The sequence below is a fragment of the Lygodium microphyllum genome, chromosome 16 (assembly GCF_053477565.2).
Source record: "Lygodium microphyllum isolate KBCC chromosome 16, Lygodium_microphyllum_v1.1.10, whole genome shotgun sequence".
NCBI classification, from domain to species: Eukaryota; Viridiplantae; Streptophyta; class Polypodiopsida; order Schizaeales; family Lygodiaceae; genus Lygodium; species Lygodium microphyllum.
In genome coordinates, this window is record NC_141150.1 from 136,528,717 (window position 1) to 136,672,895 (window position 144,179).

General features: G+C 40.6%; 1 protein-coding gene across 2 annotated transcripts; it reads left to right on the plus strand.

Moving 5' to 3' along the window:
- Positions 1-37,654: 37,654 nt before the first annotated feature.
- On the plus strand, positions 37,655-114,708 carry LOC148023478 (lysM domain receptor-like kinase 3). Of its 2 annotated transcripts, XM_087695421.1 has the most exons (10): positions 37,655-38,439; positions 38,638-39,036; positions 40,934-41,076; positions 103,209-103,298; positions 103,372-103,477; positions 103,702-103,853; positions 113,096-113,199; positions 113,486-113,597; positions 113,693-113,818; positions 113,924-114,708. In XM_087695421.1, the coding sequence occupies exons 1-10, from the start codon at positions 37,722-37,724 to the stop codon at positions 114,095-114,097; spliced, it is 2,124 nt and encodes a 707-aa protein (XP_087551547.1). In that variant the 5' UTR covers positions 37,655-37,721; the 3' UTR covers positions 114,098-114,708. The 2 variants fall into 2 exon arrangements, with proteins under 2 accessions (XP_087551547.1, XP_087551548.1); XM_087695422.1 differs by lacking the exon at positions 38,638-39,036.
- The last annotated feature ends 29,471 nt before the right edge of the window (positions 114,709-144,179 follow it).

A 144,179-nucleotide genomic window follows, 5' to 3' on the forward strand; every position in this document is an offset into this window, starting at 1 on the left:
AAGGGCCAAAGTAATATTATTGATAAGCTATGATATAGTAGTATAATAATATATTATTTTTCTTGCACAAAAGGGTACTATATGAATGTATTATTCATAGATTGTAGAGAAAAGGGTATATTTTATTTAAGGAAAATTCACATATAAGGGTATTTTTAAGTAGACCTTGAATGCACGTGATATAGAGGTTTACATATAGTGAACCCCCCAAGGTGTGAGCCCTACTTTTTAAAAAGGAGAGAAACCAAGGGAAAAGTAATATGCATAAGTTGTAATCTCAAGAAGTATTTATATATGTGAACCCTACTTTTAAAGAAGGCCCATAAGTCTACTATTTGGCATATGTGGGCTATCTAAGTCTATTTTTTAGAGACCTTGGATTACTTTTAAGACATAGATTGAAGAGTGTGTGTGACCAATGTTTTTCTTTTTGGAAATTTTTCACTTTTTAGGCTAAAAATATGGGTCCCCGGACAAATCAAGTGAACAATAGGGTCAATAATTAGGTCCCATAATCATAATGATCGCTTAATATTGAAAATTTTGGCATAAAATTTGATATTTGATTACTTAAAATGGCTATTTTTGTAGAGTTAAAATATGGACATCCACAAACATCCATACAAAAAACATGTAATCAGGTACCTCTCAAGTTGAGGAATTTATCACCAAACAACGATCAATTCTTGAAGAGAGGTCTTTGAAAAAAAATAATTGTGTGTGGTCTAAATATCCTTTCAGATGAAAACCTTGGAGGGATCCCATGTTTATTGAGCTAATATTTAAAATTCCACATAATAATAAATTCTATTTTGAAAAATTTTAAATCCAAAATATTATTTTGCTAGATTCTATATGGAGTCTAGAAGCAATGCGAGAACAATGTATATGTATGTGTGTAATGTTCCCATGCATAACTTCAATAGTAAGCATAAAATTTTTGGCATATAAATTATTTTCTTGAGGATTCCTTGAAGAAAAATTGACAAGAAAAACTCTAAATTACACTAGAGCAATCACATGTTTGAAGAGAGTGGACAATGGAAACGAAGAGATATGAATAAAGAGACAATATGGAGATAGAGATAGTTATAGAGATGCCATGACATGAGAAGAGAGAGGAAGATCACATGTTTGAAGAGAGTGGACAATGGAAACAAAGAGATATTAATAAAGAGACAATATGGAGATAGAGGTAGTTATAGAGATGCCATGACATGAGAAGAGAGAGGGAGATCATAACAACAAGCCCCTTCCTACAATGAAATTGATAATCCATTTATCTCCTAAACACCCTTAACTCCTTATGTTCTCCCTTAACAAAACCTTTGGCCATGTTATGTTCTCCCCTAGGTTGTAAGCTTGAGATGTATAAAAGCAATATGTGTCTCTAAAAGCTTATTATTCTTCACCAAATGATGGTTTGCTTGTTGCTCATTAGTGTGTGAGTGGTGTTCGTCTTGATAATGATGGACCACTAAGGTAGACGCATTAAAAACAAACTTAAATAAGGCCACCGAATATACATTTGGACGAATGATTTTTTTTTTTTCAAACATTGTTCTCTTTTCCTGGTTTTTATAGAAGGTCATACATAGAGATGTAATGGGGATAAATTCTTAGGTTTTAATATCCATGTGTGTAGATGCTATTGAAAATCCTGATTTTCCTGAAGAGAAATTCTCTTAAAACCTTTAACTACCTTACACTTGCTTGATTTAGGGTTTAGGATTGTATATGTTTTTATCACTTGCCTTGAAGAACTCTGAGATTCAATATTCTAAGCCACCAAAGATATTATTTTGATAGATTCTATATGGAGTATAGAAACAATGTGAGAACAAGATATATATGTGTGTATGTAATGTTTTCATGCCCAATGCCAATAACAAGCATAGACTTTTTGGCATAGATGTTAGAGAAAATCCAAAGATTCCTTAAATAAAATTTGTAATGTGCCCTAATCACGCTTTTAGCGGTCCATCAAGAGACGAGTCTAAGTGATGCCGCTCGGCACTCCCATGGAATGTCACAGAGTTTGTCGCCTAGGGTTTCTCGATTTCGCCTCGCAATGGAACGTCCACGGTTGAGCCCACTAGGATCAACTTGAAATTTGGGTTCCTAGTAGATAAGGTCTCCTAAGAGCATTCTAGCGTCGAGTTTTGGACATCCTACTTTATGTAGAGATACCCAAGCCAAAGTTGACCCATATCGCACTTGGTTCAAAGAGAATGGGAAATGCGAGGGATATGTTGCTCAACCTCTCTACCCGTAGGGCATAGTCCCATTTCGGTCCCCTAAAACGGCATGAATCAGGGTCCTAACCTAACAATTCCTAAAGGTCAAACATCGGTAAAACCTTGTGAGAAGCCTCCCAATTTTTCAGGATCACCCTGCCATAGGACAGACCCATCAGGGATTCCACCCACATGCTTCCCTTGATAGCTTTAGTTTTCTAATTAGGTCCTACCACATTTATGTGCGGCATTTAAAATTAGCTTCATTAATTAAGCCTTTTAGGGAACAAGTTTCATTCACGTAATTTATAGCACAGACACAAAAACAAAGCAAGCAGTCCTTTTGACAAACAAGTTCAAACAAGTTCCTTAGCTTATCTTCAAGTTAATCTTCATCTCCTACCCATACATGAGAATTATATATCCCCTTCTATCCAATAGAATTACCCCTTCTGCCTTGCAGAAGTAACTAGTCCAAATCATATGGTACCACAAATACTATCCTTTATCTAAAATATTTTTATTTAATTAAAAAATTATTTTAAAAAATCGAGAGTCATAATTCGACATTTTTCTTGGATTGACAAGGACCGTAGCCACCCTTCATCGAAGTTACAATGTGAACAAGAGTTATGAGCCATATTAATAACTAATGTTAATGTGTATAGTATGGATGGTCCAAAAGTATTAGATTTTTGGGCAAAACTAGCATATTTTAGATATTTTGGATATTACTTATTGTAAATATCCTAAAAAGATATGGGAATTTCTAGAATTGGATGTCATGGAAACAAAACATGTGATTTTTCAGTTAGTTTTGGAGATTTAATACAAAAAAAGAGGGATTTGTGAAATCGCATTAGGGCCAAAAACGCTTCAAAAATGGCACTTGTAAGAAAGTGATTAAGTTGCTAATTAGTTGAGGTTTAGGAAGAATAAAACCTCTAAATTTGGTTGTCCAGATGTGATTAATGAGAGAATATTTGGTTCATTGAAGAGGTCAGCCATTAATTGCCCTCATCTTTTAATCCAAGTCAGGGTCACCTTTTCGGCCGTTTTTGTCTTGGAACTCAAGAGATTTTGTATTTTCGAGATTTTCGTACGAACTTCGCATTTGTCTGCTCCCGCGTTTTCTTTCTACACACTATTCTCTTTTGCCATTCTTTTTGTTGCACTTGCTTCCTATCACTGTGAGATTCTTGCTCGGTTCATTTGCTAGAATGTCTAGCAATACTACTTCAAATAACACAGGCGCAAGCACACGTAAATACAAGCTAACTATTCAGCTAGATCCGATTTACACATCTTGGAGAAGTATACATCATCGAGTATTGATAGATGAGATTGAAGCGAACAGGTTGCAAACACAAGGAATGAAGCATATAGATTTGTGGGTGGACGGAAATATTTATCCCAGGGATCCTTCTATAGGTAAACCACCTTCTTTTTTCAATGTCCATGACTATATAAGATATGCTGAAGAAGGTTATAATGGGATGCTTGGCTACTGTATGAGGTTATACTCTGCATCTTACACATATATAGCTCAAATGCACGAAATGAAAAAAGCACTAGAAACTACACAAACAAATATTTTAGAGTTGACAAGTCAGATTGATATTTTGAAAAATGTTAACAAGTCATTGCAGGATAAGCTAACACACTTGAGAGAAACTCCAGTAGGATTTAGAGAGAGGAAGAGACCATTAAAAAATATAACCAACTTGTGTGAGAGAGCAAAGAAAAGGAGGCTAAATCTTACAAAGAAATATGTCTCTAACATATTAGGCATCAATATCCGAGAGAATGAGGAAAGAATCAAACTTTTGAAGGAAACCATGAATAAGAAAGATATTTTGAGGATTCTTAAGTCACCCGAAAATGCGGATTTGAGAGGTCCAACTCTCAAAGAGTTAGTGAAGGACTTAAAAGGCACGGTGAAAGCAAATGAAATTGTAGAGACATGTGATACTGTGGGTATAAGTCGAAAAGATTATTGTGCTATCTCTGGATTATGGTTTAAAAATCTTAAACGCAATAGGGTAACTATATTTGGATTGCCCCGAGCCCTTGCAGTTTCGACTGCAAGAATTGCCATGAATCGCAAGATTCCACATGTTTTTGGAGATTACATTCACATCGAAAGGTCTATGTCCTATGAAAAACAAAAAAAAGGCAATTTTTTATTACAATGCATTTAACAATATATGGGTTGATATAAAAAAGGTGCAAATTGCAATGGTTCACATGTATAAAATCACAGTAGAAGAAAGCTATGGTGTTCTAAAGTTTGCCTTGAAGTTGGATGAAGCACAGATTCAAAAGGGACAGAAGATGGAAAGAATTAGCATTTACCTCATGAACATGGCATTGGACCATAGCAATGGTGAGGGCCAAGCTCCATTGTATAAGATCCAATCCAAGATGGAGATTTGGTGGATTGGTGCAGCCCAGGTACCAATTGAAAATCATCAAACGTTGAAATGGTTGTTCAACCATACAGGTATTCCAAATATCATTAAGTCTCAAAGTGAAGGAAAAATGTTGGTAGTTGATGGGGTTGGTAATTTTAATGTGGAATGGCATATGAGTGCTGATTTAAAAACGATCAAATGTATGCTTGGAATATGTAATGGTGTAAATGCAAAATATCCTTGCATTTATTGCATGGAAAGTATTGGATCCAAAGATTGGAGTAGTTTGCGACCAGTAAGAAGAGCCCCAAATAGAGACTCTATAGATTTGAGTAAATTTAAAAACATAGAAGACATCTGGGATCCCATTCTTTCAATCTCTCTTAAGAATGTTCATATTTGTACTTTGCATGCAGAGATTAGAATAATCGATAAGCTTCTCAGGTTGCATCTTGACTACACATATTCCATTAAGCCATTATCTTTATCAGATGAGTATATTAATAAATGCGAGGCATTACTATCGAAAATGGGATTTCATGGGGGCCAAGTTCACTTGAGAAAGGATCCAATACTTTCAGGAAAAACAAGAGATATCTTGGCCGATGTCTCTATGGGAGGCTCAAAAGCTAGACGATTCTTAGGAAACCATTCAGGAAAGCAGGTGAATGCGGCTTGGGAGTGTTGGAGAGAGCTATGTGAGATCACAACAAATGTTGCAAGCATGCCGAGGCTTGTGTTTCTTAGAATGGAGGTCTGGATACACCTTGATGTTTTTCTGAAACTCCTCAGGCAACATAAGACAACATATACATATGCGGAAGAGTTCAAAAGATCAATCACAAAGCTTGTTCAGGCGATAAAAGAGGCATGGGGAGAAAAAGATATCACTTTTTATCTGGTAAAGTAACAATTATTTAATATGGGCTTATTTTGACAGGTTTTTCAATTGGTATAAAATTAGTGTTACTTTGTATTGCAGCATATTCTTCATATTCATGGACCTTACTTTGTGGAGGAGCATGGCCCCTTAGCAACTTATAGTAACCAAGGCATGGAAAAATCCCACTATCAAGCATGCACAAGTTATTTTCGAAGCACAAGGCATGGGGGAGGAGTTACAAAAAGCAATGCTTTGGAAGAGCTATTCAATTGGTTTTTTCGACGACAACTTCAAAGAATGCAGATAAAAGACGGCAATGACACATGAGCAATTGCACTTTTATATATAAGAAAGAATATATACAAAGCTAGTTTTCCAAAACTCTCACATTCTCTTTCTCCTCAGGAATCTTTCCTCTATAACATAGAATTTTTTTTCTCTTGTAGCCAGCTATAGATTTTACATCAGTTCGGTTTGCAGCCAAGGCGTAGGATGTGAACGCCAAAAAGTATCCTGCTCTAGAAGCAGAGTAACCTGGACCGTAGCCAAAAATCCTAATTGCTGTAGTCTTTTCCAAAAACATTACTTTGTGGGCATTATATTGTAATCCTGAGAAACCTAGAAGCCTTGTAAGAGCTTTAATACAAAGTATGGGCCATGCTACATCCTCTGAGAAACTACTATGAAGTACTAAAAAGGAATTAGGGTCAATCCTAGCTAAGTAGTGGCCGAGTGCAATGTCTTTCAATGTACTACCACTAGCTCTCGATCCTTTGCCACGCCCCAAGAAGTTATCTGTATCAGCAATCTCCAACTGCAAATAAAACCCATACTGAATGAGCGTGAAATGCAAACCTACCAATGTGTAAAAGCAAATTCAAAATTATCTTACCACTTGATTTTCATCGTACTCCAATTTAACTGGATTCCATAAATTTATTGATGGTGATGTCTCATTGGTGTTAATCAATTCTTTAACATATTCAGACTCCTCTCTTCCAAAATTGGAAATCCCAAGTTGGCTTTGAATGCGATCGAAGTCCTCATCAGTAATACTCAACTCTTTCTCAGCTTCTTTGGCCTTTTCAAAACAAAGAGAGAGGGCCTCACCAGCATCAATAAACTTATCGTCTAGAGTTTCTTTATCAAGTTTGAGTATCTCTTCCTTTGATTCATTCTCTGTGTCAATTATCCCATTTGCAGCATTAGAAGCCTCTGCAATAATTGCTAGATAATAATCTTCCCTGAGATTGAAAAGTTTTTGAATATCTGACAGTAAAATGTACTCCTTGTCCTTGAAAGGTATAGATGGTAGAGAAGGAACAGTATGGTGAGAACTCTCATCAGTTGGAGGGTTTGTATCTCCTTGGCTCTCCTAAATGATAGTCTCAGCTTTGAAGTGAGCAACATCCGAATTCTCAGCAATAGAAGCCTCAAAATCTGCATCTACAACCTCCTCTGTTTCCTTTTCATTTGCCAGATCATCTAACATGCAAAAGCTGGCAAACTTTCCTCCTTCCAACTGTTGCTCATCAGCTTTCACAAGATATTTGACAAGGGTGAAAATAATAAAAGCAGCAGATTTTCTCATCATCTTGCAATTTTTGGAATGAGTGGAGCACAATTTGTCTCTTGCATAAAACCTGTCCAGAGAGTGGGCATCACACTTCTTAGTAAACACTGACTTTTCATTTCCTGTTGACCCAATGGGAACATGGACATATTCATTTGTGCCAACTTCAATAGAAGGACCTGCAAGATTTTCAAACTCCAAAAAGTCCTCCAAAATATATTTTTTACAAGATTTCAAAACACTGTCAAGGTCCCAATCAGGATTAAAGACATTCTTCACAACTCCATAGAAAGAGAGATCCATTCCATTCTGAAGGATAAAATCAAGAAGCCTCTCTGATGGAGTGATATCAATAAGCTCTGATACTCCTTGACCTCTCATTACCGACTTTTGCTTCCTTAGAGATGTGCTTGGCATTCTCACACTGGTGGGGCAGAGCATGGAGAAGAAACAGAATGCACAGGCTCATCACATGTTGATGCCCTTGAGCCTTTTGAAAGCCTTCTTCTTTTACCAGTTCCTGGCAAAACCTTGGAGCCTAGAAATTCTGTGGGTTCAGACATGTTTCCAACTTGTGCTGATACGACGCGATAAGACTGAAACGCTTGACACAGATGTACCTCCTCACGCCGTATCGGTGATTCCAACAAGCAACTTTACCAAAGGGCCGCAACCGTAAGGACGCGAGAAGAGAGAGCCAGAATCAGTGATCACGCGACCTCGGGCACTATGGGCTTAGGAGGCACGCCGAAGGAAGACTCTGCAAAACACCCAAAACGACGCGAACAGACGAAAGCGCGAAAGACAAACACTCGCTCTCGCACCGTATCAGGAGAAGAGATAGAGGTCCACAAAGAAACCAAAAAAGCCGTACGGATTAGGGACACCCCCTTATGTAGGCGCACAATAATGCCACCTGGCACTATCCGTTGGGCTTCGACATGTGGCAGTAGTCATTGGCCAACACATGGCTGTCAAACACGTGGCAAACACGTGGACCGGTCGTTAGTCGACACGTAGCATATGCACGATATGCACGGACACGTGGCACAATCAGTGTCAGACACGTGTCTAACATGTGTCATGATTGACGAGGGTATATAAGGGGTTATTTTGCCTACGTGTACACTTTACATTTCTCGAGCTCTTCTGCCTTGCTTGCCGATACGGTGCGATCCAAGTCTTGCGTCTGTTGCGTTTCTATTCTCTCGCATCGTATCGGTCATCGTCCTTACTTCAGAATGAGTCTGTCTCTTTGATGATTCCTTCGGTCGGTGGTCTTCAGTCGGTGTGCCGATACGGAGCGAGGACGTCCTTCCGTAGTTTTCGTAACCTCCCTCTCGCGCCATATCGGCCTTTCTGTCCTCTCCAATACGGAGCGAGGGCGTGTTTCCATAGTCTTCGTGTTCTTCATATTGCGCCATATCGGCATTTCTCCTCTCGTCTCCGATACGACGCGATTGTCCTCTCCAATACGGAGCGAGGGCGTGCTTCCATAGTCTTCATATTCCTCATATCGCGCCATATCGGCATTTCTCTTCTTTTCCTCTCCAATACGGAGCGAAGGCGCGCTTCCATACTCTTCATATTCTTCATATCGCACCATATTGGCATTTCCCTTCCTGTCCCCTCCAATACGGAGCGAGGGCGCGCTTCCATACTCTTCGTATTCTTCATATCGCGCCATATCGGCATTTCTCTTCTGGTCCCTTCTTGCACCGTATAAGGCCTTCTGATTCTTCTGATTCATATATCAAATTTGCTATATCACTTTTTGTCCTTCTGGTTCTTCTATTTGCTTCTCTGTATGGCAAGGACAAAGCAAACTGCAAGAAGAGTGTATCTGGATAGGAAGGACAGTGGGGGTAGAAGAAAGTTACAATTTGATGAATCTGAGGAGGAGCCCTCTTCAAATATTGCTTAAGCTGGGCCATCACATGCCCCAGAGCATTTTGCCAAAGAAATCCCCCCTACACCAGGTGTTGGCCTAACATCTTCCATGGATTTAAAGAATTTAAGTGCAATGAATGTTTCTTCTCCTGAAGTTGAAGAAGCAAAGGGTGAGACTTGCCCTGTGAAGGATTCATCCCCTCCAATTGCACCTAAGCCTATATCTGCTGAAGCCACTTAACCTCCCAAGCCACAAAAGAGAAAGAGGAAGTCCCAGTTCTTCTATATGCAGAGGTGTTTCAGTGAGATTAGGAAAGCCCAGAGAGCTACACAACATGTCATTCCAAAGGCTGCTTTTATAAGAGTCGCTAAAGAGATCTCTGATAGATTGTCTCAAGTGGCAACTGTCTCTGGTCTAAATAAGAAGTGGCAACTCTTAGCCATTCTTGCTCTACAAGAGGCCGCAGAGGATTTTGTTATTGATTTCATGAACGATGCTTACATTGCTGCTGCCCATGCTCATAGAATTACCCTTATGAATAAGGATTTCAACATCATCAGCAGAATCAGGTATAGGTTCGATAAAGTGCTGAGGCCCTTGCCTTCCAACGATCAAAAAGCCCTTGAAATCCTTAACATTCCCCCGAAATTGTCCAGGAAAGGGAAAAAGCTAAAGGTTGAGGATGTAACTCACCTTTACTCTACAAGGGGTGCCACCCAGCAGGAGTCTTTCTTGAGTGAAAAAAATCAGGAGGTGTTGGAAACTGAAGACGAAGTTTACAAGAGGAAAGCTACATCACTTGCTCCCGTCAACAACGAGAGGATGGGCAAAGTGTATGGGCAGATACTTGCGAATGTTTCTGCGGAACCTGAGGAGGAATGCCTTAGTATATCTCCCGAGGACAAGCCCATGTTGGAGAAAAGGGATGTCCAACTATCTGACTCTGTTTTTTTTTGTTGCATAAGGTAAGGCTTATATTTTTTGTTTTTTTTTGCGTAAGGTAAGGCTTATAGGTTGAAGTATATTTTAGATGTAATTTGTATTGAATATCTTTTGCTATTGACTGCAGGGCATTGGTCTCCTCTCTCACTCTCGATATCCATAGAACCATATATATTGTTAATCCACTTCTCTCTGTGGAACTTTTTGCAAGATCTAGGTCTAATATTTCACCATTTTTTCGTACCTTCGATAGTGTGACAAATTACCACATCTTTTTCCCTTATGTAGAAAGGTATTTTTCCCTTATGTAGAGGAAAATTTATATTCATTTGCTTTCACCCTTCTACTCACCTCTATTTTGAATTTGCAGAGGGCATTGGAGTCTCATCTATATTACTTGTCTTACTAGAGAAATTATATTTATGAACTCTCTCAACGGTGTTCATGGCCAAGCACGAATGTATGTTGAAAGAAAATTACTTACTTTTATTTTATTTACAAAAAATATTTTGAACTTACAAAGCTTCCTTTTGCAGTGCTGGTAGACTTGTTTCTACATTTTTGGATACTACATATGAGGATCTTGTTGATCCTCAAAGGCCTTATACGTTTCTTCTACAAGAAGTTCCATTGCAAAGCGATGCACATTCTTATGGATGGAGAGTTATATCAAATATTTGCAGAACAGTGGATTCAAAGTTGCTACAAATAGAAGGAGTGAATGTAAGTTAATTTCATTTGATGTTTGTGTAACCCTTATCATGATTTCTTTTCACTAACATATAACATTTATTCTTACAGTGTAGAGACTATCCTGATTCATATGTTTGGTGGATAAGGGAGAGATGCATTGAGCTGATTCTGGACAAGGCAATCACACCATATGATCCTGACTCCCCTCTTCCTCCCAAAAATTCAATGGCCAAGGGCACAAGCAAGGGAAAGGGCAAGGGAAAGGGTAAGGGCAATGGCAATGGCAAGGGCAAGGGGAAGGGCAAGGGCAAGGGCAAGGGCAAGGGCAAGGGCAAGGGCAAGGGCAAGGGCAAAGGCAATGGGACCATTGCTGCAGAGTCAAAAAAAAAGGAATGCCAATGCTTTCTCCTCTGAAATTTGATCCATCCCCTCTTAAACCCCAAGAAAAGAGACTACCTATAAAGGTGAAATTCTTTCAACAATCAAAGAAAGGCCCTGTGAGAAAAAACATCTTTGAAGAAATCGATAAAGAAGCCACAAAGCCAACAAAGGAGAAGGCAGCAGATAAAGAATCAAAAGAGCAAACATAAGTATACACGAGCCTTATTATTTTGGCTTTGGACATTTATATAACATTTTTATACCTCATGGTGTAATGAAAATTTTCACTTATAAATCGAATGTAATGTACATTTTATTTATATACATTCGAAAGGCAACTTGCTTCATGATAGCTTATGAGTTCCCACTAAAAAATATCTCATGAGGTCAGTCTATTAAGATAAATTCCTGCAAAGTTTTCATTCTCAAGGCTCAAAACTCACAATTGTGAGAGACAAACAACTTGTACAAGAGAAAGAGCACTCGGCTCTTTTACCAATTGTTACGCCATTCACTTTGAACTTATATCTAGGGGATGTATTGTCTAGCAATTCCAAGGTATCCCTCACATCTTTCAGACTCCAATTGGAAGTAACATTCACCTTCTTTACTTCTTCATGTGGCAAAACGTGCACCGCAAGTTTATATGGTGTGCAATCTGTATCGGAATCCAAGGGAACCCAAATACCCAATCTTAGTTTGTATCTCCTGTAATCAAAGCCCAAAGCAAGAGTTTGGTGAGGGATACTGTAAGCCAAAGCCAAGGATTGAGGGCATGCACTGCACCTCAAGATATCACCCTTATGGTCGCACTCTCTAGATTTCCAAAGCGTCCCTATAGTGTTGTCCAAATCCTCTTCCGAAAAGTTTCTACTTAGCCAGGATACCTTCGTTCTTTGTAAATTTGTTGTTTTGAAGCAAGCCACGAAGATATGGAGGGGTACAAACCATGATAAACGTATTCTTCTTGAGATCCTTCCAGCTGTCATGGACTTTTTAATATCCTGAGATATTTTGAATTTGAAACTCTGCACCGTTACCTTGTCAGGAATCTCCCAGTTTAGAAATGAAAGACTTGGCAATGGCAAATCTTCGATATTCCCATACCTATCCGCTTTAGAGGGAACCACATACTGTGCATAATATATAAAAACCTTGCATTCACTAAAAAAAGACACAGTTTGATCAGTATAAATAATGTCTGCCAATACCTTATGAATGGCATGGAAAGTCCCACTTAGGCTTTCCACAGGTTGCCATTCAATACTTGTTGACGGAAAGATATCTACAATGACGAACCGTTTGTTAGAACTTGCATAAATGGAAAAGAATTATATACGTTATTCAACTAATAACTTACAATGTGTTTGTTGGGGAACACGTTCGTTTGGAGGCAAATGCATATCCTTGGCCATGTAAACGTGTTGCACCTTGACAAACCAGCCTTCGGGCATAATTTTGAAGGCAATGATACGCCCCTTCCAGTGATGTTTTATATCATCTCGTTTTCTTCTTTTCACTTTATGAGAGCCCTTGCAAGATGGCAGCATGGTAACCCAATCGCTTACAGTAAAGGTTTTGGGCTCCCAATTTCCATCTGCTCCCTGGCTATAGACTGTGCAAGAGTGTATTAAACGAGAAGGGCGCCTAGAGGAAGCCATGAAAAGAATGAAAGCGCAGAGAAAGAAGATCAAAGAGGGGTGAATGAACTAAAAAGTAGCGCCAAGAACACAAATATGTATTGGGCGCCAAAAAAAATATTGAAATATCTCCCGACTTTCAAAAAACTCATTATTAATTTCATCACATCTCTGTCACGTATTTTGTCAGATTTGTAAGTAAATAACGTCTTTGGGACTCCAAAACATGTCAGACTTTAGGGGTTTTGGCTAAAAAAGAAGAGAGAATCACGAAATGGACTCCACTATCTCTAAAAAAGAGGAGACAAGAATACCATATTCTTGCACACATGGCGAACTCTCTTTGGCCCTTTCCTTAATCCCGTGATTAACAAAATTGCATTTTTTGAAGCGTTTTTGGCCCTAATGGTGCATGTCACGATCGCAGTTTGCAAGCAGTAAACACACTTCAAACAAGGAGAGAAAGAAGGATTGATCCAAAAGATTTCTAAACAAGTGTTTTGTGTTTTACCCCCCTTTTGGAGCCAATGGAACCATCAGATTTATGATCTGAGTATCGGATCACTAATTTTTCCAAGATCCCCTCCACAAAGAGCTCTTTTTCTCAGCCACAAGCCCTCTTATCTAATTCACTATAAATATGAGGCATGGGGAGGCACAAGGGAGCACAAGAAGACCCCGAGAGGCTACGAGAGAGAGCGAGGTAGAGGGATACCCCTCCAAGATATTACGAGAAGGAGCTTGAGAGAAAGAGAAAGAAAGAGAGAGAGGGAGAGAGAGGAGTTACCCTAAGAGGCTGCAAAAGGGAGAGAGGTAGCTCAATTCCCCCTATCTCACGATCTTTGACTGAGACATATTCTCTTACACTCTTCCATCTCAAAATCCATTCCTTCCGCGAAGGCATCACTATCAATCCAACCACGGTACCAGTCGTAAGTAATGTATTTTCAAAATGATAGATGCTTGCTTTGATTCTCGTATGAGATACATTAGGCCCCATACTATGATGCATGAGAATAAGTCACTGAAAATGATAAATTTCATCTCACATATTCAAAAGATGGAGTTTGCAAAGTGCATGTATCAAGGGAAGTTAATTGCACCTAGTTGCATAAGGCTTATTCGTTGATAGAGCAATTACAAGGAAGAATCGGTTAAGGGTTATGCATGGCATAATTGTAAAAAGAACGACATTAAAAAATGTGCATACAAGTATTAAGTAAATTTTGCATAGAGTCACTCTTTGATATCGTGTCTATTCTTGTATTGTTTGGGAAAAATATACAATTGGTTTTTGTTGGTTGATCAAACAACTCCATAAATGCTTGTATATTCAACTGATTATTGGATTGTGGTTTGGATGATTACTCCAAGTGCTTGTGATTGATGGTAAATTCATGGCGCGGGTCTATGATGACCAATTTCCATGGGAAATAAATGAATGTTTTCTTGGAAGATGATATTAGGATAATTGCCTTAATTGTGCTTGATTCTTAATTGGATTAATTAAGGAAGGATATTTTGCACGGGTGGATCATCTCCAAGGTCACACTGTGTTTCAACCAGAGGGCGCATTGCTCGATTCATAGGCCGAAGATTGAGTGGTAAAAAAGGCCATCCATGAAAATTGTGTCTCACTCCTAGATCGCTTGGGGCCAGTGGAGCTCTGGACATCCCTTGCCCAAGTCCGAGACAGAGCTGGAGACTGTCGTAAGCCCAACATCTGGGGCATTGGAAGATCCTATTCTAGATAAAGAATAGAATTTGTGGTGCCATGTGATTTGGACTAGTTACTTCTGCAAGGGCAAAGAGGTACTTCTGTTGGACAGAAGGGGATATATAAATCTCCTGTATGGGCAGGACACAAAGATTAACTTGAAGATAAGTTAAGGAATTTATTTGAACTTGTTTGTCACAAGGTTTTACCAACATTTGACCTTTAGGAATTGTTAGGTTAGGACTCCGATTCATGCCGTTTTAGGGGACCGGAATGGGACTATGCCCTATGGGTAGAGAGGTCAAGTAGTGCATCCCTCTCTTTTTCCATTCTCTTTGAACCAAGTGCGGTATGGGTCAGCTTTGACTTGGGTATCTTTGCGTAAAGTAGGATGTCCAAAACCCGACGCTATAATGCTATTAGGAGACCTTGTCTACTAGGAACCCAAATTTCAGGTCCATTCTAGTGGGCGGCCATGGACGTTTCATTGCGAGGCGTACTCGGGAAACCCTAGGCGACAAACCACGTGACATTCCATGGGAGTGCCAGGCGGCGTCACTTAGACTCGTCTCTCGATGGACCGCTAAAAATGGCCTAGATAGTCGATAGGTAGGCACGTTATAAATTTTGATTTAAAAAACTTTAAATTATGTTAGAGGAGGCCCATATTTGAAGAGAGTGGAAAATCCAAACAAAGATCACTTAATAAAGAGACAATATGGACAAACAATTTTTTGAATTATGTCAGAGGAGTCCCATGTTTGAAGAGAGTGGGCAATCAAAACAAAGAGCACTCAATAAAGTGACAATATGGAGATATATATAGTTATAGAGATGCTAAGACATGAGAAGAGAGAGGGAGATTATAACACCAAGCCGCTTCCTAAAATGAAATCAATAGTCTCTTTATCTCTTAAGTCCCCCTTGACTCCTTATGTTCTCTCTTGGAAAATTTTTTGGCCATGTTATGTTCTTCCCAAGTTGTAACCTCGAGACTTATAAAAGCAAAATATTTCCTTCACCAAATGATGGTCTTCCTATTTCTCATTAGTGCGTGTGGGGTGTCTAACTTGATGATGATGGAAGTTTAAGGTAGATGCAATAAAAATAAACCTAAACAAGGCAAATGAATATAAGTGTGGATGAATAAAATATTTTTTTTTCAGATTTTTTTCTATTTTTCTTACATTTTCATAGAAGGTTATATCGTTCTCTTTTCTACAGAAACAAAAAAGATACAAAGTAGAACTCATGATCATATAAAATGAAATGGAGTTTATGACATTATTGCCATGCATGAAATTTAAAAAGTCTCAAACCAAATTTTGTATCAATAAATAATATATCATGATTATCAATAGCTTATTGCACAACTAATCTATCAACGAGAATTGTCATTCTAATCGCCACTGGCTTATCATATTGTCCAAAAAAAAAAAGCGTTCCCATAGCATCATCTTCATACTTAGCATCAATAGCTTCTGTCTTTACATCCATGAGTACTTCTGTAATAATGGCATCTTCTTTGATACCATATTTACCATAATCCCTTTACTGAAGAAATATCATAACATACTTCTATTTTTCATTTTATCCTTTAATTCTTTCTCAAAGTTTTCTTTGAAAACATAGCATTCACTTTCAAGTTCATTGACTTTCTTATCAAGCAACTCCTTCTCTTGCAAAACATTTTCTTGATCATGAGACACAAAAGGACCCTCAAGCACCTCATAGGGTCTTGTAATGATAGCAAACATTCTCTCTATAATAAACTACCATGGTGAATGTGCCTCTTGGACCAATGGCATTCCTCATATCAATATACTCTGATTGCATAGCCATGGTTATATCCACATCTACCTCAAGACTTTGTAAAATTTGGTACTCCATTTGTAGTAATGGTTGAAGCCTCCCTAAAAGCATTTGATGATCCACCTTCAATGCTACATAAGAGTCCATGAAGCCTTAATCTTAGCCATGCATTTTTCTTTTAACTCCTTAGTCTATTTTTGAAAAGACTTGCAGACATTTTATCCTTAGAAATAGCTTGTTTAAGGTCTTGAATCTAGTGCTCATATCCATCCTCTAAAGCATGATAATGCTTAGCTTTCATGTCAAGTTCCACGGTTAATGAATTGAATTTATCCTTCTCAACTTGCAAATGCCCTTGTAGTTCTTATACCACAACCAACTTTACTACTACTTCTTTATGAATATCTTGCATATATATTGTCAAGGTTTTCATCATGGAAATATCTTGAGGCAAGCTGGCAATTGTAGCATACCATACATGAAGATACATTGTCATTTTTAGCATCCATAACATCATTTTTAATACTATCCAAAGAGGACTATCATCCAGTTTGTTGCTTACCACTTGCATCCAACTTAATCTTTTCAATGTTCACTTTCTTTTTTATAGAAATGTCATCCTCATCTGCAGTTTCCACTTCAATTTTATGTACTTGCAAAGAAGCCACATCTTTATCAAAAATATGAGGACCTCATTTGCAAGTTGCCTAGCATATTCCTCATAATAACCCAACTCTAGCAAAACCTTGTAAATACCCATATTCTCTTCATCACCTCCAAACAAAACATTGCCATGGATTACAAATTTGAAATGTTGTTCATCCCTTATGATACATGGATGGATATAACAATTTCCATATCCTTGTAATTAACTTGCAATAGATATTCCATAGTGAGCCTGGGATGCAAAACCCAAACATAGTCATAGAGTGTACTCAATAGACAACCTGACCTAGATTTTTGAAATAATTTCCAAGCATTTTTCACTCAAATTTCTATTATCAATCCATCCCACAATAGGCCCACCAATCAAGTATATCTACATTTTTTGCAAACCATATGATTCTATCTGTATCTCTAGAAATGCTATCAATCTTGATTAATAGCATAAACCTTTCCATAAATCATCTAAGATGCATCTTTCTACTTGTGTCCAATTGTCTTAACATTCTGGGTCAGAAAGGATCTCAAAAATATGCAAACTCCATATTCGGGATTTTGGGAATTTCCCATCAATATGGGAAAACCAAATCAAAATGGATTTCATGAATTTTGGGAATTTCATTAATTTGGAACTTGGTGCAATTAAACATATTACTGCTTATGGTTGTTTCCAAGAGATTGAAAAAAACTCAAAAAGGTGGTGTTAATAAACACCTTAGTTTTAATATCCTTGAAATATTCAAGGAAAATCTTCAGTTGTCGATGGATTCATGTAGAATTTCTTTAGCCTTCAATACAACCTTTGGGGGAATTTTGATTTTTTTGGGAGATTTTGTACCTTTCTTCATCCAAGAGAAGACAATGCTATCTATTGTTTCCCATCGTTCAGGATCTTTTTTGTTGCACATCCAATATTTATCCCAACAATTAAAATACACCTCTGCATCTGTAGCATTTTGATGACTACAAACTGGTGCCCAATATTGTATACGTACCTTGTTGAAGCTTTTGGAATGTCTATTTGTATCGACCTCAGTTTGTGCAACACCAAGCCATATTGGATATATTGGATCTGAAGGTCTAACAAGCACAAAGTCATCTTTCTTAACATCAAGCATTGGTTCAAATGCATGTTTGGGTCGTTTGCTCAGAGGACGACAATAGTGATCATTCAACTCTTCCAATCCAATGAAGTCATCTGCATTATCTACATCTATATTGGTTACATCACTTTGTGTTCTTGGCCAAAAATCTATGAAAAATAAATCTTCTTGGACATTTGAAGTTTGAAGAGCGTAGATCATATGTTTCCAATAATCAATCACTGGTGTTATAAACTTTGTGAACTCTGCTTCAGGTCCTTGTACATTTGACCATCTTTCCCAATACTTCAAATAATCTTTAACTCCACTTACTACTTCTTGATGATCCTTAACGTACTCAAACATAAGTATTTACGTAATTGTTGCATTGCTTCTCTATCAGCAAACTGACAACACTTTTCTTGGCAACAATCAATCATGGAAACCTGTGAAATGGAGTCCATAGAAGTCCTCAAGTTTGAACCTTTAGGGGCAATAATTCGAGGCTTTCTATTGACCATACAATATGATCTCTTTTGAACAAAAATTGATTTTTTTGCAGAAACATAATCTTCATTGGTATCTTCCATGTTTTTGGCACAAGCATTTGTAGAGACAAATTGCATGTATGATTGTTGTTGTAGCAATGATGTTCCATCATCAAAGGTGACTTGTTTAATAGCCCATCTTTCCAAAGTGACACAGTGGAGGTTGTCATCTATGTATGTTCATGTGGTTTGATCAAGGGCTTTACCTACCACCACACCAACATCCTCTTCTCCTAGCAATTCAAAGTTTATCACATCATATGGAAAAGCCAATAATATAACCCCTATCCCAACACACACAGTGTTGCCTTCTGTCCATAGCATCACTCTACGTTCTCTCCAACTTTCACGAATGCTACGCACATCAATATCCTCAGAAGGTAGGACATGGTCTGATTCGTAATCATCTCCTCTGTCATGAATTGTTATTGAGTTTGAAACAACCACCACATCTTTCTTTCCCCATTTTGCAAAACCACCTACAGCTTCATGAACCTTCATTGCATCAATTGTTGGGAATGGCAAATATGCTGCTACATTTAAACATTTATCAATAGCCACTGAAATATATCCATCTTCAAGTGTTTCTCCATGGCATGTCTCATTTGGATGTATTGCATGCACTCTACCAAATGCAACAATCTCATGATCAACTAGCAAATTCACAGTTTCTCCAAAATAAAATTCGTTATTCATGATACATGTACAAGTGAGAAAATGGAGATTTTATCATTTGTATGTTGTCACCTCTCAGAAAGAAGAAAATAGTGATGAAATTGCTAAATACAATGAAGTATCAAATTTCATTGAAACAAAAAAGTACTTAAACATTAGATAGAATGAGTCCAACTTCCATAATAGAAAGTATTAATGGAAACATCGTACAGAAAGAAGGGGATAGATTTGACCATATGGCCAAAAACAAACTTTCTCATGAACTGTGCCACCCTAAGGTAAATAAGAAAAGTTTCTTCTATTATTTTTAGTTCCCTTTATTTTACTTCATTTTAGTAGCTATTCTTTGAGTAAGCAAAAACTTCATTGTGTGTTCTCATTGGGAAAAGATATAGCAGATGTTCAAAACTTGTACTATATCTATTCAACATGAGAACAATGATTAAAATTATTTATAATGTGTATAGGAAAAGATTTAGCCACGTGGTCAAAAATCTATTGTATGTATTCCATACCATAGCAAATATAAAAATTATTTGTGATCCCCATAGGGGAAAATATAGTCAAATGATTGAAACCTTTGTTGTATGTATTTCACATGACAAAAAGGATAAAAGCTCATTGTGGTCTCCATAGAAAAATATTTAGCCAAATGGTCAAAACTCAAGCCAAATACATATAACAATGATAAAAGTTCATTGTGATCTTTATGGAAAAGGATTTAGCCAGATGGTCAAAACCTCTATTGCAACTATTTTACACAAGACTTAGGATTAAAATTCTTTGTGATATCCACAAGAAAAGATTTAGCCATATGGTCAAAACATGTATTTAACCTAGATGATAGCAAGAATAATAATTTTTTGTGATGTCCATAAAACAAGATTTAGCCAAATGTTCAAAGCCTTTATTGTATGTCAACAAGAATAAATAATTTCTGTGATCTCCATTGAAAAATATTTGATCAAATGATCAAAACCTTTATTTCATGTATTCCACATGACAACAAGGATAAATATATTTTTGAGAAACTTTGACCTTGTGCTTAAATGTTGAAACCACAATGACCTCTAAAGAATAGGAGATTTCATTCACTATGACACAAAGTTATAAATATTGAGAAAATTTTAGCATCAATTAGAAGTTGTTTGAGAAGGAAAGATAATTTTTATCATGGTTAAATATTTATAAATCTTATACTACCTACTTGTTGATAATAGTAAAATGTATCATATTACATTTTATTTTTAAGTTATACTATTTTAGTCTAAATCATGTTATATTAGTATATCGTACTATGTACATATTATGGAATATATTATCAAAATATAATTTATATATATATATATTAAATTAATTTATTAATAATTAATAAATATAATTTAAATATATTAAATCATATTTTGTAAGATTATGTATATTAAATGTATCTAATATGTAATGTGTAATATCATTGAGGATTTTGAACCCACCTTAGTGATAGTTCGAGAGTAGAATCTCTAGTAGGATAGGATAGAGAGTATGTAGGAAAAATCTCTAGCTGTGGAAATAGGGGCAATATCACAATGGTGGGTTCTTAAGGAGGGGCGAGGGGGAAAGAGCTGGTCTAGGAGAAATGCCCCTAGTAAGAGTTTGAGGGCAATGTCTTCCTCAGTGGAGGTTTGGGAGCAATGCCCCTAGTTGGGGTTTCAAGATAGCACTCGTAGGGATTTGGGGGCAAAGCTCCCAATGGGGGATTTAAGAGGTAGGGCCCTTGGTGGGGGTATGCGGGCAACACCCCTAGTAGGGGGTTGGGGGTAGTGTCCTTGATGGGGGTTTGGGGGCAACGTCCCTAGCGGGGGTCCAAAGATAGTGCCCCTGGTGTGGGGGTTTGGGAGCAATGTCCCTGATGGGGGTTTGGGGGCAACGCCCCTAACGGGGGTCTGAGGGTAGTGCCCCTGGTGTGGGGGTTTGGGGGCAATGTCCCCAACGGGGGGTCCAGGGGGCAGCGCCCCCTTGTGGGGGTCTGGGGGAAACGCCCCCAACGGGGGGTCGGGGGGGCAGCGCCCCCCTGTGGGGGTCTGGGGGCAACGCCCCCATTGGGAGTTCGGGGGCAGCACCCCCGGTGGGGGGTCCGAGGGGCAGCGCCCCCCTGTGGGGGTCTGGGGGCAACGCCCCTAGTGGGGGTTCGGGGGCAGCGCCCCCGGTGGGGGTTTGGGGGCAATGCCCCCAACGGCGGGGTCCGGGGGCTGCCGGTAGACCCCAGCGGCCTATGGTATAGCCATGTTATGGTTATTCGAATAGCGTGATACATTAAATGATTCATTTCATGAGTCGGTCTTTACAACTAATCATGACGTTTTTCAAAATGAGTTTCTCTTCCCCTCCCTCTCTCTTCCACGTAACTCTCTAAGCTGAGCATTTTCTCTGTTGCGTTTTTACAGTTGCAGGTTTCGCATCTCTGATCCTCTGTGTTTTTATCTCTGCTCCTGTCGCCCCTCTCTTACTACAGGTGTTGTAGCCCGAATCTTTGGCGGTTCTATCCCCCTCCTCTTCTTTGACTACTCTCCATTGTTTCATTTTCTCAAACTGAAACAGATTGTGCAGTGCAATTTCTGGTTTGAATCAGGGTCTTTCTTTGACTACTCTCCACTGTTTCGTTTTCTCAAACTGAAACAGATTGTGCAGTTCAATTTTTGGTTTGAATCAGGATATTTCTTTGACTACTCTTTACTGTTTCATTTTCTCAAACTGAAACAGATTGTGCAATGCAATTTCTGGTTTGAATCAGGGTATTATGACCAAAACTACGTGCATCTTCAAATAAAAAATCTTGCTCCAAGGCTTCAGCAATTCAACAAGCTAGTGAATGATCACTAGTCCACACCGTGCCTGCTCCTACTTCACGGGTGATTTCTGTTACGTTGGCACACATTACTGACCTACTAATTACAACAGGTTTTCAACTTTTCCCTACTTCATTTTTTATTTTGAGTTAAACTACATTGATTATGACCATTTCAATCCATACAATTACTACAAATCACACTACTACTCTTTTATATGATTAGTATTGAATAATATTAAGATCAAACACCAAAAGCATTTTCTAAATAAGAATCATGTATGAAAACTAAATGCAATATGTATTTCTGTATATGTATTTCTATAGCAATGAGATTAGGCACTCACTCTTGAGAATTCAATGTCTTCTTCTTCTTCTCGATTGCTTGATTGATCTCCTGGAGTGCTTGTATTTTTTGTTGTCCAACCACTACCTTGCAAGTGATAGCTTCACTCTACGTCAATATTGAAAACATGACTTCTTGCACTGTTGAAAATACTCTTTTTGTTGTGAATATAAAGTATATGATTTGTGTAATGTTGAAAAAAGTCTCTTAGATGTGATTATGGAATAAATGGTTTGTGCAATGCTTTTATCAATGATGAGTGCTTTCAAAATACTAGCCTTTCTTTCTATTCTGTGATGCTATATACCTCAAGATTTTGCCTCAAGGCTAAACCTAGCCTTATATTTGTTGTATCATTCTGTAATATTAGAGCATTTTATCCAGTTCTTATACATTGTATTATACTTTACTATATAGAACTTTCCATTATACTGTCTTTTCATAGTAAAAGCATTACCATCAAATTTTATGGTTACACTTTTTATAATATTGCAATAAGCATATGGCTATACAATACTTACAAATACTCAATATGATTTTGCCATAGGATGTAATTTGATTTTCTAACAACACATATCATGATCTTTCATCAATTTATAGATTAGACCATATGCTGTTATTTTATTTAATACAATCTGAGATTTGGCCATGAGGTCAAATCTTTTCTTATAATATAAGAAGTAATTTATGTTATTTTTTCCAATATACTATGAGATTTTGCCATGTGGCCAAATCTTATCCTTAAGCTATCTCTTGGCCAAAATAAGGACTCCTATAGTATCACAATATCTTGCAACCAATCAAGCACTTTGTTCATTTTACTACAAGAATGACATTTTGCCATTTGGTCAAATGCTTTCTTATATTATCAACCCTTGCTTACTTCCAAAAGGAAAGGCTAGTTTCTACTTAGAATTCCTTACTTTCTATAATTTGGCCATGTGGTAAAATCTTGTCTTGCAACAAACGAACCACTTTTTTGGAATTTGATCCCAAAAAATTAAGACTAAATCTATGGTGGGTTCAATCACACAAATTTTGGGTATGCTAGATTTGGTTGTATGGAAAAATGTTCTAAGAAAAACATCTTCTATATTATCTTCAAAAAAGGAAGACCATGTTCTACTTGGAACTCCTTGATTACCTACTATATTTATAGGAAGTCTCGCCATGTGGTCAAAACTTGTTGTGCAACAAACAAACCACTTTGTTTCCATTAATCATTTCTTTCATTTCAATTTTTCATTACTTCCTATAAATATCATATCATTTTGCCACAAATTAGCCACTTTTTCCATTCTACTACAAAATAAAAATTGGCCATATAGTCAAATCTTTCATTTTGTTATCAATGCTAGCATCCAAGAATCCCCCATTCTTGTTTTATTCAGCCATATGATCAAATCTAATCTCATAAATCTTGCAAACCATGAGACTACTTTTTCATTCCATTATAAAACAATATTTGGCTATATAGCCAAATCCAATTTCACAGCATGTTACAACAAATGAATCACTTTCTTCATATGGTTATGAAACTAGATTTGGCCATATGGTTAAAACTAGTTTATAGAAATCATCTTGTCTTGTAGGTTTTGCCATGAGGTCAAATCTCCACCTTTCAAGTGTTTTTCACTTTATCTTATATTGATATCTATGGGATTTGCTACATAGCTATATTTGTTTATATGTGAATCTCATATCAAAATAAATTGCATCCTCCCTTTAACTAGCCTTTAAGAACCCTATGGTAAAAAACCATGGAAAAGTTTCTAATCTGATAGATAAGTCTTATGACTAAATAGGGAGTAATTAAAATGTTAACTTTGGGCCAAATGGAATTGTGAGATTGCTACATAACCACATTGATATATAGGTGGATCTCATATTGGACTAAATCTCATTCTTATATTAAATAGGATTTGACCACATAGCCAAAAATCTTAGCAAAGTTCCTAGAGTATGATCCTTGCATAGGAAACTTACATGGAGAAGAAATCCAATATTAACTTAGGGACAAAATCATCCATGACATTTTCTACATAACCACAATGATTTTTCACTATATCTCATACCACACTCACACTCAACATTTCATTATCACTTGAGCATTTGGTTAAGCCCATGGTCAAGTCTCACTATTAATAGAATTTGATCTTCTCACCGAAGTCCATGGCAAAGTTTTTGCTATATGATTCTTGCAAGAGAAACATAATTAATGCTAACTTAGGGCCAGGATAATCCATGAGATTTGATACATAAGCACACATATTTATGGTTGGATCTCATACCACACTTAATCTCAAATTTCAATATTTCATTTTATGGAAGAGTCCCTTTAGAGTACATTTGTCTTGTATTTCGTAAAATCTTGTGTTGTTGTGTTTTCAATTTTCAACTTAGAAATCTTATACATTTATTTGGGTTTTGTGAATTTTGAATATTTTTAAATCCGCTTTTGTTTAACAACTTTTTCTCTTTGTAGAACTATTCAATGGCAAAGAAAGATAGCACATCCAAAAAGGAGACCCAAACCATTGATGGAGTTAGTGGTGGTTTTGTGTATCCATGGTATGTGGATGTTTATGATAGTCAAGGAAAAAGAGCTGACAATGTTCTCTTATTCACTTTGAAGAGTGATATTGCATTTTTTCAACAAGATGGTGTCATAGAGAAGATAACAAATGGATGTGCTAGGAAAGAGGGAATACCATGTAATCTTGTTAAGATCAAGGGGAAAAAGGTAGTATACAAACTTGATCCTTTGTCATTTCACTTTGCCAGTATTAAAGAGGATGAAGAATACTCTTCGAAAACAATGGGATGGACCTTATTTGAGGAGGTAAAGGACACATAAGACATTATATTAGCATTCCAAGCTGTTCAAAATAGTGAGCTACTTTCCCTATCAAGAAAATGTGATCGCCCCAACAAAAGAATGAAGCTCCAAGATAAACAAATAGACTTGAGATCTTCACCTTCTCCTCAAGAAGAAAATAATTCATGGAATCCCACAAGCTCAAAGTCAAAATCACCTCAACAAAGTTCCTTGTCACAAGCTCTTGTTGTTAGTATGGCTGCTAACACTACTAAGAATCATGCCACTTTACCTTCCATGTTAGAAGTTACACCTGCAAAGCCAATAATTTCTCTTGAGGTCAAGGGAGTAGAAAGAACATTCAATTTTCTTGAAATAGTTAAGAAGAAGGGAAAGAAGGAAGAATCAGGATTTCACATGTTTGAAAAATTCTTTCCATTTGGGCCAACAACACAATTTCCTATTCTCGTTGATAGGTGTTATGAGGCACCTCCTTTGTATGCTTATAGGTCACTATATTGGGATTATGTAGAGAAGCTAACCACGTCTTTCATAAAGACTCCCATGAACCCAGCAACAGCAGCATATCTTATGCCTTTTGTACAAGACAACAATCAGAAGAGACCCATGCATCGTGATGAGGTGGATGCTAATAAGTTGGACACTTATAGTTATTGGATTATATCAGGGCTTCACTCAATTCATGCAGCAAAGATATATATTCAGAGTAATACTACACGTTGTCTAGCAACCAAGCATTTATACACCACAAGAAATGCTAGAATATTAGTTGATTGTCCTGCGGAAATGTGCATTGAGCTTTCACGAATGACAAATATGGAATCACATAATGTTATGAAGAATGCACCTTATGTTGAGCAACTTCAACAATTAAGAGATCAGTGGCTAGCATTTGGTTCTCCACCAAAACCCCAACAAGGGCTTTCTAAGACAAGCTCTCAAAGACTGCCATGGCAGGTAATCGTATATAAGCTTACCTTTTTTTTTTGTGAAGATTAGTGTGATGCTCTTTCTTTTGTTCTATGCTCACTATTTTGATCTTTTTTTTGCAGAGATTTGTGGCATACATTGGAGAAAATTGTGAATCTAGAGATCGCCATATGATTGTTAGCTCCCAAGAAATATTTGATAGTTGGATCAAAATCATGAAGAGATACTCTAGAGGTGAACTTATATCCCAAGAGGAGAGTTCGAGAAAAAAGGGAAGGCAACCTTCTCCTGCTGCATTTTGTTGCCTTATGGGTTTAAAGGATGGAGACATCCTTACACTACAAGAGGAGATCAATGAAGGTCATATCCTTTTTCTTAGAAACAAATGGGATAAGGAAGATATGATTGACATGGAAACAAGGGCTAAGCAAATCAAGCAAGATAGGGTCCTGAAGGAGGAATTAGTCACTCTTTTCAAAGCTTCAGTTCCGAGAAAGTAGCGTTGTGATGAAGACTTGGGAAGATCTTGTTGATGATTATGATATCAATGATGAAGTCTACACAAAGATTTTAGGCATTTGCAATGATTGGGTATCAAAGAAGCTCACACGTGGAGCTGATGCAGGGTCCCTACCAAATGGAGCAAAAGATATTGTGAACTTCCTAATTGGAAAAAAGCAAAATCTTCTTCAATCCTCCACTACTTCCCCTTGGCGTGTATATGTTGTCGGATGCAATCTAGAAACCTTTGATCTTATACATAATGTTTACAGAGATCCAATTACCATTGGGGTTGTTGTTCTAGATGCAGCACATGGGGTTGAGGGAATGAAATGGGACTCTATAAAGTTTGGAAAGGTTGTATCCACTCTACTACAAATGACATGTGAACCTAAACAATTCATGTTGTTATCATTTCTTGATCGAAAGCAAATGGCAACTTTGGAAAATGCTCTTGAAAGCATTTCTTGCAAGTATCGCATGCTAGTTGGTAGTGTTGACTTTCTACCAATGGATAGAACGTTTGCTTTTGGATCTATAGATTCTTTTGTGGTTTTGACATTAGTGACCATGGAGAAAAGCTTCATCAATTTTGAGCGATATATAAACAATGTCAACAAGCCTTCCATTTTGGACTTTGAAGGCTTGGACAAGGAGTGCAATGATGAAGATCTTGAAGAAGAACAAAGGATTGCAAAGGCTGTTTTGAGAAAGAAAATGAAAGTTATGGAAACTACAATCAAAGCATTCAATGATGCTCATGAGGTTGTATTTGATGTATATGCAAGTGGACTTGCATCTAAGGTGGCATTGATAAATCATATGAAGACTATTGCAGTGGTTTGCAACACTCAAGAGCAAAGAGAGATTGAAGCACAATTGTGGAGGGTCTATGAGAGTGCCAAACAAAATTCAAACTCCCAAGAGGTTCCTCCTACTGAAGTTCAAGTTCTTGAAGTACCACCTGAGGGCATAGAAGAATCAAGCCAAGATATAGCAAGTCTAATTATGAAAGAGAAATTAAGGGCTACTTCAGGTGTTTAAACTCTGTTCCTTCTCCTTTCATCAAGGAAGATACATTGATGTAATTTTGATTTTTTTCTTAAGAAGTTACTTCCATTAGCATTTGCAATATTTTCTTTCTTTGATGATATTAATTAAAGAAACTATGTCTTTGGTTTTTTCATTTTTTCTAAAAGGTACCAAGCATGTTTGGTTAAAAAAAATTATTTAAGTAAATATTTTACCAAATCGATATTAAAGAGCTCATTAAAATTTATCATCCTTTGTAAGGATAACTATTTAATTGTAATCTAGTGTGTAAGAATACTTATCATAATGAAAAGTTTGAGCTAGCTATGCAAAATTTACTTAAGTCTATTTTAGATCTTATTTCAATTAAACTCTTATATGTGTTGTGTTATGATCTTGTCATGTTAGTTTTGGTTAGTTTGTCCACATGGTCAAATCTCTTATCTCTTATAGCCTCTTTTACTACATCACTAGTGTATGTCTATGCATGTACCTTAGGATAAGAAAGCCAACAATATATTGCACACCCCAAAAAAGATTCATTGCACCTCCCAAAGGAGTTTTACCTCAGTTATAAATATTGCAACAAAGATTTCTCTCCAATGTATCTTTTGAGATGTGTATATGGAATATTAAGGTAAAATCCTTGTTACAATTCGTGAGTTTAAATATCTATGGGATATAACTAGTTCAATTTAAAAATTGAGTATGTTAAATATTATAATGATAATATAATTTGTGCAACTAATTACAAGAATCTATTGTTAGTATCTCAAGTATACTTATAACTAACGATAAAAAGTAGATATGGAAAAATGACTTTATTAGAATAGATTTTACTTCAAAAAATTTGTCATATATATTTTTTTCACCTCATGATATTACTTTTGATTAAATTTGACCACATGGTCAACTGTCTCTTTTCTTAAGACATCATTTTTTCAGTAGTACCTATTTATGTATTTATCAATGTGAAGTTAAATTGCTTTAGTGTTCTATGCCAGTTTATAGCTAAAAATTTAGGTAGAATGATGAGGAAGTAAATGAATTTGATGTGCTTCTTTTTCTTCTTTGTAACTTCAACTAAGACATCTATGGTTGGATATCTAGCAGATTCAACAACAGTAGAGCACGATGATGTGATTGATGTTTCCTTGATAAGAAATGCAACACAATTATGTGTAATAATTGATCTCAATGGTCTTCTTTTACAGCGATGCTTTGCTAAGTCTAAAAGGTTTCAAAGCTTTCAAATGGGAAAGCAATGGCTTGTTCTTCGACTAGGATGTATGGAGTTTCTTGAAGCCTTATTTGCAAGATTCCAAGTGGAAGTTTGCTCAACAGCTTTACATAAGAATGTCATGGCAGTTATTAAGTGCTTGGAGATCCATGCAAAAAGGAAGTATCATTTCTTCATGATTTGGGGCCAAGAACAATGTCATAGACATCGACTCAAAATCATATATAAGCCAGATAAGATGGGAGTAGATGCAATGTTCAAGCTTCTGAAGTATGTATGGGATCAATATGGAGATGTTTGTCAGCATACCAAGACTATTCTCATAGATGATAGTCCTTACAAAGGATGTCCAAATCCTGTTGAGAATTGCATTTATCCAAAAACATTTGATATTGATCGTGAAGACTCTATCTTGATCAAAGAACTTCTACCATACTTGACTCGCTTAAGCAAATACCATGATGCCCGTGAAGTCATCAAGTTTGATCGATATGGACAGGATCCAATTCAATATGGACATGAATTGTATGCTCAATTCAAGGTTGTCATTGATGAATGGACTAGAGCAGAGAATGATGGTATTTCATCTTCATCATCAGCACCGCACGAGACCATGATTGATAAAGATGGTATATATGTTCAATCTTCAATTACATCTTGCTTCAAGAGACCATCTATTATACAAACATCCGCAACAAATTCTTCACGTCATCCGTCTCTTACATTGAACAGCTCACAATTATCCATGTTGAAGCAAACTCCTTTAGTCTCTACTTTGAAAGATATGGAAGCAATGTAACTTGCTCATGAGTTAGGATATCACAAACATTTCATAAATGGTAGTGCAGCTAAACGTTTTATACAAAATCTACAAAATTTGTATTTTTCCAATATACATTATATAACAAGAAGGCGCTGACTCTATATGGATTAATTTTGACTTTCATAATAGATATATCCCTTACATTAAAGGATTTTGTATGGCTATGAAATATATGCTTGTTTGAAATTTAAAGTGTTTTATGTAATTACCTTGGTGTTTCTAAACACCACCAATATCAATGAGAGAATCTACTTGATGTTTCTTATTGTTTCAATAACATTAGTTAATTGTATTGAAATTTCTTATAAAGTGGTTTAAATCCTATTTTGTACTTTATGATAGTCTACTATACAAACATACTCAACAAATGCCTCGCATCGTCTATCACTTACATTGAACAACTCACAATTATCCATGTTGAAGTAAACTCCTTTAGTCTCTACTTTGAAAGATATGGAAGCAATGCAACTTGCTCATGAGTTAGGATGTTACAAGCATTTCATAAATGGTAGTGTAGCTAAATGTTTTATACAAAATCTACAAAATTTGTATTTTTCCAATATACATGATTAACAAGAAGGCGCTGACTCTATATGGACTAATTTTGACTTTCATAATAAATATATCCCTTACATTAAAGTATTTTGTATGGCTATGAAATATATGCTTGTTAGAAATTTAAAGTGTTTTATGTACTTACCTTTGTGTTTCTAAACACCACCAATATCGAATCTACTTGATGTTTTTTATTCTTTCAATAACATTAGTTAATTGTGTTGAAATTTTTTATAAAGTGGTTTAAATCCTATTTTGTACTTTATAACCATCTACTATACAAGCATACTCAACAAATGCCTTACATTGTCTATCACTTACATTGAACAACTCACAATTATCCATGTTGAAGCAGACTCCTTTAGTCTCTACTTTGAAAGATATGGAAGCAATGCAACTTGCTCATGAGTTAGGATATCACAAACATTTCATAAATGGTAGTGCAGCTATCTACAAAAGTTGTATTTTTTCAATATACATGATGCAACAAGACAGTGACTCTATATGGACTAATTTTGACTTCCATAGTAAATATATCCCTTACATTAAGGGCTTTTGCATGGCTATAAAATATATGCTTGTTAAAAATTTAAAGTGTTTTGTGTAGCTACCTTGGTGTTTTTAAACGCCACCAATATCAATGAGGAGAATCTACTTAATGTTTTTTATTCTTTCAATAACATTAGTTAATTGTGTTGAAATTTCTTATAAAGTGGTTTAAGTCCAATTTTGTACTTTATGTCTTAGCTAACAAATAAGTATTGATTGATTATAAAATTTATGTCTATTTCTTTGGAAACACAAACCATTGGTCAAAGGTTAAATCTTTAGTCTTAGAAAAATCATAAACTTCTAGCTTGGTATATAAATCTTTATTTTATGATATGAAAATTCATTTAGCTAGTCAAAGTGTAAAACTCGTTAATTTTGGCCAAAGTCAATATCCATCTTGTCCATATATTGTTAAGATAGATAGAAATTTTGAATAAAAGATATTTATATATCATGCATATACATACAAAAAATGTAAATGGGGTGAGCAATTATTTGACATACTTGTGTCTATTGGTTTACACAAAAAAAGAACCATCACATCATAGGTTATCCAAACTTATTATGATATGGTATTAGATCAAGTTATTAAACCACACCTAGTTAGTGGTGACTCTTTTAATGTCCTAGTTCATGAAACTTATACATGTCACTTTAAATGATGCTATATCTAAAAGAAAAAACTCGTATTATAATATCTTCAAATCCATAACATTATAAATTTTGGCCATGATAATATATTTTCATACAATGTTTAAGGCTCTTGTATTCTAAATTCTCTCTCCACTCCATCAAACCTTTGTATTCTTACATTAAACTTGGAAATTTCCTAGGTATACACTAATTAAGCCTCCTTGATGTTTCCACCACCATACAACATCATATTTTGTTAGTATGCTAGAAAAGATAGAGGTGAAATCCGAATCTCGTAACAGCCACATAGCTTACATTCATCATTTAAGCTCTCAAGATGTGTGATCTCATATTTGTAACATACAAAGTGCCCTTTAAAGATAAACAAAACATAGTGCTCTCTTTCATTCACAAAAGTAAGACATTCATTCAAAGTGGGACTTGGGAAATTCCCAAAATCTCTAATATGGTGTTTGCATGCATTTGAGCTTTAGTGCAATTCCATGAAGCCTGGGTTTTCATTCAACGATGATAAAAAAGCATAATCCATAATCTCAATAGTGCAATCAACCAGCAACCTATAATATTACCATCACATTGACACATGATATCCAATTGCACCGAATCATGAATATTTGTAGCCCATTGATCCTACTACAACATTACATATTTCAACAATCCTATTTTATAAACCACAATCAAATCTTCTTCAAATATTTTCTTCTTCACATGCCTATTAGCCCATGCGTGTCTATGGAATTGAGCCACTCTTGAAATTTAAGCTGCAAGAACTCTATCTTCCTCAAATTCAATAACTATGCTAAATGGTATTGCACGAAGTTCCAACTTATAATCCATAGCATTTCGCAAGATAGGCACCACAAATTCCATAGAAACAACAGCTTCAAGGCCATTCATATGTGAAAGGTGTTAGTATTGTAGATACCTTGAATGATGTCTTGAATGACCAAAGTGCAGTCCAACTTAGTAACCTAGTCCTTCCTATTCTCCTCCACAATCTTTTTCAAAATACAAAGTAAAATCTTATTAGAAATCTCCACTTGACCATTTTCTTATGGGTGATATAGAGTCAACTTCTTATACAAGATCATATACTTAGAGGTTAATTTAGGAAAACTTTTTTTAGAGGTTAATCAAGAGGTTAATTTCTACCACACTAACTAGTTCAATAGGACATCTAAACCTAATCATAATGTTCAAATTCATAAACTTTGCCATGCTACCTACTATATTATCTTGCAAAACTTGAGCTTCCATCCACTTGATGTAGTAAGTAGTGCAAACCAAGGTACACTTGTTACCAATCCTTTGAGAATAGGTTTAATGGGTCTAGAAAAATCAATACCCCACTTTCAAAATGGCTCCAATGGAAAAATTGGATGATCTTGCATCCTATATCTATCTATGGGTTGACCCTTCTTTAAGCATTGAAAACATTCCCTTGCATATTGATGGGCTTTTTTTAGGACTGTTGACTACCATAATCCATCTTGTAAGATCTTTCTTTCTATTATTTCTCTTGAAAAATGGTTTCCTAATAAACGAGCTTGTGCCTCATGAAGTATAACTGGCTACTCACACTTAGGGACACATCTCCTTAAGATATTACTAGCTCGAGTCTTTGTATAAAATGTTGAGTATGACTTGATAAGATCTGACTTTCAAAGCCGATTTCCTCCTTTGATTAATAGATACATATGCATTCATTAGTCCTTCCGCTAAAAAATGAAGCAATTGATCATAGCACGAGTTAGGATAACAACTTTGTATCACACAAGTGATGAGGTATACCAACTTTAAGATCATCATTCTCAAGTATACGCAAATAATCCACCACTACATGCTCTTTTCTTGGAGTATGAATAATCTTGGAATCAAATTCTTGCAATAATAACATCCATCTAGCCAATCTTCTAATGATTTGAGGCTTGTTAATCAGGTACAATAAAGCTTGATGATCAACATAAAAGATAACCTAATTTCCCAATAGATAATATTGCTTGAATTTCTAAAGGGAATAAACCATCTTTAATGCAACCCTTTTAGTAAATTTAAATAATTTTTATCTACTAAACTCGATATTATGCTTGTATAATAGTGTAATGTCCCCACCATTACTTAGTTTATTTAATAAACAATGTGCATATACGTTCCAAAATTTGATTTACGTTGAAAACAAAATTGTAAAGATTGCACATTTTTAAAACTAGCTCTAACTATGAAGATAATTGATAAGGTATTATATGCCAGTTCATGGAAGGAAGGATTGGGAAAACCTCCCAAGACAAGCTTATTAAAACTATGTTTGTAGTATAGAACAACAAAAAGAACTAGCCTAGTGGATAGTCACTTGGCACTTAAGTGCACTTGGGTGACGATACTGCTAGGATGGGTGACCTCCCGAGAAGCTTTTCCTACAAGCTGTGGGAGCTTCTCGTGTGTAGCCAACGCCACCAACGAAGCCTTTCTAGCCCATTGCCAAGTATGCCAAGGCCAAGATGCCAAGGTCTATGCCTTGGTCGCTGCCTTGGAGTGATGCCCACCTAACAACGTGACACGCGGTGCTCGTCGTATATTCGTATATTCTTTATCTCCATGCTACGTTCCAAAAACGGAGCCCCTATTTGACATCATCGATTATGTCATAAAAAATGCTAAAAGCAAGTGTTCTCTCTTTACTCCCCTTCCTCCCCCGGTGATTACTATATAAAGAGGGATAGAGCATCACGTAAAAACAACAACCCATGCAAAAGTCTCTCCATTATTGGTGTGACAAAGCTTTGCTACAATCAACCTCTCTCTCTCTCTCTCTCTCTCTCTCTCTCTCTCTCTCTCTCTCTCTCCACACCTACGCAAAAGTGCTGCTCAAATCCATCAAGCTTCTTCCATGGTTCCCAAGAGACGTTGGGATGCTGAGCGAGGTTGCACTCTGAGAGCTCCCCAACGTGAGTAAATAGCCGATGTTGAAGCGCAAGCAGAAGTTACCCCCAAATCCATTTAACCCAAAGGACCGGTTATTCCACAACAAACTGAGGTTGTGGTCATACCCTGTAATCACGATGGATGTTCGAATGAAGATAATCATGTTTAATACATAAGAAATGGATTACTTTTAAGCTATTAACCCTACAACTACCTAAATTTTCTATTTTATGCTCAAATGAGGGATACGTTAGTAATGTTAGAAAAGCCCATAGGATAAGTCTGTTACATAGATTATGATTAGTTAGAACGTACTTAAACTTCTAAAAACACGTTAGTATTATCGATTGCTTTTTAGGAAAGGTCGGTTTTGGCTCCCCTTTCACATTCAAGTTGACTTCCTAAACTTCATCTTTCACAAATCTTGTAAATGATTTCTCATGGTATGCTCATATCTTTACTCAACTTGAATAATTGCTTTTTTTCCTTCCTCATTCTGAACATCTAAACTATCTAGAGGTTGAAATTCTTTAGTGCCCTGAAGTTGAAGTTCCTTTTTCTATCCAGGATCATGTAGCTTATACCTAATATCTTAAAATATTTTATTAAGCTTAGTCACTGAACTTCAAGCTACTCTTGCCCCCCTCAAAATGCTATTCATGATATGCTACAAACTACTCAAAAGCTCCCCTCCAAGCAATTTGCTATTTAGGAATTGCATTTCCAACATTGCTAAGCTGCTCTTGATATGCCTAAATAATGCTATCTACATCTATTTCAAATACTAGTATTATAGAATTGCCTGAAGAAATATTTCCTTCTCCTCATTCCCTACTTCATCCATCCAATTTATGGTTTGTGCCATAAATGACCTGGACTTATTCTTCATAGTGACTTTGTTTATTGTCGATAATTTGATCTCCTTTAAGCCTCGGGGAATCCAAACATAGTCTCCATTTCAAACATACCTTAACTTAGCCAAATTGAACCATGGCCTACCTAGAAGCATAATATGGTAAGATTCCCCAAGTTCAATCATTTTAACACCACAAAACTAGCTTTGAACTTCAAGGCTACAACTTTGAATTATTAGTTTTTCAAAATGCTTAATCGCTACATTTTCTTTGATCAACCATCTTGATCTAAAATGGAGTCCATATTAACTCACTTTGTTTATTGGCTAGATATGTTTCTTTAGGGAGAATATTCACCCCTAATCCTCCATCCAAAAGATCATCATATCTCTTTCCTCCATATTTCTCTTGGGGATAGTAGAGACTTGATGGTCCACCACTTCCTTTGGAGTGGCTACTACTACCTGACACTCAAGGAGCTTAATGAACATGCAAAGTTTTTTCCTCAAAAATATCTTTTTTTTGCCTAATTTTTAAGAGAAGCTTCTCTTTGGATCCTAGAATCAAGCCCAATATTTGATTCAACTTGTCAATTGCAAAGAACACCTTGCCAAAACTTGAAAGAACTCATTAGAGCATCCTTCCTCCAAGTTTCCTACACTCATATCTTCAAGTTGATAACCTTTTGGATTAGGAGTCAATTTTTTTTGCCATTCCTAATCATCCAAGTCTTCAGGTAGTGACTTTTTTGCCTTCTTTTGCAACCTATTCACTTGCTTAGTAGCCATTTTCTTGGCTCCCTTTTGCTTTTCCCAATCAACATTCTCTTGAACTTGACTTCTAGTTACTACTAATACTAGGGGTTCCTCGTGACATTCTTCAACTTTAATAAATTAGAGCAATTAGATTGCACATGCATAGTAGCGACATTCATGCTACTTGACAATTTACTCTCTCTTGATACTCTTCTTCTTGATGACTATTTTCTCCTAAAGTAGTACATCTTTAGGATGCTTTATGTGCTCATTTTGATCAGGTAAGTCAATCAAGAATGTTGCAACTTGGGCAAGAGGAGGTGCTCCTGCAAGTCTTCCATTATTGTGGTTCCTTGCTATTGCATTCCTGCCATGCTCATAAATGGCAACTTGCATGTATAGGTGCAAGGCGATGAGGAGGAAAAGGATATTGGTACATCCAACAATACTAAATCTGAGGAGGACTTTGTATAGTGCATGATATATTATAGTTTCAACCTTATCTATTTGTATAGAGGATACACCTTAGTTTTTCATTATCATTGTTTGCAATTCAAGTCGAATAATTATAGCTTTGAAATGTATATGTACATCCGTAAGTACTCATAAATAATATTGATCATTATTTGGCCAATCTCATTATTGTATCATATTGGAGATGTATGTTGTGTTGCTTAATGTATTCTTGAATACGACATCACATGCATTATTCTATTTTAAGTGTTGATTTGATTCCTCATGGTGTACTTCTTGTTTAGAAAACTATTGGACTCATTGATTGCTTGATTGCAACTCCATTTTGAGCTACAGTTCTACAACCAGCAACTCTTGTTTTGTAAATCACGAGAAAATAGCATGTATATATTTGTAGCAGTCAATGATTCAAATTCTAGACCGAGTGCACTTATAGAGTTGTAATTTGAAGGGTGCATGAGCGTGCAAATAGATGTGCCTGTAAGTTTTCCTTGTACTCAAAAAATGCATCTATTGCTTCACCTAAAGCCACTTTTTGTTGTAGCATTTATGAATTACATTCATAAAGCTATCATTTTCTTCATTGTGATTGTGCCAAGTGATCAAATCGTTCATATTTCTTTGTTTGCACAAACCTTAAGCAAGAAATGTTAGCATCACAAGTGTGCAATTCAAGCAAGTTCAAATAAGCTTATACTCCACATCAATTTCACCTTGTGATTTTATCACTTATCTTAATCACATTGGTTAGCTCATGTCAAGATCCCTACCAAACTTTGGTCCATCACCTTATAAGTTTCATAATCCATTACTATTTGAATAGTCATACGTCCTCCCTTGTAGGAAAACTTCATTACAGCCTTGACCTCACAACAGCGTTGACCACACCGAACGATCATCTACGAGCATGGCTCGGATCTAATCTTCAGAATCGATTGGGCATGATCGGCAAGCACGTAAAAATTTGCAGCCGTAGCTGCACGTGCAAAATCGAAAGTCTAATGGTCGTGGGGGGTCTTTCCCATTGTTGTTACGCACATTATTGTGAAGAGCAAGCGACGCATAATATGCGATTCACGAAACGGACAAAAATGGAGCGGGAGAGCTGATTGCCGGCATTTTTCGTCCTATACGCTTGGGTGAAATGGCCTATGGAATCGACCGGCCGAGAGCCTCCAGCTGCGCTTTCGGCTTGGGCACGTCGTCTGCTCGCTGCGAGACAGAGAGAGAGAGAGAGAGAGCAGTGTAGTGATCGCGCAAAAAGACGTCATGATTGTGCAGGGTCGAATTTTCTTCCTGCTAAGCGCTGCAGCTGCACTACTCCTGGCAACTGCTCACGGAGCAGATATCAGATTAAGCGGTCATGTCGAGCGGCCGCGGGTGCTGGAGTTGAACCCCCCGCTGCGTTGCAGCAGCCCGGGCTCCTCTTGCTCCGCCTATCTCTACTACCCGTTCGAGTATCTGAATCGGACGGCGGAGGAAGCGGAACAGATCTTCGGCTACAGCAGCGGCGACTTCACCGTGCAGAGGTACACGTCGTTTGAAGATGCGCTGGATCAGGCGGGCCAATCGCCTCACCCGGCCAGGACCTTGAAAGCTTTTTACGTCGGTGTGAACTGCTCCTGCGCCAATTCGACGTCCTCCAATGCCCTGGTCTACTCAGCTCACTCTTTTTACCGCCGCACGAGTAATACCCTCCTCAGCGACTACGGCGGGCTTGCGTGGGCGGCCACGCCCCAGCTGCCGGGCGGCGGACAATACGTATCCCTCCTTTGTGGCTGCCGCTTCACACCCGTCCCGCCTCCCGCTCCTCCTCCTTACAAGTACCTCCTCACCTACCGCGTTGGACCCGCCGACCTCCTCCACACCCTCGCCATCCGGTTTGGCAGCTCCCTGGACGCCATCCTCGCCGCTAATCCCAGCATCACCGACGTCTATAACATCTCCACAGGCACCATCGTTTACATCCCCATCAACGCCACTATCGGTAAACTCCCAGCAGCCTCAATAATGTATTAACCGGCCGGTAATTATCGTCGTCTGGCAAAGTAACTCGATTCGGCAAAATGAGTAATAATATCGCACGTCCGTGACCTTGATTAATATTGCAACTGCATATCATCAACCTCCCAGGAAATTAGTGCTAATTTATGTTGCTGGTTCTTGTCTTAATAATTGGTTGCAGCTGATGCAATCATAAAGAGAAACCTTCCGCCACCCGTAAACGACAACGATGAGGTGGGCAATGCTGGCGGCCCAAAGAGGCACATCATGTCGGCCGGCACAATCGCCATTATAGTCTCCTCTGTGATTTTGTTCTTCGCCATTGTCGGCTTAGCTTCGTTTTGCACTTTGCAAATGACCAACAGGAAGGGATCCACATTCACAACGACATCAAAGCAAGGAGGTCGAAATTTACGAGGCGCATTCAAAGCATCATCGCCTTGCCTTGGCAGGACGGAGCAGACGAAGCTATTCCTATCGCCACCTTCCCTCCTGGCCATCGCCTCCTCACCCTCAAGTGCTTTCCAGTCCAATTACAAAGATGGGGTGGCAGGTGCCAACCGGCGTAACCTTGCTAGAGGTATCCCGGTAAAACCACAAACTGCTTTCACAAGATCTTTTACCATTGAGGATTAGCAAATTCTCTATAATGCGAAGTTGCATTGATAATAATAAGATAGTTACATCATCCGCCATCAGTCGGGAACCCGGCGTAGCTAACGTTAGCTAGCCAACTTTCCTAAAATCCCCAAGTAAGCCGCTTTGTAATGCTTGCACAAGCATTTGAAAGCCATACAAGATTGCTTGTCCAAAGAAGACCAAAATAAAGATTTGCCAAAACACTTATCATTTATGTGTCGCCAGATAGCTCCTATTGCAATAGCCCTGATCACATTCTAGAAGTGCATTGAGCCTTCGTTGACGCAACTACCCTCTCCAAAAGGGATAGTTTTGGCCAAAATGCTGCCATGAAAATCAGCTGCCTCCACCCCCTCCTTGAGCTCATTCCAAAGATTGCACCTCAGGGCAATCCCACAGCAAGTGCTTCATTGTTTCACCATGCCTCTTACACATGCCACAAATATTGGGGAAATTCCTTAACTTATTAATCCTCTTCCTTATAGGGAATCTATTCATAATAGTTTTCCAAAGCACTAGTTTTCCTCACTCTCATTTTCCATGTTCTTAGTTTAGTGCATGTAAACCTTGAAGATAAGTCGCATTAAGCAAAGTCCTTTGCCTTGTGGTAGTCAATCAAGAGCTTGCCGCTTTGCATTTGGAGGCAACCTAGTGGCTAAATTGGCATGATGTTGTAACAAGGAGGCCATGAGTCCTTTTGGGTTAATACCTCACACACTCACATGCTCTCTTCTTCATTTAGGTCTCAATGATGCTTGATCACATCCATGGTGAGCCAACAAAGGCAGTCGCTGTCCCATGAATCATTCCATCCCCTAATGCCTTTGACTTATAGCTTCCTCGAGAGCTTGGGCTTCTCTTTGATTGAGGCAAATGCACTCTCATAAGCTCTCTCAATAAGCTCGATTACTAGGTTGACACTTGAGTCACCCTTGCTATCCTCTTTGCCACAACATTGAGCACCTTTTATTCTATCCATTCAAACCATGACTAGTTTCTGGCCTGATATTGCACCTAAGCTTGTCATTACGTTATACTTCAACAATATTGGGAAATTCGCGTCAACATGTTTCCAAGCCTAACTTTCATCGATGTAAAGAGTCATAGCATGGAATCTATTAGTCTCCCATAAACAATCAAAGAGATTAGCATCATCTACATCAACCAATCTATGCCATGGGCCTATCCTAATTAGTGTAGTACTATTTCGTAGATACATTAGAATGATGCTAAATCATTGCAAATTGTTGTGCTAATGTACTCTCTAGAGCAACTCTCATCACATAACATTGGTTCCACAATTTTTTCACACAATTAGCATTCCACCTAAAACTCAAGAAGGAGAATCAATTTATAATGCCATAATTAGCTCAACCAAGGCCAATATTCCTCCTACACTCTATTCCCTAAAGTGCTTCATCTTATTCAAGTAGCATGCCATTCCTCCTTTCCTCATAGCAAAATCCCCTAAAATTCTAGATGTTGCAATATTCTTCATGACAATTAAGAGTGAGCTACTCATTAGTAGACCTAAGTGATCCAATGTGGCATAATTTGGTAGTCCCTTATAATTTCCTAGCCAATTTTTAAGGGAAATTTTACACTTTTCTAAAATTTTCCGTCTCCTTAGGAATTAGAACTACTTGCCAAATTTTCAATAACTTATTTGCTTTACTCATAAATCATTAATGCAAAAATAGCCTTAAAATTTACCATTACGATGGTATCCTCACCAATTTTCATTGTTAATGATTTGACATTAAACCTTTGAATAAAACTTGCTAAATAATAGTGTTACTGGGTATTCTTGTTAATTTATTGATGACCATTCTTTGCAGATATGATGTCTGATGTTCTCTACTTTGAGAGGCCTATCACTTTTACAATGGAAGAGGTTGTTGTTGCTACAAGTAATTTCACATCTAGGGTTCTTGGCCAAGGGACTTATGGGATCCTTTTTCATGGAGTATTACGAGACCGTGTAAGTTTTTCATCTCCTTTGAAATATCAATCAACTAGGACATCATAATGTAAAAAGAGTGCACCTTTGTTTTAAAGAGCTACCATTTTCCAAAAGTACTCAAGCACAAGGAACAAAAGCTTGAGTGAGTAAATCTCGATTCATAGTAAATTGTTATGCTTTAAGAAAAAAGTTGAATAATTTTTCAATTTCTTTCAATATGTGACACTTTTAATTTGACTTACTAGTCCTTATTTCGTTAAAAAAATAAAGATTTGTTGCCTTTCAAGCTTTAAAAGCCTCGATCACACATTTGTCAGTTGATTATAAGATGACCCACACTATTAGTAATGAACACCAAGAGCATTCATGGTGCAATAGCATGATTGACAACAAAGCAAGATGCAGAGGTAGTGCACCTCCTTTCTTCTTCTTTGCCCTAGTAACTTCACAACAAAAGAAAGATACCATTTTGAAGGGGAAGGTGAGGAGTCCAATGTGTTTGCTTCAAATCAAGAGATCAACAAAGTCTTCACAAATGTCTCTCAAGCATTATGGCATTTGACGTAAATATACACAATATTATATTAAAAGAGTTTACAAGGATGTCCAAGTTTAAATCCTTAAGTGTCTCTTCATCTTGGAACTTCATTGCCTTTTAACTACTTTTTATTTATTTATTTAACTTTTAGCAGGCCTAAGACTTCTAAACAGGACTTAACAAAATGATTTGATGGATCAAAGTAGAGCTAAGGTTTCCCCCTATAGACTAAGTTGTTCCTCCCTTCCCACAGTATTTTCAATATAGAAGTCATATTATCTATTAGAGATCAAATATCACAAGTGACATTCTTACCCTTTTGTCCAAGAATGGCTATCTTCCAAGAAACAAGTTGTGGAGCTAGCAACCAACTCTGAACTTTAAGCCAGCAGACCTTCCTAACACATGGATTGACCCCAAAAAGGTGAAACAGATTGTCATCAAAACTTTTACACATCGAACATATACTATTCACTTGCTTCATTTGCAATCACATCCTTGGTAGGAATTTTTCCTAGGATCACCCTCCTCCATAGCATCATATTGAGCCTCATAAAGGGAGTTGTGTTCCAAGAAAATAAGACTAAGGATCTTAGTTTCTAAGCCAAAAGTGTGTGATGATACTTGACGCAAAAGGCATGTGCCTTGGTGATCCAATCTTTTGTGTGCATTTCAGACAAAGATCTCATGTTAGCTACCTTAATCTCACCAATTGAGAATTGATTCCAGGTGAAGTTGATTATATGGTTGGGAGAAGATGGTCAATCTTCTTTATCCCTAGAGAAAAAATTAGTTAGCTAGTCGAGTTCCTTATCTATGAGTAAAAAACTTGCCCTAGACCTCATTAATGGGGAGCTAATCCAAACTCTTTTGATCCTACAAATCTAACCAAACCACAATCCCTTTATTAAAAATAGATATAATGCTTTCTTGGGTCCATGCCAAAAGAAATAAGGATCATCAAACACTACCTCTAGAGTAAACCAAACTAAGAGATTAAGCGAGCAGTCTCCTCTTGCAAGGGGGGTCCCATTCAATGTTCAATAGAAGCCAACATCAAGTAGTCACAATGAGTTAAGAGTCTTTGATTTTGACTCTCTTGTCATTGAAAAGGAGTCAATGAAACCACCCCAGTCCCAACCACTTTTTTTTTCTTTATGAGAGCTTGTGAAATCCAATTATGCATGAGAATAGCCCATGGTTACATGGAAGAAGCTAGCTTTTGCAGTCACTTAATACTAAATTTAGCTACCCTATCATATAGAGCACAAATTCCCAATCCACCAAGACATTTCCTAGATTGCACTTGAGCCCAAGACACAAAGTGACAAGAGTGTTTTTCTTGTTGATGCCATTAAAAATTGCCAAAAAAATTTCAATATGATCCCAATAAGATTTAGCAAAGGGGGAAACCATAGAGACAAACATCAAATATGACTATGGAACATTCTTAAGAGCCTTTAGGGAGGGGCAAACTTTTTTATGGTTCTTCTTTCTACTTGCATGTCTAAATTCCATAGCAATGGGTCTGAGATGACTATAAACAAGAGTGGAGCCAATGGAAAACCTTGGCGTACTAATCTACACAGCTCAAAGGAACCCTTTAGGTACCCATCAATACAAATTTGAGATGTGTCATTGCCAAATAAAGCGTAAACCATTTGACAAAATGCATTTTCAAAACCCATCTTTTTCAAAGTAGACAAGGTGAAATCCCACCTAACTCTATAAGCTTTGTCTGAATCTAGGTTGATCGTGAGAAAGACTTTATCTAAGGCCAAGGCATAATCCATATAGAAATTAGGTTCAAAATTGCTTCATGAATGTTTCTTTTAAGAAAATTTTGAAATTACTTGTTGTGAATCCCTTTTGCCAAGATGTGTTTGAGTCTAACTACTAGGGCTTTTTCCAAAATCTTGTAAGCCACATTTAATAGAGTGATGGGCCTCCAATCCTTGCATGTCTTCCTATCCAATTCAATGGTGAACATAGATCATCTTTGCATTCCTTTGAGAAGCATTGAAAGAATTCAATTGCCATCCCATCACTTCTCGGGGATTTCTCTCTCTTGATCTAAAACACCACATCATGGAGATCCTTTACACTTAAGTGTATGTCCAAACTAAGGACTTTATTAGTACATACTATGTTAGGAACCAGATCTAGGAACTTTGTTGCTGTATGAAGATAATTAACATCAGTTGTGGGTCTATTTGCAACAATGCTAAATAGATAGGAGGAAACTACTCGGGCTATCCCCCTTATTGTCATAGACTATAGTGCCATCTTGATCCGTAAGTTGGACAATCAAGTCTTTCACTCTTTTTTGTTTTACCGCCCTAAAGAAGCATGGAGAGGGGCAATCAACAACCCTAAAACAATGATTTTATTTTGCACAAGAAGGCCCTCAATTCTCTCCTCCTCAAGAGCTTGTAGGGACACTTCAGTTTCACCAAGTAGTGACCTAGCTATCTCATCATCAGGGCACTCACACTGTAGCAAAAGGTTATCCCTAGTAGCAATCTTAGAGTTGCGGGATCAACTTCCTTAGGGATGTTATTCCAAGCCTTAGCCACTTTTGCCACAAATTGAGGATTTTTCAAAAAGGAGACATTTAGCTTAAGGGGTGGGGGACCCAACTTCTTAGTAGAATCAGAAAGTATTCCAACATAAGTCCAAATAGGGAAATGATAAAAAAGGTTGACATCAACACAGATTCCAACTATAGATGTAGGATGAAGCCACCATGTGTCTCGTTGGCTAAGTAAAACCTATCGAGCCTTGCTACTATCCATGAAGCATTACTGTGTTTGTTTCTCCGAGTAAAATTTCAAGCCTCCCTTTCATGAGCCAGTTTAGCCACATCTATAAGGCCATCAATTATATAGAAATGATCCCAAGCATCAACTTACTCCACTCCTTGCGTTTTTGAATTAAGAGAGCAACTATGAAAGAGAATACCATATTCCAATCACCCATAAACATGGAGGCAATATCTGCATCCAATTGAGACAATTGTTTCCACTTGTGCTCTCATATCTGAGACATTAGGAGCATACACTAATGCGATAAAGATTTTAATATTGTTGGGGGTAAAGGCGCCTTCGCCTAGCCGCCCATGTATTACTACAATGACAGTACCCACCACTGCACACTACATGTGGTGGGCGCCCTTCACTGTCACTTTATCCTTTATTCTTTTAGTGACAATTTGAATAAAGGAAGGCATGACCACACATTGTGATTGTTGGAGTTCCCATTTTGTGTCTCTCTCTTTCTTGCTCTTTCTCTCCTACCATAGCTCTTCCAAGCAAGCTTCAATCCTTCTCACCTTTCAACTAGTATCAGAGCATGGTTGCTCAAGAATTTTGACTTGGTTCGTGACTCCTTCAACTTCCTTTTGAATACCTACACCATTGGCTTCCACTCCCAACAGCCATAGCCAACCTTCTCGAGCTCCTGTCGCCCCCTGGCTTCCTAAGCACCTTCCCGGCCCCTTTAGCCACCCTCAAGGCATTTTCTTAGAGGTATTTGGCCATTTTTTGTCAAGATTTATTGAAGCTATAGGCTTACACACGAAGAGGACTGCCATAGCTTCCACCCTTGAAGCTTGTTCTCTTCATACCTTGTTGTATGGATTTGTGGATCACCTTAGGCTTGTTATGTGGCTTATTTGGCACCACCTTGAACCAGCACAAAACATGAGCAGCAACCCAAAGCAGATCAGCGTGACTTGCAAATGTTGTAGCCAGAAGATGGATAGCAGCTCCTACATCAAATGTTGGTCATGGCATGCTTCATAATCATTGTGGCACCCTTGGCAATGATGCTTGATATGCTTTGAAGCCTCTCAAGCCTTGAATATTGATCTGAGGTCCTATAGTATTGATTTGAAATAGTTTACAACAACTTACAAACATTAAATGTCAATGCTACACTAGAGTTGATGCCTATGGTTGTTTGGAGCTTCCTAGTTAAGCAATTTGATGCCTATTGATGACCGATTGTTGGGGGATGCAAGGCATATGTTTTATCATGATCTTGGACTAATTTTTTGGCTGAAAAATCACAATTTTCAATAGTAAATCATTGCTATACAGCAATGGGCTTGAAGCCTATTACTTCATGTTTGCCTATACCTCTTGGAAATGGGACATGTCTCGGGAATCGACATAGAGCTTGGATTTGCTCTCGAATCATTGGTTGAGCTTGAGCTCACTTCGCATAGCATTTGGATCTCCATATTTGATGTACTTATGGCATGTACTTTTCTTATGTATGACCGGTCTTGACATGCTTGGCCTATGCCACTACTACATGCTCGTTACATTGTCTAGAGTTGGATGCTACTGAGCCTTGCTTTGGCTTGGCATTTAATTGGAGCTTACTTTGGCTATTTCTTGGCTTGCCAGAGTTACGCTTTGGATGTACTTGATGTTTATGTCTATGGATGCTATGTACGGATGCTACACGACCTATGTGCTCACGATGTCTTATTGATGCTTGATCTTGGATCTTCTATCACTAGTGCTATCATATGCCCTTGTTGAGCTTCTGTGCTTGATATTTACAGCTTTTGTGCCAATGGGATCTTCTTTGGATGCTTGACAGACATTGAGCAAGCGGTTTATGCTACTTGAGCATTCAGATACTTGAGACTGGGACTCTCACTTGGATGTTGCACAGTTGATATGCCATGGTCTGCATACATGTACTTGGGCTGATTTGGGCTTTGCACTCCCTGAGCACACACATATTTGTGTCAGGTCTTGCCAGTGTTGCCTACACTTTGCCCTATTACACAGGGGGTGTGCTGGCTTACTAATGGATTCATTTGACATGCTTGGTTGTTTGCTCGATGTCTGCATGACTGTCACATGTTGATTTATGCCTGCTTGATGTTGGTTATGCTTTGACAGCCAGTGGTTGACTTGGTGTATTCATTTTGCCTACAATTTTCTCTCATTGTACCTAGCTATAATTTATTACAAGGAGTTATGCTTGGACTGTGATGTATTTTTCATGTTGAATCATCTTGATTTTATGTACTTTTCATGGTTCTTGGTGGGAAGCATCATTAGCTATCAGTTCGTAGTCATTTCGCCTTGGTTTTTTGTGGTATTTTGGTTGTTTATAGCAGAAAACAACAAGCATTTTTTAACCGTCTTGGATTGTAGTATGGCATCTTCTTCCATTGGTAATGCTATCTTCAACATCACTAAGCTTGATTATACAAATTATGCCTATTGGAAGAGCCAATTTTGGTAGGTATTGGTGCAGAAATCACAGATAAAGACACTAAGGTTGAGTGGAGAGCAGCCTGAAACTATGATTAATGACGAATGGATGGAGATTGATGAGTTATGCAAGTCCACCCTCATCTTGTCTCTCATTGAACAGGTACATTACAATGTGGTTGAGGAAGCACATAGTGCTTGGTAGCTTTGGGATAAGATCAAGAACCTTTATGACAAGAAAAGTCTAGCAAGTCATATGATGTATTGGCTGAAGCAACTTATGGACCTGCACATGAAGGAGAATGTGACGATGTCTGCTAGTTCCATGCTCTCAAGAACTTGACTTCACAAGGCATTACTTTCAATGATGAGGTTACTCCATTGTTTGCTTGGGACTTTGAGTGAGTCATGGGATGTATTATGCACTACCTTATGTGCTTCTGCTACTACTTTGAACTTGCTTGATGTAGAGAGTGCTCTTCTACAGGAAGAGATCAATTGTAAGAACTTGGATGCCTCTCGTGTGTCACATGCTTTGACTGTTAGAGGCAGCGATGGTAATGGAAAAAATGACCATGGGAATGGCCGTGGCAGAGACTCGCAAAAGTCTAGGTGTAAATCGTGTGGCAAGTCACATAGTAAGTCTTGTGGGAGAAATGCTAATGTGACATGACACCATTGCAGCAAGAAGGGACATATACGCCCACAATGTCATGAGTTGCACAATGAGAAGCGCAAAGAGAAGGGGAAAGACAAAGTACAGTAAAAGTCCTCTGATCGTAGCATTGTGCTTACAAAATCTAGCTTGAAAATCGAGGAGATAAATGTCATGCAGATTGAAGACTCTGATGGGAGTATATACTTGCAACTAGTTCTTGTGATGCTACATAGTTGACCGAGGTTCACTCTATGTATGCGCAATGCTGGCTTTTGGATTCTAGTGCATCATTTCATGTTACACCATGCCATTAGTGGTTCCACTCCTACCTCACTGTCTCTGGTTCTATCCGTTTGGGTGATGACAGGTCACTTACTATTGTTGGCATTGGGAATGTATGGCTACAGTTCTCTACTTACAATGCTTTTCTGTTATAGGATGTACATCATGTACTTGCACTTAATACACGGTCATGTCTGTAGGAGGGCAGCTTAATGATGTTGGGTTTCATGTTTCATTTGGGGATTGTGCTTGGAAAATTACATGTGGCAAACTTGTGCTTATTAGAGGTGCCAAGGCTAGCAGTCTCTATCCTCTTGTAGTTGATGGGTCCTCTATTGACCATGTTTTGTCAGTGGGTTCCATCCCACATGTATCTCTTTGGCATGCCCATTTGGGCCATATGTCCTTGAAGGGAATGAAAATGCTTTCTGGTTTGCAGTACTTATCACCCCTTGACTATGCATGTTTTGATTCATGTGAGCATTGTCTTTATGGTAGATAGACTAGGAATATGCATAAGAAGTCTAGTAGGACACACATGAGTGAGCCCTTGGCATTGGTACATTAGGATGTCTGTGGGCCCATGCCATGTGAGTCTATGAGTAGCGCAAAGTATTTTGTCACATTCATGGACGATTTTTCACGAAAAGTCTAGGCTTATGCCATTAATCCTAAATACGATGTCTTGGATGTATTTTAGAGATGGCTTGCATTGGTTGAGAACCAGACTGGGCATAGGCTGAAATGCCTTAGGACTAACAATGGCAGAGAATATGTGTCACATGCCTTTGAGCAACTATGTGACGAGAGCGGTATTAAGTGTCAGTTAACCGCCCCCTATATCCCACCCTAGAATGGTTTGGCTGAGCGGATGAATAGAACCATCTAGGAGCTTGTACGCAGTATGCTTAGCCATACATGCCTACCATAGAGCTTTTGGGCTAAGGCAGTCAGTATAGTTGTGCATATGATAAATAGATCACTTTCCAGCAGTTTGGATTTCTAGGTTGCAGAGGAGGTATGGACTGGGAAACCTCCATCTTATGCGCATCTACGTGTCTTTGGATGTGAGGCATTCTACTATGTGCCCAAGGACAAGCATAATAAGCTAGATCCTAAGAGTGTCAAATGCATTTTCCTTGGCTATGGAGATGCAGGAGATATGGGTTACTGCCTCTAGGATTCGGACACGTGAAAAGTCATTCGCAACCATGATGTAGTCTTCCATGAAGACAAGATGCATAGACAGCTTGGAGCCCCAAGAGGAATACCAAGGAAAAGGGAATTCTCTTGCAAGAAAATCTATCTTTTAACATCAACAAGCTTGTTTATCATGTTTCATATGATCACAATGAAGAAAAGAACACCAGGCACAACAAATCTTCATGCAGCATTATGTAGATCTCCCACGGATTTGATAGAATCAACCATATTCTTCAATATCTTCACAAAATCCATCTATAGAACAAAGAAAGCAAAGGAATACACCATCTTTGAATGGAAATATATCACATAGTATTCATCTTCAATATCTTCATAGTCTTCTCTCTCAATCTCTCATATACAATCACTCTGTTTGAGTAGAATTAGCTATCTCTGACTCTCTCTCTCTCTCTCTCTCTCCATCAATAATACATCATGTCCTCACTACAATCTCTCAAAATCACTCTCAATAATCCTTCTTAGGTCGTGGATACCCCTCCCAAGAGGTATGTCTGATATGAAGAGTCACCAGAGCCACTACAGTGTCTTTTCATAGCTCACTATTGTCACTTCACTCTAGTCTTCACTTGAGTCTTCAGCAGCTACTTCTTCCACTTCTTTCAGCTCTTTTGCACTTGTATTCACCTCTTTCCAATGCTAGAAAAATTTCCCAAGCTACACTCTCATCCACCAGAACACATACAGAAGCATACAGAACAGTCACAGAACAGTACCAGAACAGCTACAGTACAGAATAGAACAGAACAGAATAGAAATAGAGGCTCTACAGAAGATCTACAGAAGGTTACAGAAGGTCATCAAAACCTCATAACTCATTCTCAAATCATTCCAAACTCTCACAAACTATTCAATAAGCTTTCACAAGATCTCAATCTTCATCAATCAATACTCCATCCCTCCTTACAGAAGACAATTAGAACAAAACATACTAAAACAGAGCAAAACAGAAGGTATACAGAACCTATCAGAACATCACAGAACCACCAATAATCATCATGAACTTCCAAAACACAATCAATATCATCCAAAACACTCTCAAACCACTTCCAAACTAATCAACCATTCAGCTCTCAAAAACAACAAAAATCAGCCAAAAAACAAGTCATTTCAACACGCAACATATCCCCACACTTAATAAGGAAGCGTCCTCGCGACCCAGGAAAAAGGGAATACAAGTGCATTAACAAGCTCAACTTTGATCTTCAATATCTTTTCACAATGAATCCATCCACCACGACCCCAACTTATAACCTGTTTATGATATAAAAATACAAAGAAAGGAAAACCCTTTATTCATTAACACCACTTAGCAAACTTTTTTTTAAAAAAATCACAACAAATTTGTAAAGGATATAAGAGTTTTCTTCGTCTTCATCAGCATCAGCTTCAATTCTCCATCCACGACCCCATCACCACAAATCTCCAAAATGTAACTTGTACACGAAATCCAATCCAATAGGAAACCACCATGCTCGTTTTACATAAATGAACTCACAACACAAACACTAATACACAACACAACCATCTGAATGACTCCTTCAAAAAGAGATTTTCATTAAAAAGCTTCCACCATACATTGGAAAGGTATCAATGAAGATGATCCCTCTTAAAAGATTGATGTTGTCGGAAACGATCCATAGATAAGGATTCATCTACAAAGTTTTTGGGAGGATTTTGAAAAAACTGGAGACAGCACATCCTTTCCAACAGGACCAGGTATCTGCTAGGCAAACAGAGGGCATGAAAATACAATATATCCAGCTGCTGGGAATCAATGCTTACATTGACATTCATGCACAACTTTGGAATAGGCTTGGAATCATTATGAGAGTGCCTATGCATATACGCCAGGTACCAAGCAAAGTGAGCAGTTAATCTCACTGAGGGATCTGCAGACTGTGAATACTGCTGGGCAAAATGAACATAGTTCTGATAAGCTTGACTGGAAGCTGTCCATTCTCCTGGAATTACTGGCCAATTGATCTGCGGTCCTGTAAGGCAATCATCCGAACTCCATCCCCTTCTTATGGAAATCTGATTATCAAACCCGTCACAGTCACTAACCAACTGAGGTGGTTGAGATATAGAAGTGTTAGGAGAAGGTAATGGAATAAGAAAGAGTGGATGAAGGGAAGGATAGGAAAAATCATAAAAGGAAGAAAAGGTTAAAGAAGGAGTGGCAGAAATTTGGAGGGAATCACTAAGGAACGGTGTTAACTGATAAATAGGAAATGTAGAGGGTACATTAATGGAGGGAGAAGGGCAGGGCGGAGAAGGGGAAAATACCCTATCCTCAATAAAGGAATAGTATGTAAAAATGGGAATTTGAGGGAAAGATGAAGGTTGGAAAAGAAGGGGTAAAATAATTGTGGAATTAGATTGACAAAGGGAAAGATATATAGCATAGCGGTGAGCCATTTGTTGGTAATAGAGGAGGGTAGGAACAGAAGGTCGTAAGAGAGATCGTCGATGATAGGCATCAAAGAAGGTAGAATCAAACGAATTATATTTTGAAAGATAGGCTAAGAGATCCATCCTCAGTTGATTAGTACTCTGGGTAGAGGTAGGAGCTGTGTTTTGTCTTTGATTTAGGACCACCGAATCAATCATAGGATGCCACGAATTATCATGACAATCAGCTACTTTGGAGGAATAACTCTGGAGCATGTCAGCTATGCGCAACTCCAAATGATTGACATACAAAACAGCCTGTAAGACCACATCCCCCACATACCATGCCATATCCACCTTATCTGGAATTAACAAGTCTCCTCGTAGATACATGTACGACATCAACATGGTATCTGGTGTGACAGAATCTTCAAAGACCATTCTGACTACCTCTGTCAACAACTCAGCAGACCAAGCCCCACTCCAGCCATCCTCTGGAAAAGGTAAATCCATCGTGGAAAGCTTCATGTAGAAGACCAACTTCTGTAAGTGGTAGTGGACAAAGAAAGAATGGTCGGGTAGAACATATTCCTGAAACTGCTCAAAGGTAGACCATAACAAGTCCATTCTGGACTACAATCTTTCCACTTTATCTTGGAATAGAGAGCACAAAGTAGCCTGTCTCTGAAGAGCAGCCAAGTCCTGCTGTGAAAGAGAAGGAATCAATGGAACATTAGGGCTTGGAGGAACAGAGCGGGACTTTGCAAGTTGATCGTGCAACTGCTAGATTTGGGAGGCTTGGTGGGCCACTGTGTCATTAGCAATCTGTAAAGCTGAAAGTTTGTCATCTAAGATAGCTTGAAACTCCTTCGCTTCTCTGGACATCCTCTCCTTCTCTTCTGAAAGGCTAGTAACATGTGATTGAGCCTCTAGTAACTGGATCTTCAAAGAAGAAATCTCATCGCTTTGGGTGGCAACCAGTTGGGTTTGTTGTTCCATTTGCTTAAATAAATCTGCTAGGGTATCCTTAGCAGAAGCTAACTCAGATGTTGCCTTATGCAACTGGTCCTTAGACTGCATGAGCTCTTCATAAAAGGACGCGTACAACTATTGAACACAGGCTGTCACGGACAATTCAATGGAGCTTTGAATATCCTTACAGAGAAAAGGAATTGCGTCTCCTGAGACTAGATTGTTCAGGGAGGGAACTGATATGTCCAATGATCCTTCTCGATGTGCTCTGAACAGGTTATTGCAAGTGAGATACCCAGGGAGTTCACTGCCAGAGGTAGCAGGGATAGGTACTAAAGGAAGTATTGAAGGAGCTTTATCCGCTACCCTCTTCAAGCGTTTGCGCTGTATGACCAGGGGAGGCGGAGAATCATCATCCTCTATGTCAATGGGTTCTGACTCATCTGAAGGTGGAGGAGGAGGTACTGGATCTGATGGAGGAGGTGGAGGCACAGCACAGTCTTCTGTAAACCTGAATATGTCAAGAAGGCAAACAAATATGATCCATATGTGACATTGGTAACATTACCCCGGGTGACTTTAACAAAATGCTGATCCATTTTAGTGAGGAGGTAAGTGCTCCAATCAGTAGCAACTCCTTTCAACACCATCCTGGAAGTTGTGAAAAGCTCTTTGGACAAGTATTGGGATGGTGTTTTGACAGGCATAAACCTATCCTGAAGAAACTGACAGATCGTCTTCCATACGGGATCAGTGATCATAGAAAAGGAAACTCCTGAAGAGTTTATCACCTTCTTAACATCGAGGATTTCCCTTGTCTGCTTTTGCAATAGCTTCAGAATCTCTTCATTAGAGAAAAGCTGACGAGTGGTCACAAAAGGTTCACCTTTGGAGGGTAGAGACAGAGCCTTCCCTAAGCCTCGAGATGTCAAAGTCATAGAAAGTCCTTGGACTAGTCCTGTCTTCTTGTTGTAAGAGGCCAGAAACTCATCACATAACGACGGATCCTCTGGAAGCAGGGGAAAAGGAGTAGCCACAAAAGCAGCAAGGCCCGCCTTCGTGAGAGGCTCAAAAGTAAGTAGGGAAGAGTAATCCCTACTAACTAGTGGGACGTACTGGATAGGGGGAGGAGCATGAGAAGGCGTCATTCAGATGGTTACACACACACCACAAACACAGACAATCAAGGAGAATGCCTGCAAAGCAACAGATAAAAAAAACCAAGGATAAGAGAATAACCAAACAAGAAAACGTGGCTCGACCAACTAACCCCAAGCAAACCACATCCTAGAAAAAATTTGACATGACCTGGAGACAAATGCGACCAAAAGCTTCATGCGATGCATCAGACAAACACCCAGAACCCCGTATCAGGCAATAAAAGAAAAAACTGCATACCGTACCCGTAACCGTAACAAAGACAGTAAACCAAAACAATACCATATCTGATACATATCAATACTACATCGGTGATAAACCAAGACTGGACCAAGAAAATAACTCTAATGACTGCGCATACCCATCCCACGAAACGGTTCATTAAAAAGGGGAATTAAGTGCAGTAAGGGGGAATTAATTTAATGAAGGGTTGATTTTAATAAATTATTAAGAATGGGTGAATTGTTATTAGGTGATAAAACTTAGCAAGAAAATGGCGGTTCCTAATTATAAATTAAAATACCAATTATTAGGTTAAAACGGTGCTTTTATTCGATTCCCGACTTCGATACCCGACTGGGTCTCTAAATGCAAATTCATTGATTACAAATTAAGGTGATATGGAGCGCTTTTTTGCTAGCGCGTGCTCTTGTGATGGCTAGTTCATTTTAATTAAAATTTTAAAGTGCCTCTGTAGCGCACGTAGCGCATGCTAAGTGAATGGCTGGTTGATTTTAATTAAAAAGTATGTGTGTGTTGAGCGCGAATGTGCGTGGAAACTGTGGGTGAATTAAAGAGTTCATTTTAACAATTAATTTGTGATTAAGAGGGAAATGAAAATAAATAAAACACATAAAATAAATACCTGGAAGGGGTGTGTATATAATGCAGAAATGCGCTCGGAAGAGTCCCCCAAAAGAAGTGAATCCAGTAAAGGAAAAGTAAAGACCACTGACGAAACAACAAAGACAACACCTTTGTGGATGTGTTGATTTGTTTTTTGGTTGGTTTATTAATGTTTGTAATTTGTGATTATTTATGGTTGGTTATTTTGTTTGGGTGGTTATTATGGGTTGTGAAGGTGTTTTATTGGTTTTTATTTGTGTAGGTTTGGTTGTGTGTTTTTGTTTTTGTTTGTTTTTTTTTTAAATAAGAATAAAAAGAATAATAGGGAAATTAATATAAACAACATAGGAATATGGAGGAAATAGCCACAATGGGATCTAGGCAAATAAAATAGAGAGTGTTAAGGGAAATTTCCGTTTGTTGGTTTGTTAGTGTGTTGTTCTTTTTTTTTAAAAAATTAACAATAGGGGTACCATGTATGATAATTTTTTAAAATGAAAAATAAATGAAAAATGGTCAAGGGGGGTGAGGAGAATTTTTTAGAAAAATTTTACTATTTTTAAATGAATTTTCTACATTTATTGGCAATTTGGGGGATAAATTAGGAAATATTTAATTTTCAGAAATTTTAGGGTTGGAAATTTCCAGGAGACAAACTCCCAAAAATTGGCAAAAAACAAAGGGAATTTTTAGAAATTTTTCTGAATTATTTTGATGGGAAAATTAATTTAGAAATTAATTAAATCATATAAATCATGTTAATCAGATAAATCAGTTAGAAGTAAGTCAGTTAAGTCTGGTTAGTCTGGGTAAGTCATGGTAGTCTGCCCAAGTCAAGTCAAGTTAGGTTAGTCAGGGTTGATTAGGTTAGTGTGAGTTAGTCTGGTAAGCTAGGTCAATTAAGGTAGTCTAGGGTCAGTTAGTCAATTTAGTTAGTTAGGCAAGTCCTAACTAACCAGGGGGAGACTAACTAACCTAGGGTTAGTTAGTGGGGGTGGAACTAACCGGAGTTAGGTTAGTCAGACTAACTACATGTAGGTTAGTGAAAATCTAACCCTAGTTAGGTTAGTGTGATCCTAACCCTAGTTAGGTTAGGTTAACTCTAATGGGGTTAGGGTAACTAAAGGGGGTTTAGTTAGGTTAGTTTTTAACTTGAGTGAAGTTAGAGGTTAACTGAAGTTAACTTAGTTGTTAACCTAACCTAGGTTAGTTTTAACTTAACTTAGGTTAGTGGCTAACGTAACTTAGGTTAGGGTTAACTTAACTTAGATTAGTGTGAGTTTAACCGAGGTTAGTGGCTAACCTGGGTGTGGTTAGAGGAGGAGGAGGTGGAGGTGGTGGGGGAGGTGGAGGTGGAGGAGGAGGAGGGAGAGGTGGTGGGGGAGGTGGAGGTGGAGGAGGAGGAGGAAGAGGTGGTGGGGGAAGTGGAGGTGGAGGAGGAGGAGGGAGAGGTGGGGGGGGAAGTGGAGAAGGGGGCGGCGCCGGCAAGAAGGAGGCGGCGGCGGACGTTGCGGGCCGGAGGCGGCGGCGTCGATCTGGCCTGCAGGCGACTGGCAGGCTGGCGGCAGCGTGGCAGGCGTCGACGATGGCTGACGATGCCGGGCAGGGGTTGACGAGGCAGCGGCAGGGGCTGACGGGGCAGCCGACGACGGCCAAACCTGGCGGCGAGAGGCGGCCTGACGAGGCAGCGACAGGGACCTCCGGCGGCGGACGTGGCGGCGGGCTTCGGGCAACGTCCGTGTCGGCGACGGGAATCCGCAGAGGGCGGCGGCAGCAGTCCCAGAGGGCGGCGACGGGGGAGGAATGAGGAAGGGGGGAGGAGGAAGGAAGGAGGAGAGAAGGGGAGGGTGGGAGGAGACGGGAGGGGGGCAAAGAAGGAGAAGAAGAAGGGGAAGGAGGAGTAGGAGGAGGGGACACAGGAAGAAGGGGTAGGGGAACAGAGGAGGTGGTTGGGGGGAAGGGGTGGGCAGGGTCAAGGGGGTAGGGGATGGGCAGTGTCAAGGGGGTAGGGGGTGCCCTAGGGAAGGGTAAGGGTGGGAAGGGATGGGCGCATACCCCCGTCCCGCGCACGTGCGCAGGGCGGGGTTAAAAAAAAAATTGTTGTGACAGGATTGAAATGGCACCGGGATGACGGTACGGGTCATGCGGACACGACCGGGATGCGTGGAGATGCGTAAAATCGAAAAAGGGCGCGTTCACGCGCAAAACGGGCGTGCGAATACACGTAAAAATAAAGAAAAATTAATAACTCCCAATCCGGATATCAAAACGAAATAGCGTAAAAACAAAAAGTGGGCAGGACGGCAGGCGGAAGAGAAGAAAAATATACGACGGAGATTCCGGGAGGGGTAAAGGGCGGTCACGTGCAAAAAACACAAAAAATGAACCAAAAAACGCAATTAAAAATTAATATCGAAAAATCCATGCATCGGAATGAGGTGCACAAAAAAGGAAAACTGTGCAGAAAGATGTGCCCGACAATCCTATCTCATCAAAACATAATTCCGACGGAGATAAGACGCGTTCACATGGAAAAAACCCAAAAAACAAACCCGAAAATGGGATCGAAAATTAATATCGGACGAACCGTTCACCGGAATGACATGCAGTAAGAAGGAAAAATGTCTGCAGGAAGGAGCGACACAAGGTTATCACGTTAAAGTGCAGTTCCGCTGGAAGTAGGAAGGGTTCACATGTGAAAAACACCAAAAATACTCCCGAAAACATAATTAAAAATTAATAAGTAAAAATCCGAAAGTCGAAAGAGGGTGGAGAAAAAAGGAAAAAGGTGAGAGAAGGCACAAGGGACAGGGCTGTCAAATCAAATTGAAATTCCGATGCAAACAGGGTAGGTTCACATGGAAAAATGTCAAAAATACGCACGAAAAAGGTGGAAAAAAAACCGGAAAATTAATATTGGACAAACCGTGCATTGAAATGACACAGAGTAAAAAGGAAAAATGTCAGGGGACAAGTGATTGGTAGGGCTATGATGGCATATCACGGTTCCGAAGCAAGAAAAGCGCGTTCACATGGAAAACCGGCTAATTTGTGCAAAATGCTTCAAAAATTAATAACTCAAAAACCGTGCACCGGAACAGGGGTAGGTAAAAAGGAAAAATGGGCCGTTCAAAGGAAGGAACAGGGCTGTAAGGTTGGATTTGGACTTCGGTGAACGTAGGGTGCATTCACATGGCAGGACCACAAAAGCAGGGAATGAAGGAAAACTGCAAGGGAACAGTCCCAAGGGTGGGTGGAACATAACCGGGTGGGTGGGAAGGGACCCCATCAGGGTAACAGCAAGGCAAGGCATTCATGCATGAGCAGGTTAAGGCATATGCAGAAGGGTATGCAATGTAGACGCGCAGGGACACGTCCCCACACTTAAGACCTTAACGGATAGGGTTAACCGAGCAACAGGGACCTAGGACCATGCCACAGACCATCCACGAACGTTTCCACACTTAAAACATGACTGTCACGAAGAAACAGAAGGTGTAGGGTTAGAAAAACTTAGCCCATTTTGTCAAGAAGCAAGGGTGAGTGTCGATGGCACGTCCAGTGTGGTTGTCGGCACTGGAGGGACCAAGGCATCTTCTCGGCACCCGTTCGTCATGGAAGGGACCACACGGCAGCACCCAGGGAGGTAGCTGATGGAAGGAAGCGCAGGAAATCCGTCGACGATGAGGGATACTACACTCAACTCGCAGTCACTCAATTGGAATGAAAGAACAGTCACTCGCCCCATGACTAATATCACTCGAGGAATAATGATGGAAACCCATATCTCATGCCCGATTGAGGAATCAACAGGGGAATGGTGCAGAAGGAGTATGCTAGGGTGCACAATTGATGGTGCATCAATGCGTCCCACCCGTCTGGCATAAGTGCAAGAAGGAAGGCAAGGGAGCCTTACAGTGCAGTGTACAGAACAGGGTGGCGTGTCTTGTGATGACGACAAAGACCCATTCCGTGGGTGTACAAGGAAAGTGGAACATACCTGACTCCAAGTGTCGTAACATCCCTCAATCTCACCTCTCGGTAATTGATTGAAGAAACTCCAGTCACACTCATCCCACCCCCTATGTCTCACGCTCTGTTGAGAGATACAAGAGGGCAGCCTTTCCTGAAACCCGTTGATGTAATCCTCACGGTCACTTGTGCAAAGGTTGTATGCCTTGTGCGCATTTGATGGTGCAACTGTGCATCCCGCCCTGTGCTGGCATACGGTGCGAGAAGGAAGGCCAGGGAGCCTTATGGTGCAGTGCACAGAACAATTTGTGCTTTGTGCATTGAGAGGCCCATCCCGTGGGTGCAACAATTCATTCACACTTCTCACCTCTCATTTGATTTGAAGGAAAAAGACTGGTCACTCGCCCCACCCTCTGTCTCACTCTTTGTTGATAGTTACAGGGGGGCAACCATACTCACTTCCCCATCCGATTAGGATGAAAGCTCACATCACTCGATTGTTTGTCGATGAAGATCACATCATCAGTTGTTGAAGAGGCTTACCCGGGGAGGTAGCCATCAAATCGAACGTTGTGTTGAATAGGACATGTCATCTGCTAGAGGACAGGTAGTCACTTTGCAGAGGGACCCAGGACACAGCGTACCAAGGGAGGCAGCGTCGGAATTGGATCCGAGGGATATCAATCAATGAATCCACTTTCTGGACTGCTGGGTGTTACCACCTTTTCCACAGCCAGCTTCTCGCCCAAGGGTGTTGACCACCTTTTCTTGGAACGAGGCCTGCTATGACAGGGAATTACTTCCTTTTCTCTCATAACAGATTTGTTTTTTTTTTCTTTTCTTTTCCCTATTCCCGAGGGTGTTTCCACCTTTTCTTGAAGAATAGGTTGGCATGACAGGGACCTAAGTCCTTTTCTCCCATGACCGATATATATATTTTTCTTCTCTTTCTTTTTCTTTTTTTTTTTCGAATTGAGCAAGGGAATGGTAGAACTACCATTTGTCAGAACCAACCTTGCCACTGATGCTGGTGGAAAATCAAGGATAAGAGATCAAGGCTGGAAGGGGGGTTTGAGGGAACAGAGGGTTGCGTCCACTTCATCAGGAGTGATTGAAGAACGACTATCAGAAGTACCATCATAAGAAGTACAGTGCCGCGCCAATGAGGGAAAAGATCAAGTGACCGTAATTGTCAAGATCCCCAAGGAGGGAAGTACTTCTTCAGGCGATATCCATTAATCAGAAAGGGATCATCAGAGGCATCAACGGTCTGCACTTGGACAAAACCATTAGGGTTGACAGCAAGTACCTTATAGGGGCCCATCCACCGCTGTTGGAGCTTGCCAGGAAACTTGCCAAATCGTGAATCATAGGCTAGGACCAAATCACCTTCTTTGAACTCCTTGTGCTTGATGAAGCTATCATGGTAAGCCTTACGTCGAGCTTGTGTGGCTTCCATGCACTGTAGAGCCATCCTACGAATTTCGTCCAAACATTCCAAGTGTAGGAGACGACGTTGCAGTGAATCATCATCCCCCAAACGCTCTTTGATAGCCACTCTCAAAGAGGGTAGTTCCAATTCAACAGGAAAAACAGCTTCTGTTCCATACACCAGCTGGAAGGGTGTCTGTCCTGTTGCTGCTTTATGGGAGGTTCTGTATGCCCAGAGGGCCTCTGTAAGTCGATCATCCCAATCACGACGATGTGCGGCAATTATTCTTGTCAGAATCGAGCAGAGGATCCGATTTGTGACTTCGACTTGGCCGTTGGCTCTGGGGTAATAAGGAGTGGACTTGCGATGGCGGATCTTATACAACTCTGTCAATTCTTCCATGACTTTGTTAAGGAAATGAGTGCCTCTATCACTTACCAGCTCTAAGGGACTGCCAAAACGGGTGATGATATTCTCGTACATGAACAGGGCCACGCTGTTACCATCGTCCCGCTTTAGGGCTTTAGCTTCACACCACTTTGTAACATAATCCGTACATACGAGGATGTATCGGTTCTGTTTCCTTTTGGTAGGAGGATCGATCGGACCTACGAAATCGATGCCCCACTTCTCAAATGGCTTTAAAGGAAGGATAGGTTGCAGTGGCATGGCACTTGTCTTGGTGGGTTTCCCCATTCTTTGACAAGCATCACATCTTTTACAGTAATCATAGGCATCCTTGTGGATGGTAGGCCACCAATAACCTGCTAGCAGAGCCTTCCTGGCTGTAGCTTCTCCTACAAAGTGACCTCCACATGGCTCGTCATGGCAAGCCTTCAGAACAATCCCAATCTCATCTCCTGCAACACATCTTCGGAGCACTTCATCTTTGCCTTTCTTGTACAGTGCGCCACCTAGCAGGATGTAGGGGGCTGATTCTAGCATAAGCTTCTTCCTCTCCCGACTAGAAATGCCAGGAGGATACTGTTGGGTTGCTAACAGATTGGCAATGTCTGCATACCAGGGAGTTACGATTTCTACCAAGAATAGGGAAGCATCAGGGAGGTCTGGATCATCCTGCTCCTCGTCTGCAGTTTGTGGGATACGCGACAAATGATCAGCCAGAACATGGGAACGACCGGGCTTAGTAATCACCTCAAAGTCGAACTCCTGAAATAAAAGGAGCCATCTCATCATTCGTCCTTTCACATCTTCTTTGTTCATCAAGAAGGACAGGGCCTCATGATCCACATAAAATTTAAAGTGGGTGGATAGGAGGTAATGGCGAAACTTCTCCAGGGCAAACACCATTGCCAAGCATTCCAGCTCTGTCACTGTATAGTTGCGTTCTCTATCAGTGACTTTTTGGCTTGCGTAGTAGATCGGTTGATCCAATTTCGAGGAGCCCTTTTGGCAAGGACAGCACCTAAGCCTTCAATGGATGCATCCGTGTGTACATGGAACTCTTTTGTCCAATCAGGAGGTTGCAGAATGGGTGCCTCTATCAGACACTGCTTCAGAGTGTGAAAGGCTTTGTCACATTCTTCTGTCCAAGTAAACTCTGCATCTTTCCTCAGAAGCTTGTGCAAGGAAGTTGCCTTTGTCGCAAAATGGGCTATAAACCTTCTGTAGTAACCCACATGGCCTAGGAATCCCCTCAACTGTTTGAGGTTGCTGGGTACTGTCAGAGCTGCGATCTTTTCAATCTTTGCAGGGTCTGTTGATATCCCTTGTGCAGAGACAATGTGGCCCAACAGGACTCCAGAAGAAACCCCAAAGATGCATTTGTTGGGGTTGAGGGAAATCCCATACTCCCGGCATCAGTCAAAGCATTGTTCCAGGTGTTCCCAGTGTTCACGGATCAAGCTATAGACACAGAAGTCATCCAAATATACCTCAATGAAGTCGTGTAGATGATTTTGAAATGCGGCCATCATGACTCATTGGAAAGTAGCAGGGGCATTGCAGAGCCCAAATGGCATCACTCGGTAAGCGCTGCGATCTGGACTTGGTTGTATCCGCTGAATCCATCCAGAAGGGAATAAAGCTCATGTCCTGCCACTGTGTCCAACAGTTGGTCTGTGAAAGGGATAGGAAAGTGATCCTTCTTTGTCTTGGAATTAAGCTTTCGGAAATCCACACATATTCGCAATTTTCCATTCTTCTTGGGTACAACCACGATGGGTGAAACCCATTCACTATTTGCCACTGGATAAATGAACTCGGCTTCCAGAAGCTTCAGCAGCTCCGCTTTCACCAATGTGGAATAATTCGGGTTCATTCGCCTATGTCGTTGCCGTACTGGCTTGGCATCAGGCTCCAAGTCAATATGATGTTGACATATTGTGGGATCAATCCCCTTTAGGTCTTTGTAGGACCATGCAAACACGTCCAAATTTTCTTTCAACAAGTTGTACAAGGTTGACAACTCCTCTTCTGGGAGACTTCTACCCACCTTCAAGTGGCGTTCAGTGCCTTCTGCATCCACAAAGATTAACTGCCTTTCACCTTCTACTTCACGGATGAAGGTCCCGCGGACTGCTTCTGGGTACAGATCTGACTCCTTCAAGGAAGTGATGTCCTCTTCTGATGTCCCACTAGAACCAATTTCTTCTTTTGATGGAGACTTAGGTTGCTCTTTAAGACGTTGGAATGGGATAAGAGCCGTTTCGGGTTTGGTTTCAAGATTAATTACCTCTTGGCTTGAAGACTCCTCTTCTGATGGCATATCCAGGAACGTCACATAACAAGGACCCTCTGATGCCTATTGGGTTTGTTGGATTGGTGCGTGTTGGCACGGTGCATCATCATCATCTTTCTTTGGCAAGGATGGGTTAGGACGGCATGAGCCACTGCTGAAAGACGGCTTGTTCTCCTTAATCCATTTCTTATAAAGGTTTTGCATATGAGAAGATCCATTTACCATACCAAATGGTACCATCACCACTCTGTCCCATAGCATGAGCTTGTTTGTTTCTGATGCTTCTGGAACTTCTTCTTCAAATGTATCCTCTTCAGGTGGGATAGACTCTTCCGTCTCACTTTCATAATCTTCTTCGTCCATATCATATCCATCCTCTTCTGTTTCTGTCTCTGCTTCTGCTTCTGCTTCTGTCTCTGTTTCTGTCTCTACTTCTGTTTCTATCTCTGCTTCTGCTTCTGCTTCTGTTTCTGTCTCTGTTTCTATCTCTGCTTCTGTTTCTGTCTCTATAGTAGGAGCTCTGTAATAGAATAACAGATTCTCTGTTTCCTCTCATGCCTCTGTCTTTGGCTCTGCTATGGCCATGTAACAGGGAGAGCAGTACATCCATGCTTCTATCTCACTGTCAGAAGTGATTTCAGAAGTCATTCCTGGTTCAGGGAGGAAGTATTCACCCATTGATAATGGCTTTGCATCTTTTGGAAGTCGGCTTACAGTATCCACTGTTAAGGAATGTGCCACTGTTTTCTTGGGAAGGATCTGTTTGACAGCATCTTCATCCGCTGATGTTCCATCTGTAGCCTCATTAGGGGAGTCATAAGATAATTCCAAGGAGGTGGATCCATGTCCTTTTTGAGAACCATACAGTTTCAGCACCACTTTGTTGGGTCCTCTGCCCAAGGTCAAGGTCCCTTTGAACCAATCCGTCCTTGCTCGGGCTTCAAAAAGCCATGGTCTGCCCAGTAACAGAGGGTAGGATGTACCATAAGAGTTTGGCTTCACCACCAAATAGGTTAGCCAATAATCCTTTCCAGCCACTGTAGTCTTCACATATGGGAGAATGCCCAAAGGCTTGATCCTACTCTGATCCGCCAGTCTAATGAGCCATTGAGTGGGTTGCACACCTTGTAAGCCTAGATCCTTCATTGTAACATCCGTCATAATGTTCACTGATGAACCTCCATCAATCAGTGCATTTGAAATGAAGCAACCTTCTATCCATACTCCAGTCTCTGGAGTACCTGGATCTAGGAAAGCGTTAGCCACATCCACTTCTTTTACAGGCTCTGAAGCCTTGTTGGACTTTGTTGCTGTTGAGGGAGCAATCCTTAAACCACGTCTTCTTGTCAGTATACTTTTGAACCTTTTCCGGCAACTGGGAGACAACATCAATAATTGTCGGAATGTGAGGTTTGGTCTAAAGGTATCTAGATCTCTAACTAGATCGTATTCCTTAATAGGATCCATTGGCTTCTCTAATCGGTTAGGGAATGGGGAAACACCCATTTTCATTTTCCCTCTTTCTTCCAACAGGGGAATCATGGAAACTTCTTCTGCCACTTATGGCACTTCCTCCTCTTCTGTCTCCTGGATCTCTGGTCCTGTCTCTGTAACTATCTCTGTAACTCTCTGTGGCACTGTAGGGCTCTGTACGGCACTATTAGGCTCTGTTCTGTTCTATTCTTCTGGTGGAAGATTGAACTTCACTGTTCTGGATAAAGGGTTATTTTCTTTCTGGACAGGTGGTTCCTTCTGCTTTGCACGAGTGATGGCAGTAACTTCCAATTCCACTACATTAGAGGTAGGCTCTTGGGCCTTGGCCGGACTATCAGTAGCACTGTTTTTCACTGGGGCTGGGCTTGGACAATCTTTTGCAGTGTGGCCTTCTCCTTTGCATCGACTGCATAAGGGCTTGTAATCCACTGACCTTCGAGGATTTGGACAATTTGGTGAAATGTGTCCCTTTTCTCCGCATCTGTAACATTCCACTTCTGATCTCTGACCACCGCCAGACTGGCTTCCTCTGTAACTTTGAGAGGGAAATCTTCTGGGTCCGAAATTAGGACCAAACTCTCTAGGCTTGGGTCCAATATCCTGTGTTGTCATTTTGGATTCCAACAAGTTGAATCTTGCGTCTTCTTCCTTCCTTCTCCTATCATGCATCTCCTTCAGAGAGCAAATGTCCTCTGTATGGTTCTTCCGCAAACAGTAGGAACAGAAGGCCCCAGGAATAGTTGGTTTTCGTGTACATTCAGTGGCTAAATGGCCTGCTTGATGACACTTACCACACCAAGTGTTTGACCGTATCACATCTCTTCCCGCTCCTGCAACGTTGGATATGCTAGCGGTATTCACTTTCAACGTCTGTAGTTGCTCTGTAATCACATCCATCAACTCCTTTTTTATGTTTGCAACTGAGTTAGATAAGTAATCCTTCAAGCTTTCTCCTCCTGAGGCACTGGTAGGAGGGTTTTGAAGAGTCTCTGTAATCACTGCATAAACGGGTTGGGCTGGTACAAAGGGGTCTCTGTTCTGGTTCTGATTCAGAGCTCTTGTTTGAACTGTTGGCTGTTGGCTCCAGTTGGTAGGATTCCACTGTTGCTGCTGATTTGGCATTGAGGAAATTGGTTGGGACCATTGTTGTTGTGGTTGAACCACCATTTGAGGCATGGATTGTGGCCACTGTGGATTTGGTGCACTGTACTGTGATACCGGGGACATTTGTTGGTAAGGGTAGGGAACAGTCCCTGGAACTGCATTTGGTGGATACATCATTCTTGGCATCAGAGGAGGTAGGACTCCTCTTCCTGAATTCATCGCCAATCTAGCTTCCACTTCATCGTACAGTCTTGCACCTTCTATTGCAGCTTGTAGTGTGGCTGGTCTTTGCATCTCCACAAACTTACGAACTTCTGGTTGTAATCCTCTGAGAAACACCCCCTTCTGAATGCCATAATCTAAATTATGGTTAGTCCATCTCTTTAGGATGGATTCCATTCGTGAGACATAAGCTTCCACTCTTTCTCCAGAAGATTGACTTAGGTTCATAAATTCCTCTCTCATCCGCTCTTCAAAACCTTCACGCCTGAATTTAGTGAGGAAGGCCAACTTCAGGTTGTCCCATGTGCCAAAAGTTCCTGCTGCTTGTCTCTCATACCACTGAAACGCCGCGCCCTTGAAAGTGGCGGGAAATATCGCTAACCAATGCTCAGGGGTTCTGGCATTGTTAGCCACACATGCTACCATAAACTCTACTACATGAAGATCGGGGTCTTCATTGTACTCTCCCTTAAAAACTGGCAATGGGACTACATTCACTGGCCTATCATCAATATTTCCAGGACGGATTTGGCTTGGAAGTGGACCTCCAGCAGAAGGAGGAAGGGCTTGATGTGCCATTGGGACTTCTGTAAAGAGTTCCGCAAGGGCATCAAAGGCGGCTTCTGCTGCGAGCTCGTTCTCAGCCTTGATTCTTGCTTTCTCTCTTCTTACGTACCTCTGGACTCGTTCTAACGCTTACCTCTTTATTGCGTCATTCATCAGGGGGTTGGCTCCACTATGTTGTTAGTGCTCCACAGAGGGTTAACAGAAGGCTTCAGTCTCTGGAGGACTCTCTTGCCAACATTTCTTCTACTTCTTTCTTTTCAATATCCCTGAATTCTGCTTTCATGCCACTGCACAGAGGAAGATATTCGGTTCTGAAGGTGTCAAAATGCATACGTCTGAGCATTGTGGTGGTGCCATCATCATAGTAATGCCAACTTCTGATGGTTTCAACAGTGTGTGTTGTGAAAAACACTCTGTCTACCAACTTCTAGTGGGTTGCTAATTGAACAAACAGAAGATTATCAGTACACCAAGCATCCCATGTATCTTGCTGTTGAGCATCCACGAACAAATTCCAACTCTTTTCTTTCTTGTCTTTGTGAACCTCTACAGACCAAGACTCCTGAAGCTTCTTCACAACCTCCCACTTGATGTTGTCTGGAAACTTCTCAATGAATGTCAAATCTTCCATAGATGGTCATTCTCTCTGTTTATGCTCTTCAGTTTATTCCCAAACAGTTTGCCACCAAGATGCAAGTTTCTGCTGCTTCAACAGGAAGAGGAAACTGTCCACCACATAAAGCATGCATCATGATGGTGATGTGTTTCCGCCATTGTGGGATGAACTTTTTGTGGAAAGTGGCTTTGATTATTAGAAATTCCAACTCTTCAGTGGAAGAAGGAACTTTACAAACATCCATTGAATTCTTCTCTTCTTGGCAATGCCATTTCCTTCATTTTCAGCCTCTTCTGGTGCTTGTTGATGGCAAGGTTCCCCGGCTGCGCACCAAAAACATGGAGCCCCAAGAGGAACACCAAGGAAAAGGGAATTCTCTTTCAAGAAAATCTATCTTGTAACATCAACAAGCTTGTTTATCATGTTTCATATGATCACAATGAAGAAAAGAACACCATGCACAACAAATCTTCATGCAGCATTATGTAGATCTCCCACGGATTTGATAGAATCAACCATATTCTTCAATATCTTCACAAAATCCATCTATAGAACAAAGAAAGCAAAGGAATACACCATCTTTGAATGGAAATACATCACATAGTATTCATCTTCAATATCTTCATAGTCTTCTCTCTCAATCTCTCATATACAATCACTCTGTTTGAGTAGAATTAGCTATCTCTGACTCTCTCTCTCTCTCTCCATCAATAATACATCATGTTCTCACTACAATCTCTCAAAATCACTCTCAATAATCCTTCTTAGGTCGTGGATACCCCTCCCAAGAGGTATGTCTGATATGAAGAGTCACCAGAGCCAGTACAGTGTCTTTTCATAGCTCACTACTGTCACTTCACTCTAGTCTTCACTTGAGTCTTCAACAGCTACTTCTTCCACTTCTTTCAGCTCTTTTGCACTTGTATTCACCTCTTTCCAAGGCTAGAAAACTTTCCCAAGCTACACTCTCATCCACCAGAACACATACAGAAGCATACAGAACAGTCACAGAACAGTACCAGAACAGCTACAGTACAGAACAGAACAGAACAGAACAGAACAGAAACAGAGGCTCTACAGAAGATCTACAGAAGGTTACAGAAGGTCATCAAAACCTCATAACTCATTCTCAAATCATTCCAAACTCTCACAAACTATTCAATAAGCTTTCACAAGATCTCAATCTTCATCAATCAATACTCCATCCCTCCTTACAGAAGACAATCAGAACAAAACAGACCAAAACAGAGCAAAACAGAAGGTATACAGAACCTATCAGAACATCACAGAACCACCAATAATCATCATGAACTTTCAAAACACAATCAATATCATCCAGAACACTCTCAAACCACTTCCACACTAATCAATCATCTTATAAAATCAACCATTCAGCTCTCAAAAACAACAAAAATCAGCCAAAAAACAAGTCATTTCAACACGCAACACAGCTGGAGAAGGTGGTAGAGATATGCACGATTATATTCCAGGAGGAGCCACATGCTCCAGTACAGCCTACATAGCCAGTTGGACAGCATGCAGCAGTAGTTGGTAGACATGGCCAGGGTGTTGGATAGGTAGATAGGTAGCAAATCCTACAGTGAGACAGTCTACTAGCAACAGTTAGTACACATAGCATGTCTTGGTTATAGATGTAGGACAGCCTCTCACCTATGATGAGGCTAGGCGTAGGGGTGACAGTCACTCCTAGGATAGGGCTATGCAGTCTGAGATGGACTCCCTGCATAAGAATATGACTTGGGATTTGGTTGCATTGCCTGAGGGAGCAAGAAGGCTTTGCCATGCAAATGGGTGTACAAGCTGAAAAGTACCCCTAGAAATCCCAAGCCAGCCTATAAGGCAAGACTTGTTGCTAAGGGTTTTAAATAGGAGCATGGAGTTAACTTTAATGAAGTCTTTTCTTGTGTGTTCAAGATGACCACCCTAAACTTGGTTTTGGCCTTAGTCATGTGGCTTGACTTGGATTTATACCAGATGGATGTCAAGATTGCATTCTTGCATAGGGATTTGCATGATGAGATTTACATGGAGCAGCCTAAGGGCTTTGCAGAACCTAGTAGGGAGTATAGTGTGCAAGTTGAAGAAAAGTCTTTATGGCTTGAAGCAAACACCTAGGGAGTGGTATCATAAGTTTGATACCTTTATGCAGTCATAGGGCTACAGCAAGAGTGCTATGGATCCATGTCTTTACAAGAAGAAATCTCGTGATGGCTCATTGCTTATTTTGGTACTTTATGTGGATGATATGCTGACAGTAGGGAAAGCTCATGATGAGCTAGATGCTCTTAAATCTTAGTTGAAGAAGAGCTTTGAGATGAAGTATTTAGGACATGCCTCTCACATTCTTGGTATGTGCATTAAGCGCGATAAGCATCAGAAGGGACTACTCTACCTCTCACAGAGAGAGTACATTCATAAAGTCCTTGAGTGTTTTAGGAAGCATGCAAGACGTGAAGCATATTGGTTGTCCATTTCCATCTTATGTGAAGGTCTCACAAGCCAATTGTCCACAGACAGATAAGTAGAGGGCCGAGATGGCCAAGATCCCTTATGCATCAGCCATGGGAAATTTGATGTATACCATGATAGCCACTCGTACAGATATTGCCTTTGTGGTTGGTGTTGTGGCATGCTATATGGCTACACCTAGTAAGAAGCATTGGGATGTCGTGAACGATATCATGAGATACTTGAAGGGCACAATAGATATATATATTTTCTATGGAAACCAAGTCACAGAAGTTGTGGGGTATGTAGACTCCAATTATGCAAGACATGCAGATAGTAGGAAGTCCACTTCTGGCCTTGTATTCACCTATGCTCGAGGTGATGTCTCTTGGATGTCCAGGGCTCAAAAGTGTATGTCTCTATCTACCACTAAGGCTGAGTATGTTACAACCATCGAGGCTTGCAAGGAGTCCATATGGTTAGGCCGTTTGTTTCATGACCTTGGGATTGATGCCATACATACGCTACATTCGAATTCTATGAGTGCTATTCAACTAGCCAAGAATTTGGTCTTCCATGTGAAGACAAAACACATTGAGATGAGGTATCACTTCATACATGGGGTCATGGAGGATAGGTTTGTTGACCTTGTCAAGATCTCCACTGACGAAAATCCTACATATCTGCTCACGAAAAGCCTCACTACTGAGTGCTTTGCCTTCCTTAGGAGATTGATGGGTGTTGGATGAGATGACGTTTTTCCTCATCTTGTTGTACATGTGTACATTGTACTGTTTTTTTTTTTTCTTTTCACTCCTCATTGGGGGCAAATTCACCTTTAAGTGGGGGGTTGTTGGAGGTAAAGGTGTCTCCGCCTCTAGCCGCCCGTGTATTACTACACTGACAGTACCCACCACTGCACACTGGAGGTGGCGGGCGCCCGTCACCGTCACTTTATTATTTATTCTTTTAGTGATAGTTTGAATAAAGGAAGGCCCGGTCACACATTGTGACTATTGGAGTTCCTATTTTGTGTCTCTCTATTTCTTGCTCTGACTCTCCCCCCATACCTCTTCCAAGCAAGCTTCAATCCATCTCACCTTTCAAATATCAATAAAGGAGATATTGATTGTAATAAAATTCCTTGAGCCACTACTCATAATGATACTACAGTTAAGAGAGTGTCTAGCAAGATAGTGCCACCACACCCTCTAATGAGGGCATAAAAAAATACCAAGAAATCTTTCATCACAAGTGGGAAATGTGAGCCACACTTAATTTCTTAAAGGGCTAAAATATATAGTCTTCTTTTTTTTATGAGACTTTGTACCTAAAATCTTTCGGGATCCCCACCAAGTCCACAAACATTCCAATGAATTATGTTGAGCTTCCTCATTAGACAAAAAAGTATTAGAATCCAATTCCCCCAAAGGTGCATACATATTAATGAAACCCTGCTTGAATCTTCCAAGCTTCTTGAGAGATAATGAGTCACCACCCTTCACCTTAATTGTAATATCCCCCCCCCCCCCTACATGTAATTGTAAACCCCCCTTTTAAATTAACGAAAAAAAAATTAAAAATAAGACCCCCTACTCACTCTGCCACAGCTGGCAGACGAAGGGGGGGCTGCGATGGGAGAATGGCCGTGAGGATGGCATCTGGCGAAGGGTGGGAGAGCTACAACTCCAAGTGGGGGCAAGACGATGGGTGGCAATGGAGCTACAATGACTACCCCTTCTCTCCCCCTCCACCATACTCTGCATGGCAGCCATCCACCTAATCGCCTTGATGGGGATAAGGGGGGACTCCATGCCATACTATTTCCCCCCCCCCCCAATACCACTATAAAATCCCCCCTTAGGCGAGAGAAGGGGGGCATTACTATCATTACTCTCCCCTATTGTCGAACTGGAGGGAGAGAGAGAGTGAGTGACAAAAGAGGGAGAGAGTGTGTGTGTGTGAGAGAGAGAGAGAGGGAAGAGAGACAGAGAGACAGAGACAGAGAGAGAAAGGGAAAATTCCCTTGGAAGCTTTCAAGCTTCCTCTCTTTTTCCCCCCGTCTTTGAGAGGGTTCTCACGGTAGCTGACTTCTTCCACAAGGGTTCAACTCCCTTATAGCCTGGGTGCATATCTGTGAAGAAAAGGTTGATCTATACAATGCCTCCCAAGCGAAGTAAAGTCCAATCGAGTGTAAATCCTACATCAATTGATGGAACTACGGGACAAGGAATTGTGACAATTTGTAACCAAGTTCATTCCATAAATCTTACTCTGGTAGGTATCTTTGAAATATGTAGATCAACTACATTAGGAGGAGTGTCCATGCGAAAATCTACAATAGCTAACCACCAACTAGGCTGTATTATAAAATCATGTTCGGTATTGTGTTTTATTGCACTCTGGCATGTTTTAGAACGAACAACTTGCATCAAAGATTACGCATTTGTGCACACTGAAATCAGGGACTTTATTGATTGTGTTCATAGAGCATTAGATTTATGCACTAGCATTGGCATGCTTGAGAGGTAAAAGAAACTAAAAAATGGGTTATCGCGACGACAAAGCATAGTCATCATTAGAAAGAAATCATGCTTTTGCATCACAAAATTTGCAAATATGCAAGATCGTGAAAGATAATGGCATCCTATAAACCTTTAAAGAGAAGCAACTCACATTTGCATTGGGCGTGATGATTTCATGTTCCTCGCACAAAGAAAAAAATACAATCCCTATTTATGATTTGCAAAGGCACATTGAAATGAATTCCCAAGAATAGAAGAGTTGCATTGCATCATCAACTTAGGAAGGACTCGCATCTCATTTTGTGTGGCATCCTAAACAGTTTCAATTATACTACATGCTTGGGATTCGTCTTAAAGATAGATATAAGATGCGCACATGAATTGCTAAACTTAATTATTTGAGGCAAATCGATAGATGAAACCCTATATACTACGTAAGGCTAGGGTTTAATTCGACTTAATTAGGGTTTAGTTGTAAACAAGCCAAGCTATTGTTATAAACATAGGTTGACCTAGAGACAAATAAACCACTCATTGGTTTCTATCCTACAACTGGCCGCTATAAATCCAAAAAACCGTCGGAGATATCACCTTTAACCATGATACAACTCGATGTTAATATGAGTAAACTCAAGTGTCGTATTCCCAAGACAAGAACCCTGGACTAAAGACTAGCAAGCTAGGGCAGCTACCATCCAAGAACTATCAAATATAGATCCAATTGCATAATTCTCGCTCCTATCACATAGGAGTGGGGAGGGTATTCTCTATCCATTAGAGGATATTGGAAATTGACGCCAAGGCAAGAAGGGCAAAGGCTAAGTGTCAAAGGTAGAGACTTCACCTTAGCAGATATCCCAAGCAGTTACCTTCACTATTGTTTGTGCTTGTAAATTTTGGAACACCGTCTGTGAAAGGATTGTATGACCCCAAACTCACAAGAAATTGAAAGAATGAATCAGGTTGAATTCATGGAGGACGCACCAAGCAACCCCCAACTGGCTGTCAACCCTAGCCAAGGGGATTCTAAATAACCGTGACAAAAATGTGGACAAAAACCCTAGCAAAGGATTGTATGACCCCAAACTCACAAGAAATTGGAAGAATAAATCAGGTTGAATTCATGGAGGACGCGCCAAGCAACCCCCAGCTGGCTGTCAACCCTAGCCAAGGGGATTCTAAATAACCGTGACAAAAACGTGGACCAACCTTGCCACGAGAGGTCTCTCCATGGGTTAGTTTGAATGTAGGAGGATGCTTGGATGCCAGGGGGCTCTGGTTGTAAATTCCCTGCCTCCGGGTCCTACTCAAACGATCTATGTGACTCGAGATGGACTCTCAAGGCCCTATTACTAGTGCAAGGGCAGGAACTTGGAAGAAATAAGATGCATCCTCATGGATTGTGATAAACGTCCTTTTTGGATAAGATTTCTAATCAATTGAAAATTCTAATATAATGTTATTTCCAAGGAACGTGTTTGAACTGTTTTCATGTCAGTGCCGTAAGTTATGTAAACGAACCATGTTCTCTAAAGGGTTTAATTAAGGAAGCGCATTTTAAATGTCACACTTAAATGTGGTAGGACCTAATTAGATAACTAAATAACGCCTATTGAGGGAAGCGAGTGGGCAGAACCTTGATAGGTCCGTCCTATGGAAGGGTAGTCTCAGAGAACTGGGAGGCTTCTCACAAGATTCTACAATCATACGAGCTTTAGATAATATTAGGTTAGAACCCGATTTCATGCCATTTTAGGGGACCAGAATGGGACTATGCCCCACGGGCAAAGAGGTTGAGTGGTGCATCCCTCTCATTTCCCATTCTCTTTGAACCAAGTGTGACATGGGTATGCTTTGACTTGGGTATCTCAGCATAAAGTAAGATAATCAGGATCCGACTCTAGAATGCTGTTATGAGACCCTGGCAACTAAGAAGCCAAATTTCAAGATGATCCTAGCAGATTCAGCCAAAAAATGTTCCATTGTGAGGCAGACTTGAGAAACCCTAGGCAACAAGCCCCGAAACATTCCATGAGAGTGCCGGGTGATGATGCTTAGATTCATTTCTCAATGGACCGCTAAAAACGTGCCTGGTTAGACACGTTACAGTTGGTATTAGAGCCTGTTGGGGGTAAAGGTGCCTCTGCCTAGCCGCCGGTGTATTACTACACTGACAATCACCGCCACTGCACACTACAGGTGGCGGCCGCCCGTCACAGTCACTTTATTCTTTATTCTTTTAGTGACAATTTGAATAAAGGAAGGCCCAGTCACACATTGTGACTATTGGAGTTCCCATTTCTTCTCTCTCCCTTTCTTGCTCTTGCTCTCCCGCCATAGCTCTCGCGTGCAAGCTTCGATCCTTCTCACCTTTCAACTGGTATCAGAGCTCAGCTTCCTGACTCTTGAGCTTGGTTCATGGCATTCTCAGCTTCCCATCGACTCCCCACTCGCATTGGGTCTCCTTCCCAGCAGCCATAGCTCATTCTCTTGAGCTCCCGTCACTCCTCGACTTCCCAAGCTTCTTCCTGGCCTATTGAGGAACCATCAGGGCATTGACATTGAGGTATTGCTTCATTATTTCAGAGACTTATTTCAGTCCACATGTCTAGGTAAACAGGGCAGCCACCATTGAAGCTTCCAATCTTCATATCTCTTTGCCACTGGTTACGAGCTGCTAGAGGCTTGTTCCAAGGCCTCTTTGGCTCATGTTTGAGCCCTCCAATCTCTCCAGACCTACCACGTGGACCAACAGGAGCAGCAGTATCATCACACTGATTTGTGGCTGATTCTAGACAGATTTCATTCAGCCACCTGCTAGTTACTTCAGCTCCTGCTCCAGCTTGGCATTAAGCACTTGTTTGGGCTCCATTTCGGGCTTTTTGCACATGTATTGATACTTGACATTGCTCCTTTGAGATTAGGTATTGGTTGGTAGCTGAAAATAGTGTTTCAGGACTGTTATAAACAATCTACAGACATTTGATGCTAGTGCTACATTCACAGTTTATGCCTATGTTTATTTGGGCATGACTACATAACTGATTTGATGCCTATTGCATCCCGATTGATTAGGGGATTGAAGCTACATGTCATGCTATGATTTTGGCTTGATTGTGGGGATGGAAATACATAGTTTATAACAGTAAATGCATGCTGAATACTCTTGGGCTGAAGTTATCTTTCGTGCTTTGACATATGCCTATTGGTTCCGGGTGTCTGTCTTGGGTTGTGCTATGATGTATTGATCATCGAGGGACGACTTCGAGCTTGTCATTGGATCCATATGCTTTTGGAAGCTTGAGCTTATTTCAGCTTGCACTTATTGACATCGGTCTATGCTTGACAATGGTCAGTGCTTTGACAGTTATATGCTCTTTGGGTACATGCTTACCCGACGCCTACAGCTTGATGTATTTGTCTCGGCACAATGTACCATGTACTTGTTGAGCTTTACTACTCTCTGAAGACTTGGCTTGGATTCGCATTTGCTATTCCAAAATTTTGTATTGGATGTCATTTTGGTTGTCAGAGATCTTTATTGGGATGTATGTCTTGCTCATGGATGCTACCTACAGTTGCTTTGTAGCCATCATGCTCTTGGGATGCTATTGAGACATTGTCTTGATTACCTGTCTTTGGTACTTTGACTTGGCTTGATTGAGCTATTGAGCTCGTTTATCTACCTTTTGTGCCAGTGGGAGCATCTTGTATACTTGACCGACATTGAGCAGGAGGTTTATGCTATTTGAGCATTTTGCAAATACTTAAGACTTTGGGATCTCTTACACTTAAATGTTGCATGGTTCATACACTGATATCTTGGAGTTGCTTTTGACCTGAGCTTGGGCTTTGCACTCTTGTGAGCATACACCTACTAGTGTCAGGTCTTGCCAGTGTTATGTATACTTTGCCCTACTATCCACCAGGGGGTATGCCTACTCACACTGACGGATGCTTTGGTGACATGTTTGGGTGTTTGCGCAAGGTCTTGATGACTGTTTGGTGTTGATTTATGCCTGTTTATGGCTGGTCATGTCTTGGCTATCATTTATTGACTTGGTGTGCAGTGATTTGGTCAGCAATTGACTCTCACAGTACCCTGTTGTCATTTATTACAACAAGCATATAACTCCGGACTGACATGGATTTTTCATGCTGAAATATTCTAAAATGATGTACTTTCACTAGTACTTGGTGGGCAGCAACTTTGATTACACTTTTCTCGCCATTTTCTCTCGATTTTTGTAATTCTTTAGTCATTTTTTGCAGTAAACAGCAAGCAGTTTTGACTGTCTGCAGTCTTTCAGCCTGCATTATGGCGAGTTCATCCATTGATTATGCTATTTTCAATATCACTAAGCTTGATGGTACGAATTACTCTTATTGGAAGAGCCAGATTTGGCAAGTGTCGGTGCAAAAATCGCAGATCAAACCATTGAGGTTGAGCATGCATTCGCCTGCAACTATGCCAGATGAGGAATGACTTGAGCTTGATGAGTTATGCAAGTCCACTATTGTATTATCTCTCACGGAACAGGTTCATTACAATGTGTTTGAGGACGAATAGAGTGCATGGCAGTTGTGGGATAAAATCAAGAATCTCTATGACAAGAAAAGTCCAGCGAGTCAGATGTATTGGCTGAAGTAGCTTATGGATCTGCGCATGAAGGAGAATGTGACTATGTCTGCTCACTTGAGCCAGTTCCATTCTATTCTCAAGAACTTGACTTCGCAGGACATTACTTTTACAGAGGATGTCACTCCTCTTTTCTTGCTTTGTACCCTTAATGAGTCATGGGATGTATTCCACACTGCATTATGTGCCTCTACTACTACCTTAAAATTATCCGATATTGAGAGTGCTCTTATGCAGGAAGAGGTTAACCGTAAGAATTTGGATGCCTCTCGTGTGGCATGCTATGACAGTTAGAGGCAAGAATGATGGATATGGAAAGCATGGCAGTGGCAGTGCTTGTGGACAGGATTCTCAAAAATCTCGGTCCAAGTCTCGTGGGAAGTCACGTAGCAAATCTTGTGGTAGGAATGCAGATGTTACTTGTCACCATTGTGGGAAAAAGGGCCATATTAGGCCACAATGCCATGAACTGCGCAATGAAAGGCGCAAAGATAAGGGGAAAGACAAAGTGCAGGATAATTCTTCTGATCGCAGCATCGTGCTTACAAAGTCTAGTGTTAAAATTGAAGAGATCAATGTTATGCAGCCTAAGGATGTTGATGATGATGATTATATCCTTGGAGCTTCTTCTAGTGCTTTGCAGATGACAAAGATACACTCTATGTATGCATAGTGTTGGCTCTTGGACTCAGGTGCGTCCTTTCATGTGACACCTTACCGAGAGTGGTTTCGTTCATACCGTACTGATTCAGGTTCTATGCGCTTGGGTGATGACAGCTCTCTTGATATTGTGGGCATTGGTGATGTTAGGATGCAATTTCCTTCTGGCAGCAATTTTGTTATACAGGATGTACATCATGTACATGCTTTGACACGCACTCTCATGTCAGCTGGACAGCTTGACGATGCAGGTTTTATCATGTATCTTTTGGAGACTCTGCATGGAAGATCACTCATGGTAGACTTGTGATTGAGAGAGGTGCCAAGGCTGGCAACCTCTATCCCTTGATTATATCCGCTTCTTCCCTTGATCGTGTTTTTTCTATGGGTTCTATCCCACATGTATCTCTTTGGCATGCCCATTTGGGCCATATGTCTTTGAAGGGAATGAAAATGCTTTTTGGTTTGCAGTTCTTACCGCCTCTTGATCATGCATGTTTTGATTCATGTGAGCATTGTCTTTATGGCAGGCAGACTAGGTCTACGCATAAGAAGTCTGGTAGGCCACGCATGAGGGAGCCCTTGGCATCATCAAGGTAGGCACAAAAACTACTTAAAACCACAAGCAACTCATAAAATAAGTACAAGAATGGTGATGATAACTCATAAAATTACATCAAACTATGAAGAGAATAGCCAAAACAAACATGAAAATCTATCTATAAATATCACAAAGTGCAATTTTATACAAAGAATGATAAATATATCTAAGGAATGTTACATGGAAGATACGTGCATGGATCATAAGACGAAAAAAGAAAATGATGTTGTGTGCTTCACGAATTTAAGTGCATGCTACATATCCTCAGCATTTGAAAGCTCGTTTCTATGTAAAAGAGCATCAAATGGACTCTACAAAATGAACAACCAAACATTAGTCCACTATACATAATGCATCACACAAAAACTAATACTATAGACAAGAAAGAGGATTAACTTATTGGACTGCCATGCACATATAATCTATCCATAAGTACAATAAGACCGTGGCTCTCTGCATATCGAGTCTCCAAACATGTGGGTTTGCGGTTTATGATGGAGTGTTGCAAAGAAAATAGAATAGCATTATTAGAAACAACGTTGTCGTTAGTACAAGTGATAGTCCAAATAAGAAAGTAAGAATAACCAAAATAAAACTTGCAAGGTCCTCCAAATAAGTCTTATGGCCGCCACTCCCCATATGATGCACGACCCCTACCTCCAATCGTGCCCTTGCTGCCTCCTCCTGCCACCATCATCCTCGAGAGTTTATGACCTCCTTGAGTCTTCGCCAATCCTCTACATCTAGCCACTCAGGCTTTGAGATGCTACCCTTGATTACCTTGTGTGTGTTTGATCATCTATGTGACATGTATGCATGCATACACTTCATCATCCATCCAGTCGAAAACCTCTTTGCAGCCATAAGTACCGAAAACTCCTCATGCAAAGATGCCACTAACATAGTCCTTGCTCCCCTCCAATATATTTTTCCAATAGTCCAAAACGTTATGCTTAAATACTTGTTGGCATAAATCTCTCATGCAAGACATCCCCCTTCTCCCCTCCTCATTCATGATCACAGCACATGTCTTGTCATCTATATGAGGTATCCATACCCTACTAGTGTAGTCTAAGCTGTGGCCTCTCCCACTTACGACCACACTTCTAGGCATAACCATAAGACCCATGTACATCTGGCGTACGTGCGGGGTAGTATCTCTCATAGTAGCACCCATAGGGGTGCCACTTGGTGCATATGGTTGAGCGAAACCCAGATTCATGAGAGTAGATATCTCTACAAGTGTGACAAATTCTAGAGGTGACAAGTGTTCACTAGAGCGACGGAATGGAGACACTCCATCGGTACCTCCATAACACCCATCTAAGCTACCCTCTCTAGAACTCGTATGAGAGCAAAGAGTAGCAACGCTCTCTAGAATCAATTGTGGGCTCACAGCATCTACATCTTCGTAACACCTCCCAAAACCACTCTCTCCATTTGGAGCAAGTCTAGAGTGTCGACCTTACCTACTGGAGATCAAAGCATCGAAGCATACTAAAGTAGACTTCTAAAAACGTCCTAACAATGTCTGCAAACAATTCCTGGTCTGCCATATCTCTAAAATAGGCCATCTGATCCGGAGAGACATATGTGTTAATATCTCCTATAACTCCTCATCGGCTGTGGGAGCTTTCGCTCAACCGCCAAGACCCTCAGACCGCTTATTGTTTCAAGCGTTCCAAGCCGAGCACTAATGGATACCTCTCACATAGCCGACGCGCCATCCATATCTACGGGTGTAGTGAGCTTACCTTGATGCCGTTCGAGTTACCTCCTCTCCCGCGCACTCCGGTAGCTCCACGATCCAAGTGCAAGCTTCAAGCAAGCCCCATCCTCAAGCTCCACACTCCAAGCTCCATGTCCACGATCAAGACAAGAGAAGAGAAGAGAAGAGAAGAAGAGAGGAGAAGATGGAGAGTTTCTCCTCCTCGGTCCCTCACCCTCACACACTCACTCCCTCACACTCTCACACTCCCTCTCTCAAGCACAAGCTCAAGCAAGCAAGAAGAAGGAGAAGAAGAAGAAGAGGAGAGCTACTTTTGGCCACACACAAGAATGAGCTTCTCATTCACTTTTCAACTTTATATACAAAACCCTAAATCCCTTTTGGGCGGTCATCCCCTTTTCCCCTTTTTACATGGCCGGCCATAGCCTAGGCCCTTTTTCCCATTGTCCTTCTATCTTCCTAGCTTCCTATCCACCGCCCGTTTACATTTACAAATTGCACGGGTGAGAGCCAGCGCTCTTTTACAAGATTTCAGGGTGTGTCTTTTTATTTTAAAATGCGCCTTTCCCCTTTTGCCTTTGCCTTGGACTTTTAAGGTTGCCCTTGCGCTTTTGGCCTTTTCTCCTTTTCTTTCTTCAGTCGGGCTACCTTTTCTCCGTCTTTGCCCTGCGTCTTTTCCACTTCCTTTTGCTTTCCTCATGTTGGGGTTAGCATTATCCCCCTCCTAGACAAGTGCCAGTCCCATGGCACTCACCGTTGTAGGTAGCAGGCTGTAGCATGCACCGAAGACGTGGGTGGCAAAAACATCTGTGGTTACCTTGGCGGAGTGTTGGTAGTGGTGGGGAGGAAGGTCATTGGGGGCACATTGGTGGGTTGAGTGGTAGGTGGTAGAGCAATGGGAGTTGGTGGCAGGGCTATTCTTTGGGGGGTTGCACTGATGGAGTACAAGTGGCAGTGTGTTGGGGTTTCTGTACATGCTGATTGTTGGTAGGCTTACAGGTTGATAAGGATAGGAATTCAGAGTTGAGTGTTGATGAAGAGTGAACGACACCTTCATGGGAGTCTTGAATACTTGCAATTGAAAACCTCTCATGTGGCCTCTCCCTAAGGGGTAGTGCTAGTCTTCTTATCGTGCACAAGACATATTTGATTAGTTTGGGAGACAAGTCGAACTCTAAGCAAGCTAAGAGTATTGTCCTGCACTTGAGGACCCAAACTGTGTATATACTTTGATGTAGATATTATGTGAGTGCTCGTGCATACTTAGATATTACATAGTTAGAAGATTGTCGACCTGGTTCCTTGTATAGCAATGGGTTAGTGTAGCAAGGGGCTAAGTTGATGGAAATTTTTCTCGATGAAGACGGGAAAAGTACACTTGAAGATTGCTTGAGACATCATTATGGTCTTGTCACGGCCATGTAGCATAATTGAGCTCCTTGATGTCTAGCTCTTGGTAGTTAGTGACTACCTATAGTGCTTGAAAGGTATGGTGTACTTGTCCATTGTCTTTCATGCCTTGCTTACCACTGTGGATTGTAATGGCATTGAGATGAGTGCAAAAGAATTATGCAAGTGGTTCAGGGTGACAAGTCTAACCATAGGCAAGGCGAGCTACCTAGGTATGTCATGCCCTTAATGTGCCCTGAACAATTGTGGGGGATGCACAAAGGGTTAGGGGATTAGGGACGGAGCCAGCCGACCAAGGTCACTAGACGTACCTAATTTGAGGACCCCTAGGTGCGGTGATGTGATTGTGTCTTTTTCTTTTCTTTTCTTTTCTTTTATGTTTCCTTTTCTTTTTCTTTTTTTTTCTCCCTTTTTTTTGTTTCTTTCTTTCTTTCTTTCTCTCCTTTTTTTTTTTGGTGGGAAAAATGAATACAATCAATGCCATACATTGAGGCTGTTAGCCTTTCATTTGGATTGAGAAATATTGGGATTCAAAGGCTATGAAGAATTGCTATTACAGAGATGACTGTGTCACCAGCCTTAATGCTAGAGGAACTATTATTGAGGTGAGGAGAAACACTTAAGATTTTGCGAACCTCTTTGTAACATGTGAGATATCGAATGATTGAGGTAGCACTTGGAGTGAGCTGTGCATGGTCAAGGGCAGAGCATCTTGCAAATTGAATCCTTGATGATGAAGAGACGTTCGCCCTTATTGAGAGCGTGGCTCCTGCCCGAACATAGAGTTTGGCCAAGAAGAAGGAGGTAATCGATGATCATGCTTTGGCCATGCTCAGTCGCAATATGTGCTTTTGTAGAGGTGTCCTTGGGTTCTCTTCTAGTGGCATTTCTGTCATGGCTTTTGTTTCTTGGTATTCTTGTCACCTCCTCCATAATGGTTATTTGTGGGGTTGGTAGTCTTGTGGTGACTTGGATGTGAAACGCTTCTAGACATTGACCTGTGTCATTCTGCATCAACTTGCCGCTTCATGAGAGTCCATGCATGGTATATGCCGCAACTATAGTAAACCAGTGCAATGCAAGGAGACATCACTTATCTGAATTTTATGGTGTTGACTTAGATATTTATCACCTGTGCTTGATTAGCTTTTTCTTTTGCTAAAGACGTGAAATATATTAAGCACAGATATGAAAAGTTCGTACACTTTGGGAACATGTCAACACTTAACCATTTAAAGACAAAAAGTCATGGCCCGGTAGCATTTGATAAGCCCTTTATACAACATGGAGCTACTCTATTTGTACGAGGCAGGGCGAGTCTGGGTGGCCGGGTGATTGGGGCTCTGCTGGTGTGGGGCTCCCGTGGGGTTGGGCCGGGAACATGTCGGTCGGGACATGAATGGTGTAGTCTCGGGCCGCTACCATTTCTAGAATGTCTTTAAACAATTCATTGAATTCTTCCCTTTCCCGAGCTGCCCTTTCTGCCCTTGAGCATCTGGGGCCCGAGCGTGAGCTGGGGGTTTGTGCCACTAGTGCTGCCACCTATTGCGCGTTTTGAGTCTCGACTTTCTTGATTCGAGGATTCTTCGGCCTTCACCCTGGACAGTGTCACTTAGGGCCTCGCTTCTTAGCATACCTCTTGATGGTGGGCACATAGCGCTCCGGTGGAGGGGCGCGTGCCACATGCTCCCGTCTTTTGCGAAGAGTGTCTTTGCATGCCAGATCTCCATGATTCTCCATGCGTTCTGCCAAAAAAGGAAACCTGCAAGATGCAATCCAAGGGTTAGACCTGGGTATAGGATACAACTGTTTGCATGAAAGGGATTTTAGTGTGGTTTATCAAGTGCATATGACAAGAAGGGGAGGGGTGAGGCATGCAGTGTTTCATTGTAAAGGGATGGCCCCCATGATGATGTTTGGTTTGCCTCCAGCCATTAGCCGATATTGGCTTATGCTAAGTTGTGTGGACTAGTTATCATGGAGTGGGATAGGGCACATCCTCGGAATGGTAGACCAAAACGGGAAGAAGGTGTATAGAAAGGGACTGCACCCTGTCTACAACATCAGTGTTGTTGGTCAAGGCCTCCTATGGCGGTAATGTGGGTTGCATGCCCTTCACTTGGAGGTGGGAATGGTCACACAGCTTTTAAATGTGTGATGAGAAGAGGACTTGAGGAGCTTAGCCTGTCAGACCCAACTCTTTTGCCTGCGCTTGACTATCGTTGCTTGTGTGTGTTAATATTATTTATACAAGGTGACACAAGAATCAGTGTTTATTTATATGCATATTTATGAATCCACGTCACTTCACAAGGATAAGAACCAAGTGTAGAACTCGGGGTTGTACCGGAGCGTGGCACACACATCCAGTATTCGCGGCAACTTACTTAATACTGATAGATATTTTGCCACGTCGAGTAGCATGGAACCTTGACCGAGTCTACTGGCAATATGTAACTCCTCCTCAGTGAGAACCTTATCAATTAAAGGGCCCTGTAGCCTAGTTCCAGCTAAGTTCGTACCCCGAATGTCAGACAACACTCGAAGGGAAGTCGGTGCCACATAGGTTGGGTCTCTTTGAGACCGCCATTTGGCCAATCGCTCTTCTGAGACCGTCATGATCCGAGCCGCTATTTCGGCCATTACAACGCGGCTTTCGCACCAACGCTGCTCAAATTGACTCTGGCCTACTGACAGTCACTTAAGTAGCTCTATGTCTACGAGATTCGGTCGATAGAGCACTTCATTGAACGTGACGGTTAAGCGCAGTTTGTCAGCCTCCTCGTCAAGGATGAGTCGCATATGTTTATACAGGAGCCTATCATAGTGCCCGTTAAGATGTTCTTGTTCTTCCCATGATAGAGGAAACGTCAAGTAATCTCCAAGCTGCTCCTTGGGGATCGTGCCCATGTCCGCAAGGACATAGACACGCATGACCACTTTGAGCTTAGCCTCCAACTCAGTTAAGCATTCTGCGACACTTCTATGTTCAACGAGGGCTTGCTCGGTTGCTATCTCATGCAAATTTCTAAGAGTTTCCTTTGGCTTTAGCATGGCTGGGGGCTCAGGCCTAGATGAGCAAGATTGGTCAACGCTAGGATTTCTTATGCTTTTGGGGTTCTCACATTTCTCCTGAGGTTTTGCTGCTATTTCGTCATGGTTCTTCTCGGATGTGACTGGTATAGATTTGTCACCCCGTTGTGATAGCGTTGTATCCACTCTTGATTGATCAATGTGAGTTCTATTGTCAGTGGATAGAGTGTTGCAAGCAACTGTTGATGGCAACTGTTGCTTTGGGTTGTCAGAGCACACAGATGTGTCTGAGGTTTCACCGCTATTAGGAGAGGCATCAGTGGATTCATTGGTGGATGGACTCAATGCTTTATTCATCAGCTCTCCAGCGCCCTTTGTCTCAATGTTCTTGGGGTCCACAACCACCTACAATTGTTGCTGTTTTCTCTGCTTTCTCCTCTTTTTCTTGGTCAATGAAGGTGCCTCTCTCAATGACTCAGGACCCTGGGCTATATCGACCGTTGATGTGCTTGGTCGGGCCTCAGCATTTCCCTTCTCTAGTGTGTCCTTATGGGACATAGCCGTGGTTTGCTGAATAGCCTTGCCAGTTGTGAGGGCACAACTACCGCTCTTTTCGGAGAGTCTAGCTTTTCAACCAACTCCCTTGCGTTTGACTCCTCCGTCCTAGGCTTTAGGCACTTTGAAAGTGCTGGAGTTGTCGAGGGATTTGGTTGCGACACCTCCTCCACAGGTAAACTACTAAGGGCATGTTCCACAAGGGGCATTGTCATAGCCAAGGGCTGTGACTACTGTGGTCCCTGATTGGAAGTAGTAGCAGCTAGTTTAATGGGCTGGCTACCCTTGGTGGATTGCGGTGTCAAGTCCCTAGGGCGATCAGAAGTGGTTGTGTCTTTTGTTGGCCTTTGAGCACTCATCTGTGTAGATCGAGCATGAGTTGATCTAGTCACATTAGGTTGCTCATGCATATCCTTGGGTCGAGAGCTACAGATGGAACCATGTCCTACCTCTTGGACATTTTGAAGCTTAGATGGAGATAGAGATTGGAATTGAGCAGTTTCCCTTGACAACCGTTGTTGTGCTTCCTGTGTCCGTTTGGAAAAAGAGGATGTAGGAGATCTAGGACTCTTAGGTGGACTTGGCACTCTCTGAATGATTTGCTCGAGGCTATTAGACGATTATGCCATTTGCTTTGTTGAGCGATCAGCCTTGCCTTGAGCAATGTTGTGCCTATGATGCTTGTTCTCCCCTTGGTAAATCAAAGGCTCCTTGGGTACTAACAATTTTTGTGCCTGCTCAATGGCTACGTATGACATCTGTCTATTTAGCATGCTAGGCTGGGGCTCTTTCCTTCGAATAATCATGTCTGGTTTCTTGCCTCGAGACCTAGAGTTTCTCTTAGATTTCCTCATGTGCTTCGTTGCTTTTGATGCACTCTGGCCTTCAGTCGAATAGGGAGGTTTAGCAAGGGGTTTTGACACCCAAATCCATCGGTTGCCTGCATAATACCCTTGAGCCCAAAGCAACGCCTTGGATATCCATCGTGGCGTTGTACTGGCTCTCCATCGACGCCTCCGTCTATAATGCTTGGGCTTCTTTTGGGGTCTTCTACGATATTTGTAAGTCCAAAGCCCGTCCTTGGCATTGTCTCTTGACCTTTTTGTTTCAAGCATGGCCTCACTCACTGGTCCTCATTGTTCGACCTGTGCTTGTATCAACTCTTCCAACAAGTCCTTGCCCTCGTTAGTAGGCTTGACTGTTACGTCAGCACCTTCCTTGCCTTTCCCTCGAGGTTTGATGAGGTCACCCTTGCTAAATGTTGTGACTATCCTCACACCTGGTAGTGTCAGGTGTATCCTCTGTGCTACATAGTCAGCCTCACACTTGGTCGCCCTTTTGAAGGGTCTTCCTAGGAGGGTTTCTTTCCTGCAGCTAGCACTATTTGGAGGAACATGAAATAGGATAGGCAAGCTTTCCGTTTCAATTGTCGCAAGGATTTTGTACTTCCCTATGAGTGCTTGTGGGTGTCCCCCATAAGGGCTAAGAGTTGCACTAGTCGATGTGAGCTCTGGTTGGCCTAGTAGGGTCCATGATTCATAGGTCAAGATATTAAAATCTGCTCCTTCATCAATTAGAGCATCAATAGTATGCTCTCTTTTCGCGGTGAGTTTGACCCTAAGATAAGCAGGTGGTACTATGTCTTCATCTTTCGGGTCTTGGCTTGTAAATTTAAGCCTTCTAACATATGCCCTTGAGTCCCCACTTGCATGACCAAACGTGGATTCTCCACCAATGTCTTGGGTTGTGTGTGCAGTGTTTCTCAAGGTACATCTCTCGTCAAGAGTGTCATTTCTAGTCATCTTGGCATTTGTAGCTTGCTGATGTTGCATTTCGCTCTGACTAGACATGGTATGAACACAATGTCTTTGTGTTCTCATGGCGTGGCCTTTTTGCCCTTGATGGCTAGTTTGGCCCATTGATGTTCTAGGGTCTCTGTTTCTCTCTGTTCGGGTATGGGCTTTTGGTTGCTCTTTTGCGAGTGAGGATACATGCTCGTGTAGAGCCATTACTCCACTAGGGTTCAATTTGGAGGACCTGTCACGGCGCGCATTTTCTCTCCAACCTACTTGGGGAAGGTGCGGAGGGGGCAGAGAGCCCCCTCTGCGGGGTTCCGGGGGGGGGCAGTCCCCCCCGGCCTGCAGGGCTGTTACGGTAAACGCCATATGTAATTTGGAGGACCGTTTATAGCCAAATTTTGAACTACGTGCTCTAAATTTTAGCCCAGTGATGGATCTGTGATGTGCCTTTAGCTCTACGTAGCCTTTGGGGTCAATCTCGGGGTTTAGATGTGTCAAAATTTATATTCTAGATACGTGTCCGATTTTGACAGTTTTCTGTCCGATTCTCAGATGTCCGATTTTCAGGAGTCCGATTATCAGAATCGGACGCCCGATTTTGGGTTGGTCCGATCGGCCCAATGGTCCGATTTTGCTCACGTCCGATTCTGAGAATCGGATTGGACAGGGTGGTCCGATTCTGACTGGTCTGATTCTGGGTTGGTCCGATCGGACGGTTGTCCGAGCGTCCGAGTCTAACTGGTCCGAGCCGGATGGGTTGGTCTGATCGGATGGGGTTGGTTCGAGTGGTCCGATTTCCAAGATCGAACGGGTTGGTCCGATCCGACGATTATTCGAACGTCCGATTCTCAAAATTGGACGGGTTGGTCCGAGTGCCACGCGGCACGTCCGATCGGGCTAGTCCGATTTTGGAAATCGGACCAGACTGGTCCGATTTTGGAAATCGGACCAGACTGGTCCGATTCTGAAAATCGGACGGTCCGATTCTGAAAATCGGACGGTCCGACTCCAGAACTCAGGTGGTCCGATTCTGGGAATCAGACCGATTCTGGGAATCGGACCACTGCGAGTTAGTCCGACTGCGTCGGCGGCGAGCGTGATTCCCGTGCGTTTGACCCCTTCTTATTGTCTGCTGCACACAATTACCACAGACTTTCTAGATCTGACTAAAGCACTTGTTGGAAAACACCAGACTCACCTGGAGCAGCACGAATCGCCGACGCCTAGAAATCGGGATACCGCTCCCTCGTCCTGTGAACCAGTTCTCTCTCTCACACACACACACAAGGCAAACCAAGGAACTGAGGTCTGTCCTGGCCTCCCATGCATCTTAAGGTCCTTTCCCAGCACTGCAGAACCTTACAGCTAGTTCCATGTCCCTGTCTCACCCAGAAACTTGAATCTGGTCCCCTGTTTCCCTGTTTTTGCATGTTATACAACAACAGGGAACCCTAATGTTTGCTTGTTTTTTTCTTTGTTTTTTCCTATCCTAAATGCATCCAAATCACAAACTAAATACCTACACTACTCCATTCCACAACATAAATCCCAAGAAAGCAAAAGACCTACTTGCCAAGGAGATCGAATACCCTCTTCAACCCCCTCGCTTCCTACCTATCTATCTCAAGCACCGGTTCGGAAAAACCCTACTCCAATGCCCGATTCGAAGCGCGGAAGCGCTCAAGGCTTGAATCCGTTGGTCCCGGCAATGGAACCAAAATGTGGGAGCTTTCGCTCAACCGCCAAGACCCTCAGACCGCTTATTGTTTCAAGCGTTCCAAGCCGAGCACTAATGGCTACCTCTCACATAGCCGACACGCCATCCATATCTACGGGTGTAGTGAGCTTACCTTGATGCCGTTCGAGTTACCTCCTCTCCCGCGCACTCCGGTAGCTCCACGATCCAAGTGCAAGCTTCAAGCAAGCTCCATCCTCAAGCTCCACACTCCAAGCTCCATGTCCGCGAGCAAGACAAGAGAAGAGAAGAGAAGAGAAGAAGAGAGGAGAAGATGGAGAGTTTCTCCTCCTCGGTCCCTCACCCTCACACACTCACTCCCTCACACTCTCACACTCCCTCTCTCAAGCACAAGCTCAAGCAAGCAAGAAGAAGGAGAAGAAGAAGAAGAGGTGAGCTACTTTTGGCCACACACAAGAATGAGCTTCTCATTCACTTTTCAACTTTATATACAAAACCCTAAATCCCTTTTGGGCGGTCATCCCCTTTTTCCCTTTTTACATGGCCGACCATAGCCTAGGCCCTTTTTCCCATTGTCCTTCTATCTTCCTAGCTTCCTGTCCACCCCCCGTCTACATTTACAAATTGCACGGGTGAGAGCCCGGCGCTCTTTTACAAGATTTCAAGGTGCGCCTTTTTATTTTAAAATGCACCTTTCCCCTTTTGCCTTTGCCTTGGACTTTTAAGGTTGCCCTTGCACTTTTGGCCTTTTCTCCTTTTCTTTCTTCAGTAGGGCTACCTTTTTTTCGCCTTTGCCCTGCGTCTTTTCCACTTCCTTTTGCTTTCCTCGTGTTGGGGTTAACATCGGCCATCCCCTCAACTCATCCTGCTCTTTGGGTATCATCAAAGATAACCTACACAAACAAAAAATGATGTTAGCCATAATCAATATAAGGATTTAGGTAAAGCACAATAATATAACTCAAGGAAAAAATAATGCTAATTAAAATTCATATACTAAAGTACCCTTAAATGTGAATTATCAACATGTGAGCAAGTGGATGCAAATATGACCCAGTCTATGGCTCCGTGTTATGCTCTTGGCATAGCTCGATGTACACTAGAAGGTCTATAGATAGGTCACCACAAAAAGAGGAGTCCAATTCATTCTCGAATTGCTGGCCTCTTGTCTCTTCATCTATGTTACCCCATGTTTGTCTCCTCTATATGCTCCAATCCCTCTTTGCCCTCCACCTTCCGCAACATTGACCCCTCTACTTGCATACTCTCCTCCTCCACACTAGGAACATTGCTTTCATCATACACTCGTGCACTCTAAGGTGTTGACGGCATAACATACCACCATCAAGGTTGTCAAAGATTTGGATAGAAGATTACATGTTCAATGTCACATATAAGAGTGAATCGACGTTTGTGATTGTTTTGTGTCTCATGGAAAAATCAATAAAAAAGATCATGCACCTATTCACAATGACCCAATAAGACAAACATGTCATGTAGATCCATCCATCTTTTCTTGAAATCTACCTCTAGAAATCCAGATGGACCTTGTCAACGACGACGGTTGCCCACAGCTCCTTCTAACACAACTTTAAACCAACACTTTGCAAGTTGTCAAAACACTCCATCTCATCTACTATGGTATTTGAATCCATAACCCGCCATCGGGTCTCTTGCTTGAACTTTTCCATGACACCACAATTTGTTGTGAAGTGTATTTTTTCCATGTACCCAACTCAAAATTGTCACCCGTGCAACCACACCGTATTGTAGATGTTGTATTATACACCGAAAGGGTTAGATTAGTTATTGTGCATAAAAACTAGATATGATAGCAAATGAAGCATACACTCACCTTCGGACTATATTCCCTCGAGAATTTCCACTCCTCAGTAGAGACCCCTATCCCTTCACGAGAAGTTGCAGTCAAAGATTCATGCAACCACCACATACACATAAGCCATGGTATCTCCTTCATGCCCTCGAGATATCAAACCAATCGATGGCGTATATTGCATCAAAATTCCGATCATGCTCCCCCCTGCTCTTTTCTTGCCTGCTCGTACCTAGGGAGTCACTTCTCCATGGATACATGATGCAACATACAAAAATGATTCACTTTCTCCTCCATGGCACCATCCATAATTTTTTCTATCTCATTTTCAACCACCATATCTCCGCTCAATTTACCATCATCCTTCAATGACCATAGCATATTGTTGTTTAAATCCACCATGAGTAGCTACTTCGAAATATGCACTAATGTTTCTAACACTAGCTAACCTTCGACTATGCTACCTTCTGGTCGAAGCTCGTTGTTGCACAAAGCCCTTAGGTTTTTTCATGAAGCATTCTAAGAAGAACATCCATCATGTATGGATAGGTCCCGTAATCTCCACTTCATCTATGAGATGTACCAGGAGTGAGTTTATATCGTAATGAGCATACTCGTAGGTAAGCAGTTCTCAAAGAGACAGACCGTCTCTACTACTCCCCACCTTGCAGATTCAATAGAGGATGTCTTGATCTCCTTCTATGAGATCCATTGTACTTAATTCAACAACCTATAAATTGTCAAATGTATTTTTGGAGTGAGACACCCCGCAATTGCGATCGTCAATAGTACAAACTATCAAAAGTTTGAAGCATTACAAACATCGAATAGATACTAAATATCAAAATAGTAAGGTTACTTGCTATCAAGGTCAAGACAAGCATGGCATATCTTATGCCAATCATGGGATTTTAACCCTAATAGTTTGTCATCTTTAGAAAAATCAGACCTGAGGGAATGCATCATACCTGTCAGGGTATTGATAGACTTGATAATTTGCTTCACCATGTACTCTTCTTTAGTAGGTAGAACCCAAGAAGAGTGAGGTAGTTGCAAGCGACTGTCTGAGCGCTCAACTATGGCCAAAGTGCATGGAATCCAACAAATGATTGGTTTGTAAGTGGATTCAATATGGCAACTCATAGAAAATTGAGAACCGTTACATTCCACTTGGATGTAACTCTTTGTGGACCATTTTAAATTCGTACCAGATTTGGCCAGTCATTCATACCCTAGAGGTTTTCCAAGAAAACTTTTCCTCAGTTCATGACCCTCTGGCAAGAAAGTGGCATATCCATGATATACCATCTTCTTCATGGTACGTGACCTTCAAGACTCTAACTATGGCCAACACAATGGACATGCATGATAACTTGAGGTAACCAAACCTGTCATGATATCCCTAGCTAGTCAATACAAACTTGAACAAGCCATGTTAGATATCAACAATGAGAATAGAAGCCCCACTTACCTGAGCATTTTTCGAATCTCAAAAATTCATGTATAGTCCACATGAGAATGGCTCGTATATTAGCAGACCGCCAATCATTGTACTTGCTCATGTCTTCCACAGTGATCCCCTCCTCCCACAAAATTTTGAGCTTATCAACTAATGGACAAAGATAGGCGTCCATGTTCTTAACTTTGTAGTGCCCAGGAACAAGCAAGCTAAGGATCAGGTGTCCTTTCTTTGTAGAAAGCCATGGCGTGATGTTGTAAATTACAAGGACTATAGGCCACACACTGTAAGAAGTTGAGTAGAGACCAAATGGATTCACGCCATCCATAGCAAGACCAAGCTGAAGATTCCTTCACTCTCGTGAAAAGCCTAGAAAGGTGGAGTCAATGTGACTCCATGCACATGAATCTATTGACATTTGTTAGACTCCATTTGTGGATCTATTCTGTGCATGCTACATTCTCAAGCTGTATATATTGTATAAGTAAAAAGTGTCCGAGAATCTTTTGAGAGATGATTTGCCCTTGTAAGTCCCGTTGTTACTTATGGATACCACACTTCGAATATGTCTCCATAGTCATGTAGTCTCCTAGAAACAACACACAATCATTGACACATGCATGGATGCTATTGTAGTCCATGCCAAGCTTTCATAACACCAATTGTGCATCATCATGGGGCTTAGGCATCGTGCTTTCAAATGGTAATATGTGATGTTTCAACAACTAGCACCCTTGAAGAGCACAAAAAACATTTTTTATAATGGAGTCAAAATCAACGGAGCATAGAATGTATCTAAATAACCAAGTCACACTCATATCGCTTCACCCATACTTTGCCTACACACTTAGGAGCTCAAGCATCATCTTTAAATAATATACTCAACACCCATCATACAATGGTATGGATGCTTCCTCCCTCAATGGATTAGATGACTTAGAATCATGGGCAGTAATGCATCAATTATTGCCTCCATCTCAAGCTCCAAGAAGGGAAGATAAAGAAGAAATGAGAGTGGAGAGGGAAGATGGGGGGAGAGAGAAACAAAGAAAGATAAAGGCAAACAAATAAATAGAGAGAGAGAGAGAGGGGTGGGGAGAGAAACAGAGAGGGGGATAGATAAAGATAGAGCGACATGGAGAGAAAAGGAATGGACAAAGAAAGATGGAGGCAAAAAAGAATGAAAAAGAGGGAGAGAAAGAGGAGTGGGGAGAGAAATAGTGAGGGGGATAGATAGAAATAGATCAAGGTAAAGAGAAGGGGAGAGAAAAGGAGTGGAGAGAAGTAGAGAGATGGTAGAGAGAGAAATAATGAGAGAGAGAGAGGGGAGAAGAAACAAAGAGATGAAGGGAGGCAATTAGAGAAAGGGAAAGGGAGAGAGAAAGAGGGGTCTGGAGAGAAATAAAGAGGGGAGAGAGAAAAGGAATGGTGGAAAATATAAGAATGGAGAGCGAGAAATGTAAGTAGCGATTAAAATGGAGGAAGATCATCAATGAGGGAACCAAAAACATATTGTTTTCGTAATATAGACCAAAAACATCCAAGATTGTAAGGCGTATCTTAATCAACAAGTCCCGTGTCCTTGCACTCAATGTAAGTTGGCAATTAAACGAAAGCGTTGCTTGTTTATAGACCATGTACAACTCTTCGACAAGTTTCAATCGAAGATCATTGACCTGATGATCTCAGACTTTGAGCAAAATGGTAAGAAAAGTGTGTATCAATCATGCTTTACATTTGCAAAGTAATTAAATATCACGTACAAAAATATTAGATGTGCCCTAGAAATTTTTGTCAAGATTGTGGAAGAGAAGGAAGGAGTCTCACTTGAAGCTTTCTTGCTTGCACAATGGGGGAATACACGCAGAGATGGAGGCTGAAAACAGTTTTCCTCTTCTTAGTTGTGTAAGCCAAAAAGAACTCTAGTACAAGGAAATAGAAGAACCCTATATATGGGTCTCAAACCAAACTCAACTAACTAAGGTGGCATACTAACTGATCCACGAACTAGAGTAGATAAGGATAGCTATCATGTAGCTATTATTTATGGGCGGTGTACCAACCGCATCTACAACTGACAAGTCGGTGACATAAATGCACAACGGTCACCCTGGCATATCACGAGTGGAGCTCGATATCTCAACACTCCCCCTCGAGCTCAATCCCAATTCCTACACACCAAGCAGGTCTTTGAACTTGCGTAGCTTCTCTGCGCCCAATGCCTTCGTAAATATGTCAGCTACATGATCCTCTGTGCTGACATAAACTAGATCAATAAGACCTAGTAAAACCCTCTCCCGCACATAGTGATAATGCACCTCAATATGCTTTGTTCTAGCATGATAGACTGGGTTATTTGCCAAGTGTATACTACTCATGTTGTCACAATAAATGACAACTGGCCCATCTGTAGGCTGATGCATATCATAAAGTAGCTTATGCAACCAAGCTACCTCACATGCAGCCATTGCTGCACCCCTGTACTCAGCCTCTGTGCTGGACAAGGCAAGTGTAGGCCGTTTCTTGCTGCTCCAAGTGACTGCAGCACTCCCAAAAGAGAACACATATCCACTGGTAGATCGTCTATCAGAAATACTACCAGCCCAATCAGCATCAGTGTATCCATGCAGCTGTATCTGAATCCCAGTCTCATAAAATAGTCCATACTGCAATGTGGACTTCACATACCTGAGTATGCGTCTAGCCGCATCCAAATGTGGTTTCCTTAGAGCCTGCATAAACTGACTTACCAGTCCAACAGCATAGCTCAAATATGGCCTGGTAATAGTCATATAAATCAAACTACCTACTATGCGTCTATACATAGTAGGGTCTTCTAGAAGCTCACCTGGATCTGTGCTCAGCTTCACATTCTGCTCCAAAGGAACTGAAATAGGCTTACAGCCTGTCATCCCATATTTGGACAGCATGTCCAATCCATACTGCCTCTGCAAGAGCTGTATCCCACTTGGTGATCTAATCACCTCAATGCCCAAGAAATAACGCAGCTCTCCCAAATCCTTCATCTCAAACTTCTGCTTCAATAGCATTTTCACATGAAGAATATCTTCATCACTGTCACCTGTCATAATCAAATCATCAATATAAATGACAAGTAGCATAATACCTTTCTCTGTTTTTCTCACATAAATTGAGAAATCTGCCTCGGAAATCTGAAAGCCAATAGTGACAAGATACTTTCCTATCTTGTCAGACCATGCTCTAGGTGCTTGCTTCAAGCCATACAAGGCTTTCTTCAACCTGCAAACAAACTCAGGATGAACAGCATGCACATAACCTAGTGGCTACTCCATATAGACCTCTTCTTGCAAATCACCATGCAAGAAGGCATTCTTTACATCCATCTGATGTAAAGACCATCCCTTTGATGCAGCCATAGCAATGACTGCTCTTGCGGTTGCCATCCTTGCAACCGGACTGAATGTTTCTTCATAGTCAATGCCATATGTTTGTGCATACCCCTTGACTACTAACCTTGCCTTGTATCTGTTCACAGAACCATTTGCATTGTGCTTCACCTTATAAACCCACTTACAACCAATTGCATTCTTACCTTTAGGCAAAGGTACTAATTCCCATGTAGCATTTTCTTCCAAGGCATCCATTTCTTCATCCATGGCTTTCTTCCATTTTTCTTTTCCCATGGCTTGCTCAAAAGAAGTGGGTTCTAGTTCCTGTATCACTTTAACCATATATGCATAGTAAATGACTGTAAATCCATCATATTTCAGCCTATCCACAGGATACCTAGCTCTGGTAGACCTGCGCAAAGTAGGTTCACTCCCAGGTGCTCTCAAAACATCCCTGGTCTTCCTTACTCCAGGTGTAACAATAGAAGGAATACCCAACTCATCATCAATGCTCTGTTCTGAGCCACTGGATTCACCATCCACATAAGAGTGACCTGCATTCACATCAAATATGGGCTAATCAACCTTCTCTTTTCCTTTTCGTGATACCTGCATACCACTATCTGCATTGCTTTGAGAAGATTCTCCTGATCTCAATCTGCCTGTCCATGGCGAAGAATGTGAACCACTGCTAGAGGACGCTCCAAGTCCACTAATATTTTGTGACTGCTGCTGTGAATTCTATGCAGCATTACCATTTTGTGCATCTACATCATCAATCACATTTACTGGTTTATACCAGCTACTCATCTCATCAAAAACAACATATTTGCTCACTATAAACTTACAAGTAGAAGGGTTATAGCATCTATACCCTTTTTGCTGCAGAGAGTAACCAATAAAGATGCACTTCTCAGATTTTGGATCCAACTTGGATCTCAACTCATCTGGCACATGTACATAGGCAATGCAACCAAAAATTTTCAAATGAGAAATATCCGGTTTCCTACCAGTATACCTCTCCTCTGGAGTCATCCCATGTATTGCTGCAGTGGGAGTCATGTTCATTATGTAGACTGCTGTAGCAACTGCTTCAGCCCAATAAAAATATGACAGGTCTTTTTCATTGAGCATGGCACGAGATACCTCTCCAATATGCATGTTTTTCCTTTCTACAATTCCATTTTGTTGTGGGTTATGACTACATGAATATTGCTGCTTTATGCCATGCTCCTGCAGGAACCTTGCAAACTCATTTGAGAGGTACTCTCCCCCTCCATCTGACCTTAGGTATTTTATCTGCAGGCATGTTTCTTTTTCAACCATAGCTTTAAGAGTTTTGAAATGCCCAAAAACTTCACTTTTCTTTTTTATAAAATACACCCAAACTTTTCTGCTATAGTCATCAGTAAAAGTGACAAAATAATGACAGCCTCCAAGAGATGCACCTTTAGTAGTCCACACATCAGAGTGGATTAATTCCAATGGCTTCTCACTCTCTTGAACATGTCTAGGAAATGGTTTCCTTGCTTGTTTTCCAAACTGACAGGTTTCACATACCTTATGCATTTCTGCAACCTTGAATTTGGGCAATCCTGCAACAATATTTTGGGCCTGCATTGATTTAAGTCGCTATACATTAACATGACCAATGCGTTTATGCCAGATATCAATATCTGCAACTACACCGGTCCCATGTGCAAACATTGCTGCACTCAATTCAAACATGTCTGCATCCAATGTAAACATTTTGCCCTTCTTCTTTCCTTTTGCTATTAAGCGACCTTTATTTTTCATATCCTCAACAAAGCATCCATGAGGATTAAATCTGACCTGCAAGCCCTGCTCAACCATTTGACCAACAGAAACCATATTCTTGGTGATATTCGGGACATGAAATACATCGGACATGTGTTCCTTTTTCCCATCCTGCATAGACAAATGAATTTTTCCAATCTGCACAATAGGATGTGCAGTATCATCACCAGTCTCCACAAATCCTGGTTTTTCCATTTTCCTTGCATCCTCCATCCATTCTGCATGACCTGTCATGTGGTTTGATGCACCCGAGTCAACATACCATACATCGTTGCTTTCTTCTGCACTTGTCACAGAATTGTTCATGTGCTGCACCATAGACAAATGCTCATTTCTGTCATCACCCTGTCTACTAGAAGATGCATAATTCCCTTGTTGCAATTTTCCATTCATGATGTCATTCTGCTTTTTATAGCAGTCTTTAGCCATATGACCCATTTTACCACAGTAGTAGCATTCAACATTGCTGTTTGCATTTTGGCCTCTTTGCCATCCACCACGACCTCTTTGGCTCCCCCTGTCTCTAGAGTTACCACGTCCTCCTCCATAGGACTGGTTTTCTTGAGTTTGCTACATATTCTGATTTCTACCACGGCCTCCAAATCGGCCTCCTCTACCTCTGCCTCTACCTCTTCCAGCATTTGAGTAGAAGACAGCTTCTTTTGAAGTTCCTCCTGAAGAAGATGCACCACCATTTCTCTGCTCCTCAGAAATTAGAAGAGCAATCAACTCCTCAAATTCACGAAATCTTTCACGAACTGAAATGGATGTCCGAAACTACGCATAATCCTTTCCTAGACCATTCAAGGTCACAGAAACTAAATCATCATCTTCAACTGGTGACCCAATGGAAGCAAGTGCATCTGCAATCTTCTTCACCTTCATGTGTAGTCGTTGATGCTCATATTTTCTCTTTGCACATTGTGCAACTCTTGCTTAAGCTGCATTTTCCTGGCTTGCGTATTTGTGCTATACATTTTTGACAAAGTATCCCATGCCTCCTTTGGCGTACTTGCATCTTGAATATGCACAATCATAGAGTCTGAAATGCTGATAGACAGCTAGTACATAACTTTCCTGGCTCTCTCATGCCATGCTTTAAATGCCTGCATTTGCTGTTGATTGGGAACATCAGGAAGAACTGGTTCTTCTTTATTTCCTGCAACAAATTCCCAATATCCTTTTCCCATAAGGAAATTCGTCATTCTAAACTTCTATGCTTGGAAGTTGTTCTTATCAAGCTTTTCAGTGACAATCTGTGAAAGAGAATCAGACGCCATTACAGAACATTGCAAAAAATTCTGTCACTGCAAAAAACACAGCTTCACCCTCACAAGGGCAAATCTGCAAAACTGGCGAAAGTGGTATTTGACCACACAGTCACTTCCTAGTGATAATTTTGCATAAACAGAAACTAAGGATGATTCTGTAACTCCCAATGTCTCTCCACACAAGCATACGATGCAATTTCTGTGGTAACTTTTCACCGACCTGTAGAACACTGGTCGCACAGCATAAAACAGGGCCTTTTCCTGAGTGCGTGCAGAAAACTTCTGCCTCCAAAACAGGCCCCGAAATGGCCTCAAACCAAAAAAATAGGGTCGCTAAGGGCTAAAGCCCTTGCCCGCAGCATATACTGCCCTCTTGCTTCACCGCGAAGGGCGTCTCAACATGAGACAATGCACTCTTGCAATTTCCGGCTGTGCTACCTGCTGAGATCTGCTCCCAAAACAGAAAATGAAAGCAACACTGCTCCTCTTACCAGAATACCGCGAGCTTGGCTTGCTTTCTTGAGCTCCTTACCACGAATAAGGCTTTGATACCATGTCAAGATTGTGGGAGAGAAGGAAGGAGTCTCACTTGAAGCTTTCTTGCTTGCACAATGCGGGAATACACACAGAGATGGAGGCTGAAAATAGTTTTCCTCTTCTTAGTTGTGTAAGCCAAAAAGAACTCTAGTACAAGGAAATAGAAGAACCCTATATATGGGTCTCAAACCAAACTCAACTAACTAAGGTGGCATACTAACTGATCCACGAACTAGAGTAGATAAGGATAGCTATCATGTAGCTATTATTCATGGGCGGTGTACCAACCGCATCTACAACTGACAAGTCGGTGACATAAATGCACAACGGTCACCCTGGCATATCATGAGTGGAGCTCGATATCTCAACAATTTTTACAGAGAGCTGATGCCTCATCCCAAGGAATGTACTTATTGTCACCTGTCTCAGAAGAGTTTATGGGCATGTGATGGATGGAGTGCCTGAGTCAATACACCAATTGGAGGGCCTCTCAAGGTCTCTTCCCTTCTCTCCATTTCTTTTCTTTCCCCTTCTCTTTACCTTTATCTATTTTATCTACCCCCCTCACTATTTCTCTCCCCACTCCTCTTTCTCTCCCTCTTTTCCTTTCTTTTTTGCCTCCCTCCATCTTTCTTTGTCCATTCCTTCTCTCCCCGTCTCTTATCTTTATCTATCCCCCTCTCTATTTCTCTCCCCACCATCTTCCCTCTGTCTCTCTCTCTCTGTCTCCCTTCATCTTTCTTTGTTTCTCCCTCCCCCCATCTTCTCTCTCCACTCTCACTTCTTCTTTATCTTCCTTTCCCTCCCTTCTTCTCTCTATTTCTCTCTCTTCCTTTCCTATTCTTACTCAACGCATCTCGTTACAATCAAAATCAAATATAGAAAATTAAAAACACAAAGTGTAGAATCAGAGGAGCACATGATTATGACATGCCCAATATATGCACACATACGGGCTCTAACTTTGATATCCCTTTACAGGGGCCACTTCACCAGTTTATGGCCACTACTCCTATATCAAAGTTAGGAGGTCTCATCACCCGCATGTTACACTTTTCGGGAGAACCACGCTACATAGATCATTCTTTCACTGTAGCTACCCTTTCCTAGCATGGGAGAGGAGAATCATTGTATATGTAAGAAGGTCCCATGGGTCATAATTTGGCCTTCCGTGGACGACAATAAACTACTCTACTCTTTTCTTTTTACTCTCCTTCCTCTATTTACCTCACCCTTCTTTTCTACCTCCTCCTTCTCTCTCCCTCTCTTTCTTTCTCTCTTTCTCTTTCTTTGTTACCTCTCTTTTTGTTTCTCTCCCCCTATCATCGTTTCTCTCACTCACTCTCCTCTCTCCCTTTCTTCATATCTTGTTTCTCTCTTTCTCTTTCTCTTTCTCTTTGTTGCATTTCCCCCCTTTCTCTCTCTCTTCCTCTCCCTTTCTTCTTCTCCCTCCCTTCCTCCTTTTCTTCCTCTCTTTCAATGCATTTTATTAAAATGAAAAACAAAAACAAAGAAAATAAGAAAACACAAAAACAAAGCAAGAAGAGGCGATGTACCTACCTCAAAGGCTTAAAGATGAATTGTTTTCTACCTCCTCTTCATGGCTTCCTTTCTTTCTCCCTTCTGCACTTTCCCCTCTTCTTCACATACGATGGTGGTGATGGCGATGACGATGGTGGTGAGGAGCTCTCCTTCTCTCTCTCTCTCTCCCTCCCTCTTCCTCTCCCTCTCCCTTTCAAGGCGGTGCTCTCTCTCGCTCTCTCTCGAAAATATTTGCAACAAATGTTGCACTTGGGTTTTTGGCACTTTTTTTTCTCGGACTGATGTCACAATTAGCATCGCTATAAGCATCACTATTAGCATCATTATAAGTGTTGCTAAGCATCGCTATCTGCGTTGCTATTAGCATCACATTTGCAACACTAATAGCGACGCAGATAGCAACGCAGCACTATTTTGCATCGCAAATTACCATCACTATCGCTCCATTCCCTTATAGTGATAATTAAAATGTTAATAAAAGTAATTTCATAAGCACTTTCAAGATTTTCAAATCAAGTAGGCAAATATATTCATTGGTACATTCACCTTGCTAATTACTTTTTATCACTTAAAATAATAGAAAAGGTGTGATAAGAGGATTATCTTTGTCCATTTTGTGACTAGAATTCAATGCTCAACTTTTGCAAGTGAAACTCAAGATCTATGATGGTTTTCCATTTGTGTTACATCAATGGGATTTGCAAGGAGAAATGAAAGTTGGTTTACATCTGACTAGGTGGTATTTCTTCTTGGATTGTAGTATTTGAATTTAAAGCCTTCAATCTTGGAGAGGTATAGGTTGTCTATTAGGTTTGGATGTTACTATGAAATAGAGATTTACTGGGCTTGAAGGAAAAATCAAGTGAGAAATTTTTCTCTATCCTCCTCAAATAGAGTATATAATGTCATCCTGCATTTAAAATGTTGCGAGTGTTGATCTAGTGGGAATAGAGGGTTAGAGACTTCATTTGGAGATGGTGAGAAACTAACAAGTGGCATCCCATCTTATAGAAAACAAAGTTTATCTTAGGCTTTTGAGCCTCTCCATGATAGGTAAACTTGGTTCAACATCTCTCAACTAAAAGGGATGGATCCAAACATTCTGATCAAACTTGGTTTATTATTTTGAAGGACTAGATTAAGGATCTATAAAAAGTGGAGCTCTTTGAAATGTGATGATTGGTTATTTTGTCTCGATGAAGATATCAATATTAAATTCTTTGATGTGGCATAGAACATTGTAGATGCTTGGCATGGGTTTTGAAGTTGCTACATGATGTTGACCATGGATAGGGAATTGGCGGTCTTATGTAGGTGATTTGGCTCCAGCAGAACCCTTTTAATATAACTTGTTGGTCAAGTCAGGGTGGTCACTAAAGCTCTTTAACAAAGAATGTGGGATAATTGAACCTAGAAGATTTATAACATTGGTTTGAGTTAATAGCATGAAAAAAGGGACTAGTTGCAATAGGTTATGCAAAGAAAGGGTAGAAGTGGTTGACCTCTTTAAGGATGAAGAAAGTGCATTAAGTAGAATTGAATATCAAAGTTTGTATCTCTTTATGCAAAGTGAAGTAAGGGATGTTTTGCCTAGCCATGTGATAATGTCATTGGAAAAAACCACAACTTATTCAAAAGCAAGGTTTTCTAAGGATCATAGCAAGGAATGCAAAAAGAGAGTCTTGAAGGTTTTAAAAATCCTCCCCATTGGAAAGCTTAATGCTTTTCTTTGGAAGGTTTTAATGGGTAAGCTTCCTAGAATATACTATCCAAAATCATTGGAACCTCTCCATTGTGTCCTTTGTGTGGTAAAAAGGAATAATTGTCTTCTTTCCTTTTTTTTCTTTTGGAGAATGCTAGCAAGAAGTAAGATTATCATTGAATAAGATCAAAGCTTGAGACAATTTGTTCATGCACCTAAATTGGGAAACCATGTTCTGGGGTAATAAGGGTTGTCTCACAATTTTATATGAACATCAAGGGTTGCCTTATAATATGTAGGAACAAGATTGTCTTCTATTGAGTTTTCTAATGCCAATGTTGAGAAAGTTTTACCCGTGTTCATATATGTCTCCAAGAGGGGTTTTGCTATAAATGTCACATGATATGTTGTTCAAATACCTACAGCTTAACATGTGCTAAGTATTACTACAATTTCAACTAATATGTATCACTCACTACAATTTCAACTAATATGTATCACTTAGCATATTTAGAAAAGAAAGAGAGGAGAACAAGAGCATGCAATGGAATCCAAATATCTTACCTCGCTTGTTCCAATAAAGCTAGCTTTGATACTTAGATTCTCATCTAGAATTTATGAATCCTCTTGTGTCATGGAGATACCATCAAGTGCTAATGTGCTCCCCTAGGTCATCAAACAATGGTGCATAATTTCAATGCATCTACTTGAGGTCATAAATTTTCATGTTTTTGTTATAACAAATGTGATATGTAATGGATATTGTAGTTGTTAGTCTTTCCTCTTACTCTCTCCTGCCTCAAGAAAGACTTGTTTTATTGGCCACCTCTAGCCCTTGATCTCAAGTTCATTAACACTATCATGTACTAATAAGGTCAATGGAGAGGGTCAACTATACAATTTAGAGTTTTTAAGTCTTACGATTTCTTATTCATGAATGTCTAGGTCATGACCAAAGTAAGGAAAATTGCAATGCATTTTTAGTAACTTTTTACATTTGGTTATTGTGAAAGTCCACATAGGGGGTCCTTGTCATATAGTTTATGGAAATACCCCACTTAGAGATCTAATTGTAGCATAAAATTTTCTTCTTATGGTGCAATTATGCATATCTATTTAGGTTTCTGATATACATTATACATGATTGCCTTTATCCTCCTTTTTGTTATCTTTCTATTAACATATTAATTTTAGGAATATTTGTAGGCCAAATAAAAGTTAGATAAATGAACCTTGAAATAATGCTTTGAAGAGCATCTTGTCTACATTCTAAAAGTCTAAAAGGCATAATGGAGGAAGGCAAAGAGAGTATATATCATGAGATGGTGATATGTGTTCTCTCACGAACATATTAGTAAAACAAGTAAAGTGACAATCAAATGTGTTAAGATGTTGAATATCATTGGTGACATAAATACATTTCATTCTCTATTATTTGGTTAGTTAGAACCATTTACTCCACTCATGTATATTTTAGCATTTGGTACTTTGTCTAACTAAGCCCATTTAAATAATGCTCAAAGGAGTTTACTATATCATGTGGATTAAAGGCCTATTTAAAAATGCAACTCCTTCAATTCAATATATAAACTACATATCTATATGGCATCCTTTTGTATGTTTAAAAAAGTATCAAAATGATATTTAAACATTCACTTTTTAGAACCCAAGTTATAGACTTACATATTTATGAGTGACTCCCTTGAGAGATAATGCGACTACTTTTTAATTGAATGGAAAAAGAAGATTTGGAACAAGAGAGTAGCCATACCTTAGTTCTTCTCCTCCACTCCATTATGTTTGTCTAATTTTTATTTCAACTCTTAAGATGGTATCAACACTTTCAACAAGGTGCATGGATAATGAACTTTTCAAACATCATCACACACACGACATCTCACCTATATTAAATCTCAATGCACAAGCTAAACCACACATTTATGGCTATACACATTATGTGCATGCACATGCACACACACACTTGGACAGAAGTGTGCACACTCACATGAGAGAGAGAGAGAGAGAGAGAGAGAGAGAGAGAGAGAGAGAGAGAGAGGCTAACCCTTATGTCAAATTTTGCAAATAGGAAGTAGCCATTCGAAGACTAGAAGTGGAAAATAATCATCAAATGATTTTTGAAATCAAAGCTCTTTGCAAGCTCCACCATACTAGCCTTGTAAGCTTTTCTTTTTAAAAAACCATCCTTTAATGATTAAAACATTTCTTATTCACTGTTATTTTTTCAATAGGTGGAACTTATCGGATATGCATCAAGTGTAAATGAGCTTGTTTTGGTGTATGACTTTATTCCAAATGGACCATTAATAGACCACCTACACAACTTTGTTGACAAAGGTATGCTAAATTTAGCGTATCAAGTTTTGGAGACAAGAATGTATTTGATTATATATCAAAACATATAGCAACCTCTTAAAGGGTTCACAAAGTCATAATCAACATTTTTCTTCTCTAACATCTTTCTTGACACATCTTAACAAATGTAATCTATGTCTATTTACTTTCCTTGGAAGGAGGGTCTAATATTAAAATTAAAAACTAAACTAACATTATTGTTGTAGGCTTCACTCCATTGACATGGACCACTCGTGTACAAATTGCTGTTGATGTTGCTAGGGGTTTGGATTACATACATGAGCACATGCAATCAAATTGTATACACTCTGATCTTAATGCAAATAGTATTTTTTTGGATGACAACTACAGGGCCAAGGTAATATTATTCCTTATGAATCATTTGTTCTTTAAGATTTTGTACAAGCTAATAATGAATTTACTAAGTTTATGCATAACACTTTAGAGAGAGTGAGAAATTTTGAATTGTTAATGGAATGCCAATCTAGCAACTAGAGAAGGAGAGGGAGAGATTAAATTGTTTACGGAATGCTAGTCGTCTAGCTTATCATTCACTATAATGTTGTGAGGAATGACTTGTATTTCTCCTTAGGTATTTTATTTTCTCAAAATGCACCTTCACTACAATGTTGTGAGGAACAACTTGTATTTCTCCTTAGGTAGTTTATTTTCTCAAAATGCACCTTCTCATGGTTGAATCCAATGGTGTATTTAAGAATTCTTGATAATAGTGTGTGTTGGGCTTGTTGCTAGTATGCTTTTGGTACTAATATCATTTTGCTCTAAGCTAGAGGCCTATAATCCCATGGCAACCTTTATAGGATAAAAATCTAGCAAAATGATGTAGTGAAAGTTGGTGTCACATGTAAAAGCATAATGATTTATCATTTCTCATGTGTCAATCAACCCATCATGTTGGTGGGCCTACTCATGTATAAAGTCAATGCCTTCTTCCATTGGTATATGGGAAGCCTAGGGAAGTTAAATTCTTTGTACCTTTTAACCCCATGCATGAAGGACCCAAAAGGTTACTCCATAAGTCTTAGTTGGTTGCACACACAACACAACATTCTCTTTATGTGTGTGTGTGTGTGTGTGTGTGTGTGTGTGTGTGTGTGTCCACTCACCAAATCCATATGCTTAATCAGCAAGGTTAGGTGGTAATTAGAAGTCCATAGCTCAAATTGCTATCATTTGAAACCCTTGGTTCAACAAAATTTCCTTGCCTCCTTTTTTTATAATGCGGTTTGAAAACATGTTATCAAGAAGGGTAAAATATGTACAAAGCCATAAGTGAGCCATTCTCAAGAGGGCTTCTTATGCCTTAAACAAAACTTTGAAGAAAATGTTAAAGGTTTTATCCAACAAAACACATCCACATAGAGCTAACAAAGTTTCCCTCCTAGTCTTTTCCCACAACTCGTTGACTGCATCCTTGTTGTTGTATCTACCAAAGACAAGCTCATTCATAAGTTTCCAAACCTATTGGAGTGTCACGGCTCTCACCACATTCCAAAGTTTGAGGGTTTGGTCATCCTTGTTCCCATGGTCACCAAAAATAGCTAGTTTAACATCCAAATGCTCATTGAAGCCTACCTTGCTGATCCAAGTCTTGATCTTGCTCCAAATTCCCCTCACCTCCCTACACTCCCACATGAGGTGTCACTGGTGATCCAGTTGCCCGCTTGCATAGAACACAAAGTACTGAGATGTTCATCAGCTTACTCAACCTCTCCCTCATGGGAAACTTATTCATAACCACCCTCTACAAGAAAACATTCAACCTCTTAGATGGTTTGGCTTTCCTCATTCTGAGCACTCAACTATTCCATTTTTTTTTCACCTTGCCTGAGGGTGCCACTATCTCCAACTATCTGCACCATGCAAGATATGCAAAGGGTCTCTCTTGGCCAAGTCCCTATTGTTTCTACATCTGGATAGTAGTTTGCCCTTCTAAGAGACTATAAACTTGCTAATGTTGCCATCTCCCACCTTCTTGGATGTTGGCTATGACTATGAGTCTTCCCATAATGTCCACCATAAATTCTTTTCCTAAGTTAGTCAAGCCATATTATTGGCCATCTCCTCCTAGCTTATGAAGTCTATTGCTATCAAATCCCATAGGTCTCTCCACCTAAGGATGCCTCTAAGGGCTAGCCTTCTTGCCATCTAGGGCTCATCTTGCAAAGGCCTATATGCCAAATCATAAGCACCTCTAAAGGTCTAGATGACCTGCTTGAGGGACCCATCTCCTCTTCTATCCTAGTCCCTACCCACCGAGCCTTTGACAATATGTCTTGCTAGGCCAAAACCAACACTTGCATTGTTTGCAATTGCAAGATGCCTATCTTCCTGCCAGCTAGTCCAACCACTCTATGTTAGGAATCACAATGTGCTTCTAAATTGCACCAGCTAATGCAAAGTGAGTGCCATCCAAGGCGGCTGGCCATCCATTCTTTTGAGCAAGGGGAGTCCAAGGCTTCCATTAGGCACCTCTGATGTGATTAGTGACCAAGCTATGGACCACCCTCGATAACCTTTATCTTTATCCCAAAGAAAGACAACAAATATCATTTCAATCCTTCCCCAAGTAGCTTTACTAAAGTGTAGTGTTGTTACGTGTTTTCCCGATAGCTCGATCCATCTCACATACATTGGAAACTACATCTCGATGAAGCAAGCACAAACTAGCATGCATGTTGAACAAAATGAATTTTCTTTCCAAATATTTAGTAGGTTGAGAGAATGGCATGTTGTATTTGCATGACTCCAAAGCTTAAGAGGCAACAAGATTGATTCCATAAATGTGGTGAACTTTACTCTGTCAACATGAGAATTTTACATGAATAGGTGTTTCAAACCAAGACACATTCGAATATTTCCTAAATGTTTGGGCATATGACCAAGAACAAGGTGTGATGTCAATATTAATGATATTCATTAAAATACACGAGAATTTGATATGAATAGGTGTTTCAAACCAAGACATGTTTGAACATTTCCTTAATGTTTGGGCATCTAAATGTATCCAAGAACAAGATGTGATGTCAATACTAATGATATTTGTTAAAATTCACACAAAGAAACGTGGCATTTAAGAGCAAAGAATTAAAGCTAAACTTAGTTTTTAAAGAAAAGGTTAGAAAACACAAACTGCGTTAATTGGAGGAAGGTAGCCATATCGAGGGGGCGGCAACAACTGTCTTTTGGGAGACAAAAGACAAGCAAGAAGAGAAAAATGAATACATCTTCAACACTCAGTCATAACCACCCTCCTCTCCACACCGAGTATTAATCCATTCTCCTCATGAGCATCAAAAGCTTACTCAACATTCACAAACTATGCAAAGCAATATCCACGGATATCGTCAAGTAGTTCATGATTATCAAATTGGGCATCTGTTTTATCTGCATTGAAGGTAGGAGCATGATGTTCGATTAGAAAGGCATCAACAGGTCAGGGAAGTAGGCTCTGCGGAAGGAAACATATGTCTCCTCCATGGAAGTTGACAATTGCACAAAGATCAACTCAACACAATCTAGGGTAGCTCTCTTTGATGTGTAGTGTGACAAGTTTGATAAAGCTAAGGATGCTCCTTAGATGGATTGTGCAAACTATGGCTGTCCCATTATTTGCTACACATCTAGTGCATGGCCATTGTTGGAGTTAACTGTTTGTGGACAGCATTAGAATGGAAAAAAAATACGTTGTTAATCGCTTGAAACGTTATTGAAGGCAACATGATCCCTGGCATCAACTCCAAGAATCCTTGTAGCCTCGTCTCTTAAGCTGCTTCAAAGCAAGTAATGCATCATTGCTTCTAAGTCACAATGCTTGAATATTCTATGTGCTCATGTTGGTGGAGTTGAGATTCCCAACAAGCGGACTGAAGCCCCCTACAATATATCCAATGATATTGATCAAACCAAATCACACAAAATTCCTGCTTAACATAAGACTTGAGAATCAACTAATATAGTAGATTGTGAAGCTATAATCATTGCACGTTCCGCAGCAAAGAGAAGAAAACATAAAATCGACAATTAGAAAGTCCCACAACAAAGAGAGTCAATCTTGAAAGGGCCATAATAGCAATTAGAAAGCCACGACAATTAGAAAGTCCCACAATTATAGCTACATTAGTAGGTTTCACGACAAAGAAGAAAACATAGCGATTAGAAAGCTTAGCCAATCTTCGAGAACCTCGGGACTCAATTAAAGTTTTCATCCTCTTATCATCCTCAAACGGATGGGCAAAGTAAAAGTACTAATTCTATTGTTCTAAACCTTTTGAAATTTCAAGAGATCCCTACACATATTGTATATGAGAGAATGTACAAGTGCTATGAAAGCTCTGCTGAAATCAAATTCCAAGAGAAAATCCCTACACATATTGTGTAAGAGAGAAGAAGAGACTCAAAAAAGATCAAAAGGTGCCAACTTCCAAGTTGTGCAAATGTAAGCCGATCGTATACCATGCAAGGAACCGTGATCTTGTTCCCACGATCTAAAAGTAAGAACTGGTTTATGTGTAACGAAAAAGCTTGCTCCTTGTCAATAATATAACTCCACAAGGGGAGGGATTGACCCATCTTCCAGTCCCTACTGTGTTCTCTCTCTCTCTCTCTCTCTCTCTCTCTCTCTCTCTCTCTCTTTATTAAAGGCTTTCCTGGCATATTTACTATTTGCATACCTTTCACGTCTGCGCACAGTCGGTTCTTTGCCATGACATTTAGCCTTATTGGTAATAGCAGCAATCCCTTTCAGCCATCTACGAACATGGCATTAGAGGCCTTATATATCTCCATGCCTCGTTGATATCCTTGTAGAAGGGTTCTTTTTGCAGGAAAGGCATGTTGAATTCGAAGAGAGGAGGGCCATCCCCTAGTCTTTGATCCCCGGCTATCCTCAGTGTACAGAGCACAGGTATATGATCCGAGCAGGCTACTTCAGACAGGGCTCTAATCTGCACATTAGGCATCACTCACCATCCCCCCTAGTTGAGATAGATCCTACCTAGCTTTGCCGCCCACACCACTGGTCTCCACCTTGCTTGTTGTGCCATGTGAAGGGCGGTTGGTACTCCCTGCCAAAGGCTATGGATGCGTCGATGAGGTCCTGCTCAATCTCCAAGTTTCTCCACTCCTCTCCCTCCTAGAGCAACATTGGCCCTGAACCAAGCGATCCATCCCCATCCAACAGGGTCGTATTCCAGTCCCCAAGAAAAACTGCTTTCATGTTTGCACTTATGCCTTTCAGGTGCATCCACAGGGCAGCCCTTTCAGTAGAGGCATTAGGGCCATACATAGATATGATCATAATTCTCTCTCCTTCCAGGTCAATAGAGATAGCGAGCATACTACCATCACCTCCAAGAGCAACTTCCTTGGCCATCAACAATTCCTTCACAATTATAAGTGTGCCCTTGCATCCCTGCCTGCATAAATTTCCCAAGATGTGGTAGCCCTTAAAGGACAGCCTCTTCATCTCGACAGACCCCAGCTTCACTTCCTGTAAGGCGGTCACGCCAGATTTCTTCTGCTTTTGACAAGGTAGTGAACAATTACTCCTTTTGGGGCCCCCTCCTAGACCCCATACTTTCCATGTGTTAGCAGTGAATCCTAATATCATTTTTACTCATAGATAGTGATCTCCATGTCCTCCTAACCATCCTTGTCATCCAAGATAGCAAAAATGTTCCTATCCACTAGCAGTTTGTGAGCAAGCTGTTTAATGGATGGCTTCTTCCTCCTCTTCTTGCCCTTTTGATTGGGGGGGCATATTCTCCTTGCCCTCTGTTGCATTCTTAGCAGCTTTCTTTGCCACTGAACAGATGTAATATCTGCAACCCCTTGAGTCTTCTCCCTGCTCTTGGCTCTATCCATCTCCGATTGGCCAGATTGCTTCTTCTCATTAGCTTCCTTCTTTTTCTCCTACATTGGTTTCATGTGCTGTTGCTCTGCTTCCTGCACCCTCTCACTTGAGCCAGGGCTCTCCTTCTTAGGATAGTCTTTAGCATAGTGCCCAACCTTGTGGCATATAAAGCAAGAGTCTGGGAAAGAGCCAACGCATACTTCCACCAGTATGTCCATTCCATTCGGATCCACAAGCTCAAGGACTTCTAGGATTTGTTGTCTCTGATCCCATAGTGTGCACGCCTGCTTCTCCACCTTGCTTGTGCCGTTAGCCTTAGCCACTGAGGGTACATACAATGGCTTACCCAGTGCCTCAGTAAGCACCACAATCTCACTGTCCATCTAAGCCAACAGTCCAAGGAAGCTGATCCACACAGGGCACTCCGACTGCAGGACCTCCTCAGGATTGAAGTTAGCCTGCGGCATTGTATAAATCAGGTTGCCTTTGTAACCAATCGAGGATCCCTGTATGAGATTGCACTCGCTTTGGATGAGACCAGATCCAATAAAAAAGCCCTTTCTACAAACCTGTATTGGACCACCAGACAAGCTTTGGAGCCATAGGCGTGTAGAACCACCTAGCATATTCCTCCTCCATTGGAGATTTACCCATAAAAGGCATATAGAGTCCACATAATGCATACTCAGCATTACCGTTATCTGATTCGAGGGCCATCGAGACTCGCAGCACCACTTCATTCCATCAAGTGCTACCCTCTGCTTCATATATGCCGCCTTCTAATCTTCTCGCAACTTGCGCTCCAGCTCCTTAGCTTCCTACACAGGAGCAGAAACCACAGTAGCAATTTCCCTCGCTTGCTTCAGCGTGCCTCCTTGCAGGATGGCCGTCCTGAGGTTGTTCTGCTCCCTATATGCATGCAGGGGCGAGCAGTATCCACGTGCCAGGGCAATAACTGCTATGTTTATGGTGACTTAATGTACCAATCCACCATCCTCGTCCAGTATCGTTCAGGGTACTACTTCATTTTCCGACCATGAAAGAAGAGTCAAACGGTAGGTTTTGGGTATTCGATCAATTTCCCTACATCCTTGTATATAAAATGATATGTATGATAGATTTTTAAAGTCCATAAGTTGCATTTCTCTGTCAAGCTTTCAGCAAGGTTTTTACCAGGCCAAAAATTGGTATATTGTCCCCAAGGAGTTTGATAGTATTGCCACTTTTAGAATATATCAAAGGCAGTGCTTTTTGGCCCTAGTCTTGCAATTACACTTCTCATATATTTACTATTCATTTGATGATGGTACTAAGTCTACTATTGGCATTTATAGATCATGCATTACAAGCCCATTATATGCGAACAATTCTAGATTATTATTCTTGATTGTTGCCACTCAACTTCCCTAAGAGTTGAATAGTTTGTAATATTTGGCATGCAATAAAAAATGAGTGCACCTATTTTGCAATGTGAGGATTTTTCCAAAACCCCTAAGAGGGGCTATGGATATGCGATCGACTCATGGATTAGTCAGAATGCAAGACAATGGATGCATTTTTGCGCCTTTCAATAGGTAAGATTTAGATTGTTCTAGCAACAATTGCTCATGTGTTTTCTAAGAGAGTGTTCCAAGGTTTTCTCCCATGGTTATCAGGATTTTTCTTTGAACCATGAGTAACTATCTTGAGCTTGTAAGTTCAGATGGTACTATGGTCAATGCAAGACTTCGAGCTTCAATACCTTGAGTTCAAGGATGTGTATGATTGTGAATCTAAACAAGGTAGCACAAGGGTATAATCTGATGGCATTTAAGATCTTAAGGTCATTGGAGGTATGAAACCAAGAATGTTCATCTTGGTGGATGAGGTCAACACCAATGCATGTGCAAATGGAATGAGACCATGTGTGATAATGGGAAAAAGGTATGAGGTTTCAAGCACTAAGGGCTTGTGTGGACAACATATTGACATTGTGGATTGGTATGCATGTGACGTGGGGGTAACCCTTTTCTCTTTCAATCTTCAATATTAAGGTTAAGAAAAAACTTACATATTTTAATTAAAAACTTCTTTATATCCTTTTTATTGATGGCATGATGATGCCACATGATTGATGATGCTATTTATGGCCATGACAACATGAATAAAGATTGTAGATTAGGCTATGATGAGGGTGCAATTGTGGACAAAACATAGAGGAGGCCGCCTTGATTGTGGAGTGGATTGTGAAGGTAGGAGAGTGTCATTGCATGCCTCAAGATATAGCAAACTTCCCCATTGCTTTTTGTGAAGGAGGATGTGTGCATGGCCACCATCTTGCTCATGCTGAAGGTGGTGTTGTTGCCCATTGAAGTGCTTGTGGAGATAGAGGTGACGCTCACGATTCTTACGTGGATAGAAGTCAGGGGTTAACTCTCCACTATGAGGACTAGATGTATTGAAGTTGAGGTTGATTTCATCGAAGCTTGGTAAAGTCTAAGCAACTGCATGCTCATGGATGCGTGAAGGCTACTTGTCGAGCATATTTTCTTGGGCCTTGAAGAGTAGAAGGTCTCCTTGAAGTTGATCTAAGAAGATCTACTTGCCTATGTGCTATGAAATTGCAAGAGTTAGCAATGACTATGCTTTTGGTTTGTGAATTATGGGTGCAAAGTTTGGTATTCCTGAATGAAGACAATGAGTATAAAGCTCGTACGAAGGTGCATTCATGTTTGATGTTGAGAGTGTTTTTGTATTTTACCATTCCTGATGTGTTGTCTATGCCTAGAAGTTATCCTTTTGGTGTGAGAGTGATTAAGTTCATCAAAGAATAGTTGTAAGTGGACACACCCTCTATATATTACATGCAACTCAAGGTTGGCCACAAAATTTATGATGCTATACCATGTTTTTGTGTTATAGGAGGACTTGGAGTTGTATGTATTTGTTTTGATATACGAGCACTATAGCCTTATTCTATAGCTTTCTTGCCTTAAAATGTCTTATGAATTTTGCATTCGATTAGAGTTTTTGTTGGCATGTTGGTCTAAGGCAATGTTCTCTTTCCCTTCACTCTTTTAGTTTCACAACGATAAATTTGCCACCAAAGTTTTCATGTATAAAAAAAGGTCTAAGAAGTTATAAAGACTCTTACAATCCTACTAAAGTGTCCAATTAACTTGCAATAGACATTCATGGTTCTGCTTTCCAAAGCTCTTCATAGAAACCATAATTGTGACACAATTGAAAATCAACACTCTCATATACACGTCCAATTTCAAAAATATTCCATTGGTATCTCATATAGAGTGCTTCTTTGCTCTTAGCAACCATTTGTTTTTATGCTTCAAACATGTATTTGCTTTCATTTCACATAGTCAACAAATGATCATCGTATTTTACTTGCTTTTAAAAAGAAGGGTGATTTTAGCTTCTACTACAATTTTTGTATTCAATTAATAAGAAGTTATATAATATTCCACCTATGCATCCTTTTCACATGAGAAGTATATGGTTAAATTAAGGTTAGGTCATAGAATGTCCATTTATTTCAAACAATTGTTGTAACCCCATAACTAGGAGGTGTAAGAGATATGATCTAGCACGAATTGTTGCTTCAAAAGATGATAAAATATGCTGGGTGGTGCAAGTAATGTGATCTCCAACATTAATTAGAAAATGTGGTGAAACTTTATTATGCGAAAAGTTCAAAATTGTGTGTGGCATTAATACTATTCCATGATTAGGTTGGGAACTTCGGCATCTCAAGCATAATGACAACAATCTCAAGGAAAAGCAGCACCCTTAATCCTCAAAAGGATAATGCATCAATTCTTTCCACAACATCTCAGTACGTGTTTTTGTGTATGTTGTGCATGCATGCATGAGTGCATGTGCATGTGTGTATGCATGGTATGAATACTTTTGGCCTTCTTTTCTTATGCATATATTGAAGATATGTACGTATGAATAATATAGATTGGTATGCAAACACATCCCATCTCTCTCTACCCACGTCTATGCACATGCATTTGTGCAAACGCATGCATGCAAGCTTCTACCCAAGTGCTTCCCATCTTGCAAACACGTTTATGCTTACAAGTCAAAGCGGGGACAATTCCTGGACTTCTTTGCAGTGTTCATAAACCATCAATGGGGATGGAAGATGACATGTTTTGCTTTGGAATACTTCTTCTTGAGCTTGTCACAGGGCAACAAGCAACGGCATTAAAAAAGCACGTGGAGGAGGTAGCGTTGCAAAACCAAAGCTTAAATTGGGACAACTTTTAGTTAGTTATGTAGGTAGATGCGCACTTATAGTTTATTTTGATCATGTTTGCAAGGTGTTTGCTCTAACGAATGATCGGCCAACATCAGGGCCCGTGGTGGCGGTGAGCACGATTAGGGAGTTGTGTAAGTGGGCTGATCCGACTCTATTGGATGCCTATCCTCAACACCTCTTCCAAAGGGTATCTGTCGATTCCTGCTGGTTTAATTAGCTGCTGTTGGCTGCGTTTGTTGTCGAGGTTGGTGAATTGATGCTTTTTCCCGGTTGCATATTCTGGAACGAAAAGATGTGCGTGTTGGCCAAACGATGCACGCGAGATGCGGGTGACCACACGGTGGTGCAGTTGATGCTCAAGGAGGTTGTCTTCTATCTCTCGCAAATCCTGATGGAGTCCATTGATTGGGAAGCATCGCTGGCCGGCGATGGACAAGTCATCCACGGACTAACGCAAGGAAGGTAGCTGCACTACCACTCCAGACGCCGCGCGCTTAATTGCATGCAGCTGCAGAAGGCTGGCTTGCCACAATATCCAATTCACCGGTGAATTGCAGCTACTGATCTTTGCAGCTTCCTCAGCTGATCGGAGCCCCATCATCTACACGTACGTACGTATATGTACTCGTTGTATTGGCGTAATGGTCGCCAAATCTTTGTAAAGGAACCTTGCACTCTCTCTGCCTGTGCAGCCTCATTTATTAGCCTAGGGTCGATACCAACAATGCGATCTCAAGTCATTGTGTGTAATGCCGCGTACAATCACATCCGGGTTTTAAGGATTCACATGAGGTAAGGGTATCCCAAGGGCCTCCCACAAGAGTAACTTAGGATGGATTAGTAGGTGAGGCTCCCATAAAGGGAAGGTCACACAACCTAAGTCTATAACATAATTCTTGAATCCGTATTGCGGGTGAGAATGATTCTCCCAGTCGAGCTATGCACAAGCTATACTAGTCATTTGTTGCACTTGTTTTTGGCATTACAAGATTAATTGTTTGAAGTGGGGATTTATCTAATGCCACAAAATGTTGAAAATGGTCAAAGCATATATGTCCACATACTTAAGTTCAATTTCATACAATCTTCTCCAGTTGTTTGACAAGAGGGCTACGAAGGTTGTGGGAGATTACAATTGTTGTTTTTAAATTTTATATATGCACAATGATGGCTTCTTCATGTGATATTCTCATTTCCAAATGTTCCAAACAAGCTTTCCTCATGTGATATTTCAAGTTTCTTATTACTTGATTCTTCTTCATGTATCTTATGGAGCCATATGTCTAGAATTGCATATTTTGATATTTAAACATGATGGCCTTCAAAATTTGAGACATTAATTTTAGCAAAACACAAGCTTCCTTAGCCCTTTAAGCACATTTTAAATTTTGCAAAAGTTCCATGCATCTTGATACCTTTATAAGACTATTGGTTGAGTTTTGCAATGGACCAATACAAAGTACTCAAGTAGCACGATATGGTTACTAGGATAAACACTATAGCACAAGATTAGCAATGTCTTATAACACAAATGAAAAGAAAGATTTTAAACATAAAGGGAGGAGGTCCTTGATTGCAACTTGGGGGACATAGATTTGCATATTAGTAGAATAGGACAATGGTTGGATTCAAGAAATTTTGCAAGGAACTTTAGCATAGCTGCATATGATCCAACAACCTACCTGATTGACTTATCTAGCTTTGCAACCCTCTAAGATTCATTGTTGACCTCAAAAATATCAACTAGAAGATAACTACCACCCGCTCTTCTTTCTCAAAATCAACACCTACTTCCTCTACCTCTAATTTAGCACCACATGTAATAATAACCTCCCCATAGGATCCAACATAGCCACTCTTTTGCCTCAAAAGATATGACAAAAAGGGTATGGCTCCTAAAGCTCTTTGCCTATAAATTGAGAGCCTATCGAAGGGCTATCAAAGCACTAATGGCTACCCAAAATCCTTGGATTAACCTTATGTGAGCTAAGGTTAACATGCTTGTAATATTGAGAAGAAGGTTTTGATTAAAGGATTTTGGACGTCACCTTCTCTGGACATGGCCACCATGACTTCAAATTCCATAAGATTGATGGCAAATTGAATTCAAAAGATGATGAGAGGGCATGCCATGAATGAGGGTATGGGGCGAATTGATAATGATGAAAATGATGTCGATGAAGAGTGGGGGCAGGCAATAATCTTCTTCCCACTCAAAATGATGAACCCCCTCTTGTTATTGATGGCACGTGTGTGCATGCACGCGCACACACGTGTGTGTGTGTGAACTCTGAACTCTTGTATCATTGTGCCCCCTTCCTCCCTTATCTCCGCAATTTCTGGACAAAACAACATCCAATAAGTATGATGATGATATAAGTATGATGATGAGATCACCATATCAATGATCATGATATAGAAGATTGTGATTCCATGGCATAATCATTCTCTTGCAGGCGATGATGATCTCTCACAAGATCTCCCTCCCTCTCTCTCTCCTCCTTTGCAAGATGGTGCCCCCTTTAAGATCATCATGCCTTCTCCCCCCCCTTCTTGTTGTTGCAACAACCTCCTCTTCTTACATTTTTTCTTTTTTGCTTTTTTAAAAAATTTGTCACCTTCACAACCATCATAGCATATAACCTTATATTTAAAATCCGCCCTCTCTAACCTTATTTCCCCTATCATTAGAACACACTTTCTGCCCAAACACAAGATCTCATAGACTTATAGGACATAGTCATGCTAATTTTGGGCATGGTCCTCATCCTTCTCCATATAATAATAATGATTGTAAATATTACTTTATGACCAATTCCTAAATAATGATGGCTAAATTTTGCCATATGCAAAAAACTCTTCCTAGCTCTATATTAGTGCTAGATATGCTCTTTTCTTTTTAAAATGACTTTGATGTTTAATTACCTAAGGAAATCTATTAGATTTTGACTCTAATTATGCTCTCCTCTCATACAAAAGCTCCCTTGCACCAAGATTTTTCCTTTTTCTAGACTACCGATATAAATTCTTCTAAGGAAGACATCAACCACGATGCATTTGCACGAAATTAATTTGAAAATTTGGTAACAATGTATTAGATAGATACAAATTTGTTTGAAAATTTTACAATCTATGGTAGTATTCTAGGGGTTGTCATTTCTCCCCCACTTAATTACAAAGCATCTCACGAGCATAGCTACTACGAACATTCGGCATCACGAACATTGCTTACCATGAGTATGGCTCTACATCTTCAAAAAGAAAATACACTCTTCCCTACTCAATTGCCAAGTGTCCTTGTTGCAAGCACCACTACAAGAGCACAACGAATCTTGGTAGACACTGAAAAGGTAGAAAAGAAGTTGACTAGTGACTTACTATTAATCAAGAAGACAAGCGTTCCTTATACGTCGTTGAAAACTTGTGCAAGCGAACAGTCCCCTTACTCACTCTCCCCACTACATTCCATAACATAGCTTTATCCAAGGCATGATGTATACCTACTAGAAAATGTTTCGGAGCCGCTAAATAACAATAATCTCTCTTGGGAATAATTGCGATACTACCTTCCTACCATAAATATTGCTTTTGAAATAGCATCACTAATAAGTATAATCCCTATCAAAGAACACATACAAGCTAATGCTAAATACTAAATAGGACTCCTATGGTTTAACTACTAATGTGCCATGTTCTACTAGAACAACCAGTCATCAATGGTCCCTAAATGCCAAAATTTTTAAAAAATATGCATTCTAGACCTTTTGAGTCAAGTCATTCTATCAAGTTGGTTAGTTCCATTAAGTTGGTTAGTGTTTGTCACACTACAACTTGGGAGTCTTAACACAACTTTTCCTATCAAGTTAGCTAGTGTCTACCCATCTAGACTATTTTTCTTTATTCTTTTTTCCATCCAATCTACCCTCGACTCAATTACATTTAAGGAGTGGAGGCTTCAAATTTCTAACTTTATTTGGCTTAGCATGCTAAGCTTTGTAGAAGTGATTCCATATTATCATGCTATTGGGGTCAAGGCGTAGTGGCTCGATTGTCACCATGTTGTGCCATGCCTTAATGGAGGCAGTCCCCTGGGTTGCTTCTTGTGCAGTTCCTCCCCTTCTTCACACCTTTGCCTTGGGCCTTGGGGACTTGTGTCTCTTGGTTTCTTGCCAAGATGCTTTGCTCTAATCACCAAGTCAAGTGATTGGGTTGCCTTTTTTGGCCTCTTTGTCAGATCCCTCTTGCTTGCCTTCAACTTAGATAAACCGGTAGGTTCAGTCCGCCTTTTCACACGGAAGGTGTATTCTTGGTGTATGGTATCTCTTTGGCTCTTCTTAGCTTCATTGGGACTTGAAGGTCTTTGGAGGGTATGGGACTAAGCCATCACACTTAGATTGGATTTGTGGCATGAGATATCCTTAAAGTACTTGGGGTGACTCCCATGTTTGGAGTGCTTGGGGTGTCACAGATCCATAGGATTAGGATGCCAACTCTTTGTACTACTTGTAGCTTTAAAGCCAATGTCTCAATCTATATCAACATTGAGTATGATCCCAATGGGTTCCATAGTCCAAAGATATTTACCTTATGAGTGAGTTGGAGGGTTCTCCAAGTCTCAACTAGCAAGGTTGCCTTCCATGGCACTAAGTCACCTTAGTCAAGCCATATTGCGAGCACTCCCTAATGCACTTCTTGATGTTCAAAGGCATAGCAAATGACTCCATTGTTAAAGTTCATTTGGTTCCTACTTTAGTCTAATTCAGATGGGATGGGGTGTGGCCTAATTGGATTGAAAGTAGGGGTTGCTTTATCCTTACCCACAAGCTTAGCTTGGGGGGTTCTAGAGGCATCCTCATTCTCATCTCTCATATTAGCTCTAGCAGTGTGCCTCCATTTCTTGGCATTTAGTTTTACCTTTCTTTTCTTCTCCTCTTTCCCTTGTTTCTCAATCTTCCCTTCTAACTTCTCTTCTTTGGACTTCATGGTTAGATTTATCTTGCCTTGCATAGCTTTTGTCTCAAATTCTTCTTGCTTCTCATCTTCTTCCTTTGGTTTTCTAGCTCTCCATACTTTCTCTTCTATGTTGGCTCCTCCATCTCTTTCGACTTGCTCATTCTTTTTTCTAACTTTCTTCTTATTTTTTTCTTCTACTTGTTCCTTCTCGACTTGCTTTATCTTTTTTTTTTCTCTTCTATCTTCTTTCTATCTAAGTCTACTCTTCTATCTATTTTCTTCTCGGTGGCTTGTCTTAACTTTTCCTCTATTCCTTCTATGACTCCATCTAACAAGTCTTTTTCTTCTTCTTTTCTATCGTATTTTTCTATCTCATCCCATATTCTCATAAATCTCTCTTTCAACTTTCTTTCTATCCTATCATTGTTGAACTTGGTTGGGTTGGGGTTGTTGGGGATGAGGTGTTCCATGATTAGGATCGAGCTCATCCTCTCCCTTCTCTTCTTCTATGCATGACTCTTCTTTTTGTAATGCTTCTCTATTCTCTCCTTCTTCTTCACCTAACTTACTATTTAAGGCTGAAATGTTGGCCCCATGTGGTGGATGCCTTGCTCAAGGTGCTTTCACTCTTGCATTCTCATCTTCCAAGTCTATCTCTTCATCTACATCCTCATCATCATCTTCATCATCAAAGGTATCCCATGACTCAAAGGAGGGTGCCATCGTGGCCTCATTCTCAATCTGAACAGGTAGAGGCATTTCTTGACTCATACATTCATGCGCCTCCTCTCCCTTCTCACACTCTATCTCCTCTAACACAGGTTCATCTCCTTGTTGGGCTAGTACAACTTGTGGTGGGTGCAAGGGCTCATCCTTCTCACATGTCCACCTATCTTCATTTTCTTTCTTGTATCCTAACTCCTTCATAATCTTTTCTATCTTTGAACTCATATATCCATTCTCCATCCTCCTTTCATAGAGTATTCTATCTCTTCTTCTCCTTGTTGTACTTCATTGGCTTCATCTATGGGTTGGCATTCTTCTTGGTAGAACTCTCCTCCTTTAGGATAATAGTCATTGTAGAGGTGTTCTCTTTCCAGATGGTAGACAATGGGAAAATCTTCAAGGTAGTAGTATCCACCTTCTTTTGGATAGTATTTGATGGGATATTGATCTTCGAGGTAGTCTCCTTCTAGCTCTTCTACTTCATGGTAGTAGACATCGGGATAGTAGCTAGCTCTTACCTGCTAGTATGCTTCTCCTTCTTTGTCTAACCAATGCTCAGCTTCACTTGCCATTTCCTTCTTCTCTTGGCTCTCTTTTGGCTTCTCTTGGCTCATTTTCTCTTCTTGGTTGGCTTTATTCCACTTTTCAACTCTTGGACTCTTTCAACTCTCATCTACCTTTTTGGGTATGGTTTGGCCCACGCTTGTGCTTCTTCAAATCTTTAGGCAGTCTCCCAATCCCACCTTAGTATTATCTCTCCTTGCAACTTTGTGTCGAGGTCTCAAGCCATCTTGGCTTGCCACAACCTCTCTCTTTCTCACACCATGATCATCTAGTAGTCAACCTCCTCCAAGTCCTCATCTACCTCCTTAGCCTTCTATTTCAAATTACATAGCACCTCAATTCCTTTGTGAGTCCTCTCCAACTCCTTGATGGTCTTCCATATTCGCTTGATTTGTTTGAGTCACAACTCCTTCATCTTATATGCTATCTTGAGCTAGTGACGTAGCTCATCTTCCCCTTCAAAAGAAGTGTCCTTCCATAGCTTGAGCTCTCTCCAAGTCATCATTTTGAATGGTATGCAGTGTGTCCCTATCATTGCCATGACTCCCTCTCAACTTTGTTGGCACGTCAGGTTTACTTTCACTTTTCAGCAGTTACCATGCCAAGGGGGGCATTGCCGCTCATATCATGTTGGGGTCATCGCATTATGTTGTGTTAGGATCTTCTCTATGTCCATGGTTAGGCTAGAATTGAGCAATTGCACTAGGTTCCTACTACTGTATTTATTGTGTTCACTTGGATGAAGAATATTTAAGAGGCTTTGAACTTCTAAGTAGGCTACTAGATGCCTCAAGTGGCTACCTTTTTTTCTTGGATGGCTCTATTTTCTCCTCCTTTGAGCATTCCTTCTTGACTTGACTAGCACCATGCAATTGGCAATTCACTTCCTTGTTTGGAGTTTATGCTCATCACTTTCTATCTCTCTTCTTGCGTTTGGCAAACACATCAAGCGGTTATAACTCAGTTGCATTGAGATCCATTTCTTTTCTCTAGTAGGAAAATTTGGCCTCTAGGTTTGTATATTAGCTAGATTAATCTCCCTAGTGGTTTTGGTCTTGGACCTTAGTTTACGTTTTTGTGTTTCCTTTGTTTCCTTGCCTTGGGTGAGATTTGGGCTTTGGCCAATAGAGATTGTAACGAAGGGGTGAAGCTAGTGCACTATAGGGTGCAAGGGTGTTGTGGGTTATATTAAGGGATGGGTTTAGTACAATTGCAAGGTCCTAATGCACACTAGGACCTTGCAAGTATACATGGGGTGAAAGGGTGAAGCTAGTGCACTATGGGGTGCAAGAGTGTTGTGGGTTATGTCAATGGGATGGGTTTAGTACAATTGCAAGGTCCTAGTGCACACTAGGGACACAATGCATGTATTAGTACCATTGCCATTGCCAATGCATGTGCATTCTAGTGCATAAAGGTACACTCAAAGCGTATGCAAGTGCACAAGGATGTGCAACTAGGTGTGGCAAGTGCATGCACAAGCCTCACTATCTTCCCTTACTCCCTCTCGAACCTCACTTGTAAATAGGGTGGGCATTGGGTTGTGAAGGAAGAGAGAGAGGCAAGTTGCATGTGCACCAGGGTTCGTTAGAAGCAGACTCTCTATAATAAGCATATTATAGTGCACTTATAGTGCAATTGTGATTAAGGTAGTATAAGTCTAGTGCGTGCAATTGTGATTAAGGTAGTATAAGTCTAGTGCAAGGTACATTGCACTATGGTGAGTCCTAAGGTGCAAGGTGAGTGCATGGATATGCAAAGGCTATCATGCAAGTGTAAGAGGTGCTTAAGAGTATATGTGAAGTGCAAGGTGCATGTGTAGGTGCGCACAAGTGCACACGTGTCAGTGCAAGTGCATGTGCACTAGAGTGCACAAGAGGGCACATAAGTGTACACAAGTGCACATAAGTATACTAGGGTACAAGGGCTATTTGTTGATTTATTGTGAGTAGTGGACAGCACACAGGAACTGCAAGGTGCCTTGTTCCTTGCTCCTTCAACCCGTTAGGCCTCCCTTGCGAACAAGGTGGGCACTTGACCAAAGAGAGAAAAAGGGAGGATGGATAGATCAAGAGCCTAATCCATCGCGAGTGGCTAGTAATGTATGTGTGCGTGGTGGTGTGCGATGGCCCAATATGCAAGATCTAACTACTTATAGCACAATGCAAGTGCACAAGTGCATGTGTCGAAAGAAGTGTTAGTGCATGTGAGACAGGTTATGTGCACTAGGTGTGCATTGTGTGCACAATGATGTGCATAGTGCAAGGTGAGTAAGTTGAATACATAAGGATAATTCAAGATAATTCATATGTGAGGCCTTGTGAGCAATCAGAGCATGGATGGGTGCATGTACACATATCAAGCAAAGGTGTAGGGTAAGTGCATGGCAATGAGAGACCTTAATTATCAAATTTCAAATTAATGGTGCACTTAAAAAGAATAAGTCAAGAGAATTTCAACGCTGCAAGTGCAATACCTTTAATGAGCTTTCACACAAAAGGCATTCAATCCTCCATGAGTGCATAGGCTGTGTATAGGTAGCCCCACTCTATCTCACCCACTCTAGCTCCTCTTCCTTCCTAGTAGGATGAAAGTCAAATGTGAGGATGTAGTGGGATCCCCCTTTGCACAACCAGTGCACTTATGGTGCCCACCCCCACAATTTAAAAATAGATCCACGTGAGTTGAAACATATCTCCCACTCTGTTGCCATGGCATGCAAGCCTCTTGGTGATTCTTCCCTTATCTGCTGGCAGTCCTTCCTTTAACATTGGTTCGCTCATGCTACGGCAAGCACGGTAGCTCCCCCTCCTTCGACGCCTTGCCACATGGGTTGCTAGTACACTCGTGATGACGACGGCAAGGCGGGGTGTTGCGCAAATGGGTGGCAGGTGTCGTACTGTTGTGTGGCTACTAGATGGCAACGGCGAACCGGCGGGTAAGATAGCAGGCTACTAGGTTAGGTGGAGGAGGATATGTAACTTTTTGCGGCCACGACGGTATACGATCAACGACACGATGGTCGGCTTATATGGTGGTCATCAACAGTGCCAGCTCCAGTGCAGTGCCTTATGGTGGGTATAGCAGCCGGCTTCAGCCATGTGCTGGCCACACTGCAGGTGACGTGGTAGCTCATGGCCATGCAAGAGCTGGCTAGTCAACAACTCTGAGGCGGGTATCATAGCGGTTTCACGGCTGCAATCATGGTAACGAAAGGCTGCATGCGTCGGTCGGCTCCACAAGTAAGGCTCTGCAGTGAGCGGCCTCCGGTGGTATGGTGCTGCAGCAAGTCCGATCGTGATGGAGAGGCACGTTTATGGTGGTGGCACAATTAAGCCCGGTCATGATGGAGACAACTGGGGGTGGTCTAGGGTTAGCTCCCCTTAGAAAAGCACCACGCACTTTTCAAAATGGAAATAAAAATAAAGATAATAATAAATAAATATTTTAAACAAAAGAAAAAGAAGGGCTAAGCCCTTGTGCACCCACGGGGAGCTCTTCTTCTCAGTCCTAGAATGTTTTCTATCCTCCTCGTTCTCCTTGCAAGTTTTTATGCATGTGGGTGCGCCTTCGCAATGTACCCATGATGAAGTTAATAAGTCTTTGACCATTCTCCTCATCTCATAGTGATGCTCTTAAAAACAAAAAAAAAAAAATGTTTTGTTTTGTTTTCTAAAAAATAATATTTTAAATATACAAGAAAGAAAGTATGTGGTTTATTCCTATCTATGTCCTAGTCGCTTATTCATGAATCGCATCTACAATCCTCCTTCTATTCACAGGAAGAAAAATCACACATTCATCTCAACCAAGAAAATGAAATCGAACTAGTTGCGTGCATTTTAGAGTTGGTACATATGTACCCCTCCTATTCCACCATGCAAAGCATGCAACCAATTATACAATTAATTTGCCTTAGTCTTCGTAGTGGAACCAAAATGTTGCACTACACAAGCTCAACGATGGGATGTTGGACATCCTCCTATTCATTCAAGAGGTTTGATCTTTGAAGTATAATGGCTATATCTCACCCAACCTCTACACATTCTATGAACAAAATGATTCACTTATAGTGAGCTTGAAAGGCACTCCATCGAATCATGACAATTGCACATGGCAGACTCCACGATCCATGCTAATGCCCTTCGATCATTGACCTTTTATAGCTTCCACATGCATGAGAGGAGCATGGATTTGGAAAGAGAGAGTGTGGAGAGAAAACGAAGACTTTCATCCCTCACTCTCACTCTCAATCTCTCAATCTCTTCCTCAGTCTCCCTCACAATGGAGACAAGAAGGCAACTACACCAAGTTGGCACACACATAATTTAATAGCTTGTTTTATTGTTTCTCATCTTTAAATACACATTTTCAGGGTTACAATTTTCCCTCTCCATCTTGGGTATCAAATCCTCTTTTTGGTCCAATGATCGATTACCTCTTATTGGATGCTTTTCCTATGATGAGAATAGAATAGAACCCTTTCGGTTTTGCCTCAAAAGTCTATATTAACATTATAAAATTGCACAAGATCGAGCTTGGCTTATGGTTTTACACGGTAACTTAATATAACTAATGTAATTGCTTTGGTGATTTAATTGTATAATTACTTTGTACAAATTATAAACAACAATTTGAAGTATTATGGCACAATCCGAAAAATATGCTCCATTTGTGCCAAGATGTTACACTCATATTACTTTTTGTGGTTAATAACTTGTCACTTTATGAGACACATAAAAACAACTTTCTTAATTAATCTTTATACATGGTTTACTATCACGTTCTTAAATACAAACACAAAATATTCTTTTGAAAAACATGATATTTATATTATTGTTATATTTATAATCACTCTAAAGAGAAAATCGAACCTAAAAATCAAGTTTCCACAGTGCTATATTTATCTTAGGCCTTTTAATGCTAAGCCATGTTGGGCTTGTATAGGTTTTCTTTTTTATCAAAGGACAAGGTCCGAGATTCTAACCAAAGCTCCATTGGTTCTCGCCCATCGTAAAGGAGAATATTTTTATATGGATGACCATACATATCTAAGTGATGGTTGGCTGCCTTAGGTAGCTTATTACAACTTTGGGTGAATAATATTTTAGGTGTGGCCTTGGGGAGACACAATGTCTCAATCACTACAAGGGACTGGGGCAATAGCGACGCCGATTAGCGACGGCGTTTATCGGCGTCGCTATTGGCGTCGCTATTGGCGTCGCTATATGCGTCGCTATACGCGTCGCTATTTGCGTCGCTATTTGCGACGCAAATAGCGACGCAAATAGCGACGCATATAGCGACGCCAATAGCGACGCCGCAGGAAAAAAAAAGCGCGGCCGAAACTAGAGCGCCGTTTTCATTTTGTTTTCTTCGCCTTTTGAGAGCGAGAGCGAGGGAGAGAGCCAAGGCTTTGTGAAAGAAGAGGAGGAAGAGACTTGTTGCCGCCGCCGCCGCCACCGCCACCGTCGTTGTTCGCGAAGGAGAGGAGGAGCCCTCGTTGCAAAGAGAAGCCGCCCACGCTCGCCATATCTCATTGGTGAGTCTCCCTCTCTCTTTCTTTTACTTGTTGAAGGTTTAAATCGTTCTCTTTTGTTTATTTAGGAGAGGAAAAGAAAGAGAAGGAGAGGGAGAGGGAGAGAGAGGGAGAGAAAGAGAGGGAGAGGGAGAGAAAGAGAGTGAGAGTGCATTCTCTCTCTCTCTCTCTCTCCTTTTGCTTGTTTAATGTTTAAATTACTTTCTTCTTTGCTTGTTTAGGAGAGGAAACGAGAGAGTAAGAGAGAAAGAGAGGGAGAGGGAGAGGGAAAGGGAAAGAAAGAGAAAGAGAAATAGAGGGAGAGGGAGAGGGAGGGGGAGGAAATAGGAGAGGGAGAGAAAGAAAAAGAGAGGGAGGAGGGAGAGTGCATTCTCTCTCTCCCTCCCTCTCCCTTTTGCTTGTTTAATGTTTGAATCACTTTATTTTTTTCTTGTTTAGGAGAGGAAATGAGAGAGAAAGAGAGTGAGAGGGATAGGAAGGGGAAGGAAATGAGAGAGGGATAGAAAGAGAAAGAGAGGGAGAGTGCATTGTATCTCTCCCTCTCCCTTTTGCTTGGAGGATGTTTAAATCACTTTATTTTTTGCTTGTTTAGGAAATGAGAGAGAAAGAGAGATAGAGAGGGAGAGGGAGAAAAAGAGAGGGAGAGGGAGAGGGAGAGGGAGGGGGAGGGGAAGGAAATGAGAGAGGGAGAGAAAGAGGGAGAGGGAGGGAGAGGGAGAGAGGGAGCGAGGGAGCGAGGGAGAGGGAGAGGGAGAAAGAGGGAGAAAGAGGGAGGGAGAGGGAGAGGGAGGAGGAGGGAGGAAATGAGAGAGGGAGAGAAAGAGAACGAGAGGGTGAGGGAGAGGGTGAGAGAAAGAGAGGGAGAGGGTGAGGGAGAGGGAGAGGGAGAGGGAAGGGAATGAAATTTAAGATAATATACGTATCGATAATGGTATGCAATGTGCTTTGCATACGGCCACGTACTTCATCAAAATTAACCCAAAATTATTGTTATAGAAGTGGAGATCCCTTAAATTGAGTATAGGATAATTTCTCTCAGGTCTTATGACTATGAGTAGAATTGATTGAAATAAATTTTATTACTATAGTTGTAAAATTTCATAGATGGCGCGCATTAATTTTAAAATGGATTACTTATACTCAAAGCCGAGATATAACAAAAAATTATCTACCGGGACAAACAAATCGTTGAGCATGATACAAGGCCGAGATATAACATCGGAAAATCTCTCGACTACTATATACAATGCAAGGTTTATGGTCAACTTGCAAGTTGACGTACATCTCCAAAAAGCTATCCATTTAAGCCTCGTTTGCTGTAATGTAGATAAGATGGCAAACGAAGAAGGTCCTATTGTTCAAGACCGCGAGTCGTATCTTAATCAGCGTGTCCCATGTCCTTGCTCTCAATGCAAGTTGGCAATTAGACGAAAACGTCGATTGTCTATAGAACACGTACGACGATTTGGCGAGTTTCAACCTGAGATTATTGATCAGGCGATTGCAGATTTTCAGCAAACGGTATTTTCAAGTTAGCATTTTTCATGCATTGTACTCTCAAGCTAATTGAAAACCATACACAATAAGATTGGGTCTTGTTGGCAAATTTTGTGTCCAGGGGGGTGATGTCTCGACCCAAGGGGGAGAGCACCCTTTGCGGCCAATTAGAAGAGTTCGTGGACGTGAGATGGATGGATGGCAGGAGCCAATAGACCACTCGCAAGGCCCATCTATATCGTCAATGCCAGAGGAGACAGACAACCTTCCCGACTTGCCTACAATCTTGGAGCCTGAGATGGAGGCAATGATCGATGCATTGATTCCCATGGATGTTGAGACATCTGACCCGCTTAGAGAGGAAGCATCCATACCATTATATGATGGGTGCCGAGTATCTCGGTTGAAGACATTGCTTGCACTCTTAAGTGTGCAAGCGAAATACGGTTGGAGCGATACGAGTGTGACTGAGTTATTCAGGTACCTTGCATACAGACTTCATTGTTTTTTTTTTAAACAGTATTATTGTAAATATGGATGGATTTTTCAAGGTGTTTTATGATGTTTTCAGGTTATTGAAATATCATATATTGCCACCTGCAAACACCATGCCTGAGTCTCGTGATGATGCACGACATGTTTTACGGAAGCTTGGCATGGACTACAATAACATCCATGCATGTATCAACGACTGCATATTGTTTCGAGATGAATACGAGACTATGGAGACATGTCCAAAGTGTGGTGCTCACAGGTATCGACAGGACTTGCAAGGGCAGACCATCCCTCAAAAAGTCCTCAGACACTTTCCGCTCATCCCCCGCATAAACCACATGTTTCGCACGTCTGCCATGGCAAGCTTGACAACGTGGCATGTGCAGAATAGGTCTACGGATGGAGTGCAACGAATATCAGCAGATTCGCGCGCATGGAGCCACATTGACTCTACCTTCCCAGGCTTTGCGCGAGAGCCAAGGAATCTTCGGCTCGGTCTCGCCATGGATGGTGTGAACCCATTCGGTCTGCGCTCGACTTCTTACAGTGTGTGGCCTATAGTGCTTGTCAACTACAACATTCCTCCATGGCTTTCTACGAAGAAAGGACATCTCATCCTTAGCTTGCTCGTCCCGGGCCGCTACAAAGTAAAAAATATGGACGTGTATCTTCGTCCATTAGTCGATGAGCTTAAGATTTTGTGGGAGGAGGGGGTCACGGTGCAAGATATGAGCAGGCGCGATGGTCGGCGGTCAGCCAACATTCGAGCCATTCTCATGTGGACGATGCATGACTTTCCGGGATTGGGAGAGTGCTCAGGTGAGCAGACATTTGTTCACGCCGGTAATATCTATATTTTATTTCATTCAATCAAGTATTCACTAGGTCGTGGATCGCCTTGCAGGTCTCGTTACCTCAGGTTATCATGCATGTCCATTGTGTGGGCCACAGTTAGACGCCCGAAGGTCACGAACCATGAAGAAGATGGTATATCAAGGACACGCCACTTTCTTGCCGGAGGATCATGAACTCAGGGAAGGTTTTCTTGGACGACCTCCAGCACGTATGAACGCTGCAAGCTGGTACGAGCTGAAAATGGTAAACCCGGAATCACATCCAAATGGAATGCGACGGTTCTCAGTTTTCTACGAGTTGCCATATTGGACCCACTTACAGGTCAACCACTTGTTGGATCCCATGCATATTTTCAAAAATGTGGGCAGCTTGCTATGGGACCACATCACAGGAAAGAGAGACACTATAGGGTCACGAATGGATTTAAAGGAGGTAGGTAAGATGGAGGCGCTTTGGCCGCAGTCGAGTGCTGAAGGGGGAGTGCAGCTTCCTCGCGCTCCCTGGGTTTTGTCTACCAAAGAAGAGCGCATTGTGAAGCAAGTAATCAAGTCTATCCGCACTCCGACGGGTATGATGCGTTCTCTCAGGTCCGCATTTTCTAAAGATGACCAAATGTCTGGGCTAAAATCCCATGATTGGCATAAGATATGTCAGGTTTGTGAACAGAATGGATTTTAATAAGCGTGGACATTTTGAAATTTGAAAAGTGACCATTATTCTTAATGCTTTCTCATTTGTGGCAGTTTGTCCTACCGATCGCGATCGCGGGATGCCTAACTCCAGAAATTCGTGGGGCCATTTACAAGCTGTCGACTTTGGTGCAATGGATCTCACAGAAAGAGATTAAGACGTCCTCTATTGAATCCGCAAGGCGGGGAGCAGTTGAGACGGTCTGTCTCTTTGAGAAATACCTGCCCACTAGCATGCTCACGATACAAGTTCACCTTCTTGTGCATCTTGTGGACGAAGTGGAGATTGCCGGACCTGTCCATACGCGATGGATGTTCTTCCTGGAGCGCTTCATGAAAACCCTGAAAGGCTTTGTGCGACAACGAGCTCGTCCGGAAGGTAGCATGGCGGAGGGTTGGTTGGTGTCAGAGGCATTAGTGCATATCTCACAATGGCTACCAACGGTGGAACCAGACAATGAAATGCTATGGACGCTCAAGGACGATGACAGGCTGACTGGAGATGTGGTGGTTGGAAATGGGGTAGAAAAAAGAATGGATGCCTCAATGGAAGAGAAAGTGAATCGCTTTTGTATGTTGCACCATGCCTCCATGGAGACGTGGCTCGCCAAGTACCAGATTGCAAGGCAAGATCGAGAGGAAGCGCGAGCTGAATTCCGACGCAGTACGCGTCACCGACCGATTCGATATCCCGAAGGCATGGAGGAGATGCCGCGGTTTATGTCAACACGATGGTTGCATGGAGCCTTGATCGCAGCATCCAGCGAAGGGGCAGAGGTCTCAATGGAGGAGTGGGAGTTCTCGAGGGGATGTAGTCCAAAGGTAATGAGGGGTTTAGAATGTGTCGTATCTGAATTTGTTTGCTACATCTAATTTGAGTGTTTCAATGTGCAGTACAAAATATATAGTGCAGCGTGGTCGCGCGGACGGCATTTTCGGGTGGAGCGTATTGACAAAATGCGCTCCACAATGGACTGTGGTGTCATGGCAAGGTTTGAGCAAGAGAGCCGGCGACGAGCAACGGATCCGAACACGGTTGTGGATGAGATGGAGTATTTTGGGAATTTGCAAAGTATTATTACGGTGGATTACCGTAGCTTCTCCATGATAATATTCGATGTGCAGTGGTTCAAAGTGGTACTTGGAGGAGCTGGCGCAACGGTTCGACGAGGTCCATCTGGATTTCTCGAAATAGATTCCGAAAAAAAATGGATGGATTTGCGCGACACCTTTGTGTTGCCGGCACATTGTGAACAGGTAATCTTCTAGTCATTTGCTTGCTAATTGTAATACGACATGCTTTATGTCACAATGGTTTGAAGACGGTTTGTAAGTGTTTGTGAACAGGTAATCTTCTATCCAAATCTCCGACAACCTCAATGGTGGTATGTTATACCTTCAACTCCTAGAGGTGCGAGAGTATACGATCAAAGCGATGTTCCAGGCATAGATGAAGAATATATGCAAATAGAGGGATCGAAATTACAAGGGGTGGAGGCCACCGCAAGCTTGGAGCCCGCATCGGCTAACAATGATGGAAATACAGAAGTCGTAGAATTTTTTGAGAACGAGGCAGACTCGTTCTTTTGTGGTGACATGTCTATCGACCTTCCAGTGTATGCAGAGTTATGTCAGGAGATTAACATGGGACCATAGAATACTTCATTCTTGGAGAATTGTATTACTCAATTCGTTGTTTAGATCTTCCATAAAGGTAGATAAGATATGCATTTTAAGATGGATTTTTCAAAAATGATTTATATTAATGCGCTTTGTATAGTTTCAATTGATTATTCTAACATTATTTTTTATCTCTGCAGGTATCTTTATTTTCAGGATGAGTCGAGGGATGAGCGATGAGGAGTTTCAGGAGATGATGGCACGTATGTCTCCAGATCAGCTCGCGAGATTCAGAGAGATAGCAGATCAGGAGCTGTCTCGTTCTTCGTCAGGGCGCTCTGCTAGATCAGCTTCAGTGCGATCAGATGCTTCAGCTTCGAGCAGACGATCTCGACGCTCGCGACTTGGGCCAGAGGGAGGGACTGCGACTGCAGGAGGATCAGGGGGGTGCTGCTGTGGAGACACGGACGCGGTGTCTCCGTCTCGTCGTTCAGCTAGAGCTCGGTCACCTCCAGGATTTGTCACACCTGTGGGGACGTCCACTCCAGTTACTCCGGCTTTTGCGCAGCCGTCGGCAGATGTCACGCCTTTTGGTGGCACTCCTTTTGGGGGCACCCCCTCTGGTGGCACTCCTTTTGGTGGCACCCCCTCTGGTGGCACCCCTTTCAGTGGCACTCCGGGAGAGGGTACCCCCGTCGGTACACCGGATGTTCAGGGGTCTCCTGGATATGCCCAGGAGCGTGGACGGAGATGGGAGAGGGCCCATACGAGGCACACTCCTAGGGATTATGGATACCTAGTGGATGGCAGGTCAGGAGCTATCATCATGAATGATGAGGGGAGGAGGGTGATAGCTCGCATGAGGGAGTTGTGCCAACAAGTTTTTCGGCACAACGTCCTGGATCATTGGAGGAACATACCGGAGGGGAGCAAGGAGTACATAGTAGCATCCTTGCATGAGGAGTTCCCGGTGCCAGCCGCAGTGGATAGATTCTCTACGGGCTGGATGATGGATTGCATGCGTGCATACATGTCACATAGACGATCCGACGCACGCAAGGCAATCAAGAGTGGGGCTCCAAAGCCCGAGTGGTTAGATGCAGAGGACTGGCGCCGACTGAGGGAGGAGGCTACAAATTCGCCAGGACGTTGGAGTCAGCAGCGGGAGGCGGCGAGGGCACGAATCGAGGCCGGATCGGTACATCATCTTGGGAGTGGCGGCCACAGGACATATTTGGAGGACTTTGTAAGTTTCTCTTTTGTTTTGCTTATTTGTTTTTTTGAGATATTATTTGTACTGACAATCATATTTCTAACAGTTAGCATTTTGTTTTCTTTGCAGCACTCCATTACAAATCGTGATCCGCAAGGCCTTGAGACTCAATATGCAGAGAGGCACGGTCTCAGATCATTGATCGACCGATTGTACAGACGCGGCGGCCCAGTAAGTCTCTCATCTTTCATGTCCGTAGTTACCATGAGATATTTGAATGCATTATTGTATGGTGGATTGATATGTTGTTTCTTTTTCTGCAGAATCCGTTTGATGCTCCTTTGCAGAGGGACGAGCTTTCGGGGGACGACGATTTGTAGCTCGCCCTCGGATCCTTAGCGCTCACATACCTTTAGTTTTTAGTCGCCCGATCTATGTAGACATTTTCTATGTATTAGTGATATTGTTCTATGATTGTACCAATCGCATTTTATGCGATATCATGTATTTATTTCATCTATCAGTTTTATGATTTCAGTATAGATTCTTTTTGTTTGCAAACGCTTTGTATGCAGCAGTGCAGAAACTATTTTGTATGGCTCTCATACAGCACACAGTGCTATATGTGGCAGGGCAGCTTGCTGCCCTGCCACAAAATTTTTTTTTCCTCTGTTACCGTCGCTATTTGCGTCGCAAATTTACTGCAGACGTCGCTATTGTCGTCGCTATCAGCGTCGCAAATTCTCTGCAACCGTCGCTATATGCGTCGCTATTTGCGTCGCTACGCATATAGCGACGCAAATAGCGACGCATATAGCGACGCAAATTTGCGACGCATATAGAGACGCAAATAGCGACGCATATAGCGACGCAAATAGCGACGATACCATGGCGTCGTCAATAACGACGCTTTTTCCGACGACGGGGGCAAATTTTGTTGTTTGTATTTTCGTCGCTTTAAACGTCGCTATAAGGTCTATATCTTGTAGTGAATCCTATCCAATTATCAAAGGTACGGGTGTTAGTAAAATAATTTTCAAGACATACTGTAGTTGAAATCAATCGTCAAGCAAAATAACTGAATACGTGATCCTTTCTAGAAAAGGATTAAGATAACTTTTGAACGAAACTTTAGTCATTTCTATTCAATAATAAATCAATTGATAACTTGAGTTTAGTTTATATGTGTGTGAACACATCTTTTTAGTACTAAGGTATCTTAATTGATTTCTGATTTACTTGGAAAAGAAGAAAGAAAATAAACCCTAACGATTTACTAGCCGCATTTTGTGAAACTATAAAAAATTTATTTGAGATACATGTAATTTAGTTTTAAAGTTATTAGACTCCTAGGTGTAGTTTTCATTTAAACTACCATTAAATAGTCAACAAAAATTAGTAATTTGTAGCACTAGCTTAAAAAGTATATTGATAAATAATTTCTATAAATTATAAGTTTCTAAAATACATTTTATATAGTTTAGTAAAATGTGGCCCAAGTAAATAAAATGAGATAAAAACTCAATCGAGATACCTTAGTACTAAACATATGTGTTCGCATATGAATTGACTAAAATCAAGTTATGAGTTGATTATTATTTGAATGGAACTTATTGGAGTTCCATGGAAAAATTTATCTTAATCCATGTTTGGAAAGGATTGTTTATTCATTTATTTTTCTTGATTGATTTTGATTGTAATAAATCTTGAAAATGATTCTCATGACATCCATGCCTTTGACAACTAGATGGCATTGAGATTTTGTGCCATTCCTAAGGCCACAACTAAAATACTCTTCACCCAGAGTTGTAATAAACTGCCTAAGGTAGTCAACCACTACTTAGGTATATATGGTCATCCATATAGGAAAATTCTCCCTTATGGTAGGTGAAAACTAATGGGGCTCTAGTTAGATGTTATAATCTGAAACCCAATTGTTAATGAAATTGTCCTATGGTTGGGTAAAATAGATTAGCTAAGTGGCTTTTCCAAAAAAATTAAGAAAGGGCCATAAACCGTGACTATCCTAGGATCGAGTTCTAGAATCGGTTTAGTACTGTATTAGGGGCTGTTGTGAGACTATGCCTTATGGGTAGAGATGTTGATGCATAGCTTCCCTTTATTTCTCACTTGCATTGGACCAAGTGCAATGATTGCCTATCTTTAGGCTTTGGTATCGCTCACAATAGTGAGAGTCTTAGCTAGATGCTAGAATGTTGTTAGAGATTATTCTTATATCATTAGAAACCTATATGTATATCCTTGTGAGATGCAACTAAATGCTTCACTTGTGAGGTAGATCTAGGGAATGCGTGGTCACCTAAGTCTATAGGCTTGTGAGTAGCATGGATGATGATTACTAGGATTGGATCTCCAATTTTTATAAATTACTACCGAACTACCCTCCCTATGATTTAGATTCGAGTATGTTTCACATGATATTAGAACCTAAATTCTAGTACACTCTATCAATAAAAGATATTAAATCAATAGTTACTGATTTTTGTAATATAAGTAAATACATTAACTTAAAATTAAGCTTTCAAAAATATGTGATTAAGTTGTATTTTTTTAAAGGATATATTTAATGAACTCACTACAAGATATAGGCCACATCCAATGTTATCCAACGTTTAAAGTGATGCAAATATTTATCCAAAAAATTACCCATGTTGTTGCTAAGAGCATTGGTATATACATCTCTAGAGATCCATCGCTATTGGCATCTCTTTTATTTGCATCACTAAAAGCAGTGCAAACAGCAACACAAGTAGCGATGCTTTTTGACACATATATCAACTCCAATAGTGACACGTGGAGTAAATTAGCGACGCGAATAGCAACGATTGAAAAAAAAATTACTAGCAGGGTTTCATAAAGCAATGACATATTGAATACATTATCATCATCAAGACATGTGTATCATGAGATACTAGAAAAAAAGAGTTGATAATTCAATATTCAAATAAATACAAGACTGATGATGACAACTCATAAAATTTCATGGAACCATGGAGAGGAGAGTCCAAAACAAACATGGAAATGTATCTATAAATATCGCAAAATGAGACATTATATAAGGGATGAGAAATATATCTAAGGAATGCTACATGAAAAAATCATGCATGGATCACAAGGCCAAATATTAAAAATATGAGTGCTTCACGAATCCAAGCGCATGCTACAGTTCCTCGCCATCCAAAAGCTTGTCCTGACGTAATGGAACATCGAACGGACTCTACAACATAAGCAACTAGATATTAATCCACAATACATAATGTATCATTAAAAAACTAATGACTACAAACAAGAATGAGGATTGACTTACTAGGCTATTGTGTGTATATAATCTATTGATAAGTACAATGAGACCGTATCTCTATGCATATTGAGTCTCAAACCTGTAGAATCACAGTTTGTGATAGAGTGCTACAAAGAAAACAAAGTACCATTGTTAGAAATAAGGTTGTTATTTAGTACAAGTAATATTCTAAATAAGAAAGTGAGAAGAATTTAAAAAAACTTATAAAATCCTCCAAATAATTCCTATGGTTGCCACTCCCCAAATGATGCACGACTCATGCCTCCAATTGTGCCCCGTTGCCTCCCATTGTTGTTGCTACCACCATTGTCCTAGAGAGTTTGTGGCCTCCTCCCTGAGTCTCCATCAATCCTCTGCATCCACCCACTTGAGCTTTGAGACGCCACTCTTGATTGCCTTGCATGCATCTGATAATCTATGTGACATGTATGCATGCATACAATCCATCATCCACCTAGTGGAAAACCTCTCTATTGCTACTATAGGTACCACGAACCCCTCATGTAAGGATGCTACTGCATAATCCTTGCTTCCCTTTGGTATATTTTTCCAATGGTCTGAAAGGTTGTGCCTAAATACTTGTTGGCATAACTCTCTCATTCAAGCCATCACTCTCCTCCCCTCATCATTCATGATCATAGCACATGTTTTCTTTTGTATGAGGTATTGTATCCTACTGCAGTATGTCTAAGGTGCGGCCTCTTCCACCTACGACTACACTTTTGGGCATAACTAGGCAACCCTTATACATTTAGCATACCTATGGTTTTGGTTATCTCTTCAAGTAGCACCCATAGGGATACCACCTACTACAGATGGCTGATCAAAACCTAAAGTCATGGGAGTAGACCTCCCTACAAGTGTGACAAACCCTGGAGATGATAAGTGTCTACCAGATTGATGAGATAGGAACACTGCATCGCTGTCTCCATATAACACCCACTTGAGCCACCCTCTCTAAAATCGCTATGAGAGCAAGGAGTAGCAACAGAACGTGGGCTTATAATATCTATATCTCCATAGCACCTCCCAGAACTACTTTCTCTCTCCAGGACCAGTCTAAAGCATCAACTCCACCTACTGGAGATCAATGCATCAGAGTGTACTAAGGTAGATCTTGTAGAATGACGCAAGAACTCCTAGTCTACCATATCTCTAAAGCAAGCCATCTGATCCAGAGACGTATGCATGAAGATCCCTTGCAGTTTCTCATCTATCATCCCTCGACTCATCTTGCTCTCTAGGTATTGTCAAAGGTAATATGCATAGTCAAAAAATGATATCAGTATAATCAATATAAGGATTTAGGTAAAGCACAATAATATAACTCTGTAAAAAAGAATGTTAATTGAAACGCATATACTAAAGTATCCTTATATTAGTATAATCAATATAAGGATTTAGGTAAAGCACGATAATATAACTCTGTAAAAAGAATGCTAATTGAAGCACATATACTAAAGTATCCTTAAAAGCAAATTATCAATAAATTAAGCAAGCGGATATAAATACGACCGGGCCTATGGATCCATGTCAAGCTCTTGGTATAGTTTGGTGTACACTGGAAGGTCTATACATATGTCTCCACAAAAAGAGGAGTCCACTTCATTCTCAAAAAATTTATGGCCTCCTATCTCTCCGTCTAAGTTACACGTACATGTCTCTATGCATACTCCAAGCCCTCTTCGCCCTCCACCCCCTACAAAATCGACCCCTCTACCTGTATACTCTCCTCATCTACATTGGGCACATTGCTTTCATCATACACTCATGCGCTCCAAGGTCTTGATGGTATAATATACCACCATCGAGGTTATCGAGGATTTGGATAGAAGATTACATGTTCAATATCACATAAAAGTGTCATAAAGAGTGAATCAACATTTATGACTGTTTTTATTGTGAAAAATTTAACAAAAAAGGTCATGTACATATTTACAATGACCCAGCAAGGCAAATGTGTTGCACAAATCGTTCCATTTTTTCTTGGAATCTACCTCCAGAAATTTAGATAGACCTCGCCGAACAGTTGCTCCGACTCCTTCCAATATCATTTTAAACCACTGTACATCAAATATGATCATGGAGAAGCTATGGTAATCCACTAGGATAACACTTTGAGAGTTGCCAAAATACTCCATCTCATCGACTATAGTATTCGAATATGTTGCATGCCGTCTCCTCTCTTGTTTGAACCTTGCCGTAACACCACAATATGTCATTGAGCGCATTTTTTTTATGCGCTCAACTCAAAAACGTTGCATGTGCGACCAGCCATGCTGTAGATTTTGTATTGTACACTAAAACAGATAGGTTAGTTATTGCATATAAAATATAGATATGACAACAAAGAAAGCATGCTGTCACCTTCAAACTACATGCCCTCGAGAATTCCCACTCCTCCCTAGATATTTCTATCCCTTCGAATGAGGTTGCAGTTAAAGTTTTATGTAACCATCGCATAACTATAAACCATGGTATCTCCTCCATGACCTTGAGATATCAAACCAGTCGATGGCATGTATTGCATCAAAATTGTGATCGCACTCCCTCCTGCTCTTTTTTGACAAACCATGGAGATGATAAGTGTCTACCAGATTGATGAGATAGGAACACTGCATCGGTGTCTCCATATAACACTCACTTGAGCCACCCTCTCTGAAATTGCTATGAGAGCAAGGAGTAGCAACAGAACGTGGGCTTATAGTATCTATATCTCCATAGCACCTCCCAGAACTACTTTCTCTCTCCAGGACCAGTCTAAAGCATCAACTCCACCTACTGAAGATCAATGCATCAGAGTGTACTAAGGTAGATCTTGTAGAATGACCAGAGAATGACGGCAAGAACTCCTACTCTACCATATCTCTAAAGCAAGCCATCTAATCCAGAGACATATGCATGAAGATCCCTTGTAGTTTCTCATCTATCATCCCTCGACTCATCTTGCTCTCTAGGTATCGTCAAAGGTAATATGCATAGTCAAAAAATGATATTAGTATAATCAATATAAGGATTTAGGTAAAGCACAATAATATAACTCTGTAAAAAAGAATGTTAATTGAAACGCATATACTAAAGTATCCTTATATTAGTATAATCAATATAAGGATTTAGGTAAATCACGATAATATAACTCTGTAAAAAGAATGCTAATTGAAACACATATACTAAAGTATCCTTAAAAGCAAATTATCAATAATTAAGCAAGCGGATATAAATACGATCGGGCCTATGGATCCATGTCAAGCTCTTGGTATAGTTTGGTGTACACTGGAAGATCTATACATACGTCTCCACAAAAAGAGGAGTCCACTTCATTCTCAAAAAATTTATGGCCTCCTATCTCTCCGTCTAAGTTACAGGTACATGTCTCTACGCATGCTCCAAGCCCTCTTCTCCCTCCACCCCCTACAAAATCAACCCCTCTACCTGTATACTCTCCTCATCTATGTTGGGCACATTGCTTTCATCATACACTCATGCGCTTCAAGGTGTTGATGGTATAATATACCACCATCAAGGTTATCGGGGATTTGGATAGAAGATTACATGTTTAATATCACATAAAAGTGTCATAAAGAGTGAATCAACATTTATGATTGTTTTTATTGTGAAAAATTTAACAAAAAAGGTCATGTACATATTTACAATGACCCAGTCGGGCAAATGTGTTGCACAAATCGTTCCATTTTTTCTTGGAATCTACCTCTATAAATTTAGATAGACCTCGCCGAACAGTTGCTCCGACTCCTTCCAATATCATTTTAAACCACTGTACATCGAATATCATCATGGAGAAGCTATGGTGATCCACGAGGATAACACTTTGAGAGTTGCCAAAATACTCCATCTCCTTGTAGTTTCTCATCTATCATCCCTCGACTCATCTTGCTCTCTAGGTATCGTCAAAGGTAATATGCATAGTCAAAAAATGATATTAGTATAATCAATATAAGGATTTAGGTAAACCACAATAATATAACTCTGTAAAAAAGAATGTTAATTGAAACACATATACTAAAGTATCCTTATATTAGTATAATCAATATAAGGATTTAGGTAAAGCACGATAATATAACTCTGTAAAAAGAATGCTAATTGAAACACATATACTAAAGTATCCTTAAAAGCAAATTATCAATAATTAAGCAAGCGGATATAAATACGACCAGGCCTATGGATTCATGTCAAGCTCTTGGTATAGTTTGGTGTACACTGGAAGGTCTATACATACGTCTCCACAAAAAGAGGAGTCCACTTCATTCTCAAAAAATTTATGGCCTCCTATCTCTCCGTCTAAGTTACAGGTACATGTATCTACGCATGCTCCAAGCCCTCTTCGCCCTCCACCCCCTACAAAATCAACCCCTCTACCTGTATACTCTCCTCATCTACGCTGGGCACATTGCTTTCATCATACACTCGTGTGCTCCAAGGTGTTGATGGTATAATATACCACCACCGAGGTTATCGGGGATTTGGATAGAAGATTACATGTTCAATATCACATAAAAGTGTCATAAAGAGTGAATCAACATTTATGATTGTTTTTTTTGTGAAAATTTTAATAAAAAAGGTAATGTACGTATTTACAATGACCCAGCAAGGAAAATGTGTTGCACAAATCGTTCCATTTTTTCTTGGAATCTACCTCTAGAAATTTAGATAGACCTCACCGAACAGTTGCTTCGACTCCTTCCAATATCATTTTAAACCACTGTACATCAAATATGATCATGGAGAAGCTATGGTGATCCACTAGGATAACACTTTGAGAGTTGCCAAAATACTCCATCTCATCGACTATAGTATTCGAATCTATTACATGTCGTCTCCTCTCTTGTTTGAACTTTGCCATAACACCACAATATGTCATTGAGCGCATTTTTTTTATGCGCTCAACTCAAAAATGTTGCATGTGCGACCAGCCATGCTGTAGATTTTGTATTGTACACTAAAACAGATAGGTTAGTTGTTGCATATAAAATATAGATATGACAACAAAGAAAGCATGCGGTCACCTTCAAACTACATGCTCTCGAGAATTCCAACTCCTCCCTAGATATTTCTATCCCTTCGAATGAAGTTGCAGTTAAAGTTTCATGTAACCATCGCATAACTATAAACCATGGTATCTCCTCCATGACCTTGGGATATCAAACCAGTCGATGGCATGTATTGCATCAAAATTGTGATCACACTCCCTCCTGCTCTTTTTTGACAAACCCTGGAGATGATAAGTGTCTACCAGATTGATGAGATAGGAACACTACATCGGTGTCTCCTTATAACACCCACTTGAGCCACCATCTCTGAAATTGCTATGAGAGCAAGGAGTAGCAACAGAACGTGGGCTTACAGTATCTATATCTCCATAGCACCTCCTAGAACTACTTTCTCTCTCTAGGACCAGTCTAAAGCATCAACTCCACCTACTGAAGATCAATGCATCAGAGTGTACTAAGGTAGATCTTGTAGAATGACCAGAGAATGACCGCAAGAACTCCTAGTCTACCAGATCTCTAAAGCAAGCCATCTGATCCAGAGACATATGCATGAAGATCCCTTGTAGTTTCTCATCTATTATCCCTCAACTCATCTTGCTCTCTAGGTATCGTCAAAGATAATATGCATAGTCAAACAATGATATTAGTATAATCAATATAAGGATTTAGGTAAAGCACAATAATATAACTCTGTAAAAAAGAATGTTAATTAAAACGCATATACTAAAGTATCCTTATATTAGTATAATCAATATAAGGATTTAGGTAAAGCACAATAATATAACTCTGTAAAAAAGAATGCTAATTGAAACACATATACTAAAGTATCCTTAAAAGCAAATTATCAATAATTAAGCAAGCGGATATAAATACGATCGGGCCTATGGATCCATGTCAAGCTCTTGGTATAGTTTGGTGTACACTGGAAGATCTATACATAGCTCTCCACAAAAAGAGGAGTCCACTTCATTCTCAAAAAATTTATGGCCTCCTATCTCTTCGTCTAAGTTACACGTACATGTCTCTATGCATGCTCCAAGCCCTCTTCGCCCTCCACCCCCTACAAAATCGACCCCTCTACCTGTATACTCTCCTCATCTACGCTGGGCACATTGCTTTCATCATACACTTATGTGCTCCAAGGTGTTGATGGTATAATATGCCACCATCCAGGTTATCGAGGATTTGGATAGAAGATTACATGTTCAATATCACATAAAAGTGTCATAAAGAGTGAATCAACATTTATGATTGTTTTTATTGTGAAAAATTTAACAAAAAAGGTCGTGTACATATTTACAATGACCCAGCAAGGAAAATGTGATGCACAAATCCTTCCATTTTTTCTTGGAATCTACCTCCAGAAATTTAGATAGACCTCGCCGAATAGTTGCTCCGACTCCTTCCAATATCATTTTAAACCACTGTACATCAAATATGATCATGGAGAAGCTATGGTAATCCACTAGGATAACACTTTGAGAGTTGCCAAAATACTCCATCTCATCGACTATAGTATTCGAATCTGTTACATGCCGTCTCCTCTCTTGTTTGAACTTTGCCATAACACCACAATATGTCATTGAGCGCATTTTTTTAATGCGCTCAACTCAAAAATGTTGCATGTGCGACCAGCCATGCTGTAGATTTTGTATTGTAGACTAAAACAGATAGGTTAGTTGTTGCATATAAAATATAGATATGACAACAAAGAAAGCATGCGATCACCTTCAAACTACATGCCCTCGAGAATTCCCACTCCTCCCTAGATATTTCTATCCCTTTGAATGAAGTTGCAGTTAAAGTTTCATGTAACCATCGCATAACTATAAACCATGGTATCTCCTCCATGACCTTGGGATATCAAACCAGCCGATGGCATGTATTGCATCAAAATTGTGATCGCACTCCCTCCTACTCTTTCTTGACAAACCCTGGAGATGATAAGTGTCTACCAGATTGATGAGATAGGAACACTACATCGGTGTCTCCATATAACACCCACTTGAGCCACCCTCTCTGAAATTGCTATGAGAGCAAGGAGTAGCAACAGAACGTGGGCTTACAGTATCTATATCTCCATAGCACCTCCTAGAACTACTTTCTCTCTCCACGACCAATCTAAAGCATCAACTCCACCTACTAGAGATCAATGCATCAGAGTGTACTAAGGTAGAGCTTGTAGAATGACCAGAGAGTGACCACAAGAACTCCTAGTCTACCATATCTCTAAAGCAAGCCATTTGATCCAGAGACATATGCATGAAGATCCCTTGTAGTTTCTCATCTATCATCCCTCGACTCATCTTGCTCTCTAGGTATCGTCAAAGGTAATATGCATAGTCAAAAAATGATATTAGTATAATCAATATAAGGATTTAGGTAAAGCACAATAATATAACTCTGTAAAAAAGAATGTTAATTGAAACGCATATACTAAAGTATCCTTATATTAGTATAATCAATATAAGGATTTAGGTAAATCACGATAATATAACTCTGTAAAAAGAATGCTAATTGAAACACATATACTAAAGTATCCTTAAAAGCAAATTATCAATAATTAAGCAAGCAGATATAAATACGATCGGGCCTATGGATCCATGTCAAGCTCTTGGTATAGTTTGGTGTACACTGGAAGATCTATACATACGTCTCCACAAAAAGAGGAGTCCACTTCATTCTCAAAAAATTTATGGCCTCCTATCTCTCCGTCTAAGTTACAGGTACATGTCTCTACGCATGCTCCAAGCCCTCTTCGCCCTCCACCCCCTACAAAATCGACCCCTTTACCTGTATACTCTCCTCATCTATGCTGGGCACATTGCTTTCATCATACACTCGTGCGCTCCAAGGTGTTGATGGTATAATATACCACCATCAAGGTTATCGGGGATTTGGAGAGAAGATTACATGTTCAATATCACATAAAAGTGTCATAAAGAGTGAATCAACATTTATGATTGTTTTTATTGTGAAAAATTTAACAAAAAAGGTCATGTACATATTTACAATGACCCAGCAAGGAAAATGTGTTGCACAAATCGTTCCATTTTTTCTTGGAATCTACCTCTAGAAATTTAGATAGACCTCGCCGAACAGTTACTCCGACTCCTTCCAATATCATTTTAAACCACTGTACATCGAATATGATCATGGAGAAGCTATGGTAATCCACTAGGATAACACTTTGAGAGTTGCCAAAATACTCCATCTCATCGACTATAGTATTGCATGCCGTCTCCTCTCTTGTTTGAACTTTGCCATAACACCACAATATGTCATTGAGCGCATTTTTTTATGCGCTCAACTCAAAAATGTTGCATGTGCGACCAGCCATGCTGTAGATTTTGTATTGTACACTAAAACAGATAGGTTAGTTGTTGCATATAAAATATAGATATGACAACAAAGAAAGCATGCGGTCACCTTCATACTACATGCCCTCGAGAATTCCCACTCCTCCCTAGATATTTCTATCCCTTCGAATGAAGTTGCAGTTAAAGTTTCATGTAACCATCACATAACTATAAACCATGGTATCTCCTCCATGACCTTGGGATATCAAACCAGTTGATGGCATGTATTGCATCAAAATTGTGATTGCACTTCCTCCTGCTCTTTTTTGGCTTCCTCATGCCTATCGAGCCACTTCTCCATGGACGCGTGATGTAGCATACAAAAACGATTCACTTTCTCCTCCATGGCACCATCCATCCTCTTTTCTACCCCATTTCCAACCACCACATATCCAATCAACATCTATCATCATCCTTCAGCATCCATAGCATATTGTTATCTAGATCCATCCATCAGTAGCCACTCTAAAACATGCACTACTACCTTTGACACTAGGTAGGCTTTTGCCGTGTTACCTTTTGAGACTGAGCTCATTATCGCATAAAGCCCTTTATGGTTTTCATGAAGCACTCCAAGAAGAACATCTATCATGTATGGACGAGTTCCGCAATCTCCACTTCATCACAATATGTACTAGGAGGTGAGTCTGTATCGTGAGCATGCTCATGGGCAAGTACTTCTCAAAGAGACAATTATCTCCACTGCT

What these genes read in the sequence shown, in the direction of transcription:
- LOC148023478 (XM_087695421.1), top strand. Translation starts at nt 37,722, where the DNA reads ATGATTGTGCAGGGTCGAATTTTCTTCCTGCTAAGCGCTGCAGCTGCA. An exon ending in CCGGCGTAACCTTGCTAGAG is followed by an intron (nt 39,037 to 40,933) that starts GTATCCCGGTAA and finishes CATTCTTTGCAG; the next exon opens with ATATGATGTCTGATGTTCTC. An exon ending in ATTCTTTCCACAACATCTCA is followed by an intron (nt 113,200 to 113,485) that starts GTACGTGTTTTT and finishes ACTTCTTTGCAG; the next exon opens with TGTTCATAAACCATCAATGG.